Source organism: Monodelphis domestica, chromosome 2 (assembly GCF_027887165.1).
Source record: "Monodelphis domestica isolate mMonDom1 chromosome 2, mMonDom1.pri, whole genome shotgun sequence".
NCBI lineage: Eukaryota > Metazoa > Chordata > Mammalia > Didelphimorphia > Didelphidae > Monodelphis > Monodelphis domestica.
The window spans coordinates 106719635-106863813 of record NC_077228.1 but is presented as its reverse complement, the minus strand read 5'-3'; the positions used below and the strand labels follow the sequence as shown (position 1 = coordinate 106863813).

At 40.0% G+C, this 144179-nt stretch overlaps 2 protein-coding genes and 1 long non-coding RNA gene across 3 annotated transcripts; 1 reads left to right on the top strand and 2 right to left on the bottom strand.

Annotated features, from left to right (window-relative positions):
* Positions 1–52671: 52671 nt before the first annotated feature.
* Positions 52672–78399, bottom strand: LAX1 (lymphocyte transmembrane adaptor 1). Its single transcript, XM_056814620.1, has 6 exons — positions 78369–78399; positions 69815–69977; positions 59387–59496; positions 58250–58360; positions 55792–55877; positions 52672–54619 (listed from the first exon to the last, which is right to left on the bottom strand). The coding sequence occupies exons 1-6, from the start codon at positions 78397–78399 to the stop codon at positions 53738–53740; spliced, it is 1383 nt and encodes a 460-aa protein (XP_056670598.1). The 3' UTR covers positions 52672–53737.
* Positions 78400–85820: 7421 nt separating this feature from the next.
* Positions 85821–133977, bottom strand: ATP2B4 (ATPase plasma membrane Ca2+ transporting 4). The gene is given in 23 exon segments (XM_007481187.3): positions 85821–86183; positions 86185–86250; positions 96447–96629; positions 99750–99857; positions 101388–101599; positions 101753–101966; positions 102607–102798; positions 104870–104976; positions 105417–105504; positions 105827–106006; positions 106940–107168; positions 109702–109943; positions 110556–110798; positions 111154–111368; positions 115630–115749; positions 118764–118892; positions 119771–119896; positions 120900–121157; positions 121814–122011; positions 125646–126284; positions 127122–127337; positions 133360–133432; positions 133728–133977. Coding segments are annotated over 20 exon segments (3621 nt in total). The 5' UTR covers positions 125818–126284; positions 127122–127337; positions 133360–133432; positions 133728–133977; the 3' UTR covers positions 85821–85844.
* Positions 121193–129334, top strand: LOC103093587 (uncharacterized). Its single transcript, XR_001627832.2, has 4 exons — positions 121193–121423; positions 125596–125709; positions 127155–127245; positions 127918–129334. It is a non-coding gene; the product is annotated as an uncharacterized LOC103093587 (long non-coding RNA).
* Positions 133978–144179: the final 10202 nt, after the last annotated feature.

Here is a 144179-nt window from a genome sequence, read left to right as displayed (position 1 = left end):
TTTAGAATTTAATTTTTAAATGAAAGATTATCCCCTTTCCTAGATCTTAAAGTCTGGTTGATTGGGGGTTTTTCATTTTTCTTTTTTGTTGTTGTTTTTTAATTTTTACCCTAAAGTATGAAATTTTGGGGGGCTCTCAGTTTGTTTTAGAAGTTAGAGAAATTTTTGGCTCTCACTCTGTTTGGTGTGCTTGTGGTATCTTCTTTGGACAAGGAAATAGTCTGTCAAGCCAAGAAAGGATGGCATCAGTGTTTGACTGTGTTATCTTTTTCCTAAAAATGGTGGGTAAAAAGGAAAGAATATAATTCCTTAATTTCTTGGGTTTCTTTGACTCTTCTAAAAAAATAAATGATTGATTATATTTTGCTTCTTTTAAAATCAGTCATTGCTGCATATCTTCCTCCCAGAATTGCACCTCTACTTATAACAAAAAAATAATTAAGAAAAAACAACTGATCAAGTGACATCTGCTGTAGGTGACATTCTCTGCCCCCCCCCCCCATTCCCACCTCTCATTAGCTCCTCTCTAGGGTTAGGCTTCCTTGAAATATTTTCAACCATGTTTCTGTCATCATTGTGCATATTTTTCTTTTGCTTCAGCTAAGTTTGATCATCAGTTGATTTGAGTCTTTCTTGAATTCCTTTTAAGCACCATCTATCACATCCTTCCCAAGAACTTCCTTCAAAATCTTGGACTTTAAGCAGCAGCCATAGACAGGAAGGAAAAAGAAAACGCAAATGTTCATACTTGCGTGTGTGTATGTGTGTGTGTGTGTGTGTGTGTGTGTGTGTGTGTGTGTGTGTGTGTCCAAGATTTTGAAGGGACAGTTGGGAATTTCTCTACTCACCCCCACTCCATCACTGTATATATGTTTATTTAGTCTGTATCTACTTATCTCTAAACATGTTGTAACCCTCAGTAGAAAATAAGGTCTTTGAGGGTAAGAATTGTTCCATTTTTGTATTTGTATCCCCAAAGTCTAGCACACTGGAACATAATAGATTTGTAAAAAATGCTTGTTGATTAATTGAAAGAGCATATAGTCTATTAGAGGAAGCAGTATGTATATGCAGAGAAGTAGGTACAAAGGATATACAAAAAAACAAAATCAGATAACACACAGCACTTTATAATTCTTAAAGGGCTATTTGCTTATTTATTTTATTTTATTTTATTTATTAAGAAATTTTTTTCATAGTTATGCTCATGTTCTTTCCCTCCCCTCCTCCCACCCCCTCCCATTGCCAATATTCAATTCCACTGGGTTTTACATGTGTCGTTGATAAAGACCTATTTCTATATTATTGATATTTGCATTAGGGTGATCGTTTAGTGTCTACATCCCCATATAATCAAGCAGTTGTTTTTCTTCTCTGTTTTTACTCCCATGGTTCTTTGGATGTGAATAGCATCCCTTCTCATAAGTCCCTCAGAATTGTCCTAGATCATTGCGTTGCTGCTAGTAGAAAAGTCTACTACATTTGATTGTGCCATAGTGTATCCATTTCTGTGTATAAGGTTCTCCTGGTTCTGCTCCTTTCACTCTGCATCAATTCCTGGAGGTTGTTCCAGTTCACATGGAATTCCTCCAGTTCATTACTCCTTTTTAGCACAATATTCCTTTAGCACATAGTATTCCATCACCAATAGATACTACAATTTGTTCAGCCATTCCTCAATCGAAGGGCATCTTAAAGGGCTATTTAAATGCTAGCTACTAAATTCATTATAATTGATGCAAAATAATTTTGGGGACATTGAGAGAACTGGAATAGGCTTCTTGTTGGAGAGGACACTGGAGTTAAGCCTTTCATCGCCTTTCAGGTCATTGTCTAATTTAATCTTTCAACTTGTGCCTTTTATGCCATTTCTTCTTTCTTCCTCAAGGACCTTCCAGATGAAAGTAATCTGTTTCTGATAATTTGTGTCATTTCCTCAAGGACAACATTTCCCAAAAGACTCTGGCTACAAAGAGTACATAAGTCTGGAAAGTAATGGGTTTAAGGGTTAGGAGGAGGACAGTGGATTGGTGCTATACCATCACTGAGCTCATGGACTTTTGATATAAGATTGAAAGATGGAAAAGGGGGAAAGATGCTTCCATAAGTTTAATTTTGTTCCCTAGACCCCCCAAAAGGCATCTAGAATCTCCTCTTATATTTATAATGCTGAGAAGATGGGAGCCAGGCTCTGTATGAGCAGCAGTGGTTGCACTGTAGCAAGTGCATTTCTATCCAATTTAGTTGAGGAATAACTATGTGGAAAGACATTGGATGTGGAGTTCCATAAGTATGACTTTCCATATATGTAGCTATTGTTAAAAGTAGTTATCAGAAGTGACTCCCATGACCTCACCAACCTCATGGTTGGAGCAGGTCTTGTGATATCTTTAGAGACTTACCACTTGTAGGGTTCCACTTATAAACAAATCTTGAAAGTATTAAAGAGGCATTCAAAAGCTGACTCAGAAGCAAAGTGCTCATGTACCAGACTTAGGAATATATTTCACATAATTGATTTCTGGATCCTTGCATTTGTAAACCTTAAAATTTCTTAGACTTATGAATGTTGGAAATTTCCCCATTGGGAAATTTCATACTTGAAAAAATTTCCTACTGATAGTAAGAACTCTATTGGAATATGAAACTCCTTGGCATGGGAGGATCCTTCTCCTCCCTACTTAAGACTACTTTAGGACAGAAACCTTTTGCTAAACAATGGAAAGGGCTTTGACCTATGCTTAAGCATAGAACAGGAAGTTCTTTGAGTCATGATTGATTTTAGAATTGATACAATAGAGATACTTGGAATGACAGAACCAGGTCTTGGAAACTACAATCTCCACCCTACTCAGAGTAACAGGATTTAGGAAGGGCTGCAGCAAAGATCAAGATTTAATTATTTGAGAATATGACCTTCAACAGACATGTGCAAAGGGGACAGACCTCTGGGCAGTCCTGGGTTAAGCCACAGGGGAGACATCGATAGTGATTGGTAGATGTGAGAACTGAGGGGAGGGAACTTAGATTGTTTGCTTAAAGATAGCGGGGTCTGAGGACTGAAGGAGGGTTGATGCTCTGAAGGAGGTCTGAGTGGAGAGAGGTCCTGGAGGGAGAGCTCCTGGAGAGGTCTTGAAGGAGAAGTCAGGAGGAGAATTCTCTGGAAACATTTCTTGAAAGGAGGTTCTCTTGAAGGTGGAGCCTGAGGTTGGCATGAGAAGCCTTACCTAGAGAGATCTTGGGTGAGTGATAAAACCAACTGACTGATTTATCTCTTAGGACTGAGGTCTAGGCCTTATTGGCTTGAGGCCCTTCATTCTTATTCCTTTCTTACTTTCTCTCTTTTTCTATTGATTAATCAGTGTATTATAAATTAAATTTCTCTATAAAACTCAGTTGGCTTGGGTATATTCATAAATTGGGAATATCTTCCCTGGTGAACATCTTATATTTATATAAACCCAAGACACAGTAGAAAACATATTTCAGCAGTCATAATTGTTATATATTTCCCTTGCTCCTAAACATTTTAATTATCACAGTTTATGGCTCCCACTCTCTTATCTACAACTATTTAGTGCTCAAAACTAATTTAAATCTAACAGTTTAGGGACTCAAATCATACGGTGTTCTGACCACTCCCCACTCCTGCAGTTCAAAGGTTAAATGAACCAATGGGCTGGGTGTTGGCCACTACATAGTCTTAGCCTTCTCTTTCATCTTGTTGTTGTTTACCAAGCTGTTGTTAAATTCTCTCCCACACCACATGTTTAACTTTCTCCCATTCCCAATTCCTTGGAACTTAAATAAAAACTGTACACACCTGTATTGCTCCCTCTCATTCTATCAGAAGAGCAATTGGACAGGCTGAATGCTATGCTGATGAATCCTGCATCTCTGCATCCTCCTTTCCCTCTTTATGTCCTCCCTTCCTTAACCTTTAAACCCTTCAATCCAAATTCCCTCAGTCCTCAACTTCCCTTTCAGGTGGTCAACCCATGTTAGAATATTTTGTAACTGTTGGTCAGCTACACCACTCTTAAGGCCCTTGATCTGATCAAATGTTTTCAAATTATGGACTAAGTACTTACAAGTATTTGGATAACTGTCAGAATTTAACCAAATTTAATCTCTAACATTGCTTTTGGCATGGGCATTGTACCCCCAAAACTATAGAAGTGTTTCAGGCAAACAATAAGCAGGGAAATTCTTTTGCTCCCTTCTATCCTTGTGACTCCTAACCCCATACATCTGATAACTCAGATAAGACCATGAGAGGATTATCCTCCTTGGATAGTCCTTTAGACTCTGAGATGTACAGAGAGATACACTTCCAGGGTTTGCCTTGATACCATCGGGTTGTATCTAAGATATCTACTTGTCATGTCCCTTAAACTATGAGGGTCACGCCTTATGTTTTCACGCAGATCCCAGTAAAATGACCAAACTCCCCCTGCCCATGCCTCAGTGCATACCACTCTAGAGGCATGTCTTCAGCATGGCACAAAGTGGTGTCTTCACTGTTGTAAAGAGTATATAAAGACCCCAGAAATCATGTGATCTGGGAATAGCTTTCCATCTATGCTGTTCCCAGTGGGAGGCAGTCTTCCTGGCCAGATTCAACATTATCTTACAAATTAATAAATTTAAGTTTTGGAGTCTTGTATCCTTGTAAAAGATACCATTCCCAACCCTGGGGGTTCACCTCAAACCACCCCCAACACTTTGATCATGATAAAATTAACCTTTTTGCAATTTCTTTTTGATTCTGCTGGCCCCAAGATTGAAGACCCTGAGTAGGATGCCTTTTTTCAGTGACTCCTTGAAGTAACCAAGTGGGAATTTGAATCTGAACTTCCCTTCCTTCAATGGAATTGATCATTGAGATCAGGAAAAAGGAAAGCTGAGAATATGGCATATTTATATCATTTTAAAATTTATTTTTATTCAAAGATATTTTATTTTCACAATTACGTGTAATAATAATTTTTTAACATACATTTTCTGAAATAATCCAAATTTTCTTCCTTCTTTCTTTCCTTCCTCATTTTCAGAGATGGTAAACAATTTGATCTGGGTTGTGCATGATATTTATATTATTTTAATCTTGTTCCTTCATTAATATTACTTTTGCTTCATTGTCAGTTTGCAAACTTTGATAACCTGTGTTCTGTTTTTAGCTTTTGTAATATCACTCTCCTGGTTCTTCCCTTAACATCTTTGCCTATTTGTTGTCTCTTTTTCTGGCTTCTTTCCTCTCCCTGATCCCTTACCTTTCCATTCTATCTTTACCTTCTCTCTCTGGGTAATTTCATCCATTTTAAAATTTCTCTATAGTAGAACCATGTTACATATAGTTGAACTTCAGTGACATCTATTTAGATGACTTGTAAGAGTTAGACACAATAGAATGACTGAAAAACAATAAATCTAAATCTCCAATCTATTTCTTTTCTGAGGAAAAGACTCATTTCCCATTGCCTATAAGACTTCTCTGTCTAGTTGTTCTCATAGCATCTCAAACCAGAGTCATAATGAGGAATACCAACACCTAGAAAAAATTGAATGGTGCTGAGGAAGGGATGGGAAAATATCTGAGTGACCACTCCTGCGATTAATTGTGGTAAACTAGAGATAAAGATCACAGGATCTGGGAGAGGTTGAAGAACTGACAAGTCAGGGTAGTCAGAGAGGTAGGAGTTGAGGTGGAGAAGATGGCTGTGAGTCAGGTCCTGGACTTATTTGGTCATAAGGAAAGGGACGAGTCCACAAATGATAATAATAAGGATCTAGACAGGATGAGTGAATTTAGAAGGAGAAATTGTTGCTCAATGATGACAACAAAGGGAAGGTCTGAAAGTGGCAATGGGGAGTAAGGACTATCCTGAATTCCTCCCACCCTAGTGTGTCAAAGATTGTTACAGAAGGAATAGCAAGCCTGGGAAAGGGTGGTAGTTGGGACTTGTGGTAGCTTCAGGAGAAAGTTAGGTTTCAATTAGCATATCAAAAAGAAAAAAAAAAGAAAAAACTTTTCTAATATAAAGGGAAATTGAATACTAGAGGGTATGGTGAGGGGTTTTAGAAGGAAGAATAAAAAGGATTTATAGAGAAAGATAGGGCCTGACTAGAGTTAGGGTTGAGTTTATTATTGCATTAAAAAAAATCCTTACCTTCTAAGAATCAATTCTAAGACAAAAGAACAGTAAGATCTAGGCTCATGATGGTGAACCTATGGCACATATGCCAAAGAGGGCATGCAGAATGCTCTCTGTGGGCATGCACACTGTCCCCTACCAGAGTTCATTACTAGAAAGGCAGAGAGACTCAGGCAGAGCTGCTCCCTTCCCCCTCTCTACCATGCCTGAGGATGTTTTTTTATATCACCTACCCCTCTGCCCTGTAGTCCAATGGGAGTGATTTCTCCCTCCCCTGTGTGGGGTAAGGCAGTGGGGGAGTGGTGGTGCATGTGGCACTTGATCTGGGGGAGGGGAGTTGAGCATGTCACACAGTTTGGGGGGGGGGCATGGCACACAGTCTCTAAAAGGTTCACCATCACCGGGCTAAGCAACTGGGGTTAAGTGGTTTGTCCCAAGTTGCACATCTAGGAAGTGTTTGAGACCAGATTTGAACTCAGGTCCTTTCAAGTAGGCCTGACACCCTATACACTGTCTATATAGATGACCCTTACTATTGAATTTTAAAGGAGAACTTAAAGGCAGTTGCAAAAAGGACCCTCTAGGTCAGCCCATTTTGAATACATGAGAAAGCCTAAGAGGACGGAAACAAGAACAGAGGTAACAAGACCTGGTACAGTCAGGTTAGCTCACTGATACCTCCAAACAAGGAATATAGAATAGATTTAACCAGGATTGTTCAATGACACTGGTGATAAGCCATGGGTTTTATAGGAAATGGGGGAGGGCAAATTCTTGTACCAGTGGCTGGCACAGTTTATTGACACATACTGAGAACTTAAGAAATGCTTGTTGATTAAATGATTGCTTAGGTGTGTCATTGTTTTCTCATCTCTGATTTTATAGGCCAGGAGGCAGCAAGGTTTATTAGGTGAAGACATAGCTAAACATTGATGCGGAATGAAAAATTTCAGAGAAAATGTGTGTAGTTCAGAGAAAATCGGGTGGTTATATCAGTGTATAGAGAGCCAGGCCTGGAGATGGGAGGTTCTGGATTCAAATTTGGCCTCAGATACTTCATAGCTATGTGGCCCTGGGCAAGTCACTTAAACTCCATTGCCTACCCTTTACCACTCTTCTGCCTCAGAACTGATGTTTAGTATCAATTTTAAGACAGAAGCTAAAGGAAGGAAGGAAGAAGGAAAGAGAAAGAAGGCATTGAGGAAAGGAAAGGAAAGGAAAGGAAAGGAAAGGAAAGGAAAGGAAAGGAAAGGAAAGGAAAGGAAAGGAAAGGAAAGGAAAGGAAAGGAAAGGAAAGGAAAGGAAAGGAAAGGAAAGGAAAGGAAAGGAAAGGAAAGGAAAGGGAAAAGGAAAGAGAAAGAAAGAAAGAAAGAAAGGAAGAAAGAAAGGAAGGAAGGAAGGAAGGAAGGAAGGAAGGAAGGAAGGAAGGAAGGAAGAAAGAAAGAAAGAAAGAAAGAAAGAAAGAAAGAAAGAAAGAAAGAAAGAAAGAAAGAAAGAAAGAAAGAAAGAAAGAAAGAAAGAAAGAAAGAAAGAAAGAAAGAAAGAAAGAAAGAAAGAAAGAAAGAAAGAAAGAAAGAAAGAAAGAAAGAAAGAAAGAAAGAAAGAAAGAAAGAAAGAAAAGAAAAGAAAACGTGTATTTTGGGAAGGGTTTCTAGATAGAAAGAAGGGACATGTCTAGCTCCTAAGTTAAGCTGGCCTTACCCCTCCCATCATTCTCCAAAATAATGGCATTTCTTGGACTTCCACAGGTAGTGCACATAAAAAGCTTGGCTAATGTTCATTTGAGCTAATCCACACTCACAATCTTTTAAGATGTACTAGCCTCCTGCACTGTCCTGAAAGTCATTTTTACATAATCTAAATAAGAGTTTATAATTTCCCCCTCCCAGTTACTTAGCAGGGAATGTGGTTAGATAATAATCATGTTCTTTATAGATCTAAATTCATATCTTATATGGGTCTGTACATATGTGAATGTATATACCGTGGTCTAGGAGACTGGCACAAATTGGTTCAGGAACACATGATCCCAATTTAGTTTGGCAATGCTCTAGCTGCCCTCAAAACTGGTTTGAATTACTCTTTGTTTGTGAAGGTGATTAAGAGAATGATGCAAATAGATACTAACAATTACCTGACAATTAGGGTGTACCCTACTGAATAGTGCAGAGGAAATAAGTGATTCACACTCAGCACCCAATTTCACTATTTTGCCCTAAGACTTAATAATAATTTTGTTTCTAGGTTTTCCAGCTTGGAAACTAATGGGCTATAGAATTTATAAGAAAATAATTAAATAAGAATACAAGACATTCCCCAATTGATAAATGGTCAAAGAGGAAATAATAGCAACCAGAAGAGGAAATAATAGCTATCTATAGTCATATGAAAAATGCTCTAAATCAGTGATGGGGAACCTTTTAGAGACAAAGTGCTGCCCCTGCAACTCATTCCTCCAGAAAGAGTGTTGTGCCCCGCCCCACACACACTGAGTGCCAGGTGAGCCCTCCCCCTTCCCCCTTCCCCCACACAGATGGGTGAAGTGAGGAATGTACTCCGTGAGTATAGAGGGGAAGGGAGTGGTCCAAGTTCTCTGTTCCTCTCCACTCTGTCTCCTGTGAGCTGCTGACCTTACCCCCTGTATGCTTCCATTGGGCTGATGGGCAAAGGGATGAGGGATGTGAAAAAAAATGTCATCAAACACAGTAGAGAGAGGGAGGGGAACAGTTTTTCCCCCGTCCCTCTGCCTTTCTAGTAACAAACTCTGGAGGTGGGGGTAGGGATGGAGGGTAGATGAGTGCCCACAGAGAGCTCTCTATGCCATCTTTGGCACCCATGCCATAGGTTTGTCATGTCAACTAGAAAAAAACACAGAACTATTAAATAGTCAAAATCACTCTTTAATCAAGGGAAAAGGGGTTAGCGCTACTAATACGACAACAGAGCTTCTTCCCAAGACTGCACAGAGTCTGGACGCCCTGGTCACTAACCCCTGGGAGTGCCACAGACTCAGGATGGACTCCAAGGAACAAAAGAATTTGGGGAACCTATATACCATTTGGGGAGTCCAGGGGCAGGGAAAGATGATTGACATCACTATAGCTACAAGGAAAATGGGGGTGTTCAAACTACACTGACAGGATACAGTCAAACTTGGGAAAGGAATCATGGGGAGAGGCTGCGTGTAAGAGAAGGGGCTGCTTACAATAGATACTGAAGGATGGTTCCTGCTCAGGTGTGGATCTTCCTGGGAAAAGTTCTAATACAATGGGGGAGATTACCTAAAAGAAAGAGCGTCCTTAGCATATGCTTATCTCATCCAACCAGGATTGTCATTTCCCTGAGGGTCCCCCACTCAATCTGAAACTGCTAACTTGGGATTCCCTTCAGGGTAGATTCCCATGGGAACAGGGAACAAGTACAAGCTTTGGGGTCTCCAATCTACAGGCTAGTCCTGAAAATTGGGGTTCATCAGATCTCACTTGGTAACAAGTTTGGGATTCCTAGATTCCATGTTGATAGTCATCACTGCTCTAAATCATTAAATTAAAAAAAAAAACAACTTCTTTGGTTTTAGAATTGATTCTAAGAGTGAGTGACTTAAACATAAAGAAGGAAACCATAAGTAAATTGGGTAAACACAAAATAGTATACATGTCAGACCTTTGGGAGGGGAAAGGCTTTAAAACCAAGCAAGACATAGAAAAGAATCACAAAATGTAAAATAAATAATTTTGACTACATCAAACTAAAAAGCTTTTGTACAAACAAAACCAATGTAACTAAAATCAGAAGGGAAACAACTAATTGGGAAAAAATCTTCATAGAAACCTCTGACAAAGGTTTAATTACTCATATTTATAAAGAGCTAAATCAATTGTACAAAAAATCAAGCCATTCTCCAATTGATAAATGGGCAAGGGACATGGATAGGCAGTTCTCAGATAAAGAAATCAAAACTATTAACAAGCACATGAAGAAGTGTGCTAAATCTCTTATAATCAGAGAGATGCAAATAAAAACAACTCTGAGGTATCACCTCACACCTAGCAGATTGGCTAACATAACAGCAAAGGAAAGTAATGAATGCTGGAGGGGATGTGGCAAAGTAGGGACATTAATTCATTGCTGGTGGAGTTGTGAACTGATCCAACCATTCTGGAGGGCAATTTGGAACTATGCCCAAAGGGTGACAAAAGAATATCTACCCTTTGATCCAGCCATAGCACTGCTGGGTCTGTACCCCAAAGAGATAATGGACAAAAAGACTTGTACAAAAATATTCATAGCTGCGCTCTTTGTGGTGGCCAAAAACTGGAAAAACGAGGGGATGCCCATCAATTGGGGAATGGCTGAGCAAATTGTGGTATATGTTGGTGATGGAATACTATTGTGCTAAAAGGAATAATAAAGTAGAGGAATTCCATGGAGACTGGAACAACCTCCAGGAAGTGATGCAGAGCAAGAGGAGCAGAACCAGGAGAACATTGTACACAGAGACTAATACACTGTGGTATAATCGAAGGTAATGGACTTCTCCATTAGTGGCGGTGTAATGTCCCTGAACAATTTGCAGGGATCTAGGAGAAAAAAAACACTATTCATAAGCAAAGGATAAACTATGGGAGTGGAAACACCGAGGAAAAGCAACTGCCTGAATACAGCGGTTGAGGGGACATGACAGAGGAGAGACTCTAAATGAACACTGTAATGCAAATATTATCAACAAAGCAATGGGTTCAAATCAAGAAAACACGTAATGCCCAGTGGATTTGCGCGTCGGCTATGGGGGGTGGGGGGGAGGAAAAGAAAATGATCTATGTCTTTAATGAATAATGCTTGGAAATGATCAAATAAAATATATTTAAAAAAAAAGAATTGATTCTAAGTACTGATCTAAGGCAGAAGAGCAGTAAAGGTTAAGTGACTTGTTCAGGGTCACCCAAGTAGGAAATATCTGAGATCAAATTTGAACTCGGGTCCTCCCCAAATCCAGACCTGGCACTCTATTCACCCTGCTACCTAACTTACTCTCTAAATTACTATTGATTAGAGGTAATACCTTTCATCTATCATATTGGCTAATATAACAGAAAAGGAAAATGATAAGTGTTAGAAAGAATGTAGGAAAATTGAAACATTATTGCATTGTTGTTAGAATTTTGAACTGATACAACCATTCTGGAAAACAATTTGAAACTGAAGTAGCCCCAGAAAGACCAAAGATGGAAAAATTATCCCTGTCCGCATTTTTAGGGGACAGACCTGGTTTCTCCTTCCCTCCAGAAGGACAAAATGTTTGGGGCAGATAACAAAATGCTTTCTGCTTAGTTTGGGTGGCAAGAGTCAAAAGAGGAATTTTAGGAATATCAAAGGGCCAGTGAACTAACATTTGATTAAGTGAAGATAAACACTCTTTGGTTAACAGCCCCATCTTAAATCTAAGAATTGTCCCCCCCATCTTGGACCCCAAGTTCCTGTGTTAAGGTTTGTTTGTTAGATAAGATCTCTGCAATGTATATAATCTGGTCTTTAATGTCAAACCAACATAGTTTTCCATTAGGGAACTCTGCCCCAGCTGGTAGATTCTTTATTTCTCTCTTATTAATAAATTATGGTTCCAATAATCAATATTCTAGGTGTTTGAACTCATTTGTGAAGTGTCCCACTTCAAAACTATGCCCAAAGGCCGTTGAAAGTGTGTATACTCTTTGACTCAGCAATACTACTACTAAATCTGTATCCCACAGATATTTTTTTTAAGTAAAATGACCTATTTATACAAAAATATTTATAGCAGCTCCTTTTGTGGTAGCAAAGAATTGGAAATTGAGGGGATGGCCATCAACTGGAGAATGGCTAAACAAATTGTTTAAAAAAATGACAATTTTGTTATATGGAACTCCCAAATTTGCCTTCATCCCTTGGGAACTTGCCTTTGGGGAAGTTTCAAACTGACCCTTGTGGGAAGGGAATTTCCCTCCCCAATATATTGCTTTGTTTGACATCATCAATCAGTGACCTGGAGGTCATTTACCATTGAGATGTGCAGGTATAGACAAACCCTTGGAGAAAGGAAACTGATCCCACAGGAACTACCCCCTTGGGCAATGCCAGACAAATTAAAGAACTAAGATTGGTTCCCGAGATGTGATGTGGGAGAGCTAGTGGGCAGATAAAAGTGCCTATGTAAGGTGAGACCAAGGGACTGCTCATTCTTTCTCATGCTCTTTTGGCTGGAGCTTGGAACCTGAAGGAACCCCTGTTGATGGTGAGTTTCAATTCATCAAATGGTAAATATGTTAGTAAGCTAATAACTCTCTATCTCTTTCCTACATTTGCCTCTCTTTACTATTATTACTTTGATGTAATAAAACTACTAAAGCTACTAACAGCCTTATGCTTTAATTTTAACTATTATACCCTTGTCTTAGACTGAATCATAGACCTTAAAGTACCCAATGACCTCAGCTTAAATAGAATTAGTAGATATAATCTACTCTCAGATCAAATCTCAAGTACCCTTTTGTCTTAGAAGTTTATATCTAGGCCTTTCCAGGTGGTCCAGCCCCTGGCTGGAATCCTCTTTCCCTTGTCTCCATTGTAAGCCAATCAATTGACCTTCCTATCCTTTATTCCCCAGAAAGTATATAAGACCCCAAGTTCTTCAGTTCATTGGAAAATCCCCTTTTGAGGTGATTTTCCCCAGAGACAGTGTTCCTGGAGTCCCAGAGCTTTGTCTCTGTGTGGTATCTAGCCCATGACTCTGTGCATTGTCTTCCTTGTTCTTTTTAACTAATTTGGTGATTTGGTGATTAAGGTTGACATATTATTGTAACAGAATACTATTATGCCATAAGAAATGATGAGCAGAATGGTTTCAGAATAACTTAGAAAGACTTATTCAAACAGATGCCAAGTGGAGTGAGCCGAACTAGGAGAATATTATATATGGTAACAACAGTAGTATATGATGATCAAACGTGAATGACAATTACTCTGATTAGTTCAATGATCCGAGACAATTTCAAAGACATCATGATGAAAAAATGCCAGCCACTCCAGAGAAAGAACGGATAAGAGTCTGAATGCAGATTAAAGCATATTATTTTTCACTTTTGGGGGGGTGGGGAAGGTGTTTGCATTTTCTTACTAATATGGAACTACGTTTTCCATGATTGCACATATATAACCTATATCAAATTGCTTGTTATCTTAGGGAGTTAGGAGAGAAGGGAAGGAGGGAGGGAATTTGAACTCTTAAAAAAAGAATGTTAAAAGTTGTTTTTATATGTGATTAGAAAAAAGTATTGTTTAAAAGGAAGAATTAAATTTAATAAACATTTATTAGGGATCTACTGAATGTAGGGAGAATAGAAATTTGGATAAAGCTGTAGGAATTCAGATTATAAGTAACCAGATAAATACAATTTCCTTTAATTTGGCTAAATGAACCTCCCAGGTTACCTGAGTGCTATCTCATCATGTGATGGGAGTTGAAAAGAATTTATATTCTTCAACCAAGTACTTATATGTGGAAATTCCTTTCTAGAATTTCTTGAGAAATTTACATTTTTTTTCCAAATTTTGAAACATAAGAAAAATCAGAAGATAAATTGGGGGAAGTATAATAATTTTCCTAAGAAAATTAAAAATTTATAGTCAATATCTTGAGTTTGGTTAGGAATTCATTGACATCAAATCTAATGGAAAAGCATGAAATGCCAACATAAGGTTAATACTATTATTTCTAGGAACTGAAACAGGTGTCTGTAAAACATGGGCACAGTCTAAGTAGTCTTGTGTGTAACCATTGCCATGCTAATGAGGAAGGTGAAATTGATCAGCCTTGAAAATACAGGAAAACCGTAACAAGTTGGCTGGCCTTGGGAGTTTGTCAGAACCATAAATATGCCAGCTGCAGTGGGTACCAGATAAAGGCCAGGAAGATCCCAATAAATATGCCAAACTCCAGCTGCAGCAAGACCCCAATAATATAGAATTGTCAAAGTTCCAAGAATAGTAGGAAGCAGATAAGAGCCATACATGCAGGCAAAATTCCAAGGATGGTAGCAGATAAGGGGCTGGAAGACCGTACATGCTGAAAAGTATTTAAAGCCCAGCCTGTCAGAAGCAACTTGGAACTCTGAGGACAAAGGTTCCCACTGATGCGTGTATCAGTTCAATAAATGGCCTTCTCTGCCTGTTTGCATTGTCCTCGGTCTTCCATGGTGGTGGGTGAAATCCCGGACCGTAACACTATAAATGTAATTTCTTGGCACTGTCTGTTACTAATGGTGAGCCATTCTTGCAAGTAGAAGTAATATTAATGTTTATTTGCACAATATGTTTTTTTTTTATGGAATCTATGAGTGTTGTTCTAAGAAATAGCATGTCTTAAATTGGAAATTTCAGCATATGATAATGTGTACTGCTGATAACATTTCTGGAAAATCTGAATGTTATGCTATTCAAATATCACTGAATAATATTTGCTGCTTTTTTCCAGAATTTGATTATTATAGGTGTTAGGGGTAAATTTAGGTTTGAGACTGAATATATTTTTTAGTTGGTGGCTAATGAAATACTCAAGTCAGAATGGAATTTTATGGTGGTTTATTTACAATAGGAGAGAAGATATTAAGGATATAACAGATGTCTAGTGGCTGTTATAAAAAGAGTTTTCCTTTGTGGGTTTGGGCTTGAGAAGAAGCAAGGAGTCTGAGAAAATGGGTGAAGAATAAAGAAACACAGACAAGTCAATATTTTTGGCATGGGAAGGCGTGAATCCCTGAGGACATTTTCCTTAGAAAGATAATTGAAGGAAAATGTGAGAAGTATGCTGATATGTGGAAGTAAGAATTCTCAGATAGAAAGCACGTGGCCAAGAGTGGCCTTAGGAAAGATAAAGAAAAAGACAGTAGTGAGAACTTCAAGGTTGCAGGAAACAAGAGGAGGGACCACACACTCACCCCAGGCTTTATTGTGGATCAGGAAGATGAATGAATATGTAACAAAGCATAGTTGATTCTCATTGGTAGCATAGATAATGACAAGATCAGAGTAGGTGGGGGTACACCTGACATGCGCTTTTCAGAGAAATGAGGTTTGACAAGGTGAGGGCAAAGCTTTTGTGGCTTAGGCCCAGGAATTCTCTTGCCCTTAGAACTGCCAATACATTGATCATTGACTTATCTGATCAAGTATTTAATACATCAACCATACATCCATGCCTGGTATGCTACAAAGGAAGAAAGAGAGAAAGGGAGAGAGATAACAGGCAGGAGTTCAGAGGCCCCAGCCAAGGTGGGGCAGAGGATTAAATCTAGCTTGGCTTCCAGCCATGAGGCCTTCTCCAAGATGAGGGGCCTTCTCTGAGGCTGGTACCTCCAGAAAAGCCAAGGAAAGGGAAGTAAGCCTTGCACTGACCATGTGACAGTCTAAGGGAAGCAGTCTGCGGTCTCATGCTTGAGCTCCTCCACGGTCAAGTTCCACTGCCAAGCCCCTCTCATAGGAAGTGACGTGAAATATAAAGGCAGTTCTTTAAGTCACTTTCTGTGTCTTACATGTACCAATGGTGGCTTAAACTTGGCTTTTGGACAGCCCAGGGGGTCAGTCAGTTGTTTCTGATTTGCCACTTGCTAGCACACATGGATTATAGGCCTTCCTCCCTCACACTTAATCCTTAAGTAGGGGTGTATACATTCCTGGTTGCTAAAATTCTAAAGACTAAGCAAGGTGGAGTAAATCTAAAATTCACATAGGCTATAGTTCTTTATAAATATTACTAAACTTAATATTTCTTATTTGTTAAATAATTTTATATGCCTCAAATGATGACTAAGAATATGAAGAATATTAGGATTATTTAAAAGAAGTATAAAGGAAATTAGTCATTTCTCCTGTGTCAAGGAAGCTCATCCCCTCCCCCTTCCTGAGTAACTTTATCTGTCCATCAAACATTCCTGACATACCACAGTTGCACCAGGTTTGCGTTGGTTTACATCGGCATATGTTCTGTATGTCAATAAAAGGGGAGACCAATGAGAGAAAGGGAAAGATGGACGAGAAGACCATGAGGGAAGCCTGAGGAGAAAGGACAGTGCAAGAGGTGAGGGGGAAATGAGAAAGGAACTGGCAGGCTAGGTTCCATGCGGCTAGGTTACTTAGGAATGATTGTCTACCCTTCATAATAAACTTTGTAAAATATATACCTCTGGGTAGCAAGAACTATTATGTAATTTTAAGTATTACACTCCTTGTCAGATATATTATGACAGTGTGTTAGTTTAAAATGCATTTGTTTCATATCCTTTTTTAAAAAGAAGGAAACCTCTGAAACTTTCAGCATGATCCTATCACAGAAAAAGGATTAACTTCATTTTACTATGTTCATTTATTATTAACATATAAATAAAATGATACAAAAATATATAATATATGAAGATTGGAATTGTCTATCCCCTGATTATAATAATGAAGGTACTTAGCTCTTCCTTTATTGGGAACATAAAATTGTAATCCCTGGTCTATTTTTAGATTTTAATCCCCAAAGTGTTAACTCAGTATTTAAAGTAGATTTACCCATTTTAACTACAAAAAGGTGTTAACTAACTACAAAAGGTGAACTAACCAAAAAAGGTGTTAACTAACCACAAAAGGTATAACTAACTAAAAAAGGTGTGAACACCCATTTCACACACTGAGTGGGCAGTCCTGGAGAGGAGCATTTGCTGTGATTGGTAGACATAAAATTTAGGGGAGGTGACACAAGAGAAAAAGGTCTTTAAATAGAGGAAACAAAGGCACACAAGGATCAATCAATGGATATAGATTGAAGGATCAGTCACTCAGAGTTGGATTAGAAGACAGACACTTGAGGAAAGACTGGAAGACAGACACTCAGACTTGGAGTGAAGACACTTGGCTGTGGAACTGGACCCCTGGAGGAGCTTGTGCAGGAGACCTCAGACTGCTTTCCTTTTAGATGGTCACCTTGGTGAGCGAAAGGCTGATTTAGTTTCCTTGTCTTTTCTGGAAGTGTGAACCTCTGAGAAAGGCCGATCATTTTGAGACTCCTTTTCCCTTGGCTGGTGCCTGGGAATTTCTACCTGGCTCAGAGAAATCCAGAGCTTTCTCTCTCTCTCTCTCTCTCTCTCTCTCTCTCTCTCTCTCTCTCTCTCTCTCTCTCTCTCTGTCTCTCCTCTCTCTCTCTCTCTTCCTTAATATCTTCCCTCTATTGTAAAATAAACTACCATGAATTCATTTTACTTGAGTAATTTATTTTGGGATTTAGAAATTAAATCCCTGGAGACCACCAATTAATTATTAATTCCAGAAATAAATTTAACAAAATAATTTGTGATCTGGAGAATCCCCAACAATTCTGATTTTTCATTCCTAAATTCTCTTTTTTATTTTTCAAAGTTTTATTTTATTATCATACAAAACACATGTCCACACTGGTCATTGTTATAAGAGCACGTTCATATAAAATCAAAGCCTCAAAAATAAAACTAAATATACTGATATGAAAGCTAATATGCTTTGATCTGCATAGGCACTGGAGATACAGAGACAAAAATGGTCCCTAATATCCATGAGTTTACATTTTACCAGGAGTGAATATAAACTGTATCCAGATAAGTAAAAACATAATGATTTGCACAAGGGAGGAAGGCAGACTGGTTATTCTAGGGTAAGAATGAGAACAGCATGAGAAAGCAAATTGAGCTTTCCAAGGACAGTCAAAACTAGAAACAGTACTCAACAAATTATACTTATATTGAAATTCTTCCAAAAGACTCTCCAAATGTGCCTTTCAGGTTGAATGCTCCCCCCAAATCAGAGCCATGTATCACTCTCATGTAGAGGATAGAATGAGATGGGGACTTGAATTTCTGGCATCTAGGACCTTAGAGAGATGTGGGTCAGGAGAATAACAAATGCCACAAAGAAGTTATAGACAAAGGGAGACTATAATACTGCATTGGCTGTAGTCAGTGTTAGATCTTTCCTCACATTTCCCAAAATACTCAGAACTTTTGAAACTGCTTCTTGGCATTGTGGCTACTCTCAGTATATCAAAAGGAAATCTAAGGCATCATAATGAAACATTGATAAAGCATCTATTAGAGGTAGGGCACCGAGCTAGACACTAATGATAAATAAAAGAAGAATCCTGCTCTCAGGGAATTTACAATTTAGTTTAGAATACTATGAAAATGTGATGAAATACTATGAAAATGGGATGAAATAGTGTAATCTGTATATATGCATATATATATATATATATGCAGTTAAACGCCATATGATCTATACAGACAATAAGAATTTTAGGAGGTGAGCGGAGGGAGGGATCATTTTGGGCTGAGGAAGGTTTTATAAGAGAGGTCAGGTGATTAAGTTTTAAGGCAAGCAATAATTTAGAAGAGTAGAGAGGAAGGAAGAAGGCATTAGGCAGAGGGAATAACCAGAATGATGGCAGCTAGGTGGCGCAGTAGGTAAAAGAGCTTGCCATGAAATCAAGAGCACTTGAATTTGAATCCTGCCTCAGACTTTTGCTAGCTGTGTATCCCTAGGCAAGTCTCTTAATGACTCTCAGCCTCTATTTCCTCATCTGTAAAATGATTAATGAGATAACACAGTGCTTTGCAAACCTTAAAGTATTACATAAATGCTATCTATTCTCATTTATTGGGTAGCAAACTTCAGATCTGCACTGTATTTTTCCAATTTTAAATATATTAGTCTATGAAATGAACTATTATCAGAGAGACAGTTCAGAACACTAAGCTAAACACTAAAGAAAATGATAACCAAAATCTCAATGACTGGGGACAGATACTATAATATTGTACTTATGAAGATATAAAAAGTGTTGAGTACTTTTGTCACAGCAATGAACTACAGACAAAATAGGAGGCCCATTGATTGGGGAATAGCTAAACAAATTGTGACACATGAATGTAATGGAATATTGTTGGATTGTAAGATATAATGAACATGATGAATACACAGAAACATGGAAAGACTTACATGAACTGATGCAAAGTGAAGCAAACAGGGCCAGAAAAACAGTAAATGCAATGTATATAGACTATTACAATGTAAATGAAAAGAACAATAACCATAAAATGACTGAAACTAAATGTTTCAGAATTATAAAGAACAAACAATGCCTAAAATAAGAGTTATGAGAAGACCTCTCTCCCTGCTCCTTAGAAGAGATCAGAGTTCATAGTTGTGGAACACTGTGTAAAACAAAAAAAACATTTTTTATGGTGGATCAATTTTACTTATTTTTTTCTTTGCCCTTTTTTACTTTTTTCTTTGTTAAAAATCCTTTGTTATAAAGGATGGCTCTCTGAGTCAAGGAGAAAGAGAGAGACAGGGTAAAATCTAGGCAATATAAACATCAATATAATGGTTAAAAAATACTCAATGGTATTGAGTATTGAGGGACTAGAGGTTCTTCAATGCTTTAAAGAAAAGAAAAGGAAATGTTAGGGTCCAGGTATTCTCCCACCACCAAGGAAGACCAATAGACAATGCAATTAGCAGGAGGGCCATTTATTGAACTGATGTGCACCAGCAGCACACACCAGGGGAGCTCAACCATAGAGTTCCAATTATAGTCTGGGGATGCTGCGATATATATGCCCTCCAGCATGCATGGCCCCCCAGTCCCTATCTGGTACATACCATTGTTGGAATGTTTGCCAGCATTTATGGTCCCTAAGCTGGGACCTACTGCTACTGGGACCTTTGACATCTATCAATCACACTTAGATTAACTTCCAAGGTCTGGCAGTTTCTGCTCAGGTCCCTAAGTTATCTGGGACCTACTGCTGGGATCTTTGACATATTAACTTCCAAGGCCCGCAGTTCCTGCTCCCTCAGAACCAAAATGAGCTAAAAAAAGCCTGGAAAAGAACCTTTAAATAATGGCAAGAAGATGGTTGCCCGAAAGTCTTTTTTAACAACTTATAATTAATCAACTACTCTTTACCATCAACTTTGTGCCTAACACTGTGTTAGATGCTGTAGCAGAAGGATGACCCCTCTCCTCAAGGTCATACAGACTAGCCAGAAAGACAAGATTGAAATATATAAAAAAATCATAAAACAGTTAAGGGGAAAATTGTGAGATATACTATTATTGCAAATAGTACTCACATATGAATGAACCCTTAAAAGTCACCCCAAGTTCAAGGTAATTTATTGGTTAAAGTGATTCCTCAGAAACTACCACTCATGTTACTTAAAAAAAATTGTTTTCAATCTGTGAAAATTTGCCTTCTCTCTCTTTCATCAGAATCCTCCCCAAAACTGGGAAAGGAAGAAAACAAAATCCCTGTTACAAAAATGTATTGTCAGGGTAGCTAAATTGCTCAATGGTTAGAGTGTCAAGCCTGAAGATTGGAAGTCGTGGATTAAAAATCTGGCTCCAGACAATTCCTTACAGTTTGGACCCTGGGCAAGTAACTTAACAGCAGCTGCCTAACTCTCATCACTCTTTTGCCTTGGAACCTATACTCAGTATCGATTCTAAGACAAAAGATGAGGATTAAAAAAAAATGTTTTGTTAAGTAAAACAAATTTTCACATTGGCTATGCCCAAATATGTGTGTGTATACATATACATATATATATTTGTGTTTGTATTTTTGCATGTGTATATATGTTTATAGTTGCACAACATATACATATGTCTCATTCTGCACTGTGATTCCTTCATCTATCAAGAGATGGGCAGTGTGTTTCATTATTAGTTCTCTGGAATTATGATTGGTCTTTATGCTGATTAGAATTCCTTGCAGTAGAGGTGCTGTTTGAGATCTGGCATGACTATTTCCCCTTCCTTCTCACTTAAATTATTTTCCTTGAGATTCTTGATGTTTTATTCTTCCAGATAGAGATCATCATTATTTTTTTCTTTCTCTATAAAGTAATCCTATTGTATTTTAATTGATATAGTAATGAATGAATAAAATAATTTAGGTAGTATTATCATTTTTATTGTATTAGCTCAGCTTATGCACAAGTGTTTAATTTTTCTTCAGGAATTTAGGTCTTCTTCATTTCTGTTAAAAAAAAGTGTTTTGTAGTTATTGTTACATAGTTCTTGGGTGTGTTTGGGTATGTAGATTTCAAAATATTTTATAAATTATTTAATTATTTTGAATGAAACTTCTCTATCTCTTCCTGCAGGAGTTATTGGTAAATATTAAAATGCTGATTATATGTGGATTAATTTCATATCTTGGATCTTTATTGAAGTTATTAATGACTTCACTTAATTTTATTTAACTCTCTCTGCTTCTACAAGTAAAATATCATGTATTAACCCTCCTTCCTTTTAATTTAATTGAAGTATTAATAAATAATATTTTTTGAGTCTAAAATATTTTATGGATGATTTGATTAGGAAAATATTTAAAGGTTAAAGTCTCAGGAATAGTAATTATATAGTAACCAAACTGAATTCTCATCCAGTTAAGGTTATTACCTTCCTCACCCCCTGTAATAACTGGATTCCAGTGCCCACAAAGGGCAATGCCCTCTTCTCCATTCAGAAAGATTAAGATATTAATCACTGGGAAGTACCCAAGAGAATTCTTGAGGGGAAGGATCAGTAAAGGAATTACGTATTTATAGTTGAAGATTGTTTGAAAACTATATTTTGTCATATTGTGACCTTTTCCTTGATCAAGATTACTAAAATGTTATTTCAGATTTTTTATGATAGAGATATGTCCAATTGCTTGTGAATGGAGGTAGGATGGGAACTATTGCAATTTGGATAAATCTCTCTTCAGTTCAATATTTAGATTTAGAGCAGTGTTTAATTTTCAAAAAAATGTGTTCTGCATGCCTAAAGGGCTATAAAACTGCAGACTCTGACCCAGCATTGAGACTATTGGGTGTGTATCCTAAAGTGATCAAAGATAGGGGGAAAGGACCTACTTGTACAAAAATATTTTTAGCAGCTTTTTGTGTGTGTGTGTGTGTGTGGCAAAGAATTGGAAATGGAAGGGATGGCCATCAATTGCATGTGGGTGTTTGGTTGATGAATGATTGGATCTGAGGATCATTATAGCCACGGAGAGTGAGAGTTAGACTGCCAGGGAAACTAGCAGCTAAAGAGAAAGAGTGAGATGAGAAGAAGGACAGGAAAGATGGGGTCAGCCTGCCTGAGAAGGAGCAAGTGGAAGAAACACAGCACAAAGATTGGGGGCTATGATCTTCGTTTATTGTGACAAAAGGAAAGATTTTTATGGAGAGTAGAATGCTAAGCATTACAACATTTTTGGGAGGGTGTTACTTTTCCCACAAGATAATGTTTATAAAAATGACTTCATACAAGAAGGTTATGAGGGTTGCTATTATAGATGTAAGCAAGTGGAGCTAATCTGTTCTATGTAACTCAGGGAAAAAAAAAGTCAAGATATTACAAAGACTTCTTTGCTCTTCAGAATGAGGGGGGGACTCAGGGTTTAAGATGACCTTTGACCTAGAGCAGCAGTGCCTTTGGGTGAGAGATTGGGACCTTGCCAGCAATCTCAGGCAAGCATGGCTCCTTTGCTCAGTGGGCTTGAAATGTTCTAAGTACCTCTACGATTGGGGAATGGCTAAACAAGTTATGACATAGGGTTGTAATAGAATACTATTTCATCATAAGAAATTATGAATAGGATCAGTTCAGAAAAATCTGGAAAGACTTATAGGGACTGATGCAAAGTGCAGTGAACAGAACGAGGAGAACACTATACAGTAATAGAAATATTGTATGATGATCATCTATGAATAAAGTGTTATCAGCAAGGCAAGGTTTCAGGATAACTCCAAAGGATTCATGATGAAAAATGGTATCCACAGTCAGAGAAGGAACTGTTGGAGTCTGATTACAGATCAAAGCATTCCATTTTTCATTTCATTTCCTTCATGAGTTTTTTTCCTTGTATGTGCAATATGTGTCTTCTTTCATAGCATGAAGAATATGGAAATATGTATTGCATGACAACACTGTTACGATCTATCAGAGTATTACTGCTTGAATGGAGGGAGAAAGAGAAGGAGGGAGGGAGAGAATCTGAATTGCAAAATATGAGATAACAATTGTTAAAAATTGTTTCTACATGTAATTGAAAAAAATAAAAATTAAAAATTGATTCTGGCAGGCATGCCTAAAACAGAATAAAATTTTAACTCAAAAAAAAACCATCTTCAAATGATTATCATTTTGTTTGCTATACCTATTTCTTCAGTTTCTTTTTTGTTTGTTTTATTCCTTTCATTAGCATTTCTAACACTATATAAACTATTAGGGATAATAATGGATATCCTTGCTTTACATCAATCTTATTGCAAAAGCCTCCTATTTATCCTCATTACATAAAATACTGGCTTTTGGTTTTAAATAGATACTCTCTGCCACATTAAGAAAAGTTCTGGATCAGCTAGGTGCCTGAGTAGATAGGTAGTCAGGCCTAGAGATGGGGTCCTGGGTTCAAATTTGGCTTCATAGAAGTCCTAGCTGTATGACCCTGGGCAAGTCATTTAACCCCAATTGCCTATCCTTTATTATTCCTCGGCTTGGCAAACACGGCGTGGGTAAAATGAACAACAATGGTCTACTGCTACTCAGCAAATGCTCAGAGTTCGAACTCACCATCACGAACACTGTGTTCAGAATGGCGAACAAATATAAAACAACGTGGATGCACCCACGATCAATACAGTGACACCTCATTGACTACATCATTGTACGCTGGCGAGACATCCAGGATGTAAAGATCACCAGAGCCATGAGAGGAACTGAATGCTGGACAGACCACCAATTGGTTAGAGCGACTCTTCAAATGTGCATTGCGCCTCGCCATCCAAAATGCGCCCAGACAGTTCGCGCATTTTACAACGTGAGTCGTCTTAGAGATCCATCTTATTTGCAAACATTCCAGTCCTGCCTGGTCAACAAGCTGTCTGCCAAGGGACCACTCACTGGAAGCTCAACCGAGAAATGGAACCAGTTCAGAGATGCAGTGAAGGTGTAGCAGTCCAGCCCATAGGCATTATGAGGAGACAAGGATTGTGAGTGAGCACATGGCCATCCTGTGCATGGCAATAAATTTTATTGCCAGCGTGGCTGAAGTTTAGGCGCGAAACCTTGCTTTCCTTTGTCTCACTCTCCCCGGGATAATAACCCCACCTTCACCTTGTCATAAGTTGCATTATCCAATGGGAATACCCCAGGTAACTCATCCATATGTATTGAGGTATCATATAACTGTTCAATATGTATTGAGCTGTCAAGACTATAAATAAACGAGCCGCAGCCATCCTGCCCACTTGGAGGACATCCATAGGTTTGCTAAGGAGCATCTTCTCCCCTGTCTCTCTCCTCTCTATCTTTCTCACTAAGACCTGGTCTTTAGGCCAGGCCTGCCAGCTTTACTTCCTCTCTTTCTCCTAATGCTACCTAGCATTATCTACCTCCTTTAGTTTCTGATCTCCTTTCCATCTGAGCTAGCATTAACCTCTGACCAGTGCAGTGTTAAATTGAGACCATTGGGTGGGTTAGCCTGGATAGCCCAGTGGTCGGAGCAGCTGTGGCTCTTAAAAATAATAATTGTCTACTGACTCAATTATTTACATCTCTAAAGTCGGCTCGTTCACGCCCTTTGCGGGATCTAAAACTTCTACTCTATCTCTATCTTCTCACCCTTGCAGCCTCTCGCAGGCCGGGAGGCAGCAGAAGGAAACATCAAAGGCAGTCCTAGGCCCAAAACAACGCAACCACCAGGACTGGTTCAATGAGAACAACACTGCTATTGAAGACCTATTGAGCAAAAAGAACAAAGCCTTTATGGAGTGGCAAAATAATCCAAACTTTGCTCCTAAAAAGGACAGATTCAAGTCTCTCCAAGCCACGGTGCAGCATGAGATCAGAAAGATGCAAGACCGATGGTGGGAAAAAAAGGCAGAAGAAATCCAGCGTTTTGCTGATACGAAAAACTACAAACAATTTTTCAGTGCCCTCAAGACTGTCTATGGGCCATTAAAACCCACCACCACTCCCTTGCTATCCTCTGACGGTGACACTCTCGTAAGATATAAAAAAGGCATCAGAAACAGGTGGAAAGAACACTTCAGTCAGCTTCTCAACCGACCCTCTTCAGTCGACCAAAGCGCCCTTGACCAGATCCCCCCAAACCGGACCATTGAACAACTTGATGTTCCTCCTTCAATAGAGGAAGTCCAAAAAGCCATTAAACAAATGAGTACAGGCAAGGCACCCGGTAAAGACGGGATCCCAACCGAGGTGTACAAGGCCTTAAATGGAAAGGCGCTCCAGGCATTCCACATAGTGCTGACCAGCATATGGGAAGAGGAAGACATGACCCCAGAATTCAGAGATGCCTCCATTGTAGCCTTGTACAAGAACAAAGGTGCACGAGCAGCCTGTGACAACTACAGAGGCATCTCACTACTCTCCACTGCTGGAAAGATCCTCGTCCATGTTATGCTCAACAGACTCCTGTCATCTGTTTCAGAGCAGAACCTGCCTGAATCACAATGTGGCTTCTGACCTGATCACAGCACCATCGACATAGTCTTCACGGTGAGGCAAATGCAGGAAAAATGCCTTGAGCAGAACCTGAGTCTCTACATTGTCTTCATAGACCTCACAAAGGCGTTTGACACAGTGAACAGGGACGCATTATGGGTGATCCTCAGCAAGCTCGGTTGCCCAGCAAAATTCGTCAAACTGATCCAGCTCTTTCATGTCAACATGACAGGGGAAGTTCTATCTGGTGGAGAGACTTCCGATTGCTTCAACATCTCCAATGGCATGAAACAAGGCTGTGTCCTTGCTCCAGTACTATTCAACCTATTTTTCACCCAGGTATTATGACATGCTGTGATGGATCTAGACCTGGGCGTCTACATCAAATACCGACTGGATGGCTCACTATTCGACCTTCGCCACCTGACTGCAAAAACAAAGACAACAGAGAGACTCATCCTGGAAGCTCTCTTTGCAGATGACTGTGCTCTCATGGCCCACCAAGAAAATAATCTCCAAGCCATTGTGGACAGGTTCTCTACCGCAACAAAGCTGTTTGGCCTGACTATCAGTCTTAGCAAAACAGAGGTGCTGTTCCAACCTGCACCAGGGAGGCCAACTAACCAGCTGTGTATAACTATCAACAGCACGCAGCTTTCTAACCTCAACACTTTCAAGTACCTGGGCAGCACCATCGCCAACGACGGGTCCCTGGCCCACGAGATCAATGCCAGGATCCAAAAGGCCAGCCAGGCACTTGGGCGGCTGCGCTCCAAAGTCCTCCAACACAGCGGTGTAAGCACTGCGACGAAGCTCAAAGTGTACAACGCAGTGGTCCTCAGCTCGCTCCTGTACGGTTGTGAGACATGGACACTGTACCGGAAGCACATGAAACAGCTGGAGCAATTCCACCAACGCTCTCTCCGGTCAATCACGAAGATCCGATGGCAGGACCGAATCACCAACCAGGAAGTCCTCGACAGAGCCAACTCCACCAGCATCGAAGTCATGGTCCTCAAAGCCCAGCTACGATGGTCTGGACACGTCATCCACATGGACTCACAGGTATTCTATGGTGAACTGTCAGCTGGACTCAGGAAACAAGGCCGACCAAAGAAAAGATTCAAGGATCAGCTTAAGTCCAACTTGAAGTGGGCTGGCATTACACCAAAGCAACTAGAACTCGCTGCCTCTGACAGAAGCAGCTGGAGAACCCACATTCACCATGCCACCACAACCTTTGAAGCGACGTTGATGTCTTGCCGCTGCGCATGAACGCCGACACCATTCCACAACCGCACCTCCTGTAACAACTGGCGTCCCAGGCCCCATGTGCCACAAACTCTGCGCCTCAGCCTTTGGACTCCAAAGCCACATGAGGGTACACCGTAGATGAAACTGCACAAAGACAACAGTCATTCTCAGTCCCCGAGAGACTACCACTAACTATTCTTCTGCCTTGGAACCAATACACAGTATTGATTTTAAGATAGAAGGGTTAAAAAAGGTCCATTTATTTTTACATGTTTTCATATTTTTAATAGAAATAGGTATATTTTATTTAAAAGCATTTTTGGCATCAACACGTATAATCATCTTGTTATTAACATGGCCTATTATGTTTATAGTGTTCTGAGTATTGAACCATCCTTGTGTTTTGGTAGAAATCCAAGATGATATTAGTATGATTTTTTTAATAGGTTGCTATTGCTTCTTTGATAATATTTATTTATTAAATATATCATTTATAAATATAGGTAGTACTTATTAATATCTCTTATTTTAAAATTTGTATAATTATTTCAATGTTTTTAAAAATTACATGCCCAATTAATTTGATATTTCCTTCTTTTGTTCATGAAAATGTTTAGAGATAATTTTCCCAATAGCCTGCTTTGGCTGTACCCCCCCCCCCCCAATTTGGTGTGTTGTCTCATTGTCTTTTCTTCAATGAAATTTTGTATTGTTTCCTGTGATTTGTACTTTGACTCAACAATTCTTTTTGATTAAGTTAGTCTTTGACTAATTTTTAATCTTATCTTCAATATGGCCATTTATTAAAGATAATTTTTCAAAACTTGAATTGTAGTTGCCAAAGAATGTGCTTGATGTTTCTGCTCATCTACATTTGTTTATGGGACCATGAAGAATATGATCAGCTCTATGGTTTAAGCTTGATGCAATCTGCTTCTGCTCTCTTTTTTTCTCACTCCTGCTAATCACAGGTTCTTTCTTTTCTTTTTTAAATTTTAAACTTTATTTCAAAGTATATCTTTGAAGCTGGACTTTGTTTTGCTTATGACTGATACCTTCCTGAATCTATATGTTCAGTGCTTAATTCCCAGTTTTTTCTCCTCCACAACTCTTGCACTCATACTAGGGAATTTTAGGAGGCACACTAACATGCTCTCAAACAACCTAAACTCTCAGTTTTCCATGACTTACTTCTCCATCCCACCAGAGCCACACACAGAGTTGATCATACCCTCAATCTTGCCATCCTTCACAAAGTTTCCAATTTCATGAGCATGAATTCTGAAATGCCCTGAGTATAATCTGTTGTCATTATACCTCTCTTTCTCTTCCTTGAAACCCCAAACTCTAGTATTTCTTCTCAACTTGACTTCCAATTTCTTCACCCTTTAATCTTTTTTTTTTTTTTAGGTCATCACTAGTGCATCAGCTATACTCTCTTCCTTCTCCTATCTAGATTCCTTGATAAACTAATTCAACTCTACACTATCCTCTTCTCCCAATTTTTTTTACCTTTTATTCTATAACCACTCTTGCTCTATCAAGTCTCAGTTTTGTATTATTCCCACCATTTCCTGCTCATTTTACTTGTGGACTGCTAAAAATCATGAAATCATGTTGAATGAGTCCACTGCAAATTTATATTACATTATCACAAATTCTTTTCTATCTTTCCAACTGACTCATTAGCTGTTTCACCATAGCAACTTTTCCTAATTTTTTCACCCATCCTTGGACTTTCTGTCACTCTCCTTCACCATACTTTATTGGCTGAGAACTTCATTTTATATTTCACTGAAAAAATTGAGGTCATTTTCAAAGATCTCTTTCTTTTTCCTTCCTCATCTCTTCTTTTTTTTTTCATAAAATACTTGAAGTCTATTTGCAAAAAGATACACAGGAACTTTATGAATACAACTACAAGAATTATACAAATAAACATGATCTGCAAATTTGGAATTGCGCTTGGCCAATATAATTGCTAGTCCAATGCAATAAAAATCACAATTCTACTTAAACTAACTTATTTAGTGCTATAGCAACCCGAATCCTGAAGGATTATGCTATAGAGATAAAAAAGTAATAGTGAAATTCATCTAGACTTCCTCATCTCTTATTCAAATGCCTTCTGCTACTATCTCCTCCTTTCTCCTTACCTCATATGAAGAGATGGCCCTTCTATTTGTCAAGGCAAATCCCTCTAGATGCACAAATTATCCCCATGTCATCCCACTGTCTCCAGCTACTCACTAGTCTTTAATCTCTCCTTGTCTACTAGCCAGTTCTCTACTCTTTATGACATCCCATGATCTCTTTATCCTCAGAAAATCCTCACTTCCTTCAATTTGAATCCTCCCTTAAAAAAAAAAAACCACCCATACCCATTAGCTATTATTGTCTATTTCACTTCCCTTTTGTAGATAAATTACTTGAAAAGGCTACCTACAATTGGTGCCTCTGCTTCCTTTCTTCTCACTAACTTTTAAACTCTCCACAATCTTTCAGCTCCATCAATAAACTGAAAAGACTCTCTCCAATGTTATCAGTGAGCTCTTAATTGCCAAATCTAATGATCTTTTCTCAATCCTCATCTTCTTTTACCTCTATGCATCCCTTGGCATTTTTAATCATTGTTCTCCTTGATACTCTCTCCTCTTTCAGTTTCCATGACATGATATCATTTCATGATTATCATTCATGATACATGATATCATTGTATTTGGGATTTTATTAACCATGCCCTAGAAACCTCTCCCTCAACTGAAATCCCTAACTCTTGAAAGTTCACTCTATCCCTTAAATTCACACATTGGAACCTGGAAATATCCCCTACCCTTGTTATCTCTCCCTCTGATTGTATGATTTTTCCCAGAATTTTTTTTTTTAAGGAGGGCACCCAAGTTAGTCATGTCTCATTTCTCTCCAGGCTGCATTCCAAACTCAAGGAGCTCATATTTTACTATCTGATATTTACATAGCACTTTAAGGTTTGCAAAATGTTCTATGTTAATTACTTAATTTTAGGTATTATTATCTCCATTTTACAGATAAAGAAACTGAGGCTAAATGAGGCTAAATGAGTTATAGCTTATGGGGTTTTGAACTCAGGTTTTCCTGATCACAAGATCAGCTTTTTATTTACAATGCCACACTGTGCATGGAAGATTAAATACCTGCTCTGTGCAGGACACTGTCCTAGGTACCAGAAAGAGGATAAAAATTAGATGATACAATTCCTACTTTCATGATGGATAATGGATAACATGATGGATACAAACAGATAACTATAATATACAATAATACATGAAAGTACACCAGGGATTTCCAACTGTATTGGACATCTCTACCTATCTTGTCCTACTGACGATTCAAACCTGACAAGACCCAAAGCACGAGTCATTATCTTTCTCCTAAAACCTACCCCATTCTCTTCCTAACTTCAGTATGTCTTTTGATGAAGAAAATCAGCTAAATTACTGAGTCTGGATATCTAATCATCATCTCTGGCTTTTCCTTCTCTCATAACTTACATTAAATCAGTTAACAAATGCTGTAGTTTCTACCTTTGTGATATCTTTCACATCCATTTCCTCCCTTCCACTTCCATTGTCACCACTCTAGGGCTGGCATTTAGTGCCTCTTCACTGATGACATTTGGTCTCTTCTTTCTCCAAACTATCCTTTACACCACAGGTGTCAAACTCAAGCAAAGCCAAGGGGCTACAAAACTCCCAGATGTGGTCAGAACTGTCTGTCTGTCTGTCTGTCTGTCTCTGTCTGTGTGTGTGTCTCTCTCTCAAATAGTGGAAAACAGGCTAGAGCCAGGTTATGATGTGTTTTAAGTGCATATAATTAGTCAAGGACAAGACTCCAAGACCACAAACACTTCTGTATCTTGACATTATGGGGTATAGATGGCAAAAAGCCCGAGACTCCATGGAGCAACATTCTGTAGAACATAGACCCTCAGCAAAACCGAGGTCATAGCTCAGCTAAAGTTAGACATGTAGCTGGAGGCTCCAAACCCCTCCTTTTCTACCCCTCCCATCATAACCGAATGTTCTTCCCAAAACTACTCATACAAGCATTCTCTGGGAATCTGGGTTAGATGGTTACATATTGGCATATTGATTTTTCAGCTTATCTGTCTAGATTTGATGAGGTAAACCAAATCCATTGTACTGAACTTGTAAATCATTACTTTTCATTATGTATGTGGAAGGCTTACCTAATCCCTCAGCCTATTTCGGTCTTTCTATAAAATAGAAGTTGTGATCAACAAACTTTGCCATTGATTAGCAAATCGCTTGTCTCTAGTCCTCCTGATGCCAAGCTATTTCTTATCTCTCCCTCCCAGTTTTTGGGACCCTTAAATAATCTGTGTAAGCAGGATCCATCAGGCTCAATAATGGGGCACCAAAATGTAGGTTTCCTAATACTGAATTAAAACAAACAAACTCTTACTTTCCATGTTAGAATCAGTCCTATGTGGATTGAGAGCCAGGCCTACAGACACTTCTTAGCTGTGTGAACCTGGACAAGTCACTTAACCTCCATTGCCTAGCCCTTACCACTCTTCTGACTTAGAACCAATACACAGTAATGGTTTCAAGAGAGAAGATAAGGATTCAAAAGAACAAAATAAAAGAAAGCACATCTCAATATCCAATTGAAGCTCAGACTAAGAAGAAAAGTGAAGAAAAGCCTTGGGTATATCCATGAGACTAATAGATTCAGTTAGACCAGTAGTAGGAACTAACTCAAGGATGGCCAATAGTGAGCTCCTTGGAATGCTGGTTCAGAAAGAAGCAGAGGAGTAGTAAAGAGAAATAAAAAGATTCACCTCTTTTTCTTCATCCCTCCTGGGTCAACCAAAGCTTCCTTCAGTTGCATGAGAAAATGCCACGTGTCAAAGAATGGGATTTTGTTTTCTGGCCCATGGCTTAAGGTATCAGAATGATAGGCTTTGTGGCAGGGAAAGGATTGCATTCATGGTATCATTGTCCATGAGGCAATGGAATGGAAACAATTCTTATCTTCCCATCAGAACCCCATCTTCCAAGATTTGATTTACATTTGCTCCAGTCAGCTCAAAATTCAGCTGTCTAATACAAACTCTTAGCAAGTCAAATCAAGTCAGCAAACATTTAATTATTGTTGTTATTTGAATGTTTATTTCTTATACCTATGAAGTGAACTGACTATATATTGAGTGTATTATTCAGAATTATCCTTTATTAAGGACTTTTAGGGGAACTGCTACTCTCTGTCCAGTGTGACACAGTAATAAATCACATTATCATTTTTGTTTTAGGGAGTCCAAGCTGACATGGAAGACAGAAAGAAATAACCTATGTTCAAATATTTCAGAAAGTATTTATCAAGCACCTACTCTCGGTGAGCACAGTGCTAAAGATGGAGAATACAGAGAAAGGCAAAAGTAGTCTCTGTTCTCAAAGACTTCACACTCTAATGTGCAAGGCAACATGGAAATATATATATATATATATATGTACAAACAAGACATAGAAGGTTAAATTGGAGGCAGTCTTAGAGGATTGGCACTAAACATTAAGAATAAAGGAAGACAGTGTGGGAGAGATTAGGAATTAATCAACACCTGACACCCTACACCAAGATAAATTCAAAATGGGTGAAAGACTTAAACATAAAGAAGGAAACCATAAGTAAATTGGGTAAACACAGAATAGTATACATGTCAGACCTTTGGGAGGGGAAAGACTTTAAACCAAGCAAGACATAGAAAGAATCACAAAATGTAAAATAAATAATTTCGACTACATCAAATTAAAAGGCTTTTGTACAAACAAAACCAATGTAACTAAAATCAGAAGGAAAACAACAAATTGGGAAAAAATCTTCATAGAAACCTCTGACAAAGGTTTAATTACTCATATTTATAAAGAGCTAAATCAATTGTACAAAAAATCAAGCCATTCCCCAATTGATAAATGGGCAAGGGACATGGATAGGCAGTTTTCAGATAAAGAAATCAAAACTATTAATAAGAACATGAAGAAGTGCTCCACATCTCTTATAATCAGAGAGATGCAAATCAAAACAACTCTGAGGTATCACCTCACACCTAGCAGATTGGCTAACATGACAGTTATGGAAAGTAATGAATGCTGGAGGGGATGTGGCAAAGTAGGGACATTAATTCATTGCTGGTGGAGTTGTGAACTGATCCAGCCATTCTGGAGGGCAATTTGGAACTATGCTCAAAGGGCGATAAAAGAATGTCTACCCTTTGATCCAGCCATAGCACTGCTGGGTCTGTACCCCAAAGAGATAATGGACAAAAAGACTTGTACAAAAATATTCATAGCTGCGTTCTTTGTGGTGGCCAAAAATTGGAAAACGAGGGGATGCCCATCAATTGGGGAATGGCTGAGCAAATTGTGGTATATGTTGGTGATGGAATATTATTGTGCAAAAAGGAATAATAAAGTGGAGGAGTTCCATGGAGACTGGAACGACCTCCAGGAAGTGATGCAGAGCGAGAGGAGCAGAACCAGGAGAACATTGTACACAGAGACAAACACACTGTGGTATAATCGAACGTAATGGACTTCTCCATTAGTGGCAGTGTAGTGTCCCTGCACAATCTGCAGGGATCAAGGAGAAAAAACACTATCCGTAAGCAGAGGACAAACTGAGGGAGTAGAAACACCGAGGAAAAGCAACTGCCTGACTACAATGGCTGAGGGGACATGACAGAGGAGAGACTCTAAACAAACACTCTAATGCAAATACTAACAACATGGCAATGGGTTCGAATCAAGAACACATGTGATACCCAGTGGAATCACGTGTCGGCCACGGGGGGTGGGAGGGAGGAAAAGAAAATGATCTTTGTCTTTAATGAAAAATGCATGGAAATGATCAAATAAAATACTATTAAATAAATAAATAAATAAATACGTGTCCAATAAAAAAAAAGAATAAAGAGGAAAAGCTTCCTTCAAAAGGTAAAATTTTAGTTGAAAACTGCAGAAAACCAGGAGAGCTGGTAGAGATTAGGAAGGAGAAAATTATAGGCATGAGGGACAGATAGTGAAAATACATGGAGTTGGGTCAGCTAGGTGGCTCAGTGAATAGAGTCAGGCTTAGAGTGGGTGGTCCTAGGTTCAAATATGGCCTCAGACATTTCCTACTTGTGTGACCCTGGGCAAGTCTCTTAATCTTCATTGCCTAGTCCTGACATGCTGGTGCTAGAGCATTCTGGAGGTGGCTGCTCCCTTCCCTCTCTCCACATGTGCTTGAGGGCATTTCTCACATCACCCACCCCTCTGACTAGTGACCCAGTGGGAGCACTTCCTCCCTCCCCTGTTTGGGGTAAGGCTGGGCATGGGGTGTGCTCATATGTAGTGTGAGGGTTGCATTTTGGGCAATTGAACTCTAAAAGGTTTGCCATCACTGGCCTAGTCTGTATGACTCTTCTACCTTGGAACCATTATTTGGTATCAATTCTAAGACAGAAAGTAAGAGTTTAAAAAAAAGAAAAGAAAAGGACATACATGGAGTTGGGAGATAGAGGATAGGGAGACTAGTGTCATTGGATCCTAGAGTATGTGGAGGGGAATAGGTGCAAGAAGAATGAAAAGATGGGATTTAGGAGAAAGCTATGAAGGACTTTAAAAGCCAAATGGAGGATTTTATATTTGAAATTGGAAATGATAGACATTTACTGAGAGTTTACTGAACTGGTGGGATGGAGAACATGGCCAGATGTCAATAACAATCAATATCAATTATCATTCCCCCTGTTTCTCTATCTTATAAGATTTCCATAGAAGGAAGCAAAAAGGATTTGTATCACCATCATTTTCTTAGCTTCAAGATATCATGTATACTAAAATCTTAGATGTTTTAGAGGAAATTTAATATAAAATATCAGTACCTTTCCCCCTGGGGAAGAGAATGATATTGAGAGAATTATTATTCAGTTGTGTCTGACTCTTTATGACCACATTTGGGGTTTTCTTGGCAGAGAGTCATTTGTCATTTTCCAGGTGAAGAAACTGAGCAAACAATGTCTGGGTCACACAGCTAGTAAGTGTCTGAGGTCAGATTTGAACTCAGGAATATGAGTCTTTCTGACTCCAGGCCCAGCGTTCTCTATCCACTGCACCATCTAGTATTAGCCATGAAGGCTCCTGAAGTTGATGCTGTGAAATGCTTAACATCGAAGATACCAAGGGCATCCACTGCATCCCAGGCCATCTCCAGACATCTTCATTTTTTCCTTGCTTGGGCTTCAATGACTCTGGAAGAGAGGGAGAGGCTGATGGCTTTGCACAACTTTGCCTCACTTCAATCCAGTTTACACACAAATTAAGACATCATCCCATGATGTCATTGATCTTCTTCAAAAACGAAGGATGAATAACCACACCACGAAGTGTCATTGAGGGGCATTTAATGTGCGTAGGGTAGGTTATATTACAAATAAAAAGAGTAACAGAAATCTTAACTTACAAAGATCATTATATTAAATTAAAATCATTAAATCAGCACCACCTAGAGGACATTTTATTTACTTGGCATACCTTTTTTTTTTTTGGCATAGCTCCCTTGTCTCCCTTTCTTTAATATAGGGTTGATTTTGACAGCTAGATTGTTGAGTGGTTAGAGTGTTGGACTCAAAGTCAGGAAGACTTGAGTTTCAAAACCTACTTCAGACACTAGCTGTGTGAGCCTGCAAGTCCTTTAACTTCTCTGTTGCTGTTTCCTCATTTATAAAATGGGGACAATAGCACCTACCTCATAGGGTTGTTTGTGAGAATAAAATGAGATACTATATGTAAAGTAATTTACAAACTTTAGTTATGATTTACTTTAAATAAATATTAATTTTGAATTTGATTAGTAAATTAACTTTGTGCTGATTTTGTCACCATGGATTTGGGAAGTGAGGGCTATGATGTTTTGATTTTCAGTATTATCCCATTTATATCTGTTGTTTGAGAGGGGATTGTATACCTTCTTGAATCATGTCTACCTCCTTAAAACTCTCAACCATGCTCTAAGCATGGATTTCAGCAAGTTACTTTATGTCTATACAATCCTATTCTAATGCCCTTGCAGGGCATGAGGCTAGTGATATATTGCTAAATGTTTAACAACTGGCTTTCTGGGGGGAAAAAAAGTGTGTACATGACATACTTTTAAGTTTCATCTATATTGTTAATATTTTTTTCCATCTATTTCTTAGACCTAGACAATCAGCAAGACAACAAATCAAGTCCTGATTTGTAATGCCTGCTTATTTGCCAGATGTAAATGCTCACATTGAAAATCAAACAATTACTTCTTTCTTTAAAAAAACCTTTACCATCTTTCAGTTCCAAGGCAGAGGAGTGGCAAGGATTGAGTATTTGGGATTAAGTAGGATTAAGTGCCCAGGGTCATATAGCTAGGAAAGCTCTGAGGTCAAATTTGAACCCAGGACCTCCTGCCTCCAGGCCTGATTCTCTACTGAGTCACCTCCCTGCCTTAGCAACTAGTTCTTAAGAGCCTGTTTGAACTGGCTCCAACACATCCCTAGAGATGGTCTTTGGTTCTCAAAGAGTATGCAAGAGGGGCATATGTTCTGGCCAGTTCTATCATTTGTGAAAAACTTAGTGTGGTCCCAGCAACAGACTGAGTCTGTTTTCTAAGAACTAGCCCAATTAAGTGTGAGGAAACTCGTTGCCATTAGTCTGGTCATATGGGAATGAATCCTTTGTCTGTGAAAACCCAGCCCCAGCCCAGGCCCCAGTCTTAGACCCCCAACAACTCTGCTCCTGATCACCAGCCTCTGACCGAGATCGTTCATCCAGGCCCAGTCCCAGGTCCCAGGCTGCTGGTAGCTGCCACTGTGTCTTCAGAATCACAAACCAACTGGTAAAAACTGGGGTGTTCTTTCCCTAGGCAACAATTACCCTCCATGTGGCAGGGGACCTTGGAGGGAGAAGGGAAGAAGGAAGCAACTCTTCCAAATAGGAAGTTGATTACAAGCATGGCGTACTCTATGAAAGAGCAGTGCATTACCTATTTCAAACAGCTTCTACCATTCATGAGTGCACTGATCCTTTCACTGATCTTGCCTGAGATTCAGGGGAGGATCAACCCTTTGCCATTCTGGCCCAGTCTCTAAGATTCATTCAATTTAGGATTCCTTCACACTATGCTCATCTAGGAGTTCTCTCTCACTATGGGAGATCCAAGAGCACTGACAATAGGATCTGAATGGACAGAAAAAGAACTTTAAAGAGTCTGGAGGTGAAAAATTTTTTAAACCCTTACCTTCCATCTTAGAATCAATACTAGGTATTGGTTCTAAGGCAGAAGAGTGGTAAGGACTAGGCAGTGGGGGTCAAGTGACTTGCCCAGGGTCACATAGTTAGGAAATGGCTGAGGACAGATTTGAACCCAGGACCTCCCTTCTCTGAGCCTGGCTTTCAATCCACTGAGCTACCCCGCTGCCCCCTGGAGGTGAAATTTTAAGCCTTTTCAGACTCCATTTTTCTTTAATGAAAATCTCTGTATTTCGTTGTATTTTGCTGATTGTTTTATTTAAGATTTAATTTTGTTGTTTTAAGTTAATATGTTATTGTATTCAATACTATTCTGTTAAACTGAATCAGTTTATATTCTGTTACTTTTCCCCTATAACTATACTGAACAAATATTATTGAATAAGCCCATATTAAAAAAAAAAAACAGCTTTCCCCCCCTCTTTTGGTTTTGTAAATTGTCACATAGAGAATGGACATATTTCATTAAAAAACCGGTTACAATCGTATAATAACCTTTGGAAAATTTAATGAGCTAAATATCTCAAATTGATTTTAAGGGATCTTTAGACATGATTTTTAGATTTTTTTTTCTCAACTCTGACTGATCATCTTGCTTGCTTCTTGAGTTATTTGTAACAAGAGGTAAGGTCCATTCTAGTAGTTGAAAAGTAAAACTATAATCTCCACCTCCCGATGGTACATAACAGTCTCATAACAAAGGAGCTGGAAAGTTGATCCCAGGGCATGCTACTCCTGGATGGCTCCCAAGAGTGAGCATCTCTCATTTATAAATCCTCAGCTTACTATACCCTTTCACCAGAATGATCTCTAGAATCTTGGTGATGTTTTTAGACACAACAGCAACAGTATGGAGGTTTGGTTTTTTCTAGACTCCTCTAGACTGCCACATTTTTGTAATGATGGCAGTAATAGATTTTAAAAATATATCTCAGCCAAGGTTGAAACGTTGCTACACCTGAAAAACTTGTGACAAGTATCCATTAGCTTCTAAGGTTTTTTTTTTTTCCTTCAAATGTCATACAGCAGACTCCTGTAAAATATGATAGTGGGTTTGTTTGCTATTGTCATTAAATGGGCTATTATAACTGTGGGGATTTTGATGCTTTTTTGAATGTGCATTACATGCTTTATAAAAAAAACTGTTACTTTGTGAAAATCATTTGTTTGCACTCACAGTGGATCACGGCCAGGTTTGAAGAGGAAATGGATCTCATTTTTTTTTGGTGAGAAACCTTTGTATTCTACCTTTCCTTAGCTGACACAGTGTGTCAATGATTATAAGCTATATACTTTTGATTTTCAAAACTCTTTTATTATTATTTTTTTGCTTGCATGTGCAATATACTATTTCAGTTTTTTATTTTTTCTCTCCTTTTTGTATTTGAAACATGTCACCAGTATTGAGAAGATTTTCTTTTACCTTTTTGATTTTGCAGTAATATAAGTTTAAGATACATTTGCCCTAATGTCAATGCATACCCCAAAAGTTCTAGACTATAAAAATGATTTCATTGATTGTTTAAAAAAAATTATGGGACTTTGATTAATGATTGTGTCTGATTCCAGGAGAAGGGAACAAAAGAGCCATTTTAAAGTGCTATATAGCACAAGGTCAAAGAGACCCAAACCAATCCTACATGGATTGATGACATTCTGTGCAAAGAGTCAAGGACTTGAACCTAGTGTGAGACTCAAGGTTGAGGCACTTGACATATGTTAAGACACAGAATTCCTTGAACCATACCCCTTGTGAAAAATATGAACGTACCTAACAATTGGCCATTCTGGCTCCCCTATCCCTGAGAGTGAAGGTAAAATCAGACCAGGGAATGGCACTTTCCTATTAGTCCTTTTCTCTCTCTTATAGTACAGCAACTTCTTGTAGTCTTGGCTGCAAATGGGTAAGTGAAATATTATTGCATTTTGTCCTATAGACTTGTGGGATAGAAATCACTTTAATTGGGCCTTGATTCAAGGACCTGTTATAGGTTTATTTTCCTTTACTTAAATTTTTTTACACATAAGACTTTGATAGTTTATATTTCATCCAGAAGTTATATTTTCTCTTTTATTTGGATTTTTTTGATATTTTTGATTTCTCTTGCCAATTGATTCAAATACTTCATAACTCAGCCATGCATTCCTAAGTGATTCCTGTGTTTTTCTACACCCTTTTCAGGAGGGAATTTATAATTATTCTAAATTGCAAAGTTTAAATTCTTTTTGAGAGTAATTTTACGTTAAGAAACATGCTACCTCTCCAAATCCAGAAACTGAACTGTTTGGAGAAGGCACCATGAAGATGCCTCCGTAGACCACACGCTGCACCAGAAGATCCAGAATGAACTTTGGGATGTAGTGATTTGAACTTTGTGGGGTTGAATGTATTTGTTTGTATGTATACTCTTATGCTGAAGGGGACTGCCCCCCACTACCTTTTTGTCAATGCATCTAGCAATTATTGGTTTTGTTCTCTTTTCCTCTTATCCTCAAATTATTATAATTTCAAATATGGTATGTTTACAAGACCCATTGGAGAGACTAGTCTTCTGCGGGTCTCAAGTGGGAATGTATAATTGAAAATCTGTTACCCTAAAAAAAGAACTACATATCCCGAGAGCCCATTGATTTCCTGTCATTATGTACTTCCTGTAGACAGAGGATAAAGTGAGTGGGCATTGAAACTCTGCCTCCTCTTTGGCATGATGCAACAATCATGGTGGTGTGGTACGGTAGGATTTTGAAATGGCTAATCAGTCATGGGCACATGGTTTTTATTTTGTATACTCTTTATTCCTTGATTTCTAATGATCATTTAATAAAGCCTCCTAAAATATAATATTTTTATTATTGAGATTTAACTTTAAATTTTACATTGTAAAGATTTAAATTGTAACTCATGTCTATTTTTAGATTTTAATTCCCATAAGTGTAAACACCCTACTGAAAAGTTAAGCATTGAGACCTGCCTATTTTTAGAGTCAATCACAAAAAGTGCACACACCGTACTTAAAAGTTGAGTATGAAGATCTTCCCATTTAGGTCTAATCACCAAAGCAAATATTCCACTTAGTCATGAGGTGGGAGGTCTGTGACCCATGTGTGTGATAGTGAGTAATGAATCAGAATTGACTAACTGCCTTCTAGGCAGTCTGGGAACTTTAGATTACTCCACCCTACTTAGTCTAACAAAATCAGGAATGTCTACACCCATACTTAAGGATTAAGTATTTAGGAAGATGGCCTATGATAGACACGTGCTGGCAGATGACAAATCAGAAACAACTGACAGACCCCTGGGCTGTCCTAAGTCAAGCCTAAGATATCATTGGTACATGTGAGATGCAGGAAAGTGATGTAAAGCTGTCTATATATTTCACATCACTTCCTCTTTCTGGGCTCTTTGACAGTAGAGAGGTGGCTGGCGGCAACTTGCTGAGCTTGTCGGCTTCTTGGCATGGTGGCTGCTATTGTCTGAGTTTAGCGGTAAGTTTTCCTTGATACCATACTGGAGGAAAACTAGTAACCTATTTCAGTGAGGCTCTTCTCTGAGATCTCTCAGAGTTTAGGCTGATTTTTCTTCCTTTATCTTCCAAACACTATCCTCTTAGAGAAAGTCTTTAATATTCAAGGACCTCATGGTGGGGGACTTTGAACTCATCTGGCACAGGCCAGGTGGGATAAACCCTATACCTTTTCTCTCTTTCTTCTCCTTGATTTCTTCCCTGTATATTGATTAAACCATCATATATTTCCAAATGGACTTGGGCATTTTATTTGGGATATCCCCTGGTGACCAAAAATCAAATTTAGATTAGGTGACAACCCTAAATTTTCCTTACAAGTTCCAGAGCAGAGTGTCACCTGTGATAGGTAGATGTGGAATTAGGGAAAGTGACACAAGAGAAAATGTCTTTAAAAGTGGAGTTTGACCTGGAATAGGGGATTCTTTTTTTTTTTTAATTGTGTGCAGTTATTTTATTTTATTTTATTTCCATTTGAAAAAGTTTAGTTAGTCAATTTAGAACATTATTCTTTGGTTACAATAATCACATTATTTCCCTCCCTCCCCTCCACTCACTCTTCCCATAGCCAATATGCAATTTTATTGGGTATTACTTGTGTCCTTGATCAGAACCTATTTCCATGTTGTTGTTTACACTAGGATGTTCATTTAGAGTCTACATCCCCAACCATATCCCTTTGACCTATATATTCAAGCAGTTGTTTTTGTTTTTGTTTTCTTTTTGTTGGTGTTTTTACTCCCACTGTATTTCCTCTGGATGTGGATACTGGTTTTTATCATAGGTTCCTCCAAGTTGTTCAGGGTCATTACATTGCCACTAATGGAGAAGTCCATTACATTAGATTGTACCACAGTATATCAGTCTCTGTGTACAATGTTCTCCTGGTTCTGCTCCTCTCACTCTGCATCAGTTCCTGGAGGTTGTTCCAGTTCCCATGGAATTCCTCCACTTTATTATTCCTTTGAGCACAATAGTATTCCATCACCAACATATACCACAATTTGTTCAGCCATTCCCCAATTGAAGGGCATCCCCTCGTTTTCCAATTTTTTGCCACCTCAAAGAGCACAGTTATGAATATTTTTGTACATATCTTTTTCCTTATTATCTCTTTGGGGTACAAACCCAGCAGTGCTATGGCTGGATCAAAGGGCAGACAGTCTTTTAGTATGCCCTTTGGGCATAGTTCCAAATTGCCCTCCAGAATGGTTGGATCAATTCACAACTCCACCAGCAAGCATTAATGTCCCAACTTTGCCACATCCCCTCCAATATTCATTACTTTCCATAGCTGTCATGTTAGCCAATCTTCTATGTGTGAGGTGATACCTCAGAGCTGTTTTGATTTGCATTTCTCTGATTGTAAGAGATTTAGAACACTTTTTCATGTGCTTATTAATAGTTTTGATTTCTTTAACTGAAAATTGCCTATTCATGTCCCTTGCCCATTTATCAATTGGAGAATGCCTTGATTTTTTTGTACAATTTTGGTTTAGATTTTTATAAATTTGAGTAATTAGACCTTTGTCAGAGGTTTTTGTAATGAAGATTGTTTCCCAATTTGTTACTTCCCTTCTAATTTTGGATGCATTAGTTTTGTTTGTATAAAACCTTTTTAATTTGATGTAATCAAAATTATTGATTTTACATTTTGTGACTTTTTCTAGCTCTTGCTTGGTTTTAAAGTCTTTCCTTTCCCAACGATCTGACAGGTATACTATTCTGTGTTCGCCTAATTTGCTTATAGTTTCCTTCTTTATATTCAGGTCATTCACCCATTTTGAATTTATCTTGGAGTAAGGTGTGAGGTGTTGATCAATTCCTAATCTCTCCCACACTGTCTTCCAATTTTCCCAGCAGTTTTTATCAAATAGTGTGTTTTGGTCCCAAAAACTAGGATCTTGGGTTTATCATAGATTGTGTTGCTGAGGTCATTTACTCCAAGTCTATTCCACTGATCCTCCTTTCTGTCTCTTAGCCAGTACCAAATTGTTTTGATAACCACAGCTTTATAGTATAGTTTGAGATCTGGGACTGCAAATCCTCCTTCCTTTGCATTTTTTTTCATGATTTCTCTGGATATCCTTGATCTTTTGTTCTTCCAAATGAACTTTATGTTTTTTTCTAATTCCGTAAAGAAGTTTTTTGGTAGTTCAATGGGTATGGCACTAAATAAGTAAATTAATTTGGGTAGGATTGTCATTTTTATTATGTTAGCTTGTCCCACCCATGAGCAATCAATGTTTTTCCAATTGTTTAGATCTAGTTTTAATTGTGTGGGGAGTATTTTGTAGTTGTGTTCATATAGTTCCTGTGTTTGTCTCAGCAGGTAGATTCCTAAGTATTTTATATTGTCTAGAGTGATTTTAAATGGAGTTTCTCTTTCTAATTCTTGCTGCTGAGATGGATTGGAGATATATAGAAATGCTTATGACTTATGCGGGTTTATTTTGTATCCTGCAACTTTGCTAATGCTGTTGATTATTTCGAATAGCTTTTTGGTTGATTCTCTAGGATTCTTTAAATATACCATCATATCATCCACAAAGAGTGATAGCTTGGTCTCCTCATTGCCAATTTTAATACCTTCAATTTCTTTTTCTTCTCTAATTGCTACTGTGGGGTTTTCCTTAATGGACTTCCCTGACCAGCAGGGTCCCACAAGGGAAGGGGCTCACCTTTGTGATGGGACCCGAGGAGAGGTAGGAACCGAGAACCAGGGTGGAAATGAAAGACACGGACAAGTCAGTGGTTGGATAGGGCAGGCAACCCCTATGATACTCACTTTGATAGGAGAGTATGAGTACAAAGGAACACGAGGTGGATGAGGAGATTAAGATAGGGAATGCAGGCCAGATGGTTACAGCCTTGGGGAAGGAGAAGGTCAAGAGGAGAGAGACAGAGACATAGAGGAGCCCAGTGGAGCTCCATGGAAGGGGAGAAAGGCCAAGAGGAAGTTCATGGGTTTGCCTCTGAATTTAATCCTGTCCTGCTTGGGCGGTACTCCCAAGGACGTAGTAACCACATCACAAAGTATAGACACTTAAGATTGGGTGGCAAGGTAGAGGGAACACCTTTGGGCGTGTAGATTGGAAACTGCGCTTTCCCGGGGAATTGAGTCCGAGCATGTTAATGAGTTTGTCTTAGCCAAGGGCCCCATGGCCAGTTCAAGGTTACATTCACAAGCCTCATTGGTATAACCTTATGCTTGGAGACACAGTAGCCATACAGTCATTTATATTTCATAGATGTGAATATGCTTGGGATGCTACAGCTACTGATAGTGTTTCTAGTACAATGTTAAATAATAGAGGTGATAATGGGCATCCTTGTTTCACTCCTGATCTTATTGGGAAGGCTTCTAGTTTATCCCCATTGCAGATGATGTTTGTTGATGGGCTTAGATATATACTGTGTATTATTTTTTGGAAAGGCTCTTCTATTCCTATACTTTCTGGTGTTTTCAATAGGAATGGGTGGTGTATTTTATTAAAGACTTTTCCTGCATCTATTGAGATAATCATGTGATTTTTGTCAGTTTGCTTGTTAATATGGTCAATTATGTGGATGGTTTTCCTAATATTGAACCATCCTTGCATTCCTGGTATGAATCCTACCTGGTCATAGTGATTAACCCTCCTGATCACTTGCTGAAGTCTTTTTGCTAGTATCCTATTTAAGATTTTTGCATCTATATTCATTAGGGAGATTGATCTATAGTTTTCTTTCTCTGTTTTTAACCTGCCTGGCTTTGGGATCAGTACCATGTTTTTGTCATAAAATGAATTTGGTAGAACTCCTTCTTTGTTTATTCTATCAAATAGTTTATATAATATTGGGATTAGTTGTTCTTTGAATGTTTGATAGAATTCATTTGTGAATCCATCAGGCCCTGGGGATTTTTTCTTAGGGAGTTCTTTGATGGCTTGTTCAATTTCTTTTTCTGATATGGAGTTGTTTAGGTAATTTATTTCTTCCTCTGTTAGGCTAGGCAATTTATATTTTTGTAAGTATAGTAGTTTTTAATGATTGTCTTAATTTCTTCATCACTAGAGGTGAGGTCTCCCTTTTCATCTTGGATACTGTCAATTTGGTTTATTTCTTTCCTTTTTTTAATTAGACTGACTAGTACTTTGTCTATTTTATTTGTTTTTTCAAAGTACCAGATTCTAGTATTACTTATTAAATCAATAGTTCTTTGACTTTCAGTTTTATTAATTTCTCCTTTGAGTTTTAGGATCTCTAATTTAGTCTCCATCTGAGGATTTTTAATTTGTTCACTTTCTAGTTTTTTTAATTTGCATGCCCAATTCATTGACCTCTGCCCATCTTAATTTGTTAATATATGAACTCAAGGATATAAATTTGCCCCTGAATACTGCTTTGGCTGCATCCCATAGGTTTTGAAAGGATGTCTCATCATTGTCATTTTCTTCACTGAAGTTATTAATTGTTTCTATGATTTGTTCTTTGACTAACTGGTTTTGGAGAATCGTATTGTTTAATTTCCAATTAATTTTTTATTTACCTCTCGATGTACCCTTACTCATTATTATTTTCATTGCATTGTGATCTGAGAAGGTTGCATTTATTATTTCTGCTCTTTTGCACTTGTTTGCAATGTTTTTATGCCCTAATACATGGTCAATTTTTATGAATGTACAATGTGCTGCTGAAAAGAAGGTATATTCCTTTTTGTCCCTATTTATTTTTCTCCACAAGTCTACTAACTCTAATTTTTCCAAGATTTCATTCACTTCTCTTACCTCTTTCTTATTTATTTTTTGGCTTTATTTATCTAGTTTGAATAGAGGAAGGTTCAGGTCTCCCCCTAGTATAGTTTTTCTGTCTTATTTCATCCTTGAGCTCCAGTAGTTTCTCCTTTAGAAATTTGGATGCTATGCCATTTGGTGCATACATGTTGAGTACTGATATTTCCTCATTGTCTATACTGCCTTTTATCAGGATGTAATTACCTTCCCTATCTCTTTTAACTAGATTTATTTTTACTTTGGCTTTGTCAGATATCATGATTGTGACTCCTGCCTTCTTTTTCTCAGTTGATTCCCAATAGATTTGGCTCCATCCTCTTATTTTCACCCTATGTGTATTTACCTTCCTCATGTGTGTTTCTTGTAGACAGCATATGGTAGGGTTTGGGATTCTATTCTACTCTGCTATTCACTTGCATTTTATGGGTGAGTTCATTCCATTCACATTCAGAGTTATTATTACTAGCTGTGTATTTCCCAGCATTTTGATTTCTACTCCTGGTCCTGCCTCTTCTTCTTTCACGATTTCCTTCTACACCAATGTTTGTTTTTAATCAGTCCCTGTAGTTCCCACCCTTATTTTATTTCCTTTCTACCCCCTTCCTTCTTATTCCCCCCTTTTTTCCCTGTAGTCTTTCTAAAATTACCCCCCACCCTCTCCCTCCCTTGTACTGCTTCCCTCCCCACCAGTCTGTTTGTTAGCCTTCTATTCCCCTATAGGGTGCAAATCTATTCTCTGCCCCAATGGATTGAATTGTTCTTCCCTCTTTGGGTCAATTTCAAAGCACATAAGAGTTGAATATTTCCTATCTCCAACCTCTTTACCCTTTCAGTGTATTGATGTTCTCCCCCCTTCCACCATGAGCTTCTTTGTGACATATACATTTACCCCTATTTGTTTCTTTTCCCCATTTCTTTTAGTATTAACCTTTTTTTAGCTCTAGTTGTGTATATATAGCTATATATATACATGTATATGTATTTATGCATGCATATATCTATATACTTATTTATGTCTTGTTCTTTCATCCTTTACAGTTTGTCACTGTTCCCTCTAAGTGTAATTTTTCTAGCTGTTCAGCTGATAACAGCAGTTTTTAAGAGTTACCAGTTACCTCTTTTCTTATAGGGATACATAACATTTTAACTTATTGAGTCTCTTTAAAAAAGGGTTTTTTTGTTTGTTTTGTTTCATTTTTCTCCCTCCCCCCCCCTTTTAAAATTACCCTTTGATGATTCTCTTGAGGTCTGTGCTTGGGCATCGAATTTTCTGTTCAGGTTTGGTTTTTTCTTTACAAATTCTTGGATTTATTCTATTTTGTTGAATGACCATATGTTCCCCTCTAAGAATATAGTCAGTTTTGCTGGGTAGTTGATTCTTGGTTGTAGACCTAGTTCCCTTGCTTTCAGGAATATCATATTCCATGCCTTTTGGTCCTTCAGTGTGGATGCAGCCAGATCCTGCGTTATCCTCACTGTGGTTCCATGGTATCTGAATGACTTCTTCTTGGCAGCTTGTAATATCTTTTCTTTGGTCTGATAGTTCTTGAATTTGGATATAACATTCCTGGGTACTGTCAGTTGGGTATTAAGTACAGAGGTTATCTGTGGATTCTTTCAATATTCACTTTTCCCTCTTGGTCTAGAATATTGGGGCAGTTTTTTTTTTAAACCCTTACCTTCCGTCTTGAAGTCAATACTGTGTATTGGCTCCAAGGCAGAAGAGTGGTAAGGGCTAGGCAATGGGGGTCAAGTGACTTGCCCAGGGTCACACAGCTAGGAAGTGGCTGAGGCCAGATTTGAACCTAGGACCTCCTGTCTCTAGGACTCGCTCTTAATCCACTGAGCTACCCAGCTGCCCCCGGGGCAGTTTTTTTGAATGATTTCCTGTAGTATTATGTCCAGGCTTTTTCTTTTGTCATGGTCTTCTGGTACACCAATGATTCTTAAATTGTCTCTCCTTGAACAATTTTCTAAATCCTCTGTTTTGTGAATGAGATGCTTTATATTTTCCTCAATTTTTTCATTCTTTTCATTTTGTTTTATAGTGTCCTTCTGACTTGTGAGGCCACTTAATTCTAGTTGTTGTATTCTGGTTCTTAAAGACTGGATTTCAGCCCTGGCTTTTTGGTAATCCTTCTCCTTCTGGTATGATTTTCTTTGGAGGTCATCTTTCATCCTCTTTACCTCGTCTTTCATCTCCTTTGCCTCATCTTTCATCTATTTAGCCTCATTTTCTACCTGGTTGATTTTGGCTTTCAAGACACTATTTTTCATTTTAGTTCAAGTGCCTCTGTTTCCAGATGACTTATCTTAGTTTTTAAGTTCTTTCCCCAATTGTCTTCAGTCTCTCTTAATTGTGTTTTGAATTGAATTTTGAGTTCTTCCAAAGCCTGTATCCAATTTACTGGGATATCTGATTTATCGTTTGCTGATCTCTTTCCCCTCTGTTATGTTTGCTGAATAGAAGCTCTCTATCATAATTTCTTTCTTCTTTTTCTGTTGATTTCTCATATTTACTCCTTCTTTTCTCCCTGTATTTGTCTGTGCTCTTGCTCCTCTTATTTTTTGGTTTTGGGGGCTTCTGTCAGTCTTTCCTCTTTTAGCTTGGACAGAGGATCTCTTGGTACAGTCTGTGGGGAAGGGTTGTTGGAGTTTGAGCTTCGCTGTCCTCTGGAGGCTTTTGAATGTATTAAAGCCCAGCAGTCCCTGAGGGAGGGGTGTTGGAGCCTGGGCTTCCCTGAGTTCTCAAGACATTTTATGGGATTAAGTTCTGCTGGGTTGGGTTGGGTGTGCTCTGCGGCCAAAATGTCCTGGAAGCAATATGGAGGACCTTCACGGCTCTGACCAGGCTGTTAGCTCTATTCTCCCTCTCCAGGTCCTTCCCCGCCATCTGTGTTTGATGCGCTGAATTTGGCACAGTCCTGTCCCCAAGATATACGCTTTAGATCAGCACCTTTTCCCACCCCAAGGTTCCCACTGCTGCTAAATAAATCTTGCTAAATAAATGCCATTTAAGCTGGAAAAAAAAAGAAAACTGAGATAAGACATCATAACTGTCTTCAGATATCTGAAGGGCTGTCATATGGAAAAAGTATTAGACTTATTCTTCTTGCTTCTAGAGGTTCTCCCAACTTCAGGCCTGGTACTCTATCCATGAGCCATCTAGCTGCTTCTAAAATTATCTGACCTACTGAAAGTGCTATAATGTTCTCTAAGTTTTAGTGCACTTAGGAAAAACCCCAGTCAGTCTACCCTAGTTACAGTTGTCTTTCACTTTCCTCTCCTCCCCTTTCTCCCCTTGCCACAGCCAGGTATCTGATTAGCATTTCCCAGAATACAGAACACAGGTCCCTTGTATGGCTGCTTGACTGATTTCTGCTTTGTTGTTTGCTGTGGCTTCCGGAGAAGGAAATGCCCATGCACTTTCAGTATGCAATATCTGGTTGTTCATCACAACCAGCAAGCATCCTCCTTTAACTCCTGTTTCCATCTTTACCAGAAGGAAACTACTGCATGTGACTGAATACAATCTCTTGATTGTAACTAGTTGTATACTTTTTATTAGTTTTTATTTAATTTTTAATTTTTATTATTATTATATATATTATGATTATTCTTTTTTTAAATACTGCTCCATCCCAGATCTATTTCCTCTGAGAATTATGGAACTTGAAGGGACCTCAGAGACCATTTAGGTCCCTCTGAATTTTATAGATGAGAATGAGAGCCCAGAAAGTCAAATGAATCATTCAAGTTTACATACTTATCTAGAGATAGAGAGAAGTAGGTTCTTATCTCTAACCCACTTCTCTGGCTTTCTAGGTCAATGATATGGTTGACAGAATATTGGATGTGGTAACAGGAAGACCTGAGCTCAAATCTGGCCTCAGAAGCTAGTTGCTTGTGTCAGCCAGGCACATTAATTAACCTCTATTTGTTTCATTTCTATATCTATAAAATGGGAGAAATAATAATACTTCTCTTCTGAGGTTGTTGTAAAATAAAATTAGATATTTATAAGGCTCTTGTAGTCAGTCAATAAACATTTATTAAGAGCTTAATATGTGCCAGGAACCAGACTAAGCTCTGGGGGTACAAAGAAAGGCAAAAGACAGTACCTGCTCTCAAAGAGCTCAGAGTCTAACGGGAGAGATGATTTGTAAAAAGCTAAGTACAAACAAGTTATATAGAAGATAAACTAAGGATACAGAACTGGGCCCAAGACCAGAGTTCAAATTTGATCTCAGGTACTAACGAGCTGTGTGATCCTGGGCAAGTCACTTGATGTCTGTGTATCTCAGTTTCTCCAATTGTCAGTGATCAGAATAATAAATATCTCACAGGATTGTTACAAATTGTGTAGGCACTTTTTGTTATTCATCATGTCCAATTTTGGGTGACCTCATCTGGGTTTTTTATGGCAAAGATAATGAAAGCAGTTTGCCATTTTCTTCTTCAATTCATTTATCAGATGAAGAAACTGAGGCCAAAAGGGCTAAGTGATTTACCTAGGGTCTCATAGTCAGTAAGTGTTTGAAGCTGGATTTGAACTCAGGAAGATGAGTCTTCCTGACTACAGGCCAGACTCCCTTTGCACTATGGGGCCACCTAGCTGCCCTGGTAGTAGGTATTTAATAAATACTTATTCCTTCTATACTCCTCCTTGGTTTTTACCAGCAGAGAAGTGTTTTCCAAGATGAAATATGAAATCCCTAATTAGCAGTTTTTCATACCTACTTATGCTCTGATGAGGCTTAAAATATTAGCCCCCTCTGTGATTGTAATTGTAATTATAAAGTTTCTAAATACTGTTCTAATCATTCTGTTAATGCGTTATGATTCTCTATGCTTAAGAGTTCTCTGTGTAAGAATAAACTACCTGTCCTGAACCTGATTCACAGTGTGCCTTGGATATCTCTCTTTTATTTCTTTAATCTTTGATGGATGGGGCAGGGGGGAATCTTTTCCCATTTGATCCATAACTTTGTGATTGTGATATCATTCTTTGGGAACTAGGGGAGAGGCTTATTTGTGAACCATGACATATGAGAATGAGGAGCTTAATCCCCCTAACTAGAGAGCATACTTCTCCAATGGCTTTGCAAGGCAGGGAGTGGTTCAGGTCACCAGCCCCTATACTCTCAGCAGTGTTTCTGTGCTAGATATCATCTTCAGACTTCTATAGTTCACAATATCTTTATCTTCCCTCCCCTTCCAGAGATTCCATAACCTCATCTGCCTTTGATGTGTGCTGCTTCCTACTGGAGAAAAGTCTTTTTTGCCTCTCATCTCAATCTCCCACTAATCTGTTTTCTTTTGTTCCATAGTTGAAGAGAATAGACAAGAGGGGCTATCATTTCCTGATAGCAACCCTTTGGTTCCTGAAAACTTCATCTTTCTTCAGATTTTGCTTCTGTGATCTAAGAAACAATAGAACATCAAATGACTAAGAGAAATTGTGTTGGTCAGTGAGAAGGATAGAATTATCATAATAGTAAGGGCAACTGATTCATTATCAGAAATTTTGAGGGTACTGTCAACACTTATACTCGCTTGGCAATTGAAACAATGGAATTTATTACTTAGTTTGAAATAATAATTAGCTGAAATAGGAAGCTACTAGACTGAAGATTTCTTCCTTCAGTCAGTGGCTTCCCCAACAGTGGCTTTTCTGGAATATTGCATCTTTCTTGGTTGCAATCTCTTAATGGGGAAGGAGTGCTTCATGCTATATCCAAAGACAACTTCCTTCCTACCAAATTCTAATTATACAAAGGCCATTGCAAATAATGAATAGTAAATAAGTCTATTTATTTACACTGAAGGCAAATGGAAATCGGAGAAAGTCATATAGATCAAAATATGTCAGACAATACATAGAGTAAATGAACTCTCAGATTGGGAACAAAATATCTCAGCTCAATTAAGAGAGTCTCCAATTTTACACAAGACAAAAGTCCCTCAAAGCCTTTAAGGCAGCAAGTTGGAAATCAAAGATATGTTGAAGTACCAGCTCCTTTACAGACCAGCTTTTCCCAAAAGCCTTTTTCTCCTTCAGGGGACTCTTCATAGAAAGAGATTGGAATCTGTGTTTTCTCCCAAAGCGAAAGCCAGAAAAAAGTTCTCGCCAACTCTGCTTTTTATGTAGGCACAAATCAAGTAATCATTCTCTTTAACAAAAAGGAGAATCTTAAAGAAATGTCCAGAATTCATCCCCAAATTGATTAAAGTAGTAATTTATCCCAAACTAGGAATATATGTATACAAATGTACACATATAAGTGCATATAATATTCCCCTTATCAAGAAGCATTTGAATATCTAGTATATATAAGGAACTAGGTTAGATGTTATGGATGACATAAAGAAAATTATGAAGAGGTCCTAGTCTTCAATAAACTTATAATCCATTTGGGGAGATGGACCACATGTGAAAAGGTATTATAAATGATGTTAATGCAATTACCAATACATGTCTTCTTTGTTATTCCCAGCTTTACAGAAGAAGCAACAAAGGCACAGTTTGATTCAAATTTACATCAGTCAATAGCAGAGTGTAGTGGATCATAGACTTCTTTTAAAAAAAAAAACCCTTGCCTTCCTTCTTAGAATCAATATTAAGTATTGGTTCCAAGGGCAGAAGTGTGGTAAGGACTAGGCACCTGTCGTTTAAGAGACTTGCTCAGGGTCACACAGCTAGGAAGTGTCTGAGGTGAGATTTGAACCAAGTACCCCCCATCTCTAGGACTGGTTCTCTATCCACTGAGCCACCTATATGCCCCTTGTTTGTAGATTTCTTGATCTTCCACCTTGGGTCACCAGATTGGATCCTTTTCTAGTTTAACTCCTTTCCAATAAGATCATATGATCATACAAATGGACCAAATGAAAACTTCCCCCTAACTTAGTTCTGAGTTTGTCTAGACTTCTACATATAAGCAAACCCAACTAATATCTTTCATTGAATCCATGAAAATCCACCTTTAGGTGAAACAGTAAAAATGGAGCAGCCTTGGTGGGAAGTAGAGATTAAGATTCAGAAACTGAAAACATTTTAATTTGGGGCATTTTTATTTTTTATTAATTTTTATTTTTAAATACATGATTCATTTTTTCCCCTCTCCTCTTCCCTCCCCATCCCCAGAGATGACAAGCAATTCCATTGGGTTTTACAAATGTTATTACTTGACACTTATTTCCATATTAATATCCAATATGAATCCATATTTTTGCTATAGAGCTATCTTTTAAAGCCTAAACCCCAAATCACATGCCCATATATACATGTGACAGGTAATATAATGTGTTTTTCTTTTGCATTTATACTCTCAGTTCTTTCTCTCAATGTGGTTAGCATTCTCTCTCATAAGATTGTTCCACAATGTTCTCCTGGTTCTACTCATTTCACTCTGCATCAGTTGGCATTTTTATGATGGAGTATGCTTAACTGCTTCAATATATAATTTTAGCAGCATTGTTAATGGTGATTTTTCTCAGAGAGGCATTAGTAACATCACTGGTTTGGAATGATCATTCCTTATATTTGTATTACCCCTTCCTTTATAAAGTGCTTTTACATCATTAGAACATCCTCATGGGAACTCTGAGGGGAAGGATTATAGATCTGGAACTGGTAGGGACCTTAGAAACCATCTAGTCCTGTCCCTCATTTTACAGATGTGGAAACTGAGGCCCTGAGAGGTTATTTTCCCAAGCCTACACCTAAGTATAATTTTGCTGGGATTAGTTTAGGCTGGCATTGAACTCGAGCCCTTTGACTCCAAATGTATAGTGCTTTCTGTTGTATCACACTGCTTCTTAGGCAGGTGGGACTAGATATGCTCATTTGGCAGATAATGAAACTGAAGTACAGGGAGGTAACTAACTTACAAATGGAACATACAATTGGTAGAATCAGAGTTCATCCCTCATTTTCCTGGCTTGCAGGTCTATGCTGGTTCTACTAGGTTCCATTGCTTAAGAGTAGTTCCTTTCTTACTTTTGCCGCTCTCCTTCCCCTGCCCTCACCATTTTCATAGGTCCTTTTGCCCACTTGTCACACACCTCTTTCATCTTTCATTAGATGGCTCAGATTGAAAATTTCTTAGTCCTCCATTGAGTTCAGTCCCTGCTAGGTGGGTACAGAAGTTAAATTATGAAGGAACCTAGAGAAATCTCCATCCTGGCTAGTAGATTTCTCCTGTGCAGTCAGTTCCTTTGCCCCAGGTCCATGCTCAATACTGATTTTCTCCTCCTCGATCACACTTGGCACATTTACATAGTCATCAGATTCCTCACTATCCGTTTCTCCAGATGTCTCTTCTTGGCTGTTTCCAATCTGGGCTGATGGCTCCATATTCACATAATCCCAGAAGTCAAGTGAGTTCTCTCTTTGCTCTTCATATTGGACATCAAAAGGGAGAATGGGAGTCCAAACCAGCAAGTCTCCTACATTTATTGATGTCAACCCTTCCCCTTCATTTGACTTTTTCCCATTAGGCTCAGCCCATAGGACATTGTCATAAGCCCTATAGTCTCGAAAAGTCACCCAGGGTTGTCTGTCCTGATCATCCTCACTGTCTGCTGCAGGCACATTTACATAGTCATTGGAAGACTGAGAAGAGGCCTCTGCATCCCCATGATAATCACTGTCCTCAATGTCCAGAACCCAAATACTGGTGCAGTCTTCAACACCTCTAGAGCTTCTGTCTCTTCCTGCACTGGGTTTACTCTCTTCAGATATTTGAGGATCCTGGAGATTTTCAGTCAATGAGTTTACTGCATCTGGATTCTTAGAAACTTCTTCGGCATTGGGCACATTGACATAATCCTGGGAATCCTCTGAAGAAGTGCTTGTGCTTTCTATGGAAGCTCCAACATTGACATAGTCTGCTGCAGGGATAAAGCTCCCACAGACCTGAGATATAGCAGTGTTGTCATAGATTCCAACCTCATATGTGATGGTAGGGACACTGGCTCTGCATGACTGGAGGACATGTACTGTTGGTGAGAACTGTAAGGAAATAGAGAAATGATTTAAATGGATCAGAACAGGGGCATGGGACTTTAGCATAATTTTTCCTTCCCACATCATGATGTTTTGCTTATTTTGCTTTTGGTTTTTTCCTTCATGGTATGTTTTCCCAGACCTACTATAGCTTTACAAAATTGCTTTACCTTGGGCCAAGGAACCAGAAAAAGTTTATTATTTTTTTTCTAGTATGTTTTATAGATGGGTTGTGAAAATATGAGATATGAGATGGAGATGATTCCTATTCATATATAGGTTGGACTGAATGAACTCTGAGGTCCTTCTTGCCTGATTCTGAGTTCCTCTGATTATTGTATTGTGATATTATATGGAGGCATAGAGGTGTAGCAAATAAAATTAATAAGAGTAAACTGAGGTACAAGCTTCAGCACTTAAGCAGTATTAAAGTGATGGGTCTCACTGTCAACAAAGTGGGTCAGACTGCCAGCCTCAGTAAAGCCAATGAGAAGGAGGGGACCCTCTTTAATAACACACAACAATAAAGGAGTCTCAGTAGGCATGGAGAAAAAGTGATAGATTGTAGAATTGGGGCAAAAGCATTACAATTGCCTATACTAAAAAAGGTTAACTGGCATTCACGTGAGGCTAATCACCCCCCCTCTCTATCAACTAAGGAATATTAGTTATTTTATGGGACCCATCCACATCTCGTAGTCTTTGTTAGGGGATCAAAACTACCAGACTTAACTATCTCCTTGAAAGAAATAAAGGCTTCCCTAAATGCACAAAGTCAGATGAGAATTGGGGATAGATTAAATTAACTTGTATGGCATAAAGATAACAAATCCCTGGTCTGGAAGTATCTCAGAGGTTACAGTTTTGAGAGATAACTTTTCTTTTAATTATAACTTTAACTCAGAGAGATATCTGAATTTCTGAGTTCAATTCAAGTACATAGAAAGGTAGCTTTAGGAATAAAAGTAGTTTATATTTAATTTTCTCTAGAAGTTATGTGCTAGACACAAAAGCTAAGGGTTCTTTTTATGTAGATATGTGTTGAATAGTGTGCATGTGAATATATGTATACACATATGTATACATGTGTAAATGCAGGCACATGTGGGCATATGGACCAAGAATACAAGGATGTGTGTGTGTGTGTGTGTGTGTGTGCGCGCACGCCTGGGTCTTACCACATGTTCAGAGTTAGGATTGTCCGAATTTCTGGGAATGAGACTCTCAGTACTGAAAATACGAATATTTCTTGAGTGACGTCGACCTTAAACACATGAAGGAAGAAGAATCAGAGAACAGTTCTGAGAAGAGAGGTAGGACAAGCCAGGATCCAAGCAATGCAATCCCAAATGGGCCCCAGTGTCATGGGCAACCCTGTAATTGCTCGGGGTTTCAGATACTCATCTGTTCAATATTCAATAAACATCTATTAAGTGATATATTTGGAGAATTATGTTTAGTGTTGGGGGAGATATCAGTTTAGATAAGATAATGTTCTTCCAATTTATATCTAGTGGGGAGATATGAAACAAATATAAATCATTGTCATTGTTATCATCAATAGCTAACATCTGTATAGTTTAGCAAGTAGGTAGTATGATAGATAGAGAGGTAGGTCTGGAATCAGGAAGGTTTCAGGAAGGTTTAAATCTAGTCTCAGACATGTATTAGCTCTGTGTTCCTGGGTAAGTCACTTAACCCTGTTTGCCTCAGTTCCTCATCTGTAAAATTAATTGGAGAAGGAAATGGCAAACAACAAAATATTCTTGCTCAAGAAAACTCCAAATCAGGTCATAAAAAACTGAACATGACTGAAACAACTTTACAATAAAAATATTTATATGCTTTGTTAATGTTTGCAAAATACTTTATAAATATGAGCTCATTTTATCTTCCCAACAACATTGGAAGGTAGATGCCATTATTATCTCCTTTTTACAATTGAGGAAACTGAGGCAAACAGAGGTGAAGTGACTTGTCTAGCATCTCATATCTAGTAAATATTTGAGGCTAAGTTTGAACTCAGGCTTTCCTGATTCTAGACCCAATCTTCTGTCCATTATACATAACTCTAATCTAACATGATAAAGTATTAAGCACAAGAAAGGAATAATAACAAAGAACTATCTGTGTTCAATCAATTATCAAGTCTTATTAATTCTACTTCCAAAACATCTTCTGAACTTTTTTCTCCACCCATATGACTACCACCCAATTTCAGTTCTTAGGGGTCAGTCTATTTCAATAGCCTTCTGCACCCAGTTTGACCCTCCCCTCTCTGCACTGTCAAATTGGTTGGTTGGTTCCTTCCTTCATTCCTTTGTTCCTTCCTTCCTGTTCAGTGTCCACTCATGGTCTTGATATCAATACTGAGTAATATAGAAGTTTTCACCTGTTCTATTTTCCTGACGTGTGCTGATTAACCTCTCCTTAGGCAGACTGTTGGCCCTCCACTTCCAGGGACTCACCACATTGGTAACAGATCTGGTGTAGATACATGATAGATTTGAGTTCTACTACAGTTCAAAATTCCCACTTTCAAGTGAACTTCCAGCCTCCGTCACTCTGGCAGAACTTCAGATGAACTCCAGGGACTTCAGGGGAACTTTAGCATGCCTGGCCCAGATTAGTATTCCTAAAGTGCAGATCTGATCATCCCACTTCTCTGCTCTAAACACTTCAGTGGTTTACCCATTGTACCTAAGATAAACTCTTCTGTACGGTATCTAACTTTCCTTCATAATCTAGCCTCAGCCTATCTTTCAAGGATGATTACACATTAGAGCCTCTCATGCCCTTAATACTCTAGGCAAATGAACCTACTCACTCTCCCCTTCTCCTACTCCCAGGCAAGGTTGTTTTTGGGGCCTGGAATACTTTCCTTAGTTATCTGTTCTTCTTGGTACCCTGGTTCCATTCAAGTGTTCTCTTCTTTCAGAGGTATTCCTTTCCCCCCCCAGATTTTAGTTTTCTGCCCCCAACAATCACTGTGTTTTTCCTTTGCATATATACGGTATTTTCTTATCTGTGAATGGTGTATCTTTCTAATAGAATGTTAACTTCCTGAAGGCAGAGAGTGTTTCACTTTTTTATTTGTCCCTCCAATGCCCAGCACTGTGTAAGACACACAGTGGGTGCCTAATAAATCTTTGTTGATTGATTGAACAGAGGAATGAGTGATATAACCAGACTTGTGGATAAGAAAGGTTATTCTGGTAGCTAGACTGATAAGAGAAGTTTTATCTGGTGCTCCTCACTCCCATCCTGAGTTGAGCCAGATGATGGCTAGTGACTGAGAGATGCTATACTAGGTGCAGTTTCACAACTTATCTTCTTCCTGCTCTTTAATTCTAGCTGTACTTCCCCTTCCTACTCTCTAGTCTTTCCCACTTCTCTTTTGCACCTTTCCTGCAGCTTTCTTGAGTCTATCTCACTAAAAATACAATCTGGGATTCACTGGTCTCATTCTTTCTGCACTTTCCAGAGTAACAATAAAAGATGAAAGAGCCCTGAATTAGGAGCCATTAGAGCTGGGTCTGAATCTTGGCTCTGCCACTTTTGCTACCTCTGTGAACCCTGAAATAGAAGTCAACTCATTCTTTATGAACCCAGAAACATGAGAAGAAAAAAACCTACCAGGCCTTACTTGACTTTGGGGCAGAAATCCATAGATGTTTTTTGCTCGGTCTCTGGATTGAGACAGTGTCACCAAGGGGAAAACAGTGACACGGAAGTAAGATACTTGTTCTATAAGGCAAGAGGATAAGAGAGGTATCAGTAGCATCTGGGCTTTTACATTAGATGGGTCCTCACCTATCAAATTCTCCTCTTGGGTATGGAAAGTACTTGGGAGATTGCCTTGCTCATTTTTCCAGATTAGGTCAATCCCATATGACACAATAAAGACAATTAGAAGTTTTGGCAGGAGCAGCTGGGTGGCTCAGTGGATTGAGAGTCAAGGCTAGAGATGGGAGGTCCTGGGTTGAAATCTGACTTCAGACCCTTCCCAGCTGTGTGACTCTGGGCAAGTCATTTAACCCTTACCAATCTTCTGCCCTGGAACCAAAACATAGTATTGATTCCAAGATGGAAGGTAAGAGTTTTTAAAAAGAAAGTCTTGAGAAGAGGGCATCCAAGAGTAGCAGGTTTGCTTCATGCTTCATATTAAACGAACCACACAAACATACCAGCAAACCTGATTTAAATGATAATCAACAATTTTGAAATCAATAGTTGCTTCTTTGAAAGGACTAAAGCCCTGCCTCTTGGGTGGGGTTTATGGTGTTACAACCAGAAATTGTTGCTAGATGAGTGACATGAAATCTAAACTCAAGTCAGTTGGGAGTTTCTGGGTGTGGCAGAGACCCCAAGAAACCCTAAGGCTACTACTGGGGAGGTCCCTGCCAATACTAGAGTGAGGAAAGGAGCTCACTTTGGTTGAGGCAGTGGATAGTTATATTTAGGAGTTAAGGAAAAAGAAACTATCATCTGGTAGCATCCTATTTTAATTAATCATTCTTGCTAACTATGTGCCACTTAGCTATTTCTGTTCTATTGAGTACAGTCAATATGACCTTTAAATTTCTTTTCCCAGAGACAAAGTTCTAGTTGCCTTGTCTTGGTTACAGAGGGGTCTATAGGAAGTGAATAGGACTTTATGCAACTAGTATGCTCTTCCAAATGGACTTGGAGTGGGGATTAAATTTGTCTAAAGGTAGACTTTAAATACAAAGGATAATTTTCATACACAATCTGAAAACACATTTGACTCACTTTTTTTCCATTTATTCCAGAACCACAGCGTGAAGAGAAGAGCAGTGACGAAGACGATGGCAAGAAGCCCCGAAACCACAGAAAACAGGACACTGGGTTGGTCTTTAAATCTAGGAGAACCCACAATTAATCCAGGTTCCCTTTTCCCAGGCTAGGTGGGGCTTTGCATATTTGCCTGACATGTCAGAGTACCCTCCTGGCTGTACCAATCAATGGATTCCACCACTGGGAATGGGCAAAATTTAGCAAATGATAGGATATGGGGTTGGAAAAGGTGAGGAAGGAGTTGAAAAGGAGTCAAAGATGTTCTCTAGTTTGAGAACCAGTGTGATTGGTAGGATGAGGGTACAAGGAATAGAAATGTGGAAGTTTGAGACATGGAAAACAATGAGTACCATCTTGGACATATTGAGTTCAAAATGGCGATATCCAGTAAGACTATAATGTAGAGATAGAGTTAGAGTTCAGCAGAGAAATTAGATCTGAAGATTCTCTCTATTTTTGTTTGTTTCCATATAACTATAATGATAACTCTCTCTCTCTCTCTCTCTCTCTCTCTCTCTCTCTCTCTCTCTGTTTCTCTCTCTGTCTCTCTCTCTGTCTCTGTCTCTCTGTCTCTCTCTCTCTCTCTCTGTCTCTCTCTCTTTCTTCAGTTGTTTTAGTCATGCCTGACTCCTTGTGACTCCATTTAGGATCTTCTTGTCAGAGATACTAGAGTAGTTTGCCATTTCCTTCTCCAGCTCATTTGACAAATGAAGAAACTAAGGCAAACAAGATTAAGTGACTTGACCATGGTTATATAACTAGTAAGTGTCAAAGGTCAGATTTGAAGTCAGGAAGATGAGTTCCTAATTTAGCACTCTATCCTTCTATCCACTATGCCACCAAACTGCCTCTCCCCCACCTACCTGTGTAGACATATAGATATATCCATATATGGGCATATGTTTATATATGTATACTTTAAAATACATTTACACATGTATACATATGGAGAAACAATGACTTCCATCTTGGACATGCTATGATGTTCTTCTAAGACATCAAGCTGGAGATGTTCAATAAAAAAACTGGTAATTAGGAAAAGAGTTGGAATTCAGAAAAGGCATTAAGTCTTTGTCTGCTTTTTTGTGTATATATATAAACACACATGTATGGAGACTATATATATATACATATAAGCATACACACAATACGCATATACATATATAAATGACTCATATACATAGAAGTAATAATTAAACCAATGGGAACCAATAAAATGGACAAGGGTATATTGAAAGAAGAGGTCCCCGGATAGATAATAAATATTAAATAGAGTACTTGTAAAGACAAAAAATCCAAATCCAAATCCTTGCTTTTATGGAACTTACAATAAATCCCACCCATTTCTAGTACCTTCATTCACTCCACTTTGCCACTCCTCTCCTCCTACACATACCACTTTAGCATTATCTACATAATTATAGATACAGTTATATGGCAGATCGGTGAGAATGTATATCATGCTAATGGAGCTTAGCATACATCTATAAATTAAACACAATCAGCAATATAACACAACAACATACTGTAATATATTGTATTAGGTGTTATACTATATCACAGATCTTATTTATCTTATACAAGGAAGGTATTCCTACATCTTGGCAGATGGTTCATAGTAACAGTGCTTTGCTAAAATGGTTACACTGAACTGTTTTAAAAATAAAACAAAACAATTCTTGCAACGCGTGTCTTTTCTAGTTTCTATTCCACACAGGAGTGGATTTGGAGGCAAGGATGCTGTTATATTTAAGAAGTGCTTTCACTTGTGATGTGATTGTCTTGTGATGCTCTGAGGTAGCTAGAACAAGTGTCATTATCTCTCATTTTCCGTAAAAGAGAACAGGCTCAGAAAGGTCAAGAAAGCTGCTCAAGGTCATACTGTTAATAAATGACCAATCTGGAATGAGCTCAGGCCTGTCTGTCAGTACAGTGTGGCTTCCAGCAAACCATGCTGCCTCATCTAAAATACTACACTGCTGTGATAGACTGGGCTGGTAGATGTATTTATTTTCCTTTGAGGGAGGAGATTGGGATCTAATGCTTTCTGTAATTGTTTCCACATTTATCAAGTTCTTGCTGGGTGCTAAGTAAGATAAAGAATAAGAATTGAGAGGTAGAAAGTTGGGTAGAAAATTGGTCCATAGTTGAGTAAGAGATGAAATCTGTTCATTCTGATGCTTTCTCCACCTTCATCTGTTTTTGCTTCTCACTCTTCTCTCTCATGAGTTCCTTGGCTTTGGGGGATGAGGGAGCAAGGAAAGTCTTGCCAGGGTTTTCATGGATTTTTTGGCAATGGGACTTGGCAGCTCAAAACTGAGCTGCAGCTGAGTATCAGTTCACCAAAGGCAATCATAATCCTGAAGGGTAGGCCCTAAAGTTACACCTTCTCTTCCCAAGAAATGGATTCCCCAATGTGCTCAGAGTAGGGACTGTGCACCTGAAAGAAAGTCTCTAAACCCAACAAAAAAGTGGCTCATCCTAGGTGTGATCCAAGGCCACATCTAACGTTATATCTGACTTTGCCACTAAAAGCAATGCGGTGATCCAAGACAATTCTGAGGGACTTATGAGGAAGAACGCTATCCATATCCAGAGAAAGTACTGTGGGAGTAGAAATGCAGAAGAAAATATATGATTTATCACTTATTTATGTAGGTATAAGATTTGGGGTTTTGGTTTTAAAGGATTGCTCCATTACAAAAATGAACAATATGGAAATGGGTTTTGAGTGATAATATATGAATAACCCAGAGAAATTGCTTGTTAACTCTGGGAGTTGGGAGAAAAGAGGGGAGGGAGACAACATGAATCATGTAGCCATGGGAAATTTTTTAAAAATTAAATTAAATTAAAAAAAATAGAAAAATAAAGTTATTTCTGAGACTGCTTCTGATGTTGAAATGCAGATTGATACTGTGTCTGAACAAAAATCCTAGGTAGCTATATCTCTCAGTCAGTCAGTTAATACTTATTAAATGCTGACTTTGTGTCAGGCATTGTCCTAAGTACTGGGGAACAATTCAAATCGTGTTCAGTTTCCATACTCATTGCCTTTCTTAGAGTTTGCACAGAAAAGACAAATTAAATTAAATTTAAATTAAACATAGTCCCTTCCATCAAGGAGCTTGCAAAAGAATGAGGGAGTGACAAGAAAACAAACATATTTTTAAAAAGCTATAAATAAGGAAAACAGGAAATAATTAAAAGAGGGAAAAGCCCCAGAATAAAAAAGGGATTGACATCTTCCTATAGAAGGTGGGATTTTAGCTGGAACTGGAAAGGAATCAGAGAAATAAGTAGATTGATTGGGAAGAGCATTCCAGGAATGGGGGACAGCCAAGAAAAATGCTTGGAGCCAAGGGATGGAGTGTTTTATTTAAGGAACAGCCAGGAGGCCAGTGTCACTGAATTGAAGAATACATGGTAGGAGGTAGAAGTAGCTAGGGTGCTCAATGGGTAGAGCACCAGGAGATGGGGGTTCTGAGTTCAAATTGGCCTCAGACACTTTCTAGCTGTGTGACCCTGGGAAAGTCAACCCCCACTGCCTAGCCTTTACAACTCTTGCTTTGGAGCCAATACTTAGTATTAATTCTGAGACAGAATATAAGGGTTTGTTTTTTTTAAACCCTTACCTTCCGTCTTGGAATCGATATTGTGTATTGGTTCCAAGGCAGAAGAGTGGTAAGGTCTAGGCAATGGGGGTCAAGTGACTTGCCCAGGGTCACACAGCTAGGAAGTGTCTGAGGCCAGATTTGAACCTAGGACCTCCCACCTCTAGGCATGGCTCTCAATTCACTGAACTATCCAGCTGCCTCCAGGGTTTTGTTTTTTTTAAGTATGTAGTAGAGAGTAAGATTTATGAAGACTGGAAAAATGAGGAGGTTGAGGGTCATATGAAGAGCATTTAATGATTGATTTGCATTTTGTATTTGGTCCTGGAGACAATAGGGAGCCACTGGAGTTTACTAAGTATGGGAGTGACATAGTCAGACCTGTACATTAGTAAAATTACTTTGGTGGCTAAATGAAGGATTAATTGGAGTGGGGAGAGACTTGAGACAGATGGACCTGATGTGGACTGAAATGTCCCACAAACCATGCTAAATAGCTGTAAACAATCAAAAGAACACAGAAACAATGAGTTGATTAGAATGGATCCATCTTTCATATATGATGTACAGATTGCTTAAATTTACAATTATGAGAAAACTCCTTACATCAATCTTTAGACATAACCTAGGTCCTTGGTTGGGGGTGTCTGAACAGCAAGTACAGGGGATTCAGTTTCCTATCACATGGGACTAAGTTCAAACAAGGATCAATTTCCACACTCACTGCCTTTCTTAGAGTCAGCACAGAAAAGAACAAAACTTGACCTAAAGTTGCCCCAGGGCATTTAACATATCATTAGCACCATTCACATTATGGTTTGCTCCCCACAATGGGCAAACAGAGTGGACCATGGGTAAAGTGACTTTAGCTCCCTCTAGACACAGGGCAACAACTGCCCAAACAAATCACCCCTTTTTAAGTGACTAATCAAGATTAAAAAGCTTTCCAGAAAACCCACCTTTTACTCTCCCTCTCTCTCACTCTAACTTTTACTCTTACCATACCGCTTTACCTCCCTATCTTACCTTAATTACTTGTTTACTATATTAGCTACTCTGTTACTATATTCTCTTATAATAAACTTGTTTCCTGGGAATGGAGTCAGTTTGAGTCATCAATTAGTTCTCTGGATGAGACCCAAGTAGCACTGCTCCTATCAGTCCCACCAGCATTCTATTGTGATAGTCCAAACATGAGTTAGAGACCTCCAAGGTGATGATGATGGCTGTATTTGAGGAGAAGGAGGTATATTTGGGAAAGATTATTACAGAGGTGAAATTAACAGGCCTTGTAAAGAGATTGGCTATGACAGGGGAGGGGTGAAAGACAGTGAGGAGTTGAGGATGACATCTTTGTTGTGAGCCTAAGAGATTATGAGGATGATATTATTTTCAATAGTTATGGGGAAATTAGCAGGGGAGGGGTATTTAAGGGGGAAAAGAATGAGTTCAGTTTTGAATGTGTTGAATTTATGAAGCCTACCAGACATCTAGTTCAAGATATCTGAAAGACAATTGGAAATGTGACACTAGGGATCAGTAGACGAGAGGTTAGGACATGTAAAGATTAAAATTAATATCCCTAAATTAATACAGGCAGGATAGGAAAATTTGAAAATCATCAAAATATATATAAATCCCTGATTGCTGATGAAATTACCAAGTGAAATAGTATAGAGGGCACAGAGAAAAGTACATAGGAGAGAACCCTTTGGGACACTTATAGCTAGAAGGTGTGACATGGATGAGGAGCCAGCAAAGGAGACTGAGAAGGAGCTATTTGATGGGAAAGGAACCCGGAGAGTGGTGTTTCAAAAACCTAGAGAAAAGAGAGGAACCAATTGAATCCAATCCAATAAGTATTCCAACTCTACCATCTTGACCAAGAATGAGCCAAGGTGTGAATGACTGAAGCTGTAGTCAGTGCTGGAAAATATGGCCAGGGAGGCCTCTGTCATCTGGGTTTCAATAATTGCTAGGAGATGGAAGGAATGGGAAAGGGAAAGATTTAGGATGAAGGTAAGTTTATTGCCTCTGGAACAGGCATTCCAGAGGGCACAGTGGAAGGAATTGGATGGTGCTTGGTTGGGGCTTTGAGGTAGGAGTGTTAAGTGGGGGTGGGAATAAGGAATTGGGAGGTGGGTGATAGGGAATGGAATTTGGATTATGACTGATAGCCTCTCTAAGAAAGAAGCTGCCCAGGTCAACGTCAGCTCTTGAGAGCTTTTCTCTTTGTATCTTTAGTGCCTAACAGTGCTGGATACGTATACAATTCTTAAACACTTATTGAAACATCATGTATTAATTAATTTCTGTCATCTATCTTCTTGACTCCAAGCAGACAGAATTTGAAATGTGCCACATAGCTTTTTGCTGGGAAAATCCCCCACTAAGGCTGCTGTCTAGTTTTTACAAAGACACCCACAATCCTTCCACTCTCCTCCTGCAACACAAACCACACAATAGATCCCATCAAGTGTATCTAGATAGTCTCAGTTTTAGTGGCAACAACATTGTCAAGATGGGAGTTTACCAGAGGAAACTTCCACTCTCCATATAAGCTAGTGGTGAGGAAAACTCCATCTGCTAGTCCATTAAAGCAAGTCTTTAAATGAACACTCACCCATTGGGGCTACCAACAATCTGTGGGATGGTGGTGTTTTCCATAATCTTCTCTTTGTTCCAGGAGATTATAGGGGTGGGTATTTCCAATGTAGGTTAAATTGCCAAAAAGAAAAACAAACAAAACAAAACAAAAAAACCTGAACACCTGAATTGGGGAGGAAAAATAATGTATTAGTTTTTTCTAGGTCCACTCTCTCTTCAATGTCATTGACTTCTCCACTACTTATTTATCACAATAGGTAGCTAGCAACCCTCTTTAACACAGAAAACTTTTTGAACTGTTATTTCCCCAGAGCAAAAGTGAATTTGCCTGTTATTTGTATCTAATAATATTGAATCAAATTAGCTTGTTACTCAGTTAATATCAAGCTACACAGAAATCTTGTTTTCTGTGTTCCTTTCTTTCAAGTGTCCCCCCAACTCCTTGTTTCTTTCAGGATCTCCAAATTAAAATATTTAAAAGATTATTTTAAATAAGACTCACAGGATTAGAGGATTCTGAGCTGGAGATTATCTAGATCAACTCATTCTTTCTGCAGACAAGTGAATTGAGACTCAGAGAAGCAACTTGTCCAAAGGTCCAGAATGGCTTAGTAGAGAGAATAATAGACTTGGAGTCAGGAAAATCTGGGTTATAACCCATAATACTTATTAGCTGTGTGACAGATATGTCATTGAACTCTCTAGGTTTCATTTTCCTCATCTACAAAATGATGGAGTTGGACTCAATGACTTTCAAGTTCTCTTCTAACTCTAAATCTCCAATCCTAAATCAAAGAGCCAAAATTCAAATCTATCACCTATTCCTCTCAGTCCAGTTGGCTTTCCACTGTAATATACTGCCTCTGCCACAGAGAAATCTCCTTTTTTCTGCATTCCTTTCTTTCTAGTGTTCCTGATGCTACCTTCTATCTTTCCTTAACAAGCTCCTTTAGACTGTCCCTGTCTGCGATCTCTGTCCTGGATTGGTTGGTCTATCTAGCTGAACTCCTCCTATGTGGATCCATTCTACATTGCAACGCATGACCTGCCTCTGTATCCAGAAATAGTTTAGGTGACATTCTGTGATCTTTGCTTCCTTGTGAGTGGGCATATGCGAGAAGAGTGTAGTACATGAAGCATGCAAGAGTGAAGGGAGATGGGTAGGTGATAGGAAGCCCTGCTGAGCTGTAGAGCCTCCCTATGCTGTTAGAAGGTAGCTGGTGGCTTTACTGGAATGGAAATAGAAAGTCAGCTACAGGAAGCATCAATACCAATGTGCTGATGTAGCAAGGGGCACAGGAAGTGCTGAGCAGCATTTAAAACAAAGGGAGAATAAATATTTTCAGCACTTACTCTGTACTTGGTATTTACCATCTGTTTTTTAGTGTGTAATGAATGAGTTCACCCTGAATAGAGAGCAGAGAATAAACTACTCTGGATCCTCCAGCACAGGAAAGGCACATTATTCCACCTAGAATTCTGACACACTGTGGGATTAGTTAACTCACAGTTGGACTTCTCTTTTCTCAGGAATTCAGAAGATGGCAGAACTCACTCAGGTTGTTTTGCCAATCTACTTTCGGCCACCAATGACTGGCCCTTCCTTTCCTTCCTTCCTCTCTCTCCTGGCAGGATGTAAGCTCCTTGAGGGCAGGTATTGTTTCATTTTTGGTTTTGTATCTCCAGCACCCAGCACAGAATATAGGCCCAGGATTTATAAATGCTTGTTGATTGGAACTTGCTAAGGGAAAAGGGTTCTCTCCTGTTCTCAGTTTCCAAAGTGGTTGACATGACTTTGCCCCTTGGTGTCATGCCCCATAAACCTGAAAATCAGGAAGTTTTTGCCAAAGCAGATGATTTGAATGAAAGATCCCCTTGCCATCTGGCTGTCCTTTATAATATTTATTATTCATTGTTCTATACAATGCAGTGAGTATTCTTTTAGTGTTCTATTTTCAATCCTACTCCCATATCCCTTCTCCTCCTTTCAAAGTAGGAGCAAAGGAATAAAATACAACAAAATAATTAGATATAAATAACCTTTATAACATCTCACTGTGGTCACTTGCCACATCTGTAGACTAACAAACACTTTTCTTTCTGCCTTCTTCCTTCCTCTTTCTATTCTTTTTTTTTAAACCTTATCTTCTGTCTTAATATCCATTCTAAGACAGAAGAGTGGCAAGGGCTAGACAATCAGTGTTCAATGATTTGCCCAGGGTCACTATCTGCTCCTTTCTTTCTTTCTAAAACAACTTAAAAACCTTCTTGTCTGGGGCAGCTAAGTGGCTCAGTGGAAAGAGAGTCAGGCCTAAAGATGGGATGTTCTGGGTTCAGATTTGACTTCATATACTTCCTAGCTATGTGACTGTGGGCAAGTCACTCCCAGGGCTTTGTTCTTACCACTCCTCTGCCTTGGAACTAATATATAGTATTGATTCTGAGACCAAAGGTAAGGGTTTAAAAACAAAACAACAACAACAAAAAAAAACAACCTCCTTGTGCTGTCCCCCTATGTTCTTCCCTTGCAAGTCATTTTTAGGTCTGAACCTAGAGGCAGTATGTTATACTGGATAGAGAGCTAGTCTTGAAGCTGTAAAAACCTGGGTTCAAATCACACTGCTAACACAGACTGGCTGTGTGAGATCCCTGGGGGAGTCATTTTAATCCCTCTGGCCTCTTGGCAACTCTCTAAGGCTAAAAAGAGGCTGCATAGATGTTGCCTATCAATGGCAGAGGTAGTTTCTTCATCCAGGGAGTCTCCAATATCAGTGAAATCATAGTCATTAACCCTTCTCTACTATCCTATTCCTTTATTTTTATTTATTTATTAAAAAAAAAACCCTTACCTTCCATCTTGGAGTCAATACTGTGTATTGGCTCCAAGGCAGAAGAGTGGTAAGGGCTAGGCAATGGGGGTCAAGTGACTTGCCCAGGGTCACACAGCCGGGAAGTGTCTGAGGCCAGATTTGAACCTAGGACAGTCTCTAGGCCTAGCTCTCAATCCACTGAGCTACCCAGCTGCCCCCATCCTATTCCTTTAGAGGAATACCCCTATATTCTCAAGACTTCTAAGGAAAACTTTTCACACATCTTATACATTGGTTTAGATCTATTTCACTCCTTGATCCCTTCTTTCCTTAGTGGGAAAGGGCAGGGTGGGGGGGCTGGGGGGAATGGGTCCTAAATTTCATAATCTTTGAGGAGAATGGACATCTTGCTGTCTGGAGCAAGAGCTCAGTGCCTTCTGTTCCCCCTTTCCCCAAGACTCATTTTCTTTCCCAGAAAAATGAATGTAGACAAGGTACAATGATTCACCATGAGCATCCAATTAAATCTTCCATTTAGAAATTCAGTCCTCAGTTATTATAACTCCTACCTTACATGTGGACTTAATCCACTGTTCATTTAATTTCATAAATTCTTTATACCATCCCAATGAGACTGTGTTTCTCTTTCTCTCTCTCTCTCTCTCTCTCTCTCTCTCTCTCTCTCTCTCTCTCTCTCTCTCAAAAGAAAAGGTAGATAAGAAGGAGTCCGGCATCATGGATAGAATGTTAGGTTTGAAATCAGAAAGAGCTGGTTTGAATCTTCTTGTGACATTTCCTAGCTGTGTCACTCTAGGCAAGTTATTTGACTTTTCTCTCTCTCCCTTTACTGGGGAGCAGCTAGGTGAGATCCGGGTCTAGAAATGAGCAGCCCAGTGTTCAAATTTGGCCTCAAACACTCTGTACCTCTGTGACCATGGGCAAGTTATTTAACTCCCCATTGCTTAGTCCTTACAGCTCTTCTGCCTGGGAATGGATACACGGTATTGATTTTAAGACAGAGGATAAGGTTTTAAAAAACAAAACCCCAAACCCCTAACCTTCTTAGAACCCATCCTAAGTATCAGTTCCAAAGCAGAAGGGCAGAAAGGGCCAGGCAATTGGTACAGTAACTTGCCCAGGGTCATGCAGCTAGGAAGTACCTGTGGCCAGATTTGAGCCCAGGTCTTCCTTACTCCAAGCCTGACATTCTATCCATCGTGTCACCTACCTGCTCCCATTGTCTCATTTTTACAGTGACACCAATGAACTTGATTCTAGCCACTCCATCCATTTTCTCACTCCCCATGCGGCAATCTTTTTAAAAGAAACTCTTCCCCATACAGAAATCTTACCCAGTAGGAAGCAGAACGGGTAGGTGAGCTTTGAAACTGGCAGGAATTCGATCCACCCAAGAGACCAGTTCTGGATCATAGCCTGTCTCTGGGTTGGCTTCTTCCTCTGATGTGTCTCTTCTCTGGAGTTCTAGCACCTCACTGCTGTGAGCCCCTAAAGCACCTAGATTGCTGGAACAGGTGGGAGGAGACTCAAAGAAGGAAGAGAGATTCCCTCAGCACAGACCTGAGCCCTGAGCCCACTGAGGGAGGGTACAATGAAGAGGAATGGGACATGGGAGTAGGTTTAGAAATATAGCATTGAAACAAGGTTCACTACCCATTCTCCTCCTCCTCACTTAGGAAGTCTGTCTGTTGTGAGGTTGTTGTTTAAGTCTTTCCTGGGGGGGTGGGGTGTTGACGTGGATGTGGGTGAGGGTGTGAATCTTTCAGAATCGTGCCCCTCTTTCCAACCTCCTATCTGCCTGCTTCCTCCATTTCAAATCTGGCTCATATTCACCTCTACCTTTCTTTTGATTTTTTCCCTCCTTTGGATCTTTGACAACATCATCTTTCCCTTTCCCACTAGTGTACATATCACTCTGTCTTTTGCGTCACAGAGATTTGTGCACATCTACAGGGCCCTTGAAGTATGTCTTTTCTTATTTCCCAGATCCCTTTGTGGTTTGTAGATGGTAGATGAGAAGGAGTCTGGCATCATGGATAGAATGTTGGATTTGGAATCAGAAAGAGCTGGTTTGAATTCTCTTATGACGCTTCCTGACTGTGCCATTCTAGGTAAGTTATTTGACTTTTCTGTGCCTCAGTTGTTGGTTTTTTATCTATAAAATGGGGTTTTATATTTTACAGGCAGCTAGGTGGTGTAGTAGATAGGGTTCTTGACTTAGGAGTCATGAAGAACCGAATTAAAATCTGAACTCGTTTCAAATCTGGATTCAGACACTTAATAGTTGTGTGTTATTCTGGGAAAGTCACTTGACCCTGTTTGTCTCATATTCCCCATCTGTAAAATGTGCTGGAGAAGGAAATGTCAAACTATTCCAATATCTTTGCCAAGAAAACCCCCAAAGGGGTCAAGAAGAGTCAGATGTGACTAAAAAATGACTAAAACAACCACAACAAAATGGAGTTAAGATTATCTACCTTACAAGACTGTTGGAGGGGAAATGCCTGAGGAACTGTAAGTCAAACCTTACCATGCTATATAAATATGGACTATTAACAAATACATGTATGTGGTTTACTATTAAAGTATATTATTAACTATTATACAAATAAAAGTGTGTTTATTCATGAATAAAATTAACTAGAAATTAATAAGTAGTTGGTCTCCTTCATCCATTGTCTCCCTACACACCTAACAGTAAAGTGATATAACATCCCCCAGGCAGAGTGGATGGATCACTGAGATTCCAGCAGTCAGTTCACCATGACCCTCTTTATTTATGTCTCTCATCTCCCTTCTTTTAATTCCTCCTTCTCTAAGCTAGATATACCCCACTTAACATTATTAATTGGCTCCATGAAAATCACATTTTTGGCAGCATGATATTTCAGGGGCAACACAGTAGGCAGAGCCCCAGGCCTGGAGTTGGGAGGACACAAGTTCAAATTTGACTTCAGACATTTCCTAGCTGTGTGACCTTGGGTAAGTCACTTAACCCTTATTGCTTAGCCTTTGCTGCTCTTCTGTACAGAAAGTAAGAGTTAAATTAAAAAATAAATAAAGGAGAAAAGAAAATTAAATTTCTGGCAGGATGATGTTTCAAGAAACACTTTTATAAAAAAAAACTATTTTATAATGGAGTGATCAGGAGTTTTGCAGCTTTATGGTAAGAGTGGTTATTATGGTTATGATAAGGATGATTAGAATGAATTAACTACTTTGTTGCAAAAGGATGTTTATTGGACCACCCTTCTATAGGGCATATTTTCCTTTCTTCTTCCTTGTCCCCTCCAACCCCCATCCAATTTTAGGCTGCTATTGGCAGAAACAATGGTGTGAGAATTCTTATTCATAACAATGAGGGGAAAATTACTATTTTCTAGAAGGCAGAGGGTTACTGAATATAATTATAGGATTTAGAGCTAGGCAGGAGCTTTGAGATTATCTAGTTTAACACACTTATTTAACTGATGAGGAAACAGGTCCAGAGCTGTGACTCCAAATTCAGGCCTTTTTCCATTATAGCATGTATATTACAGGTTGTTCTTTCTTGGGTTAACAACTCTCTTCCTTCCTTCCTCCCCCCTCTCCTCCTCCTCCTCCTCCTCCTCCTCCTCCTCCTCCTCCTCCTCCTCCTCCTCCTCCTCCTCCTCCTCCTCCTCCTCCTTCTATTCTTCCTCCCACACTTGTTTTTCCTTTGTATACTGGAGTCAGTTCCTTTGTCCTCCCTCCAAGGGGGTTGTGGGAACTAGGAGAAGACCTACTGATGAATCAGATAAACTCCTTTTTGTGCCATTTTACATTCACTCTGATGTACTCTGTGGGTGCTATCTTCTCCAGTGAATGTAAAGGGAAGGGTTGAGAACTTGGAGTCGTGAGAACTGGGCTCAGTTCTAGCTTTGACACTCACTGAACATGTGACCTTGGTCTAGGCCTTTAAACCTCTTTGGGCCAAAGTGTCCTCATCTGTAAAGTGAAGAAAATAACATCTCATATTGCCAGAGTACTTTGAGACCCCCAGAAAGGTGAATGGTATCTACTACTATCAGCATGGCTGGCCCTATGTGTGCACCAATGGCACTGCTACAGCTGGCTCTCTGTACCCATATGGGTGTTGGACCCACCCAAGTGTAATGACCTGTAGTTGAGCTATAAACTCCAATTACAGGAAGTTGAAGATTGCCTGCAAAATTGGGCTCTTTAAAGGAGGTTTAATACGTGTTGATTTTACTGTGGTTCTACTTTCTGACTCATTTTTTTTCTCCACTACCAAGTACTATAATGTTGCTTATTGGAACCCCCAGGTTCAGGCAGAGGAGGAATAACCCTCATCAACTTAAGGCAAATTATTTCAAATATAATGGGCTCACTTTCCTCATATATAAAATATGTGAGTTGAAAGAGATGATCTCTAAGGTCCATTCTAATTCTAACTTCTGTGTAAGATGTTACAATGAAATAAAGAAACTGAGTATCATCCAAATGATTTATTTACAAGGTATGCAGTTGTAGAAACAAATGGGTACAGAGGCCCTTAGTAGACAAGGACCCTGAAACTTGGTTTCTACATGGTATACAATTTGGAGAGAAAAATGGGGAAAAAACAGGATTATAGGGATTTAGAGATTTGATTTCTCATTGGAGGAGAGTATCAGAGGATGGCATTAAGGTTGAGAGAGAGATAGGGTAGTTTTGAAATTTCCTTAAGATGGGTGACCTCTCAAGGGCAGCTAGGTGGTTCAGTGGATTGAGAACTAGGCCTAGAGACAGGACGTCCTGGGTTCAAATGTGGCCTTGGACACTTCTTAGCTGTCTGACCCTGGGCAAGTCACTGAACCCCCATTGCCTAGCCCTTACTGCTCTTCTGCCTAGAACTAATACACAATATTGATTCTAAGATGGAAGGTAGGAGTTAAAAAAAAAAAGGTGTGTGACCTTTGGAAGGAAGAATACACCGGTGACTTTTCCAAAATCAGGTGACTTACAGCATTTGAAATTTAATTTCACAAAATGGTAGATAAAAGCAAAATGGAGTCATAATGCTATTTTTTGATTTAATAAAAAAATTTGGTAAACTCTAAAGTGCGATTTAAGTGAGCCATTATTTTTATCATCATCATCCTTGACTAAGTCAGTCAATAGATATTGATGAAGCACTTAATTATGTTTTAGACACTGTGCTAGATGCTAGATTACCCATAGTTTGCTCATAAGAAATTTTTTTTCTTGTCCTGCTCTCTGAAAACAACATGTAGTTCTTCTTTTAGGCATTTTGCTACTAAAAAAACCATATATGGGATAAAAATAGCAAAAGGCATATCACAAAGTTCACAAAGATCTCTGTGGTCAGACCTTTCTAAGGTTCAGAAATGCAGATCTTTCCAAAGGTTTGTTATAGTTTGAAATTCTATGACTTGGTTTGGCACTATAGTTAGCTCCCACCTTTTCAAAGTTACTTCTTTTGACCCTTAGCTCCAGGTGTAGGGTTTCCAGGACTGTAGTAGGCGCTTCCTTTTTTGTCCTCCTCTGTATGCCTCCTACCCAGATGAATTTTTCTCCTAGGCTTCTAGTCTGGAAAAAAAAAATCTCTTAGTCACACTAGGCACTGTGAGTCATGGTTATGAAAAGATCATGTCCTAGTTTCATGGTTGAAGATGTCCTTTGCTCTCTGGCCTCTAGATCTGTCTTCTCCCAGATTTTAGGCCTTAATATACTGGCAAGTAGGGGGCAGTTACATGGCTCAGTGGTTTGTAAAAAATAGACTCAAATATAGGACTACAATCCCCACAAGCCTTTGCTCCACTTCCCCAGAATGCCTTGTAATCTCACCTGGGCCGAGATCGAGAAGGTATTTAAGCTGATTCAAAGGCTTTTGAGGCTCTCTCTCTTGGCTCTTTTTGGACTTCTGTTTTGGAGCAGGCGGTCTCTTGCGTGATGTGAGGTTATTTTGTCTAGGCCTCTGGCCTAGGCACATGTTTCTTACTTGTATATTCTTTAATCTTTAACCTTTAATAAACCTCTAAAAAATATAATACTCCTTGCAGAGAGAAACTAATTTCTACCTGCCTCAGTCTCCCCGTCTCCCCTAAATTTTAATCTTTACAGGTTTGAGAGCCAGGTCTAGAGAAGGAGGGTCTTGGATTTAGATTTGACCTTAGACACTTCCTAGCTGTGTGACCCTGGGCAAGTCACTTAACCCCCATTACCTAGCCCTTACTGCTCTTCTGCCTGGAACCAATACACAGTATTGATTCTAAGATGGGAAGTAAAGGTTTTAAAAAAAAAAGATACTAACAAGTACTTCCTCTGACTTCTGGAGATCTCAAAGTTCTGGAAGCACATTCTTTCTCCCTTTTCTCTCTCCCTCTCCCCCTTTACCTATCTCTCTCTCCTTATATGTGTATGTATGAATATGCATATATATATATATACATATATATATATATATAGCTATAAACATGCACATACATGCACATCCAAATCTCTTCCCAGTGTAGAGTGAGATTAGAACCCTTCTCATAGATTCTACATGGGGATGAGATTGTGGTATGATCCCAAAGGGCATATGTGGAGATGGGCTTGTGCCCTAGCTCTTTCCACTGGGTCATAAGTAGTGAAGTGACTTGCTATGATTATAATTTCTGGGAAATAATAATTGAAGACAGAACATTGGAGGGAAGAGCAGCTAATTCACTAAATAGATCTTATATTTTGCATTAAATAACCTCCAATGTTCCTTCCAACTTGAAATGACAAGATCCTATAATCCTTTTCTTCTTGTAGCTGGGTGGCACAGTGGATAGAACACTGGGCTTGGAGACAGGAAGAACCAAGTTCAAATCTGGCCTCAGACACTAACTTTGGGAATCTGGGCAAATCACTTTACTGGCTCAGTTTTCTTAACTATAAAATAGAGATAAATTATAGCACCTTCCTCTCAGGGTTGTTGTGAAGATCAAATAAAATGTATGTAAAGCACTTAGCATAGAGTACATTCTCAATAAATACTTATTCTCTCCCTCCTATATAGCTTTCCTTCTTTTCATTTAGGAACTACAAATTACTGGAGAAGGGCAGCTAGGTGATACAATGGATAAAGTGCTCCATCTGGAATCAGGAAGATCCAAGTTCAAATTCCAATTCATAAACTTACTGGGGTGACCAGTAAGTAAGTAAGTGACAAGTAAGTCACTTCACCTTGATTGCTTCTGTTTCTCATCTATAAAATGAGCTGGAGAAGGAAATAGCAAACCATTCCAGCATCTTTGCCAGAATAGGTCACAAAGAGTTGGATACAACTGAAACAATTGAACAATAACTAAGTCACTGGATTAATTTTTCCTTTAACTCCCATAATTCTCTCGTGTCTAGAACACCTACCCAGTGGCTGGAATCGTGTGACAATCACTCAATTATAATGACAAATATTTGTCACATGTGTAGTTAGATAAAACTGAGAGCAACTGAATATAAATCTATGCAAGTTATATATGTGTGTATTCACTTAAGAAATATTTATTGAGTGCCAACTACATGTACTATGTTTTGGGAGACATTGCAGTGTAATGGAAAGAGTGTTAGATTTGTAGTCAGGAAGTCACGATAAGGTCAACCTCTTAAACTTATTAGGTGTGTGAATTTGGGTAATAATTTGGGTAGATAATTCCCTAATACTTGTGTAGATTATTATTTTCATTTATTAATATTGTTTGAACCTAACTTTATTGTGACTAGATTGAACCTAGAATGTCATGCTTACCTCAGTAACTGTCCAGGAAGATTAGACACGATTAAAATAAATTTTGGGGTTCCTTAAGGTCTTGGATCCACTTAAAACATCATGATCTTGTTTTGACCAGGCCCCCTTGTGTTCTGACTTCACTCAAATTTTATTGAATGCTTATATTTACTGATAGCTGTCTCAATCTACCTTGCTTTCAAGTTGTCCTCTTGGCAGAATTAACTGTATATATGTGGTTAGTATGTGGGCTGTTGTGTTCAGTGTTTTTTCAGTCCTGCCTAACTCTTTGTGACTTCATTTAGGGTTTTCTTGCAAAGATGCTGGAATAGTTTGCCATTTCCTTTTCCAGTTCATTTTATAGATGAGGAAACTAAGACAAATAGTGTAAAGTGACTTGCCCAGGGTCACACAGCTAGTGTTTGAGGCTAGATTTGAACCCAGGAAGATGCTGCCTCTGCCTAATAAATGCTTGTTGACAGATTGTCTTTGCTCTCCCTATCCTATGGTGCCAAGGCAATGCAAGAGCTAGTTTTAACTATATTTCCCTATTGTTTATATACTTATTGGTAGCTGTAGTCTAGGTTTTCTAGTTTTCTCCTCTTTCTTCCTCCCAAATTATTTCATACCACAAATATAGCTTGCTTTAAGCAAGATAGCATAGACTCAGTTTCTAGCTGGAGATGGATTTACAAACAATAAAATTAAGAGAAAATCTCTGTTGCATTAGTATTCCTTTAACCCTTTAACACATACATTTAAAATATGATTAAACAATTTGGTTTGTATAGTTTTCCAGGAATATGATACTATATACTTCTGACTATAAATCTGTGATCCTATAATGGCAATGCATAGTCATTGTGTAAAAGGAGTACTGTAATACAAAATACTACTTGACAAATCACTTGAGGCCTGGGAGTGTAAGCTTCAGGGAGGTCTAATTCCCTCTGTTAATTTTTTTTTCAGTTGGTCTTGAATACATATTGCTTGCATATTGTATTCTCCGTTAAACTGGGTTTCTTGAGGGCAGAGACTAATGTTTATTCATCATAACTGTCATAAGAAATGTTTATTCACTGACTTCTATATAGCTCCTTGCTTAATTAAGGCACTTAGTAAATAATGGTCCCTGCTTGATAAGCCAATGAGGACTCTATTATTTTGTTCCAGTCTTTGGGTGAGTTGAGGGTCCTTCCCAATCACACATTCTTCTTTATCTCTGCTCTAGAAAGGTTAGGATTATCACTCATGTTCAAATAGGGGAAATGGTGGCTGCATATTAGATGTTTAGACAATCTGCCTCTAATTTCAGTGAGGTGGAGGAGGCATTGAATTTAGGAGTCAGGGGATCTGACTTTCTGGATTCTCAAACTGACTCCTGGAGATTTAACTGGATTTCCCCCTGCCTCCCCCAAGGAGCTGAGAAAGTCGATTCATTCATTTGGTTTTCTTTTCACGGGCACTTAGATATCCAGTCTTCATTGGTTCCCCATTGCCTGCCTATTTGAATAAAGTTTAAACTCCTTAATCCCTCCTGAAATTCGAGGTTCTGTATACTTTCAGCTCAGTTGTCTAGTAGTACCAACAACTCCCCTTCTGACAACCAAATGGTCTGATTCTGTCTTCTGTGCTCATCCTATCCTAGCCTTTCTCTTGAGTCCTTTCCTATACTGTCCTTTTCAAGGGACTCCCTCTCATCCCAGTTTCCATTTGTTAAAGACCAAGACATGAACAGAACTGGAGAGGCTTTGGTTAAGCCCATACTCCCATACCATTGACCATCTCTGCTTTAAGCCAAGACTCTGTGAAGCAGATGTAGGGGCAGTTTGAGTTAATTGTGCATTCAGGTGTATTGCTGTGGGATACTGCCCTAGATCCTCTGGGCAAGGGGGCTATACAAAGATGTGGGCTGTGAGCTCCTGATTCTTAGGGGGACATCCTCATCAACAGATTAAAAAAAAATCAACCCTTACTTTTTATCTTAGAATTGACATGAAGTATCAGTTCTAAGGCAGGAGTGGTAAAGGGTAGGCAATTGGGATCAAATAACTTGCTTCTGGTCACATTGCTAGGAAGTCTCCATGATCAGATTTGAACCCATGCCTTGCTATCTCCAAATCTGGCTCTTTTTTCACTGAGCCACCTACCTTCCCAGTCAACTGTTTTTGATATCCTCATTGTGCTGTGTTTACTTTGCTAAAATTGCTTTTCCCAGGGTTGGGAGGAGTTGTTGGATATGTTTTCATTAAATGGAATTGTTGACTTGTACCTTTAGGCTCTGAGTGATTTATTGTACAAGGTATGACATCATCTAAGTCTTTCATTTCCTTCAAGACTCTGCTTGGATGGCAATTCCTTCACAAAGCCCATTCTGAATCAAACAAGTGAGCATATTTTCTCTGGTCCCAAATTTCTTGTAGCACTTTGCTGGAAACTTTCCTCACAGTCTATTTTGTGCCATACTTACACACAATTCCTATTCCTCCCTTTCCATTAGATTTGAGTTCTTTAATGTTGGAGGCGCATACATTTTCAGATTTATTTCATTTCTCATATTTGAGTCTCTAGTGCCTAGACCAGTCTGACTTGGCACACAATATGGGCATTGAATAAATGCTCTTCCAGGATACTTGTAGCCCCAGGCTTAGTATGATGTCTAATACACAATAGGCATTCAATAAATGTCCAAATTGAATACAACTGTACTGTTGCACCCTGTTTGTTTAGCTGACCTAGAAATGTATGCTTTGCCAGCTGGGCTGATCCTAAGATGCAGGAGGTTTGGAGTAGAATCATGTTTAAACCCACAACCCTCACTCTCAATCTGAAAGGATAGGGACTGGGCATATTCTGTGACTCAGCAAGCTTTTCTCCCCTTATCTGGCCTAGTCCATCTCCAAGAGGGCTAAGAGGTTACTTAATTTTCTTTAAAATCTTAAATTAGAAAGCAAAAAACTAAGTGGGTTAACCACTTTCTGCCAGTTCCAGTGGGCACAACCCTAACTGGTTATCTTGAAGTAGAAGTCATAAAACATAGGATATGTCATGTCCCTCCCCACCATACCCCCAAAGCTCAGCAATGCCATGAGATGACATAGGGTGGGGGACATACACCACAGAAGAGAGAAACAGTATTGGGAGAAAAGGGTGACAAAGATAATTCCCAAAGAAAGAAGGAACATAGATTTCTGAAACACAGAGTTCAGGGGCTAGTAGGAATGGCTCAGACCTTTTATCTTCTTGCAGAAAAATGGAGAGACCTGCACCCCTCTCCATATACATAGTATCCCCACATCAGTTCTGCCCTCTCAGCTTGAGAAATGAAGGGGATAGAAATGGTCTCAGAGAAGAATTAGAACACTGGGTCAAACCAAGTACAAGACCCAAAAGAATCTCGTTTTGTCTAAAGCTCTTCGGCAGATTTGGTGGATGACCTAACTGTCCTCTCATGCATGACTCAGAAAATAAATAGGTTCATGCCTGATATAACTGGACACCAAAGACATCACAGAAAGAGATGGTGACATCTGGTGATTTATTTTTATTTACAACAGGTTTTAAAAATTTTGGCCCATAAAAGACATAGCAGCCTTCCCTTTCTCCCCCCCCCCCCCCCTCCAGTTTTTTAAAACCCTTCCCTTCTTTCTTAGAATCAATATTATGCATTGGTTCTAAGGCTAAAAAGCAGTAAGGGCTAGGCAATGGAGGTTAAATGACTTGCCCAGGGTCACATTCTAGGAAGTGTCTGAGGCCATATTTGAACCTAAATCTTCTGTCTCTGGCCTGATTCTCAATCCACAGTGCCCCTAGCTGCCTTGCAGTGCAACAGGGGGTGGAAACATTGATAGACATAGGAACAAAGGTAAGCATATATTCAGCACAGGTATCTAGTGAGTCTTCTCTATGTTTATCACAGAATAAAGCAGTGAATTGCTTGATAGTGAATATGTGTGATAAAACAACCCAACAGAGCAGGGGATTTCTAAAAACCTTGAGCAGCGATATCTGTGAGGTGGAGGTAAGGGGTGGGAGTGAAGGTAGAAAGAAGGCAACAGAGGACAACACAGATAAGGAAAACACATGGAGTTTGGCTACCAAGAGATGGATTTCAGCTACGCCCACAAATATCTGCTAAATGCTCCTGGGGAAGATGGCAGAGAGGAAAACTTGAATTCCTGGCCATAGTCCTTATCTAGGCTGGCTTTCTTACTTCACTCAATGGAATCCCAAAGGACAGGATGATTCCTGTAGGACTGAGAGTTGAAAGTTTAAAAATGCTGATCCAAAGATGCTGGATCAGCTTTGTATTTTGATATCTCAGAAAACAGATGTAGGACTGGGTGGAATTCCTATTCTGTAGCAGAGCTTACTAAAAGAGGTTAGAAGACAAAAGAGAAAGGTGTGTTTGCTCATGGGGGCACGTAAGCACCCAATAATGGCAGAGAACCTCAAGAGAAAAGGTTGTGATTTAAAGTGAGGAGCTATGGTTCTATGCTTATTTGTCTTTGTTTGTGGCCCACATTTAGGTGGATCCTTATTACTTACTGCCCAGTTCGAAAGCAGGAGTTTTTGAGTTCCAACTGAAACTCCTCTGGATATGGAGGCAGAGGTGGGATTTGGAGGGAGGAATGGTAGAGGAACACAAGGTTTAACCTGTTTAAAGTACTCTGGACTGACTAAAGGCTGTACCATCAGAGATGGGATGATGGCTTCTAAATTCAAGTTGTTGCAAACAGAGGACCCTAAGGAGGAGTAGGGATGGGAGAGGCCTGGACAAGTTTGCTTCTTCTAAAACTGGTTTCTCCTCCATAGTCAAGATCTAGGTTTAGGATTTCCAGATGTTACCTGGGTCAGTCTCAAGACTCATGTAGCTCTTCGAAATCACTACCTTGTTTAGAGGGCCTGTGGGGAGATGTGTACTTTGGAGTTATAGTAAAAAAAGGCAGTGGAAGCTAGAAAATACCCATGTAACATGAAGAAGTAAGTCAGAACTGCTCTGTTTGAAGAGTTACTCTCACATGAAAGTGAGTTGCCAGAAAGAAGTAGCCAAGAAGGTCCAGGGAATAGAAATAACAACTCAGTAAATGGAGTAATTAGCCAACCTGAACAGTACTGGACTGTGGTAGGAAAAGTTGCAGGTCATGTGGCTCCATAGCAGCAGCCAAGTGTCCTAGAAGGTTAATCTTCTTTTCCAATAAAAAATAAGATCTAAGAAAATGTACTTCAGAAGCTTGATTTTCTTCTATTCCTTCCAGATTCATTCTCTTTAATTCAATTCCTTCTTTAAGCAATTGGATCACTCCCCAGTCCCTCTCCCTCTCCCTTTCCTTCAGGCCCAAGCAAGGGAAAACTGCTGAACTGTGGTAGTAATGTAGAAAAATTAATTTTACAAATAAATTTACTGATGAAAATTATTTAAATTAATTTTAATCAACTTGATTAAAATTATTTTAATTATCTTAAAAATGAGTTTTTAACAAAAAAAAATCTGAGCAATCATTGGTGAAAACCAAGAGAGGAAAAGATGTGTTTGGGTTGGGGACTTGTGGATTTGGAGCTACTCATTTGCTTGGAAGGGGTCATGCTGAAGGCTGTGGAGAAGTGCCCAGCTCAGTTTTGGGAGACAAGGAGGGACAGTTACACGTTGGTGAAGACACACCGAGAACATCACAATTACAAGTGGGCATGGGGTTTTTATTCTCAGTGTACAGTGGCATTGGTTTTTGCTCAATGGCAAAAGCTTTGGTTCCCTCTCCCCCAATAAAATAAAATTATTCCTTGATTTTTTCCTTTTTAAAATGTCGCCTCTCAATCTTCTCATCTTGATGAACTGACACATTTAAGTTTCAGTGTTTCCAGAAGCATCGACAGTTGATTCCACTTTTTTCCAAGAACTATATAAATACATGCAAAACATTATACATAGAGCTTAAATAATATCAGAATTCAGGTATAGACTGGGTGCACTGTTAAGCAGAACTGCAGAATATGGCAGGACACACCAGGATACATATTGCTTTGAAAATATTGTTTACCTTTTATGTCATGCATACCACAAATACTCAGCCTCCTGTTTGATTTTTTCCTTTTTGTACAAAATACCAGTGCGTGTTATGAGTTACTAACTCAGAACTCCTATTTGTGTGTTGCTTACAAAAGACTTAAGAGTTAAGATTCATTGGCATACATATATATATACATATACACACACACACACACACACACACACACATATATATATAGATATTCACATATGGCATACACACATACACACGGAAAATGTTTAACACAGTCAATTTAGTCATACCTCTTCCTCTTGGGAAACAAGCTAGGAAGGGTAAAATTGGTGTGGAAGGGCTGGCAGAGATGGCACTGAGCTAAAAATAAAGGGATCGGTCTGTTCAAGGGAAAAGAAGGAACTTGGAATGGTTGAAGGATAAAGTTCATTGACAAATTCTTACTACAGTGGGATGACTCATAATAAGAACTAGCAGTTGGAGTGGGACCAAGGATATTTGGGAATGGTGCCACTGACTGGTTCAACCATAAGGTAGAAGAAGAAGCAAGAGATTTATCTAAGAGATCTCATGACACTCAGGGCTCCATTCCCTTTCTAGATTTTAGTGTTTTGGAAGTCTTCTGTATACACTTTCCCCTCTAGGAATAGTGGAAGTGGGAGAGGGTTAGAAATTTTAAAAGGTTTTAGTTAAAAAGAGTCTACCAGGCTCCCCTAAGAGGTTCTGAGGTGAAACTCCCTCTTCTTCTTCTTCTTTGTTTTTTAACACTTACCTTCCATCTTGGAATCAATACTCTATATTGGTTCCAAGGCAGAAGAGTGGTAAGAGCTAGGCCATGGGGGTTAATGGGGACTTGCCCAGGGTCACACAGCTGGGAAGGTCAGATTTGAACCCAGGACCTCCCATCTCTAGGCCTGGCTCTCAATTCACTGAACTACCCAGATGCCCCCTGAAACTACCATTCTTAAGTGAGGAGTAGTGCCATGGCTCCTCAAGCACTCCTGTCCAGAGGACAGGGGACACCAAGTGGGGAATTCTGTCCAGACAGTTCTCCAAGACTGTCAACCATGACTAGAATTAGTGTTTGTTCTTTTTATTTTGGGTAGATACTTCCTCATGGTGTACAAAACCTTTCTGGAGGGAAACATTTAGATGCTCATGTAGAAAGTCCTCTCAAATTATATGCTATGTACATTATTTAAACACTCTGGGATACAAGAAGAGAAAAGACAGCAGAAGTTGTAGACTCTAAAAGGGATCTTTGCAGACTAGAAGAGATGCTAATATCTTTGATACCTATCTGCCAGTTGCTTTGAAGAAAACAGACATCAACAAGAGGCCCCTAACTTCTGCAAATCCTAATGTGAGAGAAGCTGACAATCCAACTGAATGTATCAGGGGTATAAGTTCATCTCTTGTCTGGCACAATGCTTAATGTTTCCTTTCCATTAGCAGACTCTCATCCTTATCCTTTAAGACCAATCTAGGGAGGAATCTAAAGTGGAGGACTTCACTCTTACTCATCTCCTTCCAACCCTACACTAACCCATTTCAAATCTAAAGCATCATTTTATTTTATTTTGTTTTGTTTTCTGGAGGAAGGGGAGAGGGAATTTCCTTGAATAACTTGAGCCACATTTACCTGCTGCCAGTTGTATCACTGAAACTAAATAGAAAAAAATTTTACTTAATGTACGCACATAAATGCTTAAACTTACTCAGCCACATTGATATAATTTATATAAAAATATCTCTAGAACCCAACTCATTTTTTCTTTTTTGTTGGCTATTTGGAGAAATTAAATAGTTTATTGGCATTTAAAACCAATCAAAAATATACTAAGTCACTTGTCACATCAAACAGCCAATTGCATAAGCTCTTCAACTGGGTCACATGATAGCACTTAATTTTTAATCCTTTTAAACAAGATACATAAGGCTGACTCAGAAATATCAATTTCTGATCTGAAGAAAACTGTATTTTTTGCATGATATTAATATAGTCTCTCTTTCCTACTATGGAAACTAGAACACAAAAGACCTTTTGACTTTAAAAAAGCAGATAAGTCCCCAATGGGCAAAAGATATGAATAGACAAATTTCAGATAAAGAAATCAAAGCCATATATAGGTATATGAAAAAAATGCTCCAAATCACTATTGATTAGAGAAATGCAAACCAAGACAGCTCTTAGTTATCACCTCAGACCCACAAGACTGGGTAAAATGACAATAGGGTAAAGTGACAAATGTTGGAGGGGATGTGGAAAAGTAGGGACACTCACTAATGCACTGTTGATGGAACTGTGAACTGATCCAACCATTTTGGAGAGCAATTTGGAATTACACTCAAAGAGTTGTAATACTGTGGATATCCTTTATACCCAGCAATGGTACTGCTGGATCTGTTTCCCAAGGAGACTAGGGAAAGAGGAGAAGAGCCCTTAAGTTCCAAAATATTTATAGCAGCTTTCTTTGTGGTGGCAAAGGATTGGAAACTGAGGGGATGCCCATCAGATGGTGAATGGCTACACAAATTGTGGTATATGATCGTGATGGTATATGTGGTATATGACTATTGCACTATAAGAAACGATGAACAAACTGATTTTTAAAAAGCCTGGAATAGAACCAGGATAATATTATATACAGCCAAAGAACTAATAATAGAAGAATAAACTGAGAAGTCACCTCCAGAAAGTGAACAGAAAGATAAAACATGAAAGACGTAATTTATATGAACATTTTAGCCTCCATGATGCTATCTTCTATAATGTGAGGAGGGGAGGGAGCAGTTTGGACACTAGTGGATGGGATCTATTATGTGAATATGAAGAAAAGGAAGTCATATGGAAATGCTTGTTTTGTGTGGATTTGTAAACATTTGGAATAGTAAAAAAAATAATAATAAAAAGCAGATAAGGTCTTCAAGGGTAACCTGTCAGGCACCTAGAGAATCTTTAGGGAGTAGACATGTAGCCTCCAGAATTGGTTTTTTTTTTATTTTTGAGTTGGCAAAGCCTTGGCAGACTGCTTTGCAAGTACCAAGGGTCATGCCAGATAGAAAACCCAATGTTATTCTCTCTATTCTAATGGCCTGTCTTTGCCCCAGATCTGCCAGTTTCTGGTCCCTAATATGTGACCAGCTGGTCAAAATAGTTTTTTTTTTTTTTTAAAAAGCAATCTTTATCTATAGGCTGATTCTGCAAACTCCATTCCCCACCTCCCATCCTACCCCAATCCTATACTATTTCCTTTTGGATACATTTTTCTCCCTCTGCATCCTTGTTTAATTAACAGCTTACATTGGCTCATTGGAACCAAGTTCCTGTGTTCTATGCCCACGAATGTAGGAAATCATTTCAGGGCTGAGAGGGACATTATCTTTCTTTTAAAAATGCTAATGAAAGACACTATTATTTTACAGAGCCCAACATGTGGAGACCCAAGCACTTCTTGTACCTGCTATGAAGCCCCCCACCTTAAACACCAACTCAAAGTCAAATTAGAGGTCCCTAAATGTGATTGCTTTTGCCTCCAATGGCTGGATGGGAATCCACGTATGGTGCACACACAGGAACAGTTGACATGATAGTGAGAAGTTCCATTACCTCATAGATATCACACAAAAATGGCAAATAAGGGAGGAAATGGGAGAAATCAGGGATAGAAGCCAGAGTTCTGAGGGTTGAACCGATGTCTCCAGGCTGTGTAAGGTGCTATCCGAGTTGGAAATTGTGATGTGCACTGGGCTAGAGTCCAAAGCATTGTTGTTTTCTTTGATAGACAGAGAGGGTGTGGGTTCTTTGCTCCCACTGGCCTTAGGGAATCTGTCTGTCCTGGGCTTTTTGCTTTCTTCATCCTTCTCACTATCATCCAGGAGTGGTGTTCTTGACTTATCTTCTTCCAGAGTGAACTTGGGGTGGGTTATGAAGTTATGGATAGAGCTTCCGAGATTGAGGTTTCTGAAGGCCTTCATAGAGGGAGCTACCGAATGCTCTGACTACTTTAATCTATACCAGGAAGGAAGGAAGAAAGGAGAAGAAAATAGGGAAGTGAGATAAGGCTGGTAGAGGCATTGGGATACTCAAAGGGAGAAACAAAATGAAAATCACAAAACACCATTGAGCAAAAACTGAAAACAAATATACAATAAGGACCTAATGGAATACTAGATATAAATGTCACATGGTTCTGCTGGGAGCCATCAAAGACCACACTGTTTGACACGGTCACATGGGAAACCAGGGACTGCAAATCAGCCCCCAGGAAGGATGGAAACACCCACTGAAACCCCTCCCCCCAAGTGATTTTTCCTTATTAACATCCCCTTATTATTGGAATTGCTATGATTATTATTCTTACTTAGCCCCAGGAAAAATAGATGAGAGCAACATGCTTGCAGGGTTAATATAGATGTCCTATTCTGTCCCCCCAGGATATTACCAGGAGATCCCACTTAGAAAATTAAACCTAAGGATTCTTGTATACCCACTTAGATAGGACCCTCTTTTCTAGGCATAAAAACTTTTGGCAAATCTGTGCTCTGAATTCCCCAACCTATATCTGGGTCATGTTGATTCTACCCTCTGACCCTGCACTTCGTGACAATGTTCCATTGACTATCTCCCTAGGCTTCCCATCTGTTGTTAGGTTCTATGGAAACATGTATGTTGAGAATGAAACTGTATGCCAATTAGATGTGTGATCATGAGGGAATAAAATAAAGCCAGGCCTCAGTCAAGGTGGAGTAGTTTATCCTGTGAAACCTGTGCTGTGGGTTGAATGCGAAAGCTGTGTCCCCTCCATCATTCTGCCAACACAGTCCCACCTCCAAGATCCCATCCCCCGTGGGAGGCTGGCCCACCCCACAGCATGGTTCAAAATCCAAGCATGGGGTTAGGGGTGGGGAAGAATGATGGCAATCTAATTGGGACATTTCAACAGCTTCATAAAGAAAGGTAGAAACCCAACATAAATGTGACATCCCCTAACAAACCACTCAGATTGAAACAAAAGTTTAAAAAATAAAAGCATTCATGAGGCAAAAAACAAATACTTGGGAAATGACTTGGGACATGTGGATTGATGCAATGGGTAAACTTCTGGTGGAGAGAGTATAGAAAACGTCCCACTGTAGTTTAAACCAGATTTATATTTAGAACCTACAAAGAAGAACTAACCCACAGATCTGTGTACATGCATTTTGGTGTGAAAACAGTGAACTCTATATAGCATGCAGCAAAGACAAGCAAGTCAAACTAGCTTCTATGGCTCTTAGAGGATTGTTGGTAATGAGAACTCTGGCAGCTCAGGGGTTGGACATACTGGGCACACATATCCACATGAATCCACATGTACACAGTAGTCTGGCCTTGCCACCCTTCCCAAGTCCAAATAAGCCTTTGGGGAGGGGTTGACCTAGCCCAGCCCAGCCCAGGAGGAGGGGAGCTGAGGCTTGGGGATGTGCATGATAGGGAAACCAGTCATCAGGAACTGCTACTTCCTGTAGGAAGGAGAAGGGAGGGGAAAGAAGGTGATACCATCTGGGTGAGGGAGAGGAGGAAGAAGCTAAGGGAACAGAAGAGGTGGAGGAAGAAAAAGAAGAGGATGAAAAGGAAGGAGATGAGAAAGAGGAAGAAGAGTGGAAAAGATGAAGATAAGGAGGAAGAAGAGATGGAATAGGATAAGAAGGAAGAGAAATAGGAAGAAAGCTCTTGGGTGTGAGCTCTCAGTTGGGTCCAGCCCAAGCCTGAGGGAGGGAGGGATGGGAAGATGGGAGCTGATTTAGGCAGCTTTGCCCACTAGTAGAGGACCCCACTCAGAGCCCATTCTTGGACCTCTTTTTGAGTAGCAGGTCCAGGAGCAGATATCAAGGAGATAGGGGTGAGGGCAGGGGTGGGGACCAAGTCCTCCCCCTTCTCCCATGAGAGTCATGGGATATGGGAAGCCCTGTCCCTGCCAGCCTGCTTTCCCCATCATGGTCATCTGGGAGGATGGTGGACATACAGGAAGCACTTTAGAGAGTGTGGTGGGCTTGGATTTGTCAGAGCTGGAAAATCTCTAAAACCTATCATAGGTGCTGGATCTGAGCTGGAACAGAGGCACCATTCTCCTGGCCAGTTGCCTAGGCTGCTTAGGTCAATCTCCTTGTTCTTGATCAGATATGCAGCCATCTAGCATAACTGATGTCAGATCTCTGGCCAGTCCTGCTTGGTGGGTACTGCAGAAGACTTTGGACTAAGTTTTTACTAATTCTACACCAAAGAGCAGATAATTCCAGATGTTGGGGACCTACTGAATCTATTCTGGTTGCCTCTGATTCTTTCTCCCTCATAGAAAAGATGAGAATAAAAGCAAAATGAATGGTAGTTGGACAGGAGATGAGTACAGATAGATATGGAGCTGACTTGATTCCCTCCTGCCATCCTAGGTAATGTGGAGTTCCTCAAGAGAAGGCAACAGAACATGATTTGGGAGATTAGATGACACCTAGTTGGGCCAACTGCTCCTGTTAACAGGTGACCTGCCTTTTTGTTCTGTTCCATATGTATACATCTCAACTGTCTTCAAACAGAAATTGGCAAGAGGTGACAACACCTATTCTGCCTGGCTCCAGCAGGCTATTGATAAAGCTTTCTGCCTCACCTTTTCTCCAAATAACTTTGTATGTCAGCCAGGGAATAGGGATTTCTATAACTCCTAAGGCTAACCAACTCTGCTATACATAAAGAAATTGGTCTGTCCTGCCAAGGTCCCTTTGCCTCAGACCTGAGAGTTTAAGGTCAGTTATAAGTACTCTCTTTTTCTACTTTCATGACTGTGGCACTTCCCAGTCCTTAGGAGATTCCTGGGGTGGATCCCTTGAACCAAAGTTTATAGAGGAAGGCATGATGAGTTAGATAGGGCATACAGGGTTTGAATATGTGTTTCAAGATTTAGCACCCTGTAGGAGAATCTAACCCACCTCATTCCTACCTGTGCTCCAGAGAACACTATATTCCCAAAGGAGTTGGGAGTAGTGTACGATGCATTTACTTATATGACACAAATCCAGTAGCCTTCTGTATGAGGGATGGAAAAAGATGGAAAATGAGTGACTAAAATAGGAAAAGAATTTTTTTAGGAGAACATGGAGAAATCACTCAGTTGGATTGCAGGCTTTGGAATCCAAGGGTGGTGGTGGTGGTACTGGGGTGGAGAGGAATACCAACCCATCTGCAAGGAAAGTTCAGGGAAGGAGGAAATTCATGAAGGAACTTAATGAGTGCTACATGGAAGACCATTCCCAAACCCATCCTCTATTGTAGCATGTACACTACAGAGCACAATACACCTTACAACAACCACATATACAAAGATTGCTAAACACAACCAAAACTATCCCTAAGCATTGCTACCCTCCCAACCCTTACCATCAGATGCATGGTGCCCTGTGTGTGAACAGCATATAGGAGGGCAAGACCTGGCCAGTGAAGCAAGTGCTATGGCAGTTGTAGGTAGGCACTTTCCTTTTAGGAGGTCCTCCATCCTTTTCCCTTCTCCCTTCATGTCCCAGACCCAAAGAGTGGTGAGAGTTAAAGAGAAGCAGAATTTGTTTCTCTTGTTCCAGGGGTTCCTTCTTCTTTAGACTATTCTTTTAAGAGGAGGGAGAACCAGGATAAATTTAGGAAAAGTCTTTTTCTGTGAACCCCAGCAAGGCTAGACAGACCTCTGCTGAGTAGCAAATAAGCTAGTTTGATGTGAAAGGAATAATGTCATTCTCTGAATCTGATGGCCCCCTCTTCCAGAGGCTTAGGGAGCAGACTAACAACACTTTCCTTAGTTGCCATTGTGCTGTTCTGTTTTCTTCTAGAAACTGAAATGAGATGGCAGAGGAAGGTCTCACAACAGGCTTTCCTCAAATTATAGTGAGCTAAAGACTAATTTTCAGACATTTCCACCAAAAGGCTGAGAGGAAGGATGGATACTTAAGAGGGAGAAGGTCAGACATGGGGAGAGAACTAGTAGAAGAGAGAATCAGAGAGAGGGAAGAGTTGATAGCATTTTAGTGGGCCATGTAGAAATGAAGAACTCACAGGGACAATTCCTGCTAATTCTGCCCCCTCCCAAAGTCTCACCTCAAACTCCACAGTCCCCAAGATGAACTGCAGACAACCAAGTTACCTCTGCTGAGGATAACAGTGATGTGTTAACAGGGGAAACAGGGGAAAGGCACAGATAACTCACAGAAGAAACACCAATAATGCTGAGACAATGTCCTTATTCCATTCTACCTAGCAGAATATAAGCTGCTTGATAGTCTACCAGGATTGAGCCTAATAAAGCTTCAAAAAGGTCAATTAGAAATGGGAAAGTAAGTATAAAATAAAATTTGGCATCACTTTCTGTTTCTCTACAAGTCAGCTGTATCTTTCAAATTGTTATTGTCACTTCAGAAGATGGCAGTGGCAGGACTCCTTTCTTCCCGATTGTCATTTTGAACTATATAATCATAGTTTAATAATGAATGTAATAACTATGGTAGATCCCTCTCTACCTACCCTATTTCCAAAACTTCTCAAAACACTTTCCCTAGTGAATACAATCAAGTAAGTCCCACAACTATCCTAAGAAAAAGAAAGCATAAGCAAGGCAGAAGAATAACCAAAAAACAGGATTATTATTATTATTATTTTATAAATGGTTAAAATGCAAGAGCTTTTTAAAAAATCCTTACTTTTTTGTCTTAGAATCAATACTAAGTATTGGTTCCAAAGTAGAAGAGTAGTAAGTGTTAGGCAATGGGTGTCTTGCCCAGGATCATATGGTTAGGAAATGTCTGGGGCTAGATTCGAACCCAAGGCCTCTTGTCTCTAGGTCTAGCTCTCTATCCAGTTAGCCACCTACTTAGCTTCCCCTTGCAACAGCTTTTTAAAAGTAAAAACATAAAATTCAAACCTAATTTGGTTGGTTTCTGGATGGGGGTGTGGGGTGTTTTTTTCCCCCCTTCCCTCTCTCAGGTTTAAAAATCAAAAGAAAAACCAAAAGGAAGAGAGAACTGAACGTAGTTAAAGTGGACACTTTGTGTTTTGTTGTGGTCATTTTAGCAAATCATGCATTATAAGAGACTATATTACTCACAGCCTGAAGAAGACTCAGAAAAAGTAGATATGTTTGCAGAAAGGCTTGGAATTGTTAGAGTAGAATCAGATCTCAAGTTCTTCCTCAGTATTTCTGGATAAGAGGTGATTGCCAGTTGGAATCTCTGAACTACCTCGATCTGCAAAGAACCAGAGAGTGAGATGGCTTGGCTTCTGGGTCAGGGAGAAGGGGAAGGAGAGGACATGAAGTTAGAGGAATCAGAAAGAGAACAAGGGGGGAAAAGAGAAGAGAAAGGAGTCAGGAGGCAGAAAGTGGGGCCCTCACTGACACAGAACTGTCATAAGGAAGAAAGGGAATTGGGGATTATTATATAATATCGTTCGCCATCAAGTCTAAAAACCATATTAAAGTTCCATTTTCCCCTCTCTTTAGGCTGAGGTAAAGATATAGCAGGCTTCCTTTGTTTACTCTTCTCTTCAGAGGAATGAGACCTCCTTTGAGTTACCTCCAAAGAAGTTGGGGGGCAGAGGAAGGTGTGGGAAGGAAACAGGGAAAGCCTATATAGAAAATGGTGATATAGATCTCTGTAACCCAAATGCTCAAAATTAGGGCACAACTTCAGAACACAACTTAAGGATAGGTTCTGCTGAGTTCTGCTCCAACAGAAACAAAACAATGCTTATCTTTACAGATTTACCAGTGAGAGAACTAATAAACTGGAGGAAAACAAAAGAGAGTTTTATCTCCAGTAGGCATATAGGTGGCCCTGGTGGAAAGACCTCTCATCAATACATTGATCATAGGAGCATTGACTTGGGGCTTATCTAGTCCCCCAATTTTACAGATAAGGAAACTGAGACCCACAAAAGTACAGAGGGTTAGGATTCAAAACCAGTGCAAATTGCAACATTATTCTACTTCTCCATTGTTGGGCCCATCCCCTGGCATAGTACTTTCTTCTCCCAGTCAGTCATTTTTGAACCTAAATTTAGAAGGAGGCACAAATAGCTCCAGCACAGAACAAGAGCCAGGCCATACCACAGTTGGGCTTGCACTCTAAGGATCCTCATGACCAGAAGTTGCTAGGTATAACTTGGAAGTTAGCTTGAGAAAAGAGAAGAAGAGGTGTTAGAGGTGGCAGGGATGGTCATGAACAGCTGCTATTCTGGCCCTATGGAAGTAGACTCTTTGATTTCCAAATTGCTCTGTCTCTTAGAGGCAGAAGACATTAATATTATCTGTTCTTTTGCCCTCCTGGCACCACACACTAGCAATAGGCAGGATTTATTTCCCTTTTGTTTGGTCCCACCAACACCCTAAACCCATGCTTTTGTTGGGTACAGGTAATAACCAAACACCAGAGTTGTGGAAAAGCACTATTCTCCAACTCCTAAAATATTTACTTGTGTGTGTGTGTATATATATATATATATATATATATATATATATATATATATCATACAAGATTTACACTCTGTAGAACAACCTTAAAAATACTCAATTTACTTCCTTCCCCAGGTTCATCTACCAAATGATTAGAAGAAGGTCTGGTTTCATTTATTTTACTCTCCGTGACATTCCCCAGGGGAGGGGGAAATTGGGAAAGCAAAGGGACTGACTGTGCTTTTGGTCAATTTATCATTTTTATTTAGGAGGTTGTTTGAGAAGACTTGGAGTGCTCCAAATAGGTTTCTGAATTCAGAACACAGTATGGGTTGAAACATCATCCCTTCTGTACTCTACCTAGCTTATATACTTTCTCTTGATAACATCAGGAGCCTAATTCCCCTTTGCAAGGACAAATGTTCCTTCCCTGTCATATGGGAGTAGGGTGTTCAGGGATTTTCCCTGTAGCTAATACCATTTCCCGGCTGTGACAGTATGTCCAAAGCAGGATGCTTGAAGGTATTACTCCATATGGCTCCCATAAAGTAGAGGCTTAGTCTCTCAATATAGCTGAAGCTCAGCTGCCTCCCTGACTCTAAATACGATTGTCTGAGGTTCTGTCCCTTAGTGCTAAATGGTTCTGCCTTCCAATGGTTGTAGTTATTTGATAATCATATGAATGGTTGGGATAACCTAGATTCAGAGAATGTGGGAATCCAGACTAAAATTAGGATTGTTTTAATAACTGTCTCCTACCTCTACCTCTACCTGTTTCAACCAAATGTTGCCACTGACAATACCCTAATGAAGCTACCTAAGTGGCACAATGGATTAAGTACAGGGTTTGGCGTCAGGAAGACTCATCTTTTTGAGTTCAAATATGGTGTCAGGTATACTAGCTCTGTGACCCTGGGTAAGTCACTCAACTCTGCTTGCCTTAGTTTCCTTATCTGTAAAATGAGCTGGAGAAGGAAATGAAGAATCATTACAGTATCCCGAATGTGGTTACAAAGAATTAGGCATGACTGAAACAAGTAAATAACAATAACAGTAAAGCTAGAAGAGGTGGTACCAAGAAAGGGTTTGCATTGCTACACTTCTAAGGAACTTTTAACTATCATGAACAAAGGTAGATCTGTTCTAACCACTCTGCTCAGAAAGCTCAGTACACAATGTTGTCATATCCCAACAGATCAGTGAGCTGGACAGCCTCTAAGGTGTAAAACAGGATGGATGGGAGATCTACAGGGATTTTGGCCTGAATCTTTGCTGGTGACAGAATTAAGAGAACCCAGAGCTTCCAGGTTCTGAGTTCAACTAATTTATATTTATATAGGCAGAAACTGTCTCGTCACCCATCCCCCTCAAAGCATGGCAGGAAAACCAGTCAGAAGTATGGGCTGTACCAAACACACAGAAAAGCATAAATTGTAGCTTGGTGTGAAGTAGGTTGGAGATTAAGGGTTGAGAGAAAAACCTGGAAACTTCAGGCCCCCCAAAAAGAAAAATTGACAGGAACCAAGAGATACTGCAACAGGAGAATCTGGCTAAGAGGAGAGGAGACCCCAAAGGGAAGAAGAGCAAAAACACATTATTTTGAAAAGAGCAGACCTTAAAGAAAATACTGAATACTTCAGGAGGAGGGGGAACTCAAAGATTTTGGCTATCTGTAAACCTTGAAATTTCTCAGACTTGTGAATGTTAAAAATTTCCCCATTAGACTGGGAACATTCCCCATTTTGATGTGAAAACTCTTTGCTATGGGAGGACCTCTACTCCACCCGTACGTACTTAAGAATGCTTTAAGGGAGAAAACTCCTTGCTATGGGAGGACCTCTACTCCACCCGTACTTAAGACTGCTTTAGGGGAGAAAACTTGCTAAACAATGAAAGTACTTGGACCCATGCTTATAATAAGGCAAGGAGTTCTTTGAGCCATGCCTGTTTTTTAGAATTGATACAATGGGATGCTAGGTACCTATAAAGGTCAGGCAGGTTTTCTCTTAATGAGATCAGTTGACTCAGCTGTGTTTTCTCTGGTTCAGACTTCCTGAGGAGATTAGTCGACTTAGCAGGAATTCAGAATTCAGTCTGTCCTTTAGGAAACATCTACGGTGATTGGTAGATGGAAGAACTTAGGGGAAGTGACATAGGAAAAAAACCCTATATAAGAAAAGGTATCTCTTGAGCAAGAGAGGCTTGGAGATCCTTGGAGGCTTGGAGGCCTTGGAGATAGATCCTTTTGGAGGAGGCCCTTTGAAGATCTCTTGAGAAGAAGTCCCTTGGGAGGCTGACTCTGGCTGGAACTCCCTCTGAGGAGACTCTGTTCCCCAGACATCCTTGCTTAAGACAAACCTTGTGGTGAGTGATAAAAGACTGACTGACTGATCTCTCTCTCTTAAGACTCAGGTCTAGGCCATGTTGGCTTAAGGCCCTTCATACTTATTCCTTTCTTACTCTTTCTCTCTTTCTTTGATTACTCATTGTATTATTAATTAAATTCTCTATAAAACTCAGTTGACTTGGGCATATTCATGATTGGGAATATATTCCCTGGCGACCACCTTATATTTGATTTAAAAACCAAGACACTGTAGTGAAACATATTTTCTGTGGTCAAATTTACTCACCCTCTCTTATATCTATCATAATTTATATCTTTCACCATTTTAATTCACTACAGTTTAGGCATCCACTCTTTTAAATATAACAGTTTACAACATCAACCATTTTAATTATTACAATTTATGCCATACACTATTTTAATTCTTACAGTTTATGGCTTTAACTATTTTAATTATAACATATCAGACTCTAAAGACTCAAGGAAGGAAAGGGACCTTCCGGTTTTATAAAAGCCAGTTCTATCACTAGCCTGGAGAGCAAATCTTTGCCCATGGGAAAAGTGATCTCCTTTACCAAGCATACTTACAAACACTGAAATCATTTTTGTTGTTTTATGTTCTGTGAGTAAGGCAGACTAAGGCATTTCTAAGCTATAAGACTGCTTGGGTCTCATGAGTTGATTTGGAAATTGGAGAGGCCACTTTAGGGACTTTAATGGGCATTGATAGTTCCTAGAACTGGATCAATGAAGACAGGAAAGTAGCTAGAGAACTCCTAGATGATGCCCCTGTTAGGTAGAGGGAAGAAACTGAGTATGGAATAAGGGCAGGGAGATAGAGGGCTGAAGGAAGTATGGCTTCTTCCCTTGCTCAAAGCAAGTTTGGATCCTGTAAAGAAACAGGCATGAAGAAGCAGCTCTCTTTACTTACACATCACACTACAGCATTAAAAGTGAGGGAAAAGAGGATGCTTTCTGCTGTTTGTCTTTTCCCCTGGCCATAGAGTCATAGGAAAAAGAGCCTCAGTGATTTAGAGGAGGTGATTCAATAAGGATCTGATAGGGATCTTGTCATCATGGAAACACTAACTGCAAGATCTTTTCTGGAGGCAGATGAATACTGCCCATCCTGGGGCTACTTTGCAAGTAAAAAAAAAAAAAAACTAGCAATGTTTACATGGTCCAACCCTAGACACCTTTCCTGCCAAGTGGAAAGTGAATTTATATCCTAGATACTATTAGCAGTGAGCCTTTTGAGGATAGGGATTAGAGTGGACAGGGAATGTAGAGGTTTCAGCTTAATTGCTACCTTCCTCCTTTCACCCTCACTTCCACCTCTGATCTGGAAAAGATTTCTTCCAGATCAGCAATGAGCCTAGGTCCCCAACATTGTACCTGAGTCTGGATGCGATTGAGGCCTCTGAACCAAAGGACCTGTCCATGGCGCAGCTCCATTTCTGTGTGGTCAGTTTCGGTAGTACTGAAACCCATATTTAACTTGTGGATTTTATTTCTGGAGTGGCCATACCCAACCTCCCTCAAGAAAAACAGCTTTTTAGTGGGTATTGTGTTGATTATCTGTAGGGATGGAGAGGAAAAAGAGAGGTAAAATCTCTTAAGTTAGGCAAAGCTCAGGTTCCAGATAAATTGGAAAATGGAGCCTAGGAAGGCAGGGAAACAAGGCATAAGGTTTAATTATTATTTTGTGTAAATAAGTGGATTCAAAAATGTTCCTGGAGTGGCCATGCTATTGACAAGAAAATAAAGTTTTCACTGACATCATGAGTGATCAAAATTCCCTCCATTAAATAATTGTTGAGGCTGATGCTGCACAGAGATGCCCCTGGAATAAGGTACTTTGTAGAAAAGAGGAATATTTACCATTACAATTCATTACTTAATAGGTTTCTGTGGAAAGGTAAATAAATGTTCTTCCTTTATTTGGTTCTTGAAGTTTATAAAACTACCTAATCCATAGTAACATTTGAAGTAGTCAAGATTTTGTTGGTACATAGATACAAATCTATAGTTCACTAATTTCTAACTGACTACATTCTAAACTTAAGCCTTGCATGGATCTGGCTACAAATTTGATCAATTGCTTCCCTATCAAGTACCTCCTCCTCTCCTGGGCCCCTGTAGGGCACCAATGAGTCCAGAGGTCCCTCTTCCATCTTCTTTCCTGAATCTTGCTCTGGTGAACGTGCTCACTGTTTTTCTGCCTACCTCAGCTTAATCTCTTTTCCTTTTCTGTTCTTTGCTGTAGCTAGTTTCCCACTTCAAACTCCTTCCAATGTCACTATCAGTCCTGGATTCAGACCAAAAATTTAGGACAAACTCGACTGATTAGGAGGCTAATAAAATAATCCAGGCAAGAAATGAGAGCTTGAACTAAGAGATGAAGTGGAGAGAAGGGGATGAACATGAGATGTTGTGAAGATAGAAGTGTCAACACTTAGTGAAGGATTGGATGAGAAGTGAGGGAGAGAGAAGGGTTGAGGCTGACTTTGAGGTCATATGTTTGGGTGAGGGACAACTGGGAAATGAGGAAGAAGGTAAAGAATTTTCTGTTTTAATCATATTCTATTTGAGAAACCTGTAGCATATCCAGTGGTAGTTGGAACCATAGTAGAGAGCTGATATATTGAGTGTGGACTCACCTTCCATGGCCCAGAACAAGGGACCTCCAGGTGGGTGGGGAAAGAGGCTAAGTAAGTAAAGTCTACAGTCTAGTGCAGTGATGGGAAACCTTTTAGAGATGGAGTGTTAGACCCTGTCCCCTTACCCAAGTGCCCCCTTCCCCCCCAGATGTCATGCTGTGCCCGCCCTCACCAGTATTGGGCTTGCCCTGCCCACTTCCCACCCCCTTACCCTACACAGGGGAGGGAGGGAGTGTTCCCATAGGGCTGCTGAGTGGAGGGGCAGGTGAAGTGAGGAATGTCCTCAGTGAGTGTAGAGAGGGGGAGGGGAATGGCCCAAAGTCATGAGGGTAGTGTCAGAGTTAAGATATGAAATTAGGCTCTTTGACTCCAGATTTAGCATTCTTTTTGCTGAACCACTGGACTTCATTTTTTTTCTTCTTCTTCCCTCCCCCCCATTACATGTTGAAACATTTTTTGACAATTATTTTCTGATATTTTATGATTCAGATTTCCTCCCTCCCTCCTGAGGCAGTAAATAGTCTGATACAGACTATACCAGTGCATTCATGCAATATATATTTTCATATTCCTTATGCCATGACAGAAGAAACATCACATATACATTAAAAAAAACAACTAATGAAGGAAATAAAGTGGAATGCTTTGATCTGCAGTGCTGGATTTCATTTTAAATAAAACCCTAACAAACAGTATAGATACAGTTAGGGATACATTCTATCAAAATGAATCTCTGTGTCTGACTTTCTCCCTTTCTCCTTCCCTCCTTCTCTCTTCCTTCCTCCCCCCTCCCTTTCTCTCCCTTCTTCCCTCCCTCTTCCTCCATCCCTCCCACTCTCCCATTCTCCCTCCCTCTCCCTTCCTCCTTGTCCCTCCCTCTCTCCCTCCCTCTCTCCATTTTTCTCTCTCTTTCTCTCTCTCTCCATCTCTCTCTCCATCTCTCTCTCTCTCTCTCCCTCCATCTCTCACTCTCTCTCTCACTCCATCTCTCACTCCATCTCTCTCCCTCCCTCTCCCTCCCTCTTTACACACACAGAAATATATATACAAACACACATTCTTCAAAAAATAGTTGTATTCGGAACGCGTAGCTCCCTTCGTTCACTCCCTCCTCCCCCCTCCCTCTCCCCGACTTCCTCCCGGTCTCGCGGGGCTGGATGGGCCTCGCGGAAGCTGCCCAGCGGGGCAGGCGGGCTCCCACGGGCCCCGGTGGTTCGCCTCTTCTCGGAGCACACAGGCGGCGAGGCCCGAGCGGGAGGAGCGCTGGACGCCGCTGAGGGGCCCGGGCCCTCTCTCCCCGGCGGGCGGTGCTGGCAGTGGCGGCGGCGGCTTCTCCCCGGGTGCAATATTTTCAAGAGAATGGCGGAATTTGGGCCCGACTCCGGCGGGCGAGTGAAGGGGGTTACTATAGTTAAACCTATAGTTTATGGTAATGTTGCTCGTTATTTTGGAAAGAAGAGAGAAGATGATGGCCGGTCATACTCATGAGATGATGGTCTATGTAAAGCCATATAGGAAGGAGGATATGTCAGTCAGTATATGTGAAGAAAATCCAGTTTAAATTGCATGAAAGTTATGGTAATCCTTTAAGAGTTGTTACTAAACCACCATATGAGATTACAGAAATGGTGAATTTGAAATAATCAACAAAATATTTTTCACTGATCCTAGTGAAAGGCCTGTAACACTTTATCCCTTATTAAAGCTATTTCAGTCAGACACCAAAAAAAAATAGTTGTTTTCTAAGAATATAATAAAATGACCTTTCCTTCAAATGTTCTAGTGGAGGTCAAGGCATGGCAGGTAGCAAATTTATAATCTAATGGCACCAGAGAGAGTGAGATGCCTGTGAGCTCCTGGAGGGCAGTGAACATGTCTTTTCCTTTCTTTTCATCCCCAGCACTTTTCACTAAGTACAGAGAAAGCGCTTAATAAAACTTTTAACACATGTTGATTAGCATCTGAAGTGCTAAAATGGTCAGGGCCCTCCCAAGATACAAGCGGAGAATTAGGATTATGTAGGGAAGAAGTGACTCACCTGGCCCCAGAGCAGCTCTGATATCCCAATGAAAAGACACCAAAGCCACTGGTGCAAATCAAGTGTTGTGCAGCTGAAGGGTTTGCCCCCCCATTCCACTATTATGATCTGTGAAGGAAAAAGAGCCATCATCAGAGCAGAGATGAGATGAGTGGCTCAGTAATGGTGCTCTCACTTAAACAGGGTCTTCATTCTTTCCTCAAAACAACCAGGAGAAGGTACGTCATGAAACTACTTTCCTCATTTTAGAGATGAGAACGCTGAGTCTTAAGAGAGGTGAACTGATTTGCTTGTGATGCCATAGCTAATAAGCACAGGCAGTTTCAAAAAATGAAATCAGTCCAAATGCTTTATTTTGACAGATGAGTAATGCAGCTCAGAAAGTAACCTGCTGGCTAGGGGCACCTAGGCAGAGCTTGACCATAGTCCATTTGCCCTAAAGTCAGTCCTAGCATTGTTAAAAAGGCATGGGCTTGCAGTTAGAAGATCTGAGTTCAAATCCCAGCTCAGCTGCTCACTACTTGTGTGATCTGAGGTAAGTCACCATTCTATAGGTTTCATAAGATGAACAGAATCATAGCTTTAGAATGAAAAGGGATCTGAGCACAGAGTGAGCCTTTTTGGCTTTAAGTCTAATATTCTATCTGACATTACCCTGTCTCTGCTTCACTTTCCTCATCTATAAAATGGAGGGAGTGGTTGTATTAGCTGACCTTCCAGTTAGTGCCTTCCAAGCCTAAAACTTAGGAGCTCAGTTCTTACAATCAACACTATCTGGCTTTTCCTCCACGTCTACCACAAACAAATCAACCAAACACCTTATAACAAGTACACAAAGCAGAGCAGTTGGACCAAAAGAGAGAGAGAGAGAGAGAGAGAGAGAGAGAGAGAGAGAGAGAGAACTTTACCTTTGTGGAATTTCAGATTTAATGGAAGAAAGGCAGGACAATACAAACACACAGGAATGAGGATAGGTCTAGCAGTGGTCAGAAGTTAGTCACATGGTGTTATGGAGATGCCAGAGTTAATAGAATGACTTCCCTTTGCTCTGAGTACTGTGCAGAAAGGCTTCTTGTGGGAGTCATATTCACCCTAACCCTTCTCAACCAGTTCAACTCCACAGGCATAAGGAGAATCAGGACCTAGAAAGCCATGTCACTTACATGGGCTAAATAGAGAGAGGTAGGCTGCCTTTTTATTTCCAGTTAAAGATGGGATTCAAGAGGAAAGTCTGGCATTGGTGTTATCAAAGTCAGGCACAGTTCTCCAACCTATGATGTTCTTTCCATACCTATCTCTTCCTTAGGGACTCCCACTTCTTCTCTAAATAAGTATTCTGATGATGGTGGGAGATTCCCATTGCTCTGATAACTCATTGCATTATTGCTTCCTGTACTTACTTGCAAGGCAATTTTCCATTTCCACTATGTTAGATCAACAGTAAGGAAATCTACAGTTTTTAACCCTAAGCTTAAGTGCCATTAGTCACTGAACACATCCTGTATTAGACCTGCCCAGGATATGGAGTCCCAGATAAATGATATCTAAACTCCCAGCTTCGTCCCCTCACCACTGAGGGTAGTCTCTTGCCCTTCCAGCTCTCTCCCCAGGACCTTGCCTATCCGGCCTTGGTCTTACCTGGGTGATAAATGTGCCCACCAGCACTGTACAGAAGATGACATTACGGTGTATGCCTTCAAAGACATTCCTCTCACCATGGATTTTTCGGGCATTGATTTCATTGAAGAGCTGCATTAACACGAAGACATTGAATACAATGGTATAGTGTTGGGATGGTGGGGCATTCAAGGGGGCTTGCCTCCCACTGTCCACGTCAAATATCTTTTCACCTAGGTAGGGAAGACAGGATAAGTTTAGAGGCTGGGTTAGGTGAAACCCTCCAAACACCGGATCCCAATCCTCAAAAAACAAAACACCTTGCCCACTCCCCCCAAAAATCTTGCTCTCTGCCATCTTCTTTCTTCACCTCTGCCCTGGCTCACCAGCAAAGAGAAGGGTAAAGATGATGATAAGCTGGTAGACGGCGTGGCCCAGAATATTTTTCATCATCGTTTTGGAGATCAGTGGCTTATTACGACCATAGGGTCGTCTTTTCAGCAATTGCTCTGTGGGTGGTTCAGTAGCCAGGGCCAAGGAAGCAAAAGTATCCATAATCAGGTTCACCCACAACATCTGCACAGCTTTCAGTGGGGAATCCTGGCAGGGAAGAAGAGGGATTTTTCTTTTTCGAGAAACCCTTCCCATTCTTCAACCCAATTTTTCCTTCTAATCCTTCACTCTTACATAGAACAAACACTGAGGGCAGCTAGGTGGTCCAGTGGATAGAAAGCCAGTCATAAAATTCTGAGGACCTAAGTTCAAATCTGGACTCGGATACATCCTAGTTGTGTGATCCTGGGCAAGTCACTTAACTCCAACTGTCTAGCCCTTGCCCCTCTTCTGCCTTAGAGCTGATACTGACAGAAGACATGGGTTTAAAAAAGAAGAAGCAGCAATAGACTTTGGCAGGAGAGGACCTGGAACCAAGCTCTAGCCCCAACACTTACTAGCTAGTGACCCTGGGCAAGTCATTTATAACTTGGCCAAAATTCAGTTTGCCTTCTACTTAAGATGGAATTGATATTCTCCTAACAGCTTTCATTATATGCCTTCACTGCACTGGTAGGAGCAAAGTGCTTTATAGGCCATAGCTCATGTTTACAATTACTGGTGCTCTTCCCAAAGACACCTGAAGGACAGCAGATGTGACTTGTGACTTGTTGACTTCTAATCTACCTAACAGCTTGCCATTTCCCATTTTTGAGTCATCCCCCTGGCCTGGGCTCCCTCACTGCACCTGGGTGAAACAGGCCCCAGTGAAGGCAACAATCACAGCCACCACATTGACAGTGAGCTGGAACTGTAGAAACTTGGAAATGCTATCATAGACATTTCGACCCCACATCACTGCCTTAACAATGCTGGTAAAGTTGTCATCTGTTAGGATGATGTCTGAGGCCTCCTTGGCCACGTCTGTGCCTGCAATGCCCTGTAGGAGAAGAGGAGAGATGGAAGAAAAGGACCACAGTGAGGAAATGAAACACAATCACCTAGCCCAAGGCCCTCAGACCTAGCTTTAGCTACTAGGTCAACAGTGTGACTTTAGACAAGTCATCATCATTCTGGGTCCTACTTTCCTCATATGTAAAATGTTGGTGTTGAATCTAGCTCTTATTCTCTAATTTTGTGAATCAACAGACTCAGTCCAGTGGATCTGAGGTAATGCAACATAGTACAAAGAACATTCAATTTGAAGGACCTAGGTTCAAATCCCAGTAGATTCTTATTTGCTGTAATGACTTTGTCACATCATCTCTCTGGGTTTCAGTTTCCTCATTTGTAAAATGAGGGGATTGGACTTTATGATCTTTAAATTATCTCTTTAGGATCACTTTCCACACCAAATCTATGATCCCACGAAACTCTTCTGACCTTTAAGAGGTTACTGAATGAGGTATTGACAACAGAGGGCACTATGGGCACCTACATAGTAGTCACTGAACCAGGACAAGGACACTCTTCAAAAAGCTCCCAATTCTTTCATTCTGGGAGACATCAGCCAATAGATTGGTGAGCATTTATTAAGTTCTTACTATGCCAGGTACTGAGGATAATACAACAAATGAAACAATCCCTACTCACAATGAGCTTCCATTCTAATGGAAAGGAAGAAAAAAGTGCTGTGCATTCTCCACAAGGGAAAAAAAAATCAAGGTCTGAAGAGTGGATAAAATAAGTAACTAATTTCATTCAACACACATCAGGTTATGAGATACAAAAATTAAATAGCTCTTTCCTTCAAGGAGTTCATAGTCTCTGAAGCATGAAGAGCACAAGGCATACAAAATACTAGGTAGGGAGTCATGGGGACAAAGGGCAGATTTCAGATTGCTTTAGGAACATTTTGAAGAGGGAGAGAACACTCAATGGGGTGGAGGAGGTTCAGAAAGGAGGAGGTGAGAATCGGGAAAAGTTATTAGAAGGACTAGCAAGATTCTGAAAGGGGGAATATTCCTGGGAGAGGGAAAAGCTTATGTAAATACTGAATCAGGGGACAGTTTATTGAGTAGTCCAATATGGTTATTGCATAAAATAATGGGAAATAAAAATAAAATAAAAAAACAATATAGATGTTAATATCTGGTTTTTAAGTCAGTGTGTAGTCCACAGAGATCTTTATGTATAGTTTAGTATTCCCCCTCCCCCAACCCAACCTTCCTTTTTCTTTCAGGTTGATGCTACTTCCAATTTATTCTAGAGGCTAGAGAGAGACAATGGAGAGTTCTGAACAGGGGAGTGATATATGGAAAGTGAATGTCCCATGAAGCTTGAAACTCAAATTCTTACGCCTAACATTAAGATCCTTTATAATGTGACTAGAGTTGGTAACCTAATCTCTCACTATTCTTAACACCCTTCCCACTAAAGTAGACTAGTCTCCCAAATATGCTCCCATGATCATGCTTTTGATCCCATCAGTTATTACTTTATCTTCCCTTCCACCACATCTACTGATTCTGAAGGCCCTGATCCACTAAGACACTTTCCTACATATTTGACCCATTTCCCTACTTCTTGCCTCTACTCTTTGGAGGCTTAATTCCTTGTACTGCTAGCAGTCTTCTCATCTACGTGCCTTTATTTTCCCAATTAGAATGCAAGTTCCTAAGAACAGACTCTCTCTTCTACTTGGTATTTTCCATAATGGCCAGCTAGAGTCAGGCATGCACAGATTCATAAATGTGTGGGATGGATGAACCCATATACTATGTGATCATATATGCATAGCAGCACTTGGTCCTAAATGATTACAAGTGGAAATCATTGATTTTGTTTCAATAGAAGCTGATCTTTCTGAATTACCCTCCGGTTTCCTCCACTCCACATCCCCCCCCCCCCCCCCTCCACCCACTGACACAGCTTATGGTAGCGGGAAAGACAGTGTTAATCACAAGCAAAGGGTGGGAATGAAGGGAGACGAAGTGACAAAGGCACCAGAAACCTGAGTTGGTTTCCAGTTTGGAGAACATAGTTTGAACCAAAGGGAAAAAACTGGTTACCATGGCAAAGCCGACATCTGCTTTCTTCAAGGCTGGTCCATCATTGGTACCATCCCCCGTAACAGCCACCACCTGCCGTTGGCTCCCAATAGTACTCTCAATGATGCCTGTAACACACATGTGCTAAGTGCAATGGTCTCAGGTATTCTGCCTACCCCCATCTGCCAAGATTCTGGGGGTATCTCATCTCACTCCCCTTTTATTAACCCTCTTGCCCCTTTCTTCCCCATTCACCTTACATGCCTTGGGCTATTCTGTGGCCACATTCTGACTAGAATTGTTGGGGTAACCTTCAGGATGGAAAAACTGATGGGGCTCTAAAACATAACATTTTGCCATTAATTTTCCCTTGTTTGAAGCCTACACATTCCCTAGCAGTCTAAGAGTTTCCCAGAGGCAGAGGCTATGTCTTTTTTCTTGTTGATTCTCTCCTTAGCAAAGGAATCTGCCACTGAATGATGCTTGGGACAGAGGTCTGTCTATTCCTACTGCACAGCCCATACCTGTCAAGCTTTGACTTACTTAAGCCGGAATCAGGAGGTCTCACCTTTCACAAGTATGTACTTATCAGCAGGGGATGATCTAGCCAGCACTCGAAGTGTTGGCCATACCTTGTCTAGCAGATCCTGGTCCACCTGTCAACAGTGAATAATCCCAACCCCCAATAGGTCAATCAAGGATGAAAAAAAGCCTCTCCCCATCCAAAAAAACAAAACAAAACAAACCCTTAACCACACAACACTCAAGTCTATCCCTGGCTGGAACCCAAGACTTCTAATACCCTCTTGGAACCCATAGTCCTTTGAACCAGGGTATTCTGGCTTTCAAAAGCAATTGAAGAATCAACCTGATTGTCCTCTCCAATCTGTGAAAAAGTTATGCAGAGGCTTATCTCTCTTCCTCTTTACTCTGGCCTCCAGTCACAAATCCCAGATGTTCTGGGGTCCGAGCACCCACCTCACCCTTCTCATTGCGGATCATCTGGTTGAACTCTTTGCCCTGTAAGCACAGGAAGTCATCACCAGGAGTCAGGATGCCGCATTTGATAGCAATAGCTCGGGCTGTATTGAGGTTGTCTCCTGTCACCATTCGGACAGTGATTCCAGCTTGTTTGCACTGATTGATGGCATCAGGCACCTACGGAAATATATGGGGGAGAGGAGGGAAGATAAAGAAAATGAGCGTGGACACACCCAGTGAAGTTGACTACTTTGGGTCAGGGGCATCATTGGGAGAAAAGACTCATGTAAAGACGGCCACATGAAGAAAGGGGGTTAACTTGGAAAATGCCCTGGACCTAGCCTGACATCCCCTTTCTTGCCTGGAAGTTATTTCTTCCACATCGCTTCTTAGCCAGGATGTTCAGTGTAAACTTAATTCTTCTCACAACTCCTTAGTACCAGCTTCCCTCAGCTCATCCAATATCATAAGACAGATCTATAGCTAATCTTGTGTGTGATAAATAATAATATCAACAACAAAATTGATGACTAGCATTTATGTTCTATGGTTTTCAAAGCACTTTATATTATTTCTTTTGCTTCATATAACAACCCTGGGAGGTTGAGTGCTATTATTATCCCCATTTTACAGATGAGAAAACTGAGGCTGACAGAGGTGAAGTGGCTTGTGTAGGGTCACACACACATACATTTCTGAGGCTGGATTTGAATTCATGTCTTGATTCAAACTTCTTGCTATTTTCTGTTTAGATACCTAAGTGAAAGTCTACTGAAAATTTAGGGTGGACAGGGTGGGAGTGAGACTAGAGCCCAATCCAGCTTAGTCTATTTTTCATTACACTGACATGAACCATATAGAATGCTCAGCATTGGCTACTACTTTCTATGAGGAGAGAGTGGAATGTAAGATTACCTTCTCTTGAAGGAGGGGGAAAAGAAGACCAAAAAGAGATGGAAATGGCTATTTTGCTCAAGGTCGCATGGTGAAAAATTGAGCTAGAATCTAGGTCATTGAGACTGGGACTTTTGTCACTAGGTCACACTAAACAGAAAGGTGAATAGCAAGACTCCCATAGACCCTCTCCCTCAGCTAGGGCACAGGCCTTACCTCTGGGCGCACAGGGTCTTCGATGCCAACCAAACAGATGAAAGTCATGTCAGAGAGGACATCAACTTCATTATCCCAGTCAATCTCACTTTTCAAGTCTCGATAAGCAAGACAGATGGTCCGAAGTGCCTCGTTGGCCATTTGCTCAATCACACTGCTTGTCAGATCATCACGATCTTTGGGTTTGAACTCCTTGGGTATGCCCTGGCTGTCCAAGACATATTTGCACCTGGGAAAAGAGTAGAGTCAGGTGGTAGCATCCCATAAAGTCTGGTTCTATGGTGAATTATCCTTAAAAAAGTCTTATTTCTCTGTCCTGATTGTGACCTGGAAGGAATCCTAGATTCTCAAAGCCATTGCCAGGATGAGAGCACAGGTTCTGACAGGTCCTATGAAACTGGAAAGGCACTGAGAAGAGTCCCCAAATGAGACTGTGTCCATTACCAGAATACTGGCCTAGTATAATTTAGAGGTACTTATCAGTGGCAGTTTGGCTATGAGGTAATGAAGTTAGTGACATGATGACTGATGATGGTTAGTTCTCAATCTGCAATGGAGTGGGGAGCAGCTATACCAAGATCGCTGTTCTGTTCAAGTATGGCCATCTGTATCAATGAGGTTCACTCCCTATGTGAATTCTGCAGCAGGGGTTCTTTACTTTTTTCTTTTTTTTAAACCCTAACCTTCTGCCTTAGAATCAATACTGTGTGTTGGTTCCAATGCAGCAGAGTGGTAAGGGCTAGGCAATGAAGATTTAATGACTAGCCCAAGATCACACAGCTAGGAAGTGTCTAAGGCCAGATTTGAACCCAGGACCTCCCATCTCTGGGCCTGGCTCTCAATCCACTGAACCACCTAGCTGCTCCTAGGTTCTTTTTTTCCTTTTTTTTTTTCTTTTTGGCATACTAGATCCCTTGGGAAGTCTGGGGAAGTCTATGGACCCTCTCTCAGAGTCAAGTTTCTAAATCATTGAAGAAATGATCAATTTCAGTTAGAGTATAGTGAAAAGAAAGATAATTTTTTCATCCAAGTTCATCTATCCTTAGACCCCCTTAGGGCCCTCCATAGACCCAGGTTAAGAGGGCTTGCTCTATAGTCTCTAACCAGACAGAAGCTGTCCAGGCAGTAAACTTTTGGGTTACGGGCATATGGTTGTAGGGGTAAGGCATAGATACAGTTGAGTGTCCTCTATGTGTGTGTGTGCATCTATATCTGTCTATTAGAGATACCTACTTTGGATGTATTTGCTCTTTTGAGACCTTAGTTTGTTTGCTTGCTTGCTTCCTTTTTTTCCCCCCACCCTAAACCCTTACCTTCCGTCTTAGAATCCATACTAAATATTGGTTCCAAGTCAGAAGAGTGGTAAGGGCTAGGCTAACACTCCATTTTACAGATGAAGAAACTGAGGCCTAGAGAGAAAAGTGACTTGCCCAGTGTTACACAGGTAGTAGGTTTCAGAGCTTGGCTCTGAATAGATACCAAATCCCAAGATCTTTAAGCCTTCTAACATGATTTTCTCCAATATTTTTTAATACTTCTAGGCTCTTCTCCCCCAAGCATTAACTGGTGTGGCCAAGAGCAATTTTAGAAACTAAGCCAGATAATTAGTGTTTTCAAAGAGAAAAAAGGTCCTAATAAAAAGGTCCCAGAAAATGCTTCTTATGTTATTGGAGGTTTGGACATATCTGTTCTCTTTTCTTCTCTTTTAGTATCAAAAAATGCACTGGATGCACTGGAAAGCACAGTGGTCTTGGACAACCTGTTTTCAATTCAGTTTTAAAGAGTCATTGTACACATGTAAAACCCAGTGGACTTGCATGTCGGCTATGTGAGGGGGTGGGGAATGGGAGGGAAAGAACATGAATCTTGTAACCATAGAAATATTCTAAATTAATTAATTTTTTTTCAAAAATAAGTCATAATTATGGGGTGCTTTCTTGTGGACATCTTTGCTTTCCTTCCTGGGAAGGAAGGGTTCACGCTCTGACCTGGGGCAGGAGAATGGACAGAAAAGTACATTCCTGATATGTCCCCATCTAGGTGACATTATCAACAATGGTGCTCTTTGGGGTAGATTCTCTGCTTTGTATTGCAGAGGGAATGGGATCAAGGAGAATTTCCTTCTATGATTAAATTTTTTCCTTATCAAGTGAAAGGAAAAAGAATTTTTTCTTACCAGGTGGCAACCTAAAGGGCTTCTAGAAGAAGTTTAGGTGGGTAATGCTAAAACCTTTACTTTCCTCTAGCTCAGGGCTTGTTAACTTAGATATGATCTATCAAGAGATTTCAGGTGGTCCATAAACTTGATTTGGGAAAAAAAATGATACCTTTTCCATAGAAATAATTTCCTTTGGAATCCTCTTCATTTTATTTTATGTATTTAAGAATATATATATATATATATATATATATATATATTTTTTTTTTTTTACCAAAAAGAGGTCCATGGACTTTGTCAGATATCAAAAAAAGATGAAGAATCTCCAGTCTAGTTCCTATCTTTCTTTTTTTTTTTGCCTCATCTTTCTTCTTCTGAGCCCCAATAGGGATGAGAGGTGGGCTTGTGGGAGGGAAGGGGAACTGCAGAGAGGACTCTCTCCACTTTACAGAAGGGGAGAGGTACAATGACTTGAATGTGGTCACACACCACCTTGGCATGGAGAATCAGAGTGGAGACTCCAGCTGCCCAGAGGCTAGGATGAAATTCTCTCTCTGGAGGGAAGGAGGACAGGTCTTGTAAAGGGAACTATGGGACAACTCACTTTCGCAGCATGATCTCCGAGGCCCCCTTGCTGTACAATCGAAAAGTCCCATTTGGGTTCTTGATAACTGTGGTCATTGATTTTCGGACCGAATTGAAGGTGTAGATTTTGAATATACTCTCCTCCGGCATCTCTTGCCTTATAGTTTCATAGTTAAAATTCAGGTGCGAGACAAAGCCCAGCAGGGCACACTCTGTCTTGTTGCCTGCCTGCCGAGGAAGCCCCCCTTCCTTCTCTGGAGGCTGAAAAAGAAAGAACGTGGATGCTAAGTGAGAAGTCCCAGACCAAGGAGGCCAAGAAAGGAGGGAAGAAAAGGCAGCCGGTGGAGTCTGGAGTGATTGTGACTTCCCTACAAGACCAGCTATGAAACATTTTACCTGTTTTAAGGGGAGTGAAGGATGGGGAGGGAGAAGAGAAGTGGCCTAAGCTGTAAATTGTCCCCCTTGCCATGAGTGAAAGGGAATTGCTATTTTTTTTTTGCTATTGAGACTATTTCTGTTATAAATGCAAATAACTCTCCCCCTCAAAGTTGCTTCTGCTAGGGAATTAGTGGGTACCTAAAGTGGGTACCTAAATGAGATTAGGAAATGTGGGTGCATGGCTCCTCTCATGCACCCACATTTCCTAATCTCATTCCATAAGTCTTTACATAGCTTTGCTCAGGGGTGATGAATTACAGAATAGTAGAAAGAATGCTGGATTTGGAATCAGAGGACCTGTGTTTGAATTCCGATTCTGTTGCTTACTAGAAATAGGATCTCAGGCAAGTAACATAGCCCCTTCCTGGTTTGTCCAAGGATTTAGATATTCCCTTCTCTTGTGCATTCATGAACTAGAGTCAGGGGAAAACATACCAGGACCTTAGACGTATAGTTTGAGTTGATGCAGATGCCATTGACAAGAATGCTCAGGGTAGCGGGTGCAATGTTCTCTGCTGTGGGGATTTCCTTGTAGTAAACATTCCCTATGTAGGCCTGAACCACTGTCATGCGGTTCAAAGTCAGTGTGCCTGTCTTGTCGGAGCAGATGGCTGTTGCATTCCCCATAGTTTCACAGGCATCCAGGTGACGCACAAGGTTATTATCCTTCATCATTTTCTGCCAGAAGAAGAGCACTGTGAGAACTAGTAGGACTTAGCTCTAAGTATAGAATGTGGGAGAGAGAGGTTTTCTAGTATCCCTCCCACACCTCATTCACTAACTTATTCCCCTCAATAAAAAACAAATTCAAAATGAATTTTGTGGGTTCTATTACAAATCAAAGTCTTTTGGGGCAATTTAAATGCTGACCAAATGGGGCAAGGGTCTCTCCCTAGCATGGATGTCAAAGGCTTCTTCTACCTCAACATTTCATGAGGGAACATGATCCATTCCATGAGCTGATCCATGCTGTTAGAACCTTCCCTTCCCCCTAAGTGTTCTCCAGGAAGGAAGCATGAGGATCCCACTTCACCTTGACAGAATAAGCCAGTGAGATGGTGACAGCCAAAGGTAACCCTTCTGGTACAGCCACTACAAGCACAGTGATCCCAATGATGAAGAATTTGACAAAGTACTGGATGTAGATGGGGGTGCATTCTGCCTTCCAACTCTGACCTTTCACCCCGAATGTTTCGATTACGAAGAGCAGTATCAATATGGCAACTGTGATTATGGACATGAAAAGACCTGTCCAGGGAATACAAGCAACGTTAGCTCGGGCTCCATGTTCCCTGCTGGGAAATAAAGGATCCTAACCTTGGAGGCTCAAAACTTTCTTCTCAAGAAAACTGTGTGAAGTTCATTCCCTTCATTTTGCAAGGTATCATTCCTAGCCCCTCCATTGGATCTCTTGCTGCATGACTGCTATATTTCCTTTATTTCTGTTCATTAAGGTGGCTCATCCTTTACAATAGAGTACAAGGACTAGCTAGCATTGCTGTAGATATTTTATGAATGGTTGCTGAATGAGCAGCTCTGACCTTCCATTATTTACGTCGATGAGTCACAAACTTGACTTGCCCAGACAGAGCCAATCTAACTCTATTATTGCCCTCTGGACAGGCAACAGCTATTGTAAATTGCTTATGTGCCCTGCTCTACCCTATAGGGATTGTGTATTGAAGGATAAAAATCAATATAGAATTAGAGGTGGATGAAATTTTAAGCAGGGGTTTTAAATGGGCCAGGAGGATCTTTCTCTGAGAAGTTTTGTACATGCTAAATTGTCCTTTAATCAATAATCATGATTCCATGATAAGGTGTGAGAATTTATTTTTCACATACTGTATTAATTCCTATATATTAGGGAGAATTACTGTGTATTCATGGGTCTGGGGTCTGGGATCTGGGTCAGAGATATCCAGTCTGTTGCTTTATTCATTTTCTCTTTTCTTAAGAATCCCAGGGAATATCTTCTATTTTTAACAGAATTTGCTTGATAAAGGGAAGAAGGGTTCTTTTCCTAAGAGATCTCCATGATATAGTTATCGAGATGGATGGGTAGGTTGATGGACCATCTCTCAATAAACCATCACCAATGAAAGATGTTTTGGGATATTCAAGGGAGGGGCTGAATAATGAGCTCCTAAAAATCTATTTATTTAAGCTGCCTGACCCTTCTTGTCACAAGAGAACCATACTTATATCACTTTATCAATTATGATGCTAGCCTAATCAATACACCTGATATGATCAGTAGAAATTCTTAACCCCAAAATCAATCTCTCAAGATAATTTTAATCTTTACGAAGGGGATGTGGTATTAGCAAGGGAAACTCTAATGCTTAGGTCTAAAGGAAGGAGTTATGGACTGATAACTCCCTTTCCCCCTCTCCCCACCTTGCCAAAGAATCTAATAATCTAATATTTAATACATATGTTAAGTCATAAGGAGTGATGAAATCTGAATCCCCGGCAAAATAGTGCTCCACCCAGAGCAGGTCTTTAATAAAAGCTGAGATAGAAAACTTAAGATGAAGGCTATACAGAGATGAGAAGTTCAAACCAACAATTTCATTCAATACGTATTTATTAAATAGATGCCTATTCTTCAAGGCACTTAGGTACTGTGGATACAAAAATAAAAGTGAGACGCAAATTCTCTCAGGCCATTGTAAAGATTAAGGCATATTTGCACAGAATACTATAAAATGGGGAGCAACCATTAGTAGATTGATAACATAGCCATGATGATGGAATCAAGACACCAAAAAGTAGAGAAGATACTATAACAGCATAGATTCTAATAAGTTCAAGTTTAATGAGACTAAACATAAAAGTCCTTAAACATTGGAGTTCAAGAAAAAACAAACAACCTATGTTGGTGAGGGTATTTAAAACCAGCTGAAGAAGGGGTGGCAGGGTGGCCCAGTGGATTGAGAGCTAAGCCTAGAGATGGGAGGTCCTGGGTTCAAATCTGACTTCAGACACTTTCCAGCTGTGTGACCCTGGGAAAGTCACTTGACCCCCATTGCCTAGCCCTTATCACTCTTCTGCCTTGGAGCCAATACACAGTATTGACTCCAAGACGGAAGGTAAGTTTTTTTTTTTTAAATGGCTGAAGAAATAAGTTTAAGTAATAATGGAGAAAAAAAGATTGTTGGGGGAGGAATACATATCAGTTACTTAAAATTATTTGAAGGATAGATTTGATTTGTTCTATTTGGTCCAAGAAAGTTGAAGTAGGAACCAAGGGCAGAAGAAGCTAGAGAGAAGCAGATTTCGGCTCAATATAAGGAACAACTTTTTAACAACTAGAACTATACAAAAGTAGAATGAGTTATTTTGGCAGTCTGATGGATCACTTGTGGATGTCATACATGAGATTCTGTTCATGTACAGGTTGGATTAGATATTTAACGTCAATCAATCAACAATCAACAAACACTTATTAAATTGGGAGTCAGGAAGACCTCAGTTCAAATCCAGCCTTTCTTACTAGCTGTGTGACCTTGGGCAAGTCACTAAACCTTTTGGTTCTTCAGTTTACTCATCTGTGCAAATAATAATAGCACATATCTCCCAGGGTTGTATTGAGGATTGAATGAGATCCTTGCAAAGCACCTTGTAAACCTTGAAGTATTAGGTAAATGCTAGCTAATATTACTACTAACAATAATAATAAATATAATTTTCATAGGAAGATACTAGTGTTTGAGGAAACAGGAAACATATCATGTGGAATGGGGTCCATGAAGTAATGCTCAATGGAAACTAAGGATTCTAAGAGGTAGAGGTGAGGAGGGGGTGCTTTCCAAGCATGAGGGACAGTCAGTATCAAGGTACAGATTCCTTCCATCTTGCTTTTTTCCCCTTCAATAATATATAAAAACAATTTCCAGCATTTAAACAAAATATTTTTGAATCTTGGATTCTTTCCTTCTCTCTCCCTCCTCCCCCACTAAGAAGGTAAACAATCCGATGTAGAGTTTACGTGTACAATCATGTAAAATATTTTCCCATATAAGTCCTTTTGTGGAAGGAAATATGAATAAAAAAATTAAGATTTGTTTTGAACTGGATTTATCCTCCATCAATTCTTTTTTTTGGAAGCAGATGGCATTTTTTATCATGAGTCCTTTGAGATAGTTTTAGATTATCATATTGCTGAGAATTTCTGTGTACAATGTTCTCTTGCTTCTACTTACTTCACTTGGCTTCAGTTTGTGTAGGTCTTTCCAGGTTTTTCTGAGATCCTCATGCTCGACATTTCTTACAGCAGTAATTCCAATCCACTCCAGTATTTCATTGCAATCATATACTATAACTTGATGGGTATCCTCTTACTTTCCAGTTCTTTGCTCCCCCAAAATGAGCTGCTTTAAATATTTTTGTACATACAGGTCCTACCATCTCTTAAGTTTTGTGGACTCTTTGACTGGACTGCAGTGTATGAGGTAGAGAAAGGAGTATGATCAGAGAAGGAAGAAGGGAAAGAAGGAAATAAACGTATTTGAAGTGCCTATTATATGTGCCAGACACTGTGCTAGGTGCTTTACAAATATTATCTCATTTGATCCTCCCAACAACCCTAGGAGGTAGGTGCTATTATTATTCACATTTGACAGTTGAAGAACCTGAGGTGGAGTTGAAATGACTAGCCTAGGGTTGTTTAGGTAGTGTCAGAGGCTGGATTTGAACTCATGTTCCTGACTTTAAGTTTAATGCTCTATCTACTGTGCCATTTAAGCTGCCTTTATGCAGAGAGAAAAGTGTAAGGAAAAAGTAAAAAATCTAGGGTGACTTGAAGGAAGAAATTTCCTTCTTTCTGATATATAGGGAAGCCACAGCACAAAATCACCTAATGTGGTGGAAAGCCAGATGGAGAAACCTTTTGCTTGAGTTACATTGTAGACAACCTAGTTGTAAAACATCCTTTAAAAACCTCTCTCCAAATACTCTTTCTCCCTCTGTTTGTGATTATGTAATAACCAAGGGGGCCAAATCTGCTCATTCTTCAGCCATGTGATTAGTTTTTACTAACTAAAAAGTGAACTTCAAGGAATTTATAAGCTGGATACAACAGTACTGATATAATATAACTCAGATTTAAAAAAAAAAAAACTTGTTAGCTTAAATCTGATTTGAGTTCATCATATGGGAGAAATTTCCCAACACTTAGAACTAAACCAGAACAGAATGGGCTACTTTGGTACATAGTAACTTCTCTATCACATGAGAATATGAAGCAGAGGCTAGATAATTAGGGATTCCATCAGCCTTCTTTGGACTGAAGTACTGTGAACTCCTTTAACCTTCTTTCATTCTTTAGTTACATTCTTTAGTTCTCAGGTTAAGCACTGAGGACTCCAATGCACTCTAGAGCTTGATTGGTAAAGGTTCCATCTTGGGGGAAGAGTTATAGAAGAGAAACTTGTGGGATACCCTACTCTTTTCATTTTTTCACTCCTTCTCTCAAGCTGTCCCCAAGCTTGCTCAACTTACTTACCAACTTTCCCAATCTGAATAGCCAAGCGTGTCAGTTTGCTCTGGAGTACTGACTTTTCCTTCTTCTCCTTCTTCTTTTCTTGGCCTTCTCCTTCTTCTTCAGCATCACTGCCCTCGTCAACTGAAGCACACATAAGCAGGAGGTGATCCTAGGCTCAGGGGAACAGACAGCTAGGCAGGTAGAAACCAAGATGCTTTTCTACCTATTTCCTTGAAGCACAGGGTTGGTGCTGGACAGAAAGCACCAGCTCTGAGACCTTCACCAATACTCTAAACTATCTGGTCCCAGCCTGCCTGAGGGCTGGGTGTTTGAATTTAGACCATATGAACTTCTGATTAAACCCTTTAGAGCCACACAGGGACAGGACATAAGTTTTCCCTACTATCAGCCTCCTGTCAGTAGCGCATCATCTAGAATCAGACTTATTGTAGAATGGGGACATTATTTTACTGTGTGTGTGTGTGTGTGTGTGTGTGTGTGTGTGTGTGTGTGTGTGTGTGTGTGTATTTATGCAAAAGAAAACTGCAAACTGTTCTTCCAAGGAGCCAGGGTTTGGGATGGATGAACTCTGGAAGTATGGAATATGGCAGATGTAGTAGGCAAAAGGCAAACATGCCAGGGATATTGAATACAGATTCTTTGTTTTGAAATGTCCATCTCCTTTCCTATATATATAATATCTTAAAAAAAAAAAGCAACAAAGACCATAGAGTTGGTCCAGTGCAAGTTAGAACAGGGAGTACTTGGGTAAGTCCCTCATGGAGGAAAGGGAGATAGGGAAGGAATCCTGGTACCAAGACCCTGGTAAGGTTGGTATTGGGTTGTGAGGTTGGTGTAAGGGTTCCACTGGAAAAGAGTAAAAGACAGAAAAATGCAGACCAAGTTGTTTTATTCGTTTTTTTTTTTTAACACAGGTAATCATTTCTTTTTTTAGCAGCCCTGGTTCTCTAACAAGTATGACAGTGTATCTTTGAGAAATCCAGTCATCTAGACTGGAAAAGAAAAGATTTCTGGAAACTGTCTTATCTTTTTATAGAACCATCCCCATGTCCCTCCCATTCTCAAGGTGCATTGTGCTCCTTGGGAGAAGCTGCTGCTGCCATCAAATGCAGACAGAACAGAGAAAGCATGGGAAAAAGACACATTGTTGATCAGGAGAAGAAAAGCAAACTGTGGCAAGGAGAAAGCAAGAGAGATGGGGAGAAAAATCCAAGATAGGGTTCTCCATAAACCACCTAGGAAGAAGAGTGGAGAGGCTAGCCCAGATCAGAAGAGAACACAGATGGAGAGGCCATGAGAAGAGGAAGATGCAATGAAATACACCCCCTGCAGGAATAAGGGGACCTGCCTCTACTGGGAATGGACCACATTAGGCTGTAGAGCAGAGAGAGTCCAATATTAAAGTCGGGGAAAAGGTCGTTTCTGCCAGGGGAGTCCAAGAGATCATTTTCTTGGGTTGGACAGATCAGTTTCCCACAGGATCCCAGAAGCAACCTGGGTCCTGGGCTTCCTGAAATTGACAGCAGAGGGTGCTATGGCCTTAGCTCAGGTTGGGGAAGGGAAGAAGTCCCTGCACCTTCCAGATTCAAGACAAGGAATAATGGTAGATAGATAGCCTTGGAGATCTGGTGAAGGGAGGTGAGAGAATGGCAGTGGGAGGTGGGGGTGGGGGTTACCTTCTTAGTGTTTTCCAGGGAAATCTTTTTCACCTTTTTGAACAAGAAGGAAAAAAGTAAAGGTGGGGGGAGGGTGGAGACCCTCCGATTGTGTCACCAAGAGGCCAAAAGTATCCTTAAGAGATTCGATGGTCAACAAGGAGCAGGCTTTGCCCAGGACCAGACGCACATCAAGAACATCATTCTCTAGACTATCATTGTGAGGGGCGGGGCGGGGCACAGGGAGGCCATGGGAAAAGAAAGACACTGCATACACCCATGTTTCATGGGGCTCCTGTGTGTGCTCACGTGTGCACAGACTTCAGTCAGTCCCTCTTCATTCAATGGGGCTATTGGCAGGAAGTGATCTTGGCCCTGAAATAGAAGTGCAGCACTGGCAGAGAGTCCCTCCTTCCACCCAGAGACATGAAATATTTCTGAGTTGGACCAAATGACCTCGGAGGTCCCCCTAAATCAGGTTCTGTTCTATGATCTGGCTTGGTGGTTATTATAGAAATATTTGCTCAGGCCTGTAGAGTCTGGGCCCATGAATTCCTGCTTCCTTGCTCGACTGCAGGAGCCATCAAGAGAAAGCACACTGGGTTCTGAGGCCACATCCCAGAGAACAAGAAAATGACTCCCAGGATTTTACTGTTTTCCCTTCACAAAATGTCTAGACTCTAAAGGCTCATGCCTGAAAATGATGAGAAATGGCAATGAAAGTCAAGACCTACTAATACCATACCAGCCTGGGACGCCTCTGTCTCTGCCTCTCTCTCCCCCCATAATCTTAAACATTTCTGTGTACTAGGCTGAGTGTGAATGAGATTTCTAAAAGAGGCATATTAGGGGACAGCCAGGTGGCTCAGTGATAAAGGACAGACCTGGAGATGGGAGATCCTGGGTTCAAATCTGGCCTCAGATATTTCCTAGCCTAGTCACTGAACCCCCATTTCCTAGCTCCTTTACCTTGGAACAGATACTTAGAATTGATCCTAAGACAGTAGATAAGGGTTTAAAAAAGAAAAAAGTGAGTTGTCTTCCCATCCCTGACACTTCTTTTCTTTTAGAACTAAGTGAATTCTCCAGAGAGAGCCTGAGGCTCTTGAATGCAGGCAGGTTTTTTTTCCGCTGAATTTTCCCTTAGCCTGGACAGTACATGCTGAGGCCAGAACCCCCAGCTGACTTCAGGCCTGTTAACATCCGCACCCACTTGTCTAGGAAGCAAGGCCACAAACCAACCTCATCTGGAAAGCTGGCTTTCATGAATGTTTCCTAGGGAGTCTGAGCTATCTCTGCCAAAATGGATTCTTCTCTGCTTTTGCAAAGGTTTTGGATGGTCTGTCAACTTTATTTTGACAGGTTCATCATCCCAGGAATGCCCCTTGGACTCCAGCCATCTACTAACTGAAGTCTTCCAATCTCTCCACTCACCTCACTGAGGAAGAGGCAACAGGACGGGACCTGGGTGCAGCTTACCTTCTTCTTCTTTCTTCACCTCATCGTCACTTTCTGATGTTCCCAAAAGCGTGAAAATGATTCCAGTTTGTGAATTCACACCCACCGCAGTCACGAGCATCCGGCCAGACCCTTCCATCACATGGGTTCCTGGAGAGAGTGAGAAAGGGGTATTTTTCTGAACCCTCACCCTTGCTTTGTGTAGCATGGAACCCCCATCGGACCCAGCTGTGGGGAACGAGCTTCTTTGCAGGGCAAGAATAAACCAGTCCCGCCGTCCATCTCTGAATGCCACAGGAATTTCTTCAGAAAGTACTCCTGTCCACCTTGGGACTGCAGCAAACAGAGACCTCAGAGAAGAACTAGCTCAGCCCCCTCATCTTAGGAAGGAGGGATCTGGAGGGCAGGGAAATTGTGACTTGTCTTTGTTTACTTGGGCAGCAAGAAGCAGAGGTGGGCTCTGGATCCAAGCCCTCTCTGCCTTCAGAAGGAATGCACTGATTCTTTAAGAGCACAAGATAGAAGGGAGTAGTTCTCAGGGCAGGAGATAAGAGAGGCAATGACATGACCTCTGCACACCTTTTCTAACCCAATCAAAGAAACCCCATCTAAGCTGCAGTACTTACTGAGAAATGAGGCAGCTCACAGGCACAAAGGATAGAGCACTGGGCCTGAAATTAGGAAGACCCAAGTTCAAATCCAGCCTTACTTACTAGCTGTGTGATCCTAGGCAAGTCACTTAACTTCTGCCTGCCTCAGTTTCTGTATAATTCTGTATAATGGGAGTAATAATAGCACCTACTTCCCAGGGTAGTTCTTGGGAGGATCAAGTGAGATAATAATTGTAAAGTGCTTAATTATGGTGCTTGGCATATGGGAAGCTCTATGTAAACGTTGGTTATTCACTTTTATTACTGGGCTATCTACACAGCACTATTATAGCAATTAGACCAAGGGGATGAGGAAGAATGCTGGGGCCTCAGGGACTGGGAAAGAAGAGGAACAAGAGGAAAAAGTCAAAGCTTTACCTGAAAAGAGCATGGGGTCATTCTCTATAGACTTCTTAACTTGTTCAGATTCTCCAGTTAGGGTACTTTCATCAGTTTTCAGATCGTTCCCTTGGATCAGGATTCCATCTGCAGGCAACAGGTCACCTGGGGAAAAAAGGAGGAAGGAGGAGGAAAGAATGTAGAATGAGAGTGAGAGACAAGGAGAGAATGTGGGAAGGGACTCCAGTGCTCTTCCCACGGAGACTTCCTATAGGTCCTTAGACAAGCAGGCACTCTGAATAAACAGGCAGCGTGGATTTCTAGGGAAAAGTCTAGCCTTAATCACCAAAGACAAAGTCCCTGCCCAGAACCTTCAAGGCTCTGGGAATTACTATTCCTGATGACTCCCCCGAAACTCAGAAAAACATACTGGTTATTCCAAAGGGCAACAGAGTTGTATTAAATTGCACCTTAAGCTCTGAACTCCAAACTATTCCTTTCCTTAAGGACTTACAACTCACCAAAACGTGAGCCTAGAGTCTGACAATAAAGAGCACAATTGACCTGGTTTCCTTCAATAGTGCTTATTTCCTAGCTTTTGAACAATGAACTAGGTTTTGAACTGCTTGTCAGCTCCAAGAGGGGGTAGGAAGAAGCGGGAGTGGGGGTGGGATCATGAATCATGGAAAAATATTCTAAATACAAAAAGGAAAAAAAATAGTTCTTATTTCCTTCCTCAGACTGTAAGGCCAAGGATAGAATTAGCAAGCCCATCATATACCACAGAGCACCACAGAAATGGCGGATGAAGAATAAGCAAAACTATAACTAGGGTGAGGATTTTGTACCAAGGTCCTTGAAGGTACTGTCAATGTACCAATGGCACAACTGAACCTAGGACTTAGGTTACAAGAATAACATTTTAATTATTAAGATAATCAAAGTATAAAGCTGCCACATGCTGGCTTCATCACCCCAAGCAAGGTTTTCACCCACTCTGCACTATCCTATATCTCTCCCCAGGCTCCAACCCTCCAGTTGTGACAAGCTCCCCAAGCAGTATCCCAGGCTCTCTACCTGCCTCTCCAATTGAGAAGAACCGCAAAAATGATCTGTATTGGCTATTGAGAGTAGAAGCCTGTCCACAAAGCCGGCATAGGATTCTTACCATATTGGATGTAGGCAACATCTCCCACCACGATATCAATCACAGGCAATTGGATGATCTGGCCATTGCGGATAATGGCAAACTTCTGTTCCTTCTCAATACGGGATTGTAGGCCCCGGAACTGCTTCTCTTTGCTCCAGTCATTGAAGGCTGTCACCAGCACCACCACGACCACCGACAATAGGATAGCTGCCCCTTCGATCCAGCCGGCCTCTGTCTCCTCATTGTGATCCCCAACAATTATGATCTCGCCACATGCTGCCCCATGGGGAGGGGAAAAGGTAAGCGGTCACTTAAAAGGTTTTGCTGGCATGGGGAAGTAGAACTAATGCTGTCACTGACCCTCTCTGGGAGAGGTGGGATGGGGCAAGGTGGACGAAACTAGGCAGACTTCCAGGCAGAAGAAGCACCACTGTTGAGAATACTGGTCTTGGGCATCCACTCATCCCCTGCACCACCACAGGGTTAACCTAAAAGGAGCCGGAGACTCAGTAGTTCAGTCTTTATGTCTATGTAAAGAACAGGTAAGTCACAGCTAAATAACCACCTGAATCCAAAGGGGTCAGACTATCTCTGCCAAGCAGGTTGAGCAACATCCCGTGATGCCAAGCACTTAGGTATACACTTTGGGAAACCAGGCTTTGGGGGACTGGAAATATTCTATATGCCATTAGGCATAAAGGATAAGACACAGAGAGAGGACTGCTGTGGTAGAAATGGACCTCACCAGGTATTAGACAAAAATGTCCAAATGTAGTTTAGAGTAATCAGCCCTACTCTTCAACTGATCATTCTGGGAAGACTGAAAAAAAAAAAACCCAACCAACAAAGTGGAGATAGTTTATCAATAATTGACATTAAATGCCTGCATGCTAGGACTGACCTGGGATCTTGCGCAGTTAGAAGACACTCACATTCATTATCGCTCCCAGGAGGTCGGTAGAAAGACAGGCCCAGGGAGATAACTGCTGAAATGATGAGTATGATGAGTGTGGCATCTTGTAAAGCCTCCCACACTAACTCAATAAAGGTCTTGGGTCTTTTGGGGGGGATTGCGTTTTTTCCAAATATTTGCTGGCGTCTCTCCAAATCTGAAGGGTGCCCAGTCAGTCCTGAAGGAAGGAAGAAGGGTATTGGGAGAATAAAGTTATTAGAAGGAATCTAGTTTTCTCAAATATCCCTCATTATCACTGTTAATGACCCATACAAGTTATACCCTATTTTCACCTAGCTGATAGTCAGCCTAAAACTAATAATGTCTCAGGGATTTATTGGCACTTTCCAAATATGTAGACTCAAATTAAGAGGCACCATGGAATCATGGAAAACTGGCCCCAGAGTCAAGTCTTCATTTCAAGTCCCAGTTCTTTCACATCTGGGCTGTGTGACCCTAACACAAATTCTTAGCCCTTGGTACAACCAAGACCACATTGATGAGCAAGTGTTGTTTACATTGGTAGGGGGTCCTTACTTAATCAATGAAGTTACAGTTCCTCAAATTCCAAATTATGCTTTGGCAACTTAGTCCTTTCATGAATCTTTTCACTTGCCCTCCCTGACAATTCTTAGGGAATACCCACTAGCCACAAGAAGCATGGGTGTTATATCCTGATTCTCAGCCTGGAGTTCCTTCTACTAGACTCCCAAGGTATAGGAGGACAAGAGATATGCTAAGGGCTCAGGTCCTAGTTCTGGTCCTTTCTTTTTGGTGCCCTCCTCTCCTCTTTTTGAAGAAGATCACTGGGGTTACTTAGGCAGAAAGGAAAAAATGGGAAACAACGGTAGGAAGGAGGTAGTTGAGAGCATCCAGGCAGTTTCCTGAGGCCAGGTATTCCAAGATGGAAATTCTTAGTCACTCTTCCTAACCTTGATGGCTCCTCTACTGAGGTGAAGGGGGAAGAGGGTGTGAGAATTTAATGTGGCAATTAATGTCAGCTGGTGTTCACCTCTTTGTTTATATGCCATAGCAAATTGGTCATAAATCTGGCACTTAAGTTTTCAGTTCTTTCTCATTTCCCTGCAGCTGAGGCTACTGTAGAGCAGCACATGTCACCATGATAGCATTGAAGCACAAGAGGAAAGCACCTCATGGAGGTTCCAGTCCAGGGAATTGTTTAGGGAGTCATTAGTAAAAGCTTTTGGAAGAAGGCAAGAGGCAATGATTAAAATCTATTCTTGACTAGCTCCACCAAGGGCTGTTCTACTGAGATGTTTCTACTGAGTGAGAGTCAAAGGGTTAAACATTAAAGTTGACTTAACTACCTCATATTAATGTATTAGGAAGAACTTTTAGAGAGGGCTTTGCAAAAACTTCAAATACCCTCCCCCACCCCAAAGGAAACCGAACTAGGATGGATGTACAACTAATCTAAAGGTGGGACTCTGGGCTAAGTGGCAAGGCTCAGAAAACAAATATTGGAGACAGGAGACCTTGATGAGTGCTTGGGAGAATCCAGGTGATTTGTTCTTCTCTATACACCTTATATTTGAATTGCACTGAGCTACTCTCTATTTTCCATTTGATCCCTGAGCTGTCTTGTCTCCTGGTTCTTAATATCCACCCCCATCTCAATTTGAGTAATCCTATTCATCCTTCAAAGGTTAGTTCAAATGCCATCTCCTCTAAGAAGACCTACTCCCTTAGTCAGTCTGTCCCTCTCCTCTGGCTTCTTATGGCACTTTATTTATATATGAAAAGCAATTTATACATTTAAATGTGCACTATTACCACATTGTATTATAGTAAATGTGTGGGCTTCAAATTCCTCTTACTAAACTAATTCCCTTATGAGCAAGGATCATGGTGAAAGGGAAGGAAGCCCGGATTTGGAGTCAGAGGATCTAGCTTCAAATACTGCCAAATACTGTGAATTATATATATATAATCTGTCTAACTTTGGCTAAGTTATTCACCTTCTTCATCTGTAAAACGGAAGAGTTGGACCAAATGAACTTTAAGATTTCTGCCAGTTTTAAATCTATGATCTTTTTATTTCTCCCCAATACCTTATGCATAGTAGGTAGTCAGATATTTGCTGAACGAAATTCTTGAGACTCCTATGTTCTCCTTTGTGGTGGAAGCATCCAGTTGAAGGGTTCAAGAGTGCCATAGGCAAGACAAAGTCCAGACAGAATCCCAAGCACTAAAGGGTTTTGTTTTTTTAAGAGCCTTACCTTCAGTCTTAGAACCAATACTGTGTCTTGGTTCTAAGGCAGAAGAGCGGTAAGGGCTAGGCAATGGGGGTTAAGTGACTTGTCCAGAGCCACCCAGCTAGGAAGTGTCTGAGGTCAGATTTGAACCAAGTACCTCCTATCTCTAGGCCTGGCTCTCAATCCACCGAGCTACCTAGCTGCACCCCAAAGAGTTTTGCAGAGTATTCCATCCCCTCAACAAAGGATAGGGTTGGTATAGTAGGAGGTGAGAGGAGAAAATTTGCTACTTTCAAAGCAATACACGCAAAGGAAAGTAAATGAGTGAGGATGATATTGGGAAAAGGGAAAGGGGACGTAGTAATGTCCCAAAGTGCATAGACAATGAGGGTGAGGACAAAAAACAATATCCAAAGTAAAAATGGTCCTCAGCCCCACCAGATATTAATGAGAGAAGAGATTTTAAAAGTGAGCAGTGAGTTAGCCAGAAAAAAAGGCACCTTTCCATGCCTGCCAGACTCTAACATCTTCCAACTGTTCTTTCTAGCCACTCAGACAGATAACGGGCATGGGAGTAGGTGGCGACCAGCACAAAATGGGAAGGAGTCAGCAAAACCCTCTCAGATAGAAAAGAGGTTATTTAGGACAGCTCAGTCAAGGCAGGAAAATAAGACCTGAGGACAGCAAAGGGTTGAGCTCTGAAGGCATTATCAATCAATGGTTTGGGGTCTAAAATTATTGGTACGGAACTTGCAGCCTCTTAGAAAGGCTTAAAAACAAGAAGGTTTATTAGGACATTCAAGACTCCGAAGAGGAAGTAAAGATCTGGGCTCCTTTCCAGCCTACTCACCCAACTCCAGTTTCCCCTGGACATCCAGGCTGAGATTTACTTTAGCCCCAGGGAAGGGCATTCATATAGGAGAGCTGCATTCTAGGAGAGGTCTTACACTGTTTCCCTCGTGTTAATCCCAGAAGACCTTGGGTAAGACAAATGTTTGCTCTTCTCAAGGGTTAGTGGGCAAGAGTGGAAGAAAAGGGCTGACAACGAAACACAAGAGGCTGGCATCTAGAAAACTTCCCAGTGATCACAGGCGGAGAGAATGGCCCCACTACACGTTTCCCCCAAGAATTTGCCTTTTTATGATACAGCTCCTTCCTTGCTAACTAAATTCTAGGCCTCTGCTCAGCTACCCCCCAAGGCACTTGTGTGGCTTATGGCTGTGCCACTTGTGAATGGATGTGGGGTAGGGCAGAGAAACAAGAGGGAAAGGAATGAGCGTTTATTAAGAGCTGCTTTGGGTCAGGCCTGGATTGAGCAAGCGCTTTGCAATTATTCCCTTACTCAATCTTCCCAATTCTACCGAGTATTTAATAACGATCGTGATAACTAATGATGACAGCTGTCATTTACATAGCACGCACTCTGTGCCAGGCCCTGGGCTAAGAGCTTCAGGATAATAATCACAGTAAAGGCCCTGTGCTGAGCACTTTATTGTCCTCCCAACCAGCCGGTGAGATGGGCGCTGTGCTTTCCCCCATCTTACAGGGGCTGGCCCGGAGGGTGACAGCTTGTGGGGACTCTTGGGAGGGCCTCACCATCCACTGGCGAAGTCAGCAGCCTCTTGCAGAGATTGACCACCCCCCCGTAATGCTCCATCAGGTAGGTGGCCGCCTCAGTGCCGTGCAGTTCCATGAGGGCCCGCAGTTCCATCAAGGTGCAGCCGAAGTCATACTTGCCAATCGACAGGTTTTCCCCGGGGTGAGACATTGTATCCCTGTAGGTCCAAGCCCCTGCCTGGGGGCCAACAGCAGAAAAAAAGAGGAGCAGCAGCAGTGGTGGCGCTGGCGCTGGTGGTAGTGGTAGCAGCAGTAGCAGGGGTGGGCTCAGGCTAGGAGAGAACCTCCCTAGAGAGGTGGCTGCGACCCAGCCCCTTTCTTGGATGTTGGGGGATGGAGGCTGGGTCTAGGGTCAGCTGTCAGCTGGGGCAAAAAGGGACAGGGAGGGCGAGGCGGCTGGACTGACTGGTATGGAGAGGACTGGTGTCCCTAGTCCCTGGGCCCAGTGGACTTGACCTCCTGGGAGTCAGGTGGGAACAGAATGTTTGTTACTGTGGAGGCATCTTTAGTACTGGCAGAGAGCAGCTTGGGGGAGATGAGCTGGGAAAGGGGAGGAGTGGGATAAGGCCAAGATGAAGGCAAGGAGGAAGGCTCCCTGGAGGCTGGAGGCACCTGGAGCTGGAAACAGAGAGACAGAGAAAGCAATCAGTGCAGGGGCCAGACTCAAGATGGGTTCTGGATTCCCTTGTACTACTTTGTGTCCTTGGGGGAGGTGGAGCGGGGAGCATCTGGAGGAATAAGCATTGATTAAGCTCCTACTACCTATATACCAGCTTCTTTACAAATATCTCATCTGAGCCTCACAAGAACCTAGGGAGGTTAATTTCCCCAGCTGAGGAAACGGAGGCATAAAAAGGTTACAGTGTCTTGCCCAGGGTCTAAGGCCAGATTTCAATTCAGATTTTCTTGACTCTGGGCCCCAGATGCATTTAGGTACTTGGGAAAAAGAAGGATAGTGATCCCACCTTCTCCCATTCTTCCCTGGTCACCAATATTCTAATAATCCCTTCCTCTCATTTCCAAGAGGCAAGTAAGGGCATAACATGGTAGGATGCTTTTTTTATCTAAGGCCCCTGAAATACAGACATATAAGGACTCAGGGAGAGACACACAGACATTTCAGTCAGCCCCTGTCCTCCCTGAAAGCAAAAAAAAAAAAGAGTAAAATCCCATCAACAAATGAAAAACAAAAGCAACTCTTAACGACTCTAAATATGAATTGAAATAAATTAAAAATGCAAAAACAAAAAATTGCCTCCCCCAGGAAACCATACCCCATTTTTAAAGACTTGGAATGTTCAGGTTCTGTTGCTCTTCCCTGCCACTGCGGTCACCTGTGTAGTTTTACCATTGACAAATAAAATCCTATGTAAGGGATGGAGTCCATCTTTCAGAAGTTAGAGAAGCTTAGTAAATGTGTCCAGGTTCATATTAGTCCTCAAAGAGGAAACTCACCTCTATGCCTCAATTTCCCTTTACCCTCCACAGCAGGGATGAAAGAGCCTGGCAGGTGATGCTTAAATCTTCAAGGTGCACTGGAATGCCTGCCCTTCCAGTTATGTGATGGCTCTGTTAGGAGGTAAGCATAGGATTCTGGGGCACACACACAGCTCTTTCCATTTGGTTGGTAGGTTGAAGGTTCTGGTAGTTACTGATACTGGGCGAGTCTTTCTTGAGAAAACAGAAGAAGAATCATTGAGGAGGAGAGATAGTGAACTGAGGCCCTTAAGAGTCACAGAGGTACTCAAAGGCAATATAAATGAAATAATTATTGATCTAGATATGTCACAGGCTAAACTAACATCAACAGGGAGATGAGGCAGGGGGTGAGTTAGAGTCAACTGCTTTGGAATGAACACCCCCAAGAGTTCTCAATAAGTCAGCTTATTATTCAACCATGGGAAGCATCATGGTATATGTAGGAGAAAAGGGCCCTGGAAGTCAGGATACCTAGGCTAAAATGCCATCCCTGTCATCTTACTAACCCCATGTCCCAAGGTACGTCATTTACAATTTTACAGTCATTTAACCTCTGGGCCTCAGTTTATTGCTCTGCAAAAGGAGATTAATACATATCCTTTTAACCTTTTAAGATTGTTGTAGAGAAAGTGCTTTGTCATTTAGAAAGGCCTATATAAATATTATTTTTATATTATTATAATTATTATATTATATTATAATATTATATATAATGCTTAATTATATATTATATATAATGCTATTATAATAACAGTTATATTTTTTCTCCTAGAGAGAAGCAGGGCAGCAGATCTCTTATAACATCAGCTAAAAGTTGGTTGTGGGATGGAACCACAGCTCAGCTTCATCCTCGAAGGTGGGCAGCTGTATTTTTCTGCTGGAGATGTTACCACACTTCAGTCATTTAAAAGTGAAGCTGCTTCCATCTGGTAGAAAGGGAACCCTGCCTCTATTAAGAGATTCCTGCTGATTAGAGTTCAGACACTGGGGAAGAAAGTCTTACTTATCTCTCTCTAACAAGGAAATGACACCTTCAGAAGAAAAACAGAGTCATAGGAATAGACAGTTAATTGAGTTCAAGATGGAAGAGTCCTTAAATAGCCTTCCAAGAATCATATGGGACAAAGACTATTCCACCCCCTACATTCCCCCCCCCCCCACTTCCAGTCAGCCCAGTTCCCAGTCAGGTTCCTAAGGGCGGGCAGCCAACCTTACCTCTTAACTCCCCCCAAAACACACTGGTCTTGGGGTTACAGAGGTTTTTTCCCCTCCCCTCCTGGCCAAGGTCTGTTTCTTTTCAGGGATCCTTTGTGTCTGTACAATTGGGGTACAAGCAAGAAAAATAAGCAAAGAAAACAAAGCCACATTTTATAGGCTAGCTTTAGGCTTTCTTTGCCAAGGTCCTATGGATGTAAGTTATAAAAGTATTCTAATTTTACAGATATGGTAACTGAGGCTCTGAGGGGTGACCCACAGTTATAAATATAAATGTCTAATATAGATTTGGAGCCCATTCAGGTATGGCTAGTTCTATTACCCTGTGCTGCCTTTCCTACTGAGGGCCTTTGAATCTCCTAAAGTGCTAGGATTATGTTAGCCTCAGATCTTCGATTTTGATTTTGAAGGAGTCTTTGGGGGACTGTGGTGCTTACTAAATGCTTGACCCGAGTCTAAACCTATGCATTCTTCACATCAACAATTAAGATAGGCTGTGCCATAGAATCAGGTTCTATTCAACTTCTCTTTCAAGGCTGGTGGAGCCTTGGGCTTGGGTTGGGGCAGAAGCAAGTAGTCAAATGGAGCTCTTGAACCTTTCAGAGTGGGTATTAATATCAGTGTTCACCCTAAAAGACAGAATTTTTAAGACAGATATAACCAGATCTACATTATCTTTGGTCCCCAAGTTACATTTTAGCAAAGCTCTGGGATAACATTTCCCCACCCATCAAATAGGAAAGTGTCAGTGTTGCCTCCTCCCAACCTTCTGGGGAAGGAGATAGGTAGACACGAATGAGAAATTTAGACGGAAAAAATGTCTAGCCCCTGGCTAGTTCCACTGCCTCCACCAAAATCCGCCCACAAGGCATAAGAAATTCCTAAGCAAGCTCTCTTATAATCATCACAAGGGAAATATGGACCATAAAAAGAAAAATCTGAGAAAATAAAGGAGATAAAAATTGGTTTAAAAATTCCAGACTGTATTCCTTGAAGTTTTTCCATCCTTGGTGAATATCTATTATAACCAAGAGCACCAATTCCTTACTCTACCCTGTACCTTTTCATGTGATAAGAGCAGGTGTTCTATTCCTTTCTTTCTCCAAAATAAACAAAACTCCTTAATTACATCTACCTTGGAAGTTCTAGAAAACTGTTCCTTTCATATCCCCAGTAGGATGCCATCCTCAAGTTTTTCTACCTTCTAGGTCATCCAAGAATGGGGAAAAAAGGGCTAAAAAGTTGCTTGTATCCCAGTCCATCCAAGACTTGTCCCCTGGTATTTGCATACCTAGTGGAACCCCAGACTCAGACTGATTTGCAGGCCAGCTTCTTTGTACCTAGATTGGTTGTCAACTACTCTCTCAACTGAGAGCATGCTGAACTGAGAGTTCTAGCCTAGTTGGCATGGAGTCTAATCTAATTAGGCAACTGCCAAAAGAGTAATAATATTTTCAAGTTTCACACTGCCCTAGCCTCAAAGGAAGTCTCAAATGAGCAGTACCTTTCATATTTATGATCACCCTAACCAGTTTGGAAAATACCACTTCTCTTCCCTTTAAACATTAACTGATTAAAAAACATTAAGCATTTGTATTTCTACAAAATATTTTTCATATCTATGCTCACATACAACATCTGTATAAAGAAGGTAAGCTAGTATTATTCCTATTTTAAAGAGAAGATACTGAAGGCCTGAGAAATTGAGGCTTTGACCAAGGTTGCCTGAATTAGTGATAAAGTTGGCATAAGAATTCATATCTCTTATATGTATAACCCAGTGGAATTGCTTGTTAGCTCCAGGAGGGAGGAGGAAAGAGGGGAGGGAAAGAACATGAATCATGTAACCATGGAAAAATATTCTAAATAAATAAATATAACTTTAAAAAATCAACATAAAAAAGAATTCATATCTCTTGACCTTTCCCTTCCCCATCTAAAGCTTCCCTTTAGGAAAGATGTTCAAATCAATCAATTTTGAGCAAATACATTTTTTTTCTTAGCAAATAAAATTTTAAATGAGACTATGGATACAAAGACAAAATGGCAAATAGTACTTGCCTTCAAGTACTTTACAGCCTTCCTTAAGATAGTAAAACTCTTCTGTTATCACTAGGCAATATGGGTAAGTTTCCCTTATATAGCCATATATCCCTATCCCCACCCCACAAGCATGAGCACATGTACCCCTACTCCTGATGACATAACTTAGGATCATCTAGATTGGAAGGGTATTTAGAGGTCTTTTAGCCAAAATTATTAATTTTACATAGGGAAATGGGGCTCATCCAGGTGAAACAATTTGTGGAAAGTTATACAGAAGAGTAAGAACTAGAAGGAAGATCAGAATGCAGCTTCTTCCATTTCTGTGCTTCCTCAAATTTCCAATTTTAGGCCAATCACCATATGCCAGAGACAAGGGATAACCAGTGACCATTGTGTTTCATAGGGCTTGGAGCTAGACAGGACCTTTGGAGGTCATCTAGCCCAACCCTCTCATGTGAGATGAGAAAACCAGAGTCCAGAGAAGGGAGTGAACTGTCCATGGTTACATAGCTAATAAGTAATTAAGTTACAAATGAAAGTTAGGTGAACAAAGTGGGTCTAGAGTTTTTATAAGTTCAAATCTGGCCTTAGACTCTTACTAGCTGTGTGACCCTAGGCAAAATGCTTAAACCCAATTGCCTAAATCTTATTGATCTTCTGCCTTGGAATTGATAGTTGGATCAATTTTAAGACAGAAAGGTAAAGGTTAAAAAAAAAAGCCTGCCTCAAATCTCTCCAGACTCTAGTCCATTTTCCACTCAGCTGTCAAAGGGATCTTAAATAAATATGGTCATATCCGACAAGCCCCAACCCCCTTCCATCCCACAGTAAATTCCAAGTGGCTCCCTATTACTTCCAGGCCCAGACATAAAATCCTCCACTTGGTATTCAAGCCTTTAATAATGTGTTCCCTACATCTTTCCAGTCTTTTTACATCTTACTGAGCAGTCCAGGGAAAATCAGACTCCACCAGTGAACCCCATTGCCTAGCCTTTACTATTCTTCTGTATTGGAACCAATACACAGTTGACTTTAATATGGAATAAGTAAATAAAAATTAAAAAACAAAAACAAAAACATAGATCCTGAGTATTTAATACTTTTTTTTTTGTTTGAAGTCTACACCCTATTTTTCCTGTAATAGGTCCAGAAAGATGGGTTATGCTTGGTGGAAACATAGGGTCTCATATAAGGTGGAAACAGGAGATGGGGTTGCCAATATACTTTGACCTAACAACTTACCCTGGGGACTGAAAGAGGTTTTCTGGTCTCCCCTAATACTGATTTCTAACTTACTATACCTTCTGGAATGACAAAAGGAATATCTTTTTTTGCCAGGATAGTATAGACTGGGTGGGATGAGGCTAGTCTGGAAGAAGAGAAAGGATGAAGAGAAGAATATTCAGTATCTCTGTGGGAAGGATATTTTGCTACATTTTTTTTGTCACTTTGGTATTAATAGGAAGACTGCAATCATGGATTCTGGAGGTGAGGAAAGAATTGGATTCAGAGGACCTGGTTTGAAATCCTGGACCTGTGTGATCTTAAGAAAATAGGAGCTCTGGGTCTCAGTTCTTCCCCATCTCTACTAGGAGAGAGTTGGACTGGCATATGTGATTGTTGGTCTATTGTCAGTTATATTTGAAGATAATAAAAAAAAAGAACAAATGCTTCAAAAAAGGAAAGAATAATTGGTTGGAAAACTATAGGTCAGTAAACTTGACTCAGATGCCTGAAAAATTTCTTTGAAGGATTTTTAAAGAGATGGTTGGCAAGCATTTAGAAAGGAAGCAATGATAACCAAAAGCCAACACATTTCTATCAGTGATAAGACACGTCATACTAAATTTATTTACTCCTAAATGTCTTGCCCTCTCCTGCCTATCCCCTCCCACTCTCAAACAGGAAATATTTCTAATAGCCTCTGAAGAACAGATAAATAGAAATTAGAACGATATCACGTTATATATACATACTTTTTTTGTCAAGTGATGCCTTCTCAAATGGGGGAAGGAGAGGGAGAGAGGGAGTTAGCTGGATATTTTACCATAACAAATAAATAAATTTAAATGAAAAACAAATAAAGACTGTCTAATCAGCCTCTAAGGCAAAGGGGACTCTGGAGATGAGAGTTGAAGGGGAGTAGGCTGCTTCCAGTCCATGACTTTTCTTTTCAAACCCTCACATTCCATTTTAGAATCAGTATTGTGTATTGGTTCTAAGGCAGAAATGCAGTAAGGGCTAGGCAAAGGGAGTCAAGTGCCTTGCCAGGCCTGGGTCATACAATTAGGAAGTATTTTGAACCTAGGACCTCTTGTCTCAAAGGCCTGACTTTCAATCCACTGAGCCACCTAGCTCATTTTGGTTCTCCCAGATTTTGACTGAAAGGAACCAAAGGGACTTTTTATTTATTTTTTTTAATTTAAATTAATTTATTTAGTCAATTTATAACATTATTTCTTGGTTACAAGAATCATATTATTTCCCTCCCTCCTCTGCCCCCACTCCCGTAGCTGAATTCCACTGGGTTTTACATGTGTCCTTGATCAAAACCCATTTCCATGTTGTTGATGTTTGCACCAGGGTGATCTGTTAGAGTTGGGGATGTACCCCAACCATATCCCTTCCACCCATGTATTCAAGCAGTTGTTTTTCTTCAGTGTTTCTACTCGAGTACACAGCAAAGGGACTTTTTAGCAGCTAGATTGGTTCTAAGCAGGCTAAGTGAGAACACCTGCTCCCTACAAGTATCACCCTTTATCTTTTTTGTTTATCAATTTCTCCAGTGTTCTCTATAGTTCTTCTCTATTCCACAACAAGAAAAAACACTAGGAATGGACCATTAAGTTAATTACTCAACTTAGGACGATTGGTTAAGTTCTTTGAGATCCTCTAGACTAGTATGCTCTCACTATGAAAGGAACATGAAGGTCAGCATTCTAGATTGAATTACCTTTCCCACAGAGTAATCCAGGGACCTTGGCCCCTCACCAAAAGCCCTTTCTTCAGTCCTTGGGTAAACAGACCTGGAAAGATTTGAAATATAACAGGCTACTACTGCAAAGGCCAAAGTTGAGTCCCAGAAAGTAAATTAAAGCTACTTCATCAGGTAAAGAGGAACAATCAAGGCCCAAGGACCTAGAGTCAGAAGAAATTGTTTCTTTCATCCCCAATCCCTTTCTCCAACGAAATTTCAGAAGAGAGATATAGACCAGAATCAAAACAAATAAAGAATGATTTTGTGATGGCTCTGAGATGCCACAGTTCTCGTTCATATCTGGAGCCCACACTCCTTTTTCCCTTCCCTGCCAAAATCCCCACCTTGGGCCCACTGTGACTGCAATACTTCTCTGGGAGCAATCACAGTTGGTTCTGGAAGGGCCTGGACAGCCAGCACTAATGTAGTATAGCAGGAGAAGCAGCTGATGTTTTTCCAATATGGATGACAGGCTGTTATAAACACTCTCTTTAGGTTGCTATGGCAAAGAGAGTGTACAGCCTGGCTACAGTGATTCTATTTATGAGCCTGCAACAGCAAAATGGACCGTTGGTATTATTTTATTTTCAAAGTTTCCCCTTACCCATCCCCAACCCCTAACAGCTCTTAAAAAATCAATCTTTTCAGGAACCAAAAGAATACACCAAAGAGCAAAGATTACAATTTAAAGTGGAGAAGGAAAAGAGTCAGTTATATTGATGAGACTTGTTAAGTTGGAGGGACTGAGAAAAGAATCTTTTTCCCCTCTCTCTTCACCTATTCAACAAACTGAAAAATCCAAACCCTGCCTCATCCTTAATACACTAAGGAAGGAGCCAAGTGCCAAAATCACCTTACTTTCTCAGTAATCAAGTGGATTTTTCTTCTTAAACCCAAATTATCCCCCTTTCAGCCCAAAGCAGGCAGCAATCGACCCCATTCATTAAGCTTTCTTTTCTCTCATAATGGAGAAGATAAAGATACCAGAGGTTGCCCAAAGGCATGCCAACTTATCCACTACTTTCCATACAAGCCCATTAGCTACACTCTTGCACACAAGTGGCATATTCAAACATTTATTAAATGCCTCCCTTCTTCATACCAGGGAAGTATCTCTCTTGTCCTTCAAATCTCATTGCTTTTGAGCCCTACTGACTGATAATTTTTTAGATAATCTCTCCTGATGTTCATATTGATAACTGACCAATCTTAGACTAAATAAGGGATTACAGTTGCCAATCACTGACTCAGGGAAATAGGGTAAGTAGCAGGATAGATATAGGGTTGGTTTTTTTTTTGGTTTGAGTAGAAGGAAATGACTTCTGACTGATGGTCAGAGAGCAGCCAATGATAGCTGGAGCCCACCTACTGTCACAGAAGATGAAGTGACTCGGAACACAATGAAATTCTCCAGTCACCCAAAGGGCTCCAGAATGCTCATCACTGAGCAGTTACTATAACACTTCCAAGAGAGAAGGAAAATTGGGGGGAAGGCAGTGAAAAGACAAGGGAAAGTCAAACGACAGAAGGTGTTTAGTTTTATTTAGAAAGAAAAAAGCAAATGAGTATGAGAAGTCTTAGGAATAATTCCCAATACCATCAAACTCTCTCTACTTCATCCCTTAGGCCTTCTAGCCCTGCTCAGGCAGGCCAGGGTGAATCTTAGCCATCTTTTAAAGCCCACTGCAAATGCTACTTGCTATATGAAACCTTCTATGATCCAACAGTAATTATCTTCCAACTCTGACCTCACATACTTTCTTTAATATTTTGTATAATAGTCTTCTCCGTTTTTTATTCCCTGCTAGACTAAGTTTATATTTGTTTATGTATTTCTCTTCCATTAGACTGTAAGCTTCTTGGGGGCTGGAAGCACCATTTGCCTCTTTTTGTCTCCCTAGTACTAAGCATAGAGCCTGACAGAGTTGGTGCTTAATAATGAATTGGAATAATGAATGGAATTGATTTCATGTGGGTAAGGGCCCTCCAGTCAAATCATGAGGGGTACTTGTTAAATGAGTGCATTAATGAACAAACCTTTTAGTCTTCCTTCCAGGGGTAGGGAGCATAAGTAAGAGGGAAGACACGGAGAAATGGAAAGAATCCTGAGTCAAGGAAGTTAGATTCAGCTCCTGACTCATGCTCTGTGACCAGAGGGAAATCAATCAATTTCTCTAGGGTTTTATTGTCCTCATCTGTAAAATGAGGGAGTTGGATGAGAAGATCTTTACGATCACTCCCAGATATAAGATCTAATCTCTCTCTAATCCCTCCTTACTTCAGGTGCAGTTCCACAAGTTCTTTCTGTTCATGTGTCATGGCCAGTATTTATTCAGGGGCATCTCCCAAGGCCAAAAGGTATGGTAGTATATATGTGAGACTGGAAATAGCCCCAGTCCACATCATCTGTGAGTCACTCTAGGCGTAGCTGAGGGAATCCATAGTGGCTATGGGCCTTACTGCATTCTTAAAAAGGGGAGCAATTAGGTGACTCAGTGGATCAAGAGGTCTCCGGTTAAAATCTGACCTTAGATACTTCCTAGTTCTGTGACTTTGGACAAGTCACTTAACCTCCATTGCCTGGATTTTACAGCTTTTCTGCTTTGGAACCAACATACAGTAATAATTCTAAGATGGAAGGCAAGAATTAAAAAAAATATCAGAGTCTCTATGCTAGTCAATACCTGCATATCATCCAGCCACACCTTCCTGAGTCAATAAGATATTATTCTTTAGGTTTAAAGGAAGAAAAACAAAAAAGAAAAAGAAACAAACAAATCCAAGCCCCACAACTTTTGTTGGAAGTGGAAAGAGTTTATCATTCTCGGGATAGCACAATCATGAGTAAAGCAGGCTAGATGACTACATTGGTTGAGCTTTCAAAGACAGATGACAACCCCAACAAACTATTTAAACTTAATGCTATACTGGCCCCCAAGCCGCAACATCCCATTCCAGGCAGTTTGATATTCCTAAAGAGAGGATGGAGAATTTGTAGATTATAGAAACCTAATACTTATTTCTTAATCTCATAGCACCCCTAATATCATTTTGCATATGTTTATTGTTTCATAGCCATGTCCAACTCTGCATGATTGCTTTTTGGGGTTTTCTTGGCAAAAGATCTTTTAGCTTATTTTACAGATGAGAAAACTGAGGCAAACAGTCTTGCCCAGGGTCACACAGTCAGTAAGTGTCTGAGGCTAGATTTGAACTCGGGTGTTCCTGACTCCAGGCCCAGTGAACCCATCAATGCCCTAAGTATATGTGGAAAAGGAGGCCTCAGCACCCCCAATATCATGAATGTAGGGGAGGGGGATGGGAAGGATTCTCTGCAGGGCTGGATATGGAGCTAGAGAAGAATATTCTCAATACAATTTGAACAATGCAGTTGGAAAAGACTGTTTTTGGAGTGGGGCTCAGACAGATTGGACAGGTAATTTTAAAAGAACTTCCCTATGAGTGTAAACTTCATCAGTTTGTTTTATCAACATCAGTTTGGTTTATCCTTAGCTTTAAAAGACTGCCTGCCCTTTGATCCAGCCATAGCACTGCTGGGTTTGTATCCCAAAGAGATAATATAGGGGAAAATACTTGTACCAAAATATTTATAGATGTGCTCTTTGTGGTGGCAAAAAATTGGAAAATGAAGGAATGCCCTTCAATTGGGGAATGGCTGAACAAATTGTGGTATATGTTGGTGATGGAATACTATTGTACTGTAAGGAATGACAAACTGCAGGAATTCCATGTGAACTGGAAAGACCTCCAGGAATTGATGCAGAGTGAAAGGAGCAGAACCAGGAAAACATTGTACATAGAGAATGATACATTATGGCACAATCCAGAGGAACACTATCTACCATCTAGAGAAAGAACTGTGGGAGCAGAAATGCAGAAGAAAAACATATGATCAATCACATGGTTCAGATGGGGATATGATTATGGTTTTGATGTTAAAAGATCACTCTATTACAAATAGGAATAATATGGAAATAGGTTTTGAACAATGATACATGTATAAGCTAGCGGAATTGCGGAGGAAGGAGGTAAGAGCGGTGGGAAAAATCATGAATCATTTAACCATGGGAAAAAATTCTAAATAAAAAAAAGGAAGTAATCAAAGGAAGAGACTTCAACTATAACAGTCTTGAGAAATGTTAACAGATATTGAGAAGAAATGTAAGCAAAGAAAATTAAGGATTGCTCAAAAAATTAAAACAAAACTCAACCTCCCAAAACACTGCTCCTTATCCTGCTCAGGAGAGCTACCTCTAGTCAAAAGGAAATTGATCCTGTGTCTATTACTATCAAGACAATCTCTCAGCCCTATACTGGTGCTGCTGCCACAGGGTATCAACCAAGGAAGCTCAGCCTTCTCTCCCCAGAACTCTGCCTACTTCTTATCCCTCTTTTCAGCTAAGCATGAGAAGAAGCCCAAGAACAGAGGAGTCTCTTCTAGGAAGGGGAAGTCCCAGGGCAATGAGACCATGGAAACTTTGCCCGTCTAAGGCTGTGGAATTCTCCTCTTTCACTCCTGCAGTTAATTGTTCCAGCTCCCTGGATTTCCAGCTTGGGCCTTTAAAAGGTAGCTCTAGGAAAGGAAAGATAAACATGCCAAAGAAGAGTAGGAGGGGGCTGGTTGGAGACAAAGGCAGGAAGTAGAAACTAAAAACTACCACCTCCAATTTCAGTTTCTGGGAAACTGTAAAAAGGAAAGAGAGGAAAAAAAAAGACAGCTAAGGAAGAAGAGCCACTGAGCCTTTGGGTAGAAGTTCTTTTTTCATATTTGAATCCTATTTTGAATAACTGCCACTAAATCCAGCCCCCACATTTTACAAATGAGGAAACTAGGCTCACAGAATAAGTTAGATGATTCCCACCTATGTGTTGGAGGGATGCAGGAGAAGAGAGCAGAAGGGACTGGAAGGGTATTTAAATTTATATATTTTATTTTTTTAAAACCCTTACCTTCTGTCTTGGAATCAATACTGTGTATTGGCTCCAAGGCAGAAGAGTGATAAGGGCTAGGCAATGGGGGTCAAATGACTTGCCCAGGGTCACACAGCTAGGAAGTGTCTAAGTTCAAATTTGAACCTAGGACCTCCCATCTCTAGGCCTGGCTCTCAATCTACTGAGCCACCCAGCTGCCCCCTGAAAGGGTGTTTTTAAAATGTCTTCCTTTTAGAATATCCAAAGAATTTTGGACTGACCTTCACCAGGAAGAAACAAAAAAAAAGCCCCTAAACTCAGGACCTGCCAAATTAGATTACTGATTAGAGAGTGTCCAGTGAGCACTGAGAGGTTAAATGATTTGCCCTTGGTTACTCAACCAGTATGTATCTGAGGTGGGATTGAACCTAGGTTGTCATGACTCTAACTTTGGATGCTTCTCATCCATCGTCAACAGATTAGTAACCATTGATTAGGAAAATACCTTTGGCAAGATTTGATAAATATATTTGGATCCTTGTCCTTCTCAGCTTCATAGAATGGTTGGACCACTAGGCAGAAATCATTGATTTGATCCAACCTCTAGCCCTTACATTTTACAGATAAGGAAAATGAGGGAATTCAGAGGAGAAGTAACTCAAAGGAAGTAAACAAACATTTATCAAGCACCTATTATGTGCCAGGCATTATGCTAAATACTTTACAAATATGTCATTTAATCCTTCCAACAACTCTGTGAGGCACAGGTGCTCTTGTGCCTCTATTTGACAGTTGAGAAAACCAAGTTAAACAGAGGTTTAAGTGACTTGACATGGGTCATATAGCTAGTATGCATAGGAGGCTGCATTTGAACTCAGGTTTTCCTGACTGCAAGTTTGGCATTATATCAATTGTACTACCTAGTAGCCTATCTGCATAAGTAGAAATGGCAGGACTGGGATTCAAAATTATCTTCCAACTACAAATTCTCTAGTCTTTCTTCTGAAGAGCAGAATGGAACATCTCAATGGATAGCAGCATCAGGTCTTTGGTGAAGGGATCAGAGAGATTTAGCTCAGAGAAGAAAGCATACAGATCTGATATTAACTGAAAGAGATATTGGTCAACAGGCATGAGACCAAATCATGATAGCTATCTTCAAATATTTGAAGGACTGTCCTATGGAGAAGGGACTAGACTTGTTCTGTTTGACCCTAAAGGGCAAAACTTCTGCAGAAGCAATGGGTAGAATCTGCAAGGAGCTTAATTCAGGTTTGATGGAGGGTGGAGAGAGCAGTGAGGATTGAGGGAGGGAAGTTACAAGTCCCAGGTAGTAAGTAGTTGAGTTGGAAAACAAACTTGCATTCTCTCACTTCATTTAAGTCATTCTTTCTACTGTATGATTTTTTTAACCCATATCTTCTGTCTTAGAATCAATACTCGGTATTGGTTCCAAGGCAGAAGAGTGGTAAGGACTAAACAATGGGGGTTAAGGGGACTTGCCCAACGTCACACAGCTAGGAAGTGTACTCTTAACTGCCCCTGCTATATGACCTTTTAATAGTGAAAGGTGTCCAAAACTGGAATGAGCTGCTCCCCTCAAGCAGAAGCTAGATGACCACTTGTTGGATATGTAAAATTAGGGATTCCTGTCATAGATAGATAGGACTACATGGTTGCTGAGCTCCTTTCCAACTGTAAAACTCTATTCCCTTCAAGAGTCTCTAGCGAGTTAGTTGCCTGTGTGTCTGAGGAAAGAATGCCTTAAGCCAACTGGCTATATTTGGCTGACAGTTATCGCAGGAAGGACAACTGGAGCATTTCAGCATTTTACAGCATTCCATTTCAGCTGTGTGTCTATCTATCCCCCTTTGAATCTGAGCCAGAAAGAGCTGACTCAGTACCCTCTTGCAGGCTATACCTTAATGGCTGTTTAAAGGGAGGGCTATGGGGCTCTCTTGGCCCTGGGGGGGTGGTTTCCTCATCTAGCTGCTGTTTTGGGGCCATTGCTGTTTTCTGCCTTCCAGTAGCTACTGGTATCACCTAACTCTCCCTAGGCTTTTCCCCTGTCTTGCTTTCTCTCAGTGCTGAGCACTTCTGGGATCAAGGTTGCTACTTCTTTGGCTTCAGCTGTCATGGAAGCAGTTGTTTAGGAGGCACTATTAAATTCATATCTCCTTGTGCTTAGCTCTTTCCTGTGGTTATCGCTTTACTCTAATAACAGCTGATGTTTATGTACCACTTCAATTTTGCAAAGCACTTTGCATCCATTATCTCCCACACGATCCTTAGGGGAACATTCAGAAAAGAGGTTTAACCAAAGAGCCCTGGATTTTTATTCCAATGGACATCAAGAGGTGGGGAACTTAGACTTATTGGGTTTCTTCTTTGTTTTACCCTTTTACCATTCTCTTCTCTCCCTTTTCTCTTAATTCTCTTCCCTGGTTTCACTAGGCCTGGTTCTGGCAGGACACCTAAACCATCTTGGAAGTAGATGTTCTGAGGCTTTGCAGTGAAAGTCATGAGTTTATGGGCCATTGTTGTTGTTTTTTTCTTCCTGGTGAAGGTCATGTATCCATTTTGACTTTACCTTGTTATATGGTGTGAATTGTTGGTCTGTGGTTATTTTCAGCCATATCTTTTTCTAGTTTTTCAAGCAGTTTTTGTCAAATAGAAAGCTTTATTTTCTCATTGCCTATTCTAATTCCTTCAATTTCTTCTCATTGTTATAGCTAATATTTTTAGTATAATATTGAATAGAAGTGGTGATAATTGGCATAGTTGCTTCACTTCTGATCTTATTGAGAGGACTTCTAGCTTATTTCTATTACAGATAATGCCCATTGATGGTTTTAGATAGATGCTATTTATCATTTTTAGGAATGTTCCATACATTCCAATGTTCTCTTGTGTTTTAAAGAGGAACGGATGTTGTATTTAGTCAAAAGTATATTCTTTTTGTTTATTTATATATAATCATATGGTTTCAGTTGGTTTTGTTGATATAATTATGATAGTTTTCTTAATATTGAACCATCTCTGTATTTCCAATATAAAACTAACTTGGTCACAGTGTATGATCCTTGTGATATATTGGTATAATCTCCTTGCCAGTATTTTATTCAACATTTTTTGCATTAATTTTCATTATAGAGATTGGTCTATAGTTTTTTGTTTGTTTGTTTTTGTTTTTTCCTTACTAGTTTAGGTATCAACATAATATTTGTGTCATGAAAGGAATTTGGTAGAATTTTTTCCTCAGATATTTTCCCAAATAGATTATATCATATTAGAATTGTTCTTTAAACAATTGGTAGAATCCACTTGTGAATCCTTTTGCTATGGGAAATTTTTTTTAGGTAATTCATTGATAGCTCATTGGATTTCTTTTTCTGAGATGGGATTAAATATCCTATTTCCTCTTTGGTTAACCTCACCAATTTATATTAAAAAATATTCATCTATTTCACTTAGATGATGAGATTTATTGGCATATAATTGGACAAAATAATTCCTTATTTTAATTTCCTCTTTTTTCCTCCGCTTTAATTTCCTCTTCATTTGTTATGAATTAGCCCTTTTCATGTTTGATTATTGAAAATACTTAAAATTTATCTTTTTCACCAAATTAACTCTAGCTTTCCATGCCTCTACCACATAATTTATCTATTTTATTGTTCCCCCCCAAAACTATCTGCTTATTTTATTTATTAGTTTAAAGGCTTTCTTATTTAAAATTTTATTAATCTTTCCTTTGATTTTTAGGATTTCTAATTGTGCATTTAATTGAGAATTTAAAATTTGTACTTTTGCTAGTTTTTTTAGTTGCATACCCAATTTGTTGATGCTCTTTCTCTATTTTATTGATATAAACATTTAGAGATATAAAATTTCCCTTAAGTATTGCTTTGGCTGCATCCCCAAAATTTTGTTATGTTGTCTTGTCATTCTCTTTAATGAAATTGTTGATTGTTTCTATGATTTGCTCTTTGACCCACTCATTCTTTAGGAAAAGGTTATTTAGTTTCCAGTTAATTAAAAAAAAATTACCTTCTATCTTCTAAGACAGAAGAGTGGCAAGAGCTAGCCATTGGGGGTTAAGTTACTTACCTAGGGCCATACAACTAGGAAGTGTCTGAGGTCAGATATGAACCCAGATCCTCCCAACTCATGTGCTCTACTGTGATATATAGCTAACCCTCCAATCAATTTTTAATATTCCTCCCCCATAGCCTTTTGTTGAGTATAATTTTTGTAACATTATGGTTTGAAAAGGATGTATTTTTCTTTTTTTTTTTCTGCATTTGGATGAGATTTTTATGTACTATTATATGACCAGTTTTTGTGAAGATCAGATTTAACTTTTCTGAGAATCTATTTACCTCCTTAATTTGTTATTTGTTTTTTGGTTTGATTTATATAATTCTGAGAATTGAATGTAAATGCCCCCTATAAATATGGTTTTATTGTCTATTTCCTCTTGTAATTCATGTAATTTCTCCTTTGTGAATTTGGATACAATGCCATTTAGTGCATATATGTTTAATATTGAGATTACATCATTGTCTATGATATCTTTTATCAAGGTGTAATTTCCTTCTTTATCTCTTTTAATTAATTTTCACTTTTTCTTTGTCTAAAATTATAATTGCTATATCTGCTTTAACTTTGCTGTAGCATAATAGATTATTATCCAGCCTTTTACCTTTACTCTATATATGTTTGTTTCCCTGATTTAAATGTGTTTCTTGTAGACAGCATATTGTAGGATTCTGGCTTTTAATTCACTCTGCTGTCCTTTTCCATTTTATTGGTAAGTTCATCCCATTCACATTCCCATGTAAGATTACTGTGTTTTTCCTTCTATCTTATTTACTCCCCGTTTATCCTTCTCTTTTCTTTCAACCTTTCCCTATTCACATTTTTTGTTTGTTTGTTTATGACCACAATTTTCTGGAATTCAACCTCCCTTTTCTCCACCCTTCCCCATCCACTGTATTGACTCTTATGTGCCTCCTCCTGTGAGATAATTTAACTCCAGTTTTGTCTCCTTTTCTCTTTTCCCCCACTATATCCTTCTTTAGAATCCTTTGATTTTTTTGGGAGGGGGTACCATCCCATAATATTAAACTTATTTCCTGTTCTATGTCTACATATACTCTATTCATTGCCCTAAAAGTGATAAAGTTCTTAAATATCTTTAGTAACTCTTAGGTGCTTCAAGTATCTTAGTATCTTAAGTATCTGAGTTATCACCTTAACTGTAATGTAATCAGCTCAATCCCATAGTTTCCTTTGGTTATCTTAACTATCTTTCATATCATAGGTATCTTAAGTATCTTATATCACTTTTCCATGCAAGAATATAATCAGTTTAATCTCATTGTTTCTTTAGATTATCTTAGGTATCTTGAGTATCTTAGATGTCTTATAGCATAATATCTTAAGTATCCTATTTCCCACTGAGTTTCTGGAGTTTTCTCTCTCCTCTTTTACTTTTTATGCTTCCCTTGAAGGTTGAATTTGAACAAATATTTTTTCTTTTTTTTTAAACCCTTCCCTTCCATCTTAGAGCCAATACTGTCTATAGGTTCTAAGGCAGAAGAGTGGTAAGGATTACACAATGGGGGTTAAGTGACTTGCCCAGGGTAACTCAGCTAGGAAGTGTCTGAGGCAAGATTTGAATCCAGGACCTCCCATTTCTGGCCTGGTTTTCAATCCACTGGGCAACCTAGCTGTCCCCAAAACAATAATTTTCTTTTCATCTCTGGTCATTTTGTCAGGAATACCTAGAAGTTTTCTATTTCATTAAATATACATTTCTTTCCTTGGAGCATTATGCTCAGTTTTGCTGGGTAAATGAT

Bases quoted from the DNA above. Each gene is read 5' to 3' on its own strand.
- LAX1 (XM_056814620.1), bottom strand. From the start codon at position 78,399: ATGAGGATATCAAAAACAGTTGACTGGGAAG. The intron at 69,978-78,368 runs GTAGGTGGCTCA...CCAGCAATCTAG, and splicing joins AAAAACAGTTGACTGGGAAG to GTGCTTTAGGGGCTCACAGC. The intron at 58,361-59,386 runs GTGAGTCAAATG...CTTGCCTTATAG, and splicing joins CTGGAATAAATGGAAAAAAA to AACAAGTATCTTACTTCCGT.